This window comes from Rhinopithecus roxellana, chromosome 8, assembly GCF_007565055.1.
Source record: "Rhinopithecus roxellana isolate Shanxi Qingling chromosome 8, ASM756505v1, whole genome shotgun sequence".
Lineage (NCBI taxonomy): Eukaryota > Metazoa > Chordata > Mammalia > Primates > Cercopithecidae > Rhinopithecus > Rhinopithecus roxellana.
This window is the reverse complement of record NC_044556.1, coordinates 10,932,116-11,053,943: the sequence shown is the minus strand read 5'-3', so window position 1 is coordinate 11,053,943 and position 121,828 is coordinate 10,932,116. Positions and strand designations below refer to the sequence as shown.

Below are 121,828 nucleotides of genomic sequence, written 5' to 3'. Positions count from 1 at the left end.
TTTCACCATGTTGGCCAGGATAGTCTCAATCTCTTGAGACTGGTTAATTTTGTATTTTTAGTAGAGACAGGGTTTCTCCATGTTGGTCAGGCTGGTCTCACACTCCCAACTTCAGGTTATCCGCCCACCTCGGCCTCCCAAAGTGCTGGGATTACAGACGTGAGCCACTGTGCCAGGCCTTTTTTTTTTTTTTTTTTTTTTTTGTATTTTTAGTAGGGATGGGGTTTCACCATTTTGGCCAGACTGGCCTCGAACTCCTGACCTCAAATGATCCACCTGCTTCGGCCTCCCAAAGTGCTGGGATTATGGGCATGAGCCACAGCTCCTGGCCTTGTTTGGGGCCTTTATTCTTCTGATCATGGTGCTCGATGCTGTTGGGTGGACGGCTGGTTTTGGCAGACGTTTGTGGCATGGGCCCCCCACTCCTGGCACATGGCGGGAGGCTCCATGACATTTGATGAAGGAACAGTGGCCCAACCCCTGCCAGGATGAGGAGTGGAGGCAGGGACTGGTTCCTTCCCCAGGAGGCAGCCACAGTCCAGCCCCAAAGCTGCTGCCTCGGGCAATCGGCCTCCTCCCCAGGCCTCAGTTTCCTCATCGGTGCAATGGGGCCAGTTGCGGTTCTTTCTGCCCAGGGGGTTGGGAGGAGTGAATGCACAGCCACTTGGTCTACCTGGGACATGGTCTACCTGGGACATGGTCTACCTGGGCTTGGTCGGCCTGGGACGTTGTCTACCTGGGCTTGGTCTACCTGGGACATGGTCTACCTGGGACATGGTCTACCTGGGCTTGGTCTGCCTGGGACGTGGTCTACCTGGGCTTGGTCTACCTGGGACATGGTCTACCTGGGACATGGTCTACCTGGGCTTGGTCTGCCTGGGACGTGGTCTGCCTGGGACGTGGTCTGCCTGGGCTTGGTCTGCCTGGGACGTGGTCTGCCTGGGACGTGGTCTGCCTGGGCTTGGTCTGCCTGGGACGTGGTCTGCCTGGGACGTGGTCTGCCTGGGCTTGGTCTGCCTGGGACGTGGTCTGCCTGGGCTTGGTCTGCCTGGGACGTGGTCTGCCTGGGACGTGGTCTGCCTGGGCTTGGTCCTGGACGTGGTCTGCCTGGGCTTGGTCTGCCTGGGATGTGGTCTGCCTGGGCTTGGTCTGCCTGGGACGTGGTCTGCCTGGGACGTGGTCTGCCTGGGCTTGGTCTGCCTGGGATGTGGTCTACATGGGCTTGGTCTGCCTGGGCTTGGTCTGCCTGGGACGTGGTCTACCTGGGCTTGGTCTGCCTGGGACGTGGTCTGCCTGGGACGTGGTCTGCCTGGGACGTGGTCTACATGGGCTTGGTCTGCCTGGGCTTGGTCTGCCTGGGACGTGGTCTACCTGGGACGTGGTCTACCTGGGCTTGGTCTGCCTGGGACGTGGTCTACATGGGCTTGGTCTGCCTGGGCTTGGTCTGCCTGGGACAGTGGTCTGCCTGGGCTTGGTCTGCCTGGGACGTGGTCTGCCTGGGCTTGGTCTGCCTGGGACGTGGTCTGCCTGGGACGTGGTCTGCCTGGGCTTGGTCTGCCTGGGACGTGGTCTGCCTGGGACGTGGTCTACCTGGGCTTGGTCTGCCTGGGACGTGGTCTGCCTGGGCTTGGTCTGCCTGGGACGTGGTCTGCCTGGGACGTGGTCTGCCTGGGCTTGGTCTGCCTGGGATGTGAGAATGAGCTGTCAACACAGCTCCCTGACCTGGCAGGAGTGGCCATGTCATTCCTTTAGGAGTCCTCTTGGTTCATGTTGGCTGAGGCCCCCAGTGTTCACGGGGACGGGATCCTGAATTGAAAAAGGGGCCAGCAGAGCTCATGGAACCAAGCCTACACCTGTTGAGGTCCTGATGAGAGGAAATTGGAGAAACGGTGCCGTGTGTGGAAACAGGGTGGCCGGCGGGGCCCGGGACAGGGTGTGGGTCTGTGCGTTTGTGTGCGGTGGTGTTGGTGCCCGCTGGTCAATTTGATCAACATGCTACTGCCTTCAGGGAACAGCAGGCTGCTTTTTGGTGTGTTTGGGATAAAGAGGGGTCCAGGTACTGTGGCTCACACCTGTACTCCCCGCACTTTGGGAGGCCAAGGTGGGAGGATCCCATGAGCCCAGGAGTTGGAGATCACTCTTGGCAACATAGCAAGTTTTTATCTCTACAAAATAAAGATTTAAAAACAAATTAGCCTCACGCCTGTGATCCCAGCACTTTGGGAGGCTGAGGTGGGCGGATCACCTGAGGTCAGGAGTTCCAGACCAGCCTGACCAACATGGAGAAACCCCGTCTCAACTAGAAAGACAAAAATTAGCCAGGTGTGGTGGTGCACGCCTGTAATCCCAGCTACTCAGGAGGCTGAGCCAGGTTAATCCCTTGAACCCAGGAGGCAGAGGTTGCAGTGAGCCTAGATTGTACCACTGCACTCCAGCCTGGGCAAAAAAGTGAGACTCCATCTCAAAAATAAATAAATGAGGCAAATTGTGAATAATGGGGTCGGGGGTCAGGGCACACAGGGCCCTTTGTGGTATGCCTGCAGCTTTTCTGCATCTTGGAAATTATTTAAAATAAAGTTAGTGGCCGGGCATGGTGGCTCACGCCTGTAATCCCAGCACTGTGGGAGGCTGAGGGGGGGCAGATCATTTGAGGTCAGGAGTTCAAGACCAGCCTGGCCAACACGGTGAGACCCCGTCTCTACAAAAAATACATAAATAAAAAAAATTAGCTGGGTGTGGTGACACGTGCCTGTAATCCCAGCTACTCAGGAGGCTGGGGCATGAGAATCACTTGAACCCAGGAGGCGGAGGCTGCAGTGAGTCGAGATTGCGCCACTGCACTCCGGCCTGGGTGACAGAGCTAGACTCTGTCTCAAAAAATAATAATAATTAATAAAATAAAACAAAGTTAGCAACACCCAAACAACTGATCAGGAGAGAGGAGAGTCGAGAGATCTCTGCTTACAGGTGTGAGCCACCGCGCCCAGCCAAGAATCTGCTTTCATAGCTGTTCCAAGGAAGTGCTGAGAAACTGGGAAACAGCACCCCCGTCTCACAGCACCCGGTGAGACTTTGGGGGCCTCTCAGAGCCTCAGAGGGGCCTGGGGGTGCCCAGTGTCCCGCTCCCAGGTCTGTCCCATCGCCGGCAGCAGCAAGGTGACCACTTGGTTGCAAATGGACGCTGGAGTGCCCTGGAAGCCCAGGGCCACTGGGTTGCACACAGACACTGGCCCGGCACTTGGGTTCCTCTGGGCCACGCCCCACGGTTAGACTGGGGCCAGGTGGCAGGCAGGTGGAGGGCCGAGGGGCCTGGGTCTGATCGGGGGCCGGGTGGTCAGCAGGAGGGGCCGAGGGGCCTGGGTGTGATCGGGGGCCAGGTGGCCAGCAGGAGGGGCCGAGGGGCCTGGGTCTGATCGGGGGCCGGGTGTCAGGCAGGTGGAGGGCCGAGGGGCCTGGGTGTGATCGGGGGCCGGGTGGCAGGCAGGTGGAGGGCCGAGGGGCCTGGGTGTGATCGGGGGCCGGGTGGCCGGCAGGAGGGGCCGAGGGGCCTGGGTGTGATCGGGGGCCGGGTGGCCGGCAGGAGGGGCCGAGGGGCCTGGGTGTGATCGGGGGCCGAGGGGCCTGGGTGTGATCGGGGGCCGGGTGGCCGGCAGGAGGGGCCGAGGGGCCTGGGTGTGATCGGGGGCCGGGTGGCCGGCGGGAGGGGCCGAGGGGCCTGGGTGTGATCGGGGGCCGGGTGGCCGGCGGGAGGGGCCGAGGGGCCTGGGTGTGATCGGGGGCCGGGTGGCCGGCGGGAGGGGCCGAGGGGCCTGGGTGTGATCGGGGGCCGGGTGGCCGGCGGGAGGGGCCGAGGGGCCTGGGTGTGCTGTGTGTTGTCCGTTAAATTGTGTCCATGACGTGGAGCTTTTGTGAGAATTAAACTTCAGGCCTGCAGGCGCGGTGGCTCAAGCCTGTAATCCCAGCACTTTGGGAGGCCGAGACGGGCAGATCACGAGGTCAGGAGATCGAGACCATCCTGGCTAACACGGTGAAACCCCGTCTCTACTAAAAAAATACAAAAAAATTAGCCGGGCGAGGTGGCGGGCGCCTGTAGTCCCAGCTACTCGGGAGGCTGAGGCAGGAGAATGGCGTGAACCCGGGAGGCGGAGCTTGCAGTGAGCTGAGATCCGGCCGCTTTACTCCAGTTTGGGCGACAGAGCGAGACTCCGTCTCAAAAAAAAAAACAAAAAACAAAAAACAAAAAAAACTTCAGGCCTGGCACGTGCTGAGCCCTCTGTTCTGTTTTGTTTTTAAAGATGGGGTCTCCGCTGGGCACGGTGGCTCACACCTGTAATCCCAGCACTTATGGGAGGCTGAGGCGGGCAGATCACCTGAGGTCGGGAGTTCAAGACCAACCTGACCAACATGGAGAAACCCTGTCTCTACTAAAAATAGAAAAATTTGCCGGGCGTCGTGGCGGGTGCCTGTAGTCCCAGCTACTCAGGAGGCTGAGGCAGGAGAATCACTTGATCCCGGGAGGCAGAGGTTGCAGTGAACTGAGATCACACCACTGCGCTCCAGCCTGGGCGGCAGAGCAAGACTCCATCTCAAACAAAACAAAATAAAACAAAACAAAACAAAAAAGATGGGGTCTCCATCTGTGGCCCAGGGTGGAGTACAGTGGTGCAATCTCGGCTCACTGCAACCTCTGCCTCCCAGTCAAGTGATCCTCCTGCCTCAGCCTCCTGAGTAACTGGGATTACAGGTGCCCGTCACCACACCTGGCTAATTTTTTTATTTTTAGTAGAGACATAGTTTCACCGTGTTGCCCAGGCTGGTCTTCAACTCCTGAGCTCAAGCAATCCTCCCACTTCAGCCTCCCAAGGTGCTGGGATTACAGGCGTGGGCCACTGTGCCCAGCCTAATCCTATTTGTGTAGAGACAGGGTCTCACTCTGTTGCTCAGGCTGGTCTTCAACTCCTGGTCTCAGGCGTGAGCCACTTCACCCTGCTTAGTTTGATACAAAATCCCTACGTTCCTTCTCATTCCCACTGTGTTTCCAGCACCTGCCTGGGCCCAGCACACAGTAGACACTTGCCAACTGTTCATGCATTTGGGAATCTACTGAACACCTACTGTGCGCTGGGCATTGGCCTCACATACGGGGAGACGCCATTAATAACCCACAGATGGGCTGGTTGCGGTGGCTCACGCCTGTAATCCCAGCACTTTGGGAGGCCAAGGTGGGTGGGTCACCTGAGGTTAGGAGTTCGAGATCAGCCTGGCTAACACGGCGAAACCCTGTCTCTACTAAAAATACAAAATTAGCTGGGCGTGGTGGCACATGCCTGTAATCCCAGCTACTCGGGAGGCTGAGGCAGGAGAATCCCTTAAACCCAGGAGGCGGAGGTTGCAGTGAGCTGAGATCATGCCACTGCACTCCAGCCTGGGCTCCATCTCAAAAAAAAAAAAAAAAAAAAAAGCAGGGGCAGGAGAGGGGACTTGGGGAAGGACACTACCAGCAGAGGGAATGGCCTTGCAAGGCCCCGAGGTGGGAAACTGCTCAACCCACCCAAGGAGGCCAGTGAGGCTGGGGAGGGGTCAGCAAGAGGCAGGTGACTCAGGGCAGGCAGCAGAGCACAGGGAGGGCTGAGGAGGTGCAAGGGGTCCTCACGTCTGCCCCAAGCCAACGGAAAACCTTCAGGTTCTGCCGCCTGCTCAGAGAGGTTAAGCCATTTGCCCAGGGACACACAGCCAGTTTGTGGTTTGGTGTTGTTTTGAACCAGGCCTGTTACTCCTTCTACACTTCTGCAGCGCGAAGGCTGGTGCAGGGGCTGGGTCTGGGAGGCCTGGTGTTGAATCTGCAAGCCTTGCCCCTCCCCGGCCTGGGGTTTTCCTGGATTCCCAGGGACAGGGCCCGTGCGCTCTCTGGTGGTCAGAGCAGGAATGACTGGATTCGCGCTGCTGAAAAGACGGACAGGAAGGTGGCTCAAGCCCCTGTCCCCAACCTCGGACATTCAAAACCCTAAATGCAGGACGGGCTTAGTGACTCAAGCCTGTAATGCCAGCACTTTGGGAGGCTGAGACGGGTGGATCACCTGAGGTCAGGAGTTTGAGGTCAGCCTGGCCAACATGGCCAAATCCCGTCTTTACTAAAAACACAAAAATTAGCCGGGCGTGGTGGTGCCCGGCCTGTAATCCCAGCTACTTGGGAAGCTTAAGCAGGAGAATCACTTGAACCTGGGAGGCGGAGGTTGCAGTGAGCCGAGATCGTGCCATTGCTCTCCAGCCTGGGCGACAGAGCAAGACTCCATCTCTAAAAAACAAACAAACAAACAAAAATAAAACAAACAAACAAAAAACCCTTCAATGCACGGGCTCCAACTCTTAATTCCTCAACAGTCTGGCTCCAATGCCTCATTTTGCAGGATGTCCAACTCCAATCAAATCCTGTTCATCCCTCAAAGCCCTGGTTCCAATGTCTTTCCCCTCGGAAGCCCTTTCTCTCTCCCGAGGCAGAGCTGGGGTCACCCCTGAGTCCCATACTCCGGTCCAATCTCATGGGTCTGGGGGTCTCTGCGTGCGTTCAGCATAGGGTCTGGTATGCAGTAGGTGCTCAATGAGTGTTGAGTGAATAAAGAAATACATGCATGAGGCTGGGTGCGGTGGCTCACGCCTGTAATCCCAGCACTTTGGGAGGCCGAGGTGGGCGGATCACGAGGTCAGGAGTTCGAGACCAGCCTGGCTAAATATAATGAAACCCCATTTCTACTAAAAATACAAAAGTTAGCCGGTGTGATGGCGCGCACCTTTAGTCCCAGCTACTTGGGTGGGGGAGGCGGGAGAATCGCTTGAACCCAGGAGGTGGAGGTTGCAGTGAGCCGAGACTGTGCCATTGCACTCCAGCCTGGGTGACAGAGTGAGACTCTGTCTCAAAAAAAAAAAAAAAGAAAAGAAAAGAAAAGAAATACATGCATGATTGGGCCAGAACTAACTTCAGAAATGATCCTGGCCTGCGCTGGGTGTTGATACCGTGTCTACTGATTACATTTGGGAGGGGGGTTAGGTTTCCTGCCCTCTCTGCACCCGGGAGGCTCCTGGGCCGTCAGCCTGCGGAGCATCTTGCAAACAAGGCCACAAGCCACAGACCTCAGCCTCTGTCTGACCCCAGGGTCCCAGCGAGGCCCTGGCAGCGCCCTGAGCCCCTGTCTGTATTCCGCAGCGCTGACGGAATGCCTGCTGTGTGTCAGGCGATGCTGTGGGTCCAAAAATCCCTTCGCTGCGCAGCTGACCTGACAGTGCCACGGGGCAGGAGGGCAGCAGAGGAGACCTTGTAAGCTGACATTTGAGCAAAGACCTGGAAGAAAGCCACGTGGGGGTTGGGGGAGCGCTGCACCGGGAGGGGGCGGGAGAGAGGGCGCCTGGCGAGCCCCAGGAAGAGTGGGGACAGTCGGCTGAAGTACCATGAGGGGAGAAGGCGATGAGGTAGGGAAGCACTGAGGGACACGAGGACCCTGGCAGCTTCGGGAGACGAGGAGGGCCTCGGCCCCACCTCGCGCAGGCCCCGCTCCTCGCCTCTTCCGCCGACTGGGCTTGGCCCCGCCCCCGTCGGAAGCTCCACCCCCGTTGGAACCCCGCCCCCGCTCGGAGCCCCGCCCAACGGCCGGGCCTATTTTGTCTCTCAGCGGCCACCGTCGCCCCGGCCGCGGCCCGCCGAGTTCGCAGCCTACGGCGCTCCAGCGTCCCCGCTCCGCCCCGCGTGCCGTGCGTGCCGTGCGTGAGCGTGCGCGGGCGCGTCGGCCGGCGAGGGAGCAGCAAACGGCCGGCGGCGGGCGCCGCGCGGGGGGCGGGCGGCGCGGAGTAGGCGGCGGCGGCCATGGCCGAGGCGTCGCCGCAGCCCGGACGGTACTTCTGCCACTGCTGCTCCGTGGAGATCGTCCCGCGCCTGCCGGTGAGGCCCGGGCCAGGGCTACGGGCGGCAGGGTCTGTGCCGCAGGCCTGAGGCGAGGCCGAGGCCGGGGCCGGGGTGGGGGTCGCTTGCGCCTGCTCCTTGCGCGAGCTGGCCAAGATAGGGAAACTGAGGCTCGGGGCAGCGCCGGCCCAGGCTGGATCCGCGGGGAGCCCGGGCGGTGCGGGCGCGAACCCCGTCCTGCCCATGCGGGAAACTGAGGCCTGGGCGGGAGGCGGGGCCTGGCCGGAGCGGCGCAGCGGGATCGGGGCTGGGTGAGCCCACATTCGCGGCGTTCCCAACCCGAGAGGCCGTGAGGATCCCAGGTGGGACCTCCGAGTCCGGTGAGCCAGGTTTTGCAAACGGAGAAACTGAGGCTTGGCGAGCAGAGAGTAGGTATTGCTCGGTGGCGCGGCGCGGGGCAGGGGCCGGGCCTGTCGGGGCCTGGAGGAGGGGCTCGGACCCTGAGAATAACGCCAAGGGACCCCCGCCGAGCGCGTGGTCTGGGGCGCCGGCGCCTCGCTGCACGTTCGCCTTGTGGAGCCCTGGCCGCCGCCTTGGAGGCAGGTTCAGGCCCAGAAGGCTCCAGGCACCGTCCCGGGGTTCGAGCGCGGCCCGCCGATAAGGCTTTGTGACCGGAGCCTGCGTTCTTTCCCTCCCGGGGTTGGCCGGGCAGCCCACCCCTCCTCGAGGTGTTTACAGCCACCCCTCGCCCGGGAGGACCCTGGGCCTGGGCGTTCCGAGTGCTACTTCCTGCTAGTTCAGGGCTGTGTTTTCCACGCGGCCCTGATGTCACCTTGGGGGAGGTGGGAGCTGTGCTAGTCGGAGATGCCATTTCCAGGCCTCTTTTCCGGGGTTTCGGAGTCAGTCGGTGTGGTATGGGCTCAGCAGTCTGTATTTTTAATATTATTTTTAGGAACGGGGTTTCCCTGTGTTGCCCAGGCTGGTCTTGAACTCCTGGGCTCAAGCGATCCTCCTGGCTCAGCTTCCCAAAGCGCTGGGATTACAGGTGTGAGCCACCGTGCCCGGCGGTGGTTTGCATTTTTAACCACTGTTCCCCTTCCCCAGGCTGACGTGGGAAGTGGTGATTTAGTCGAGCCACGCCTGCTTGATAGATGAGGAAACTGAGGCCCGTGGTGGCTCAGCAGGAAAGTGGCAGAGCTGGCTCAGTCCGGAGTCACTTGACCAGCTTGAGGGGAGCAGCTGCAGGAAGTGGAGGGGTCTGGACTCCCCACCCTGTGCCCAGGGGAAGAGACTGCAGGCATTGAGGATTTACTGTGCTCTCTGTGTGCCTTACTGCCTGGCTGTTGCTACGCTTTGACCCCTGAGAGGAACCCAAGCCCTCAACAAGCAGTGCAGAGACCCAGGAAGGGGCGGGAGGGAGTCAGGAGAAGCCGCCTGTCTGTGGGTCACAGAGGAGGAACGAGTGCTAGAGTTGGGGCATGGCGGGACAGCGGTGCCAGGCCCAGAAGTGGAGAGAGAGGTGTGGTTTCCTCTACTGAAGCCACCGGGCTTCCCCTCCCCAGCAGGAGGAACAAATAAAGTGAAATCTCGGATGTGGGGTGAAGGCTGGGGAGCTGAGACTGAGCCTTGCCTTGCTCCTCTGTCTCCCAGGGGTCTCGCTCCTGCGTCTTCCCGCTTCCTGTCCCCACTGGCCGTGACAGGAGGGGCTGGTTGCCTGACAGCCTGCCTGCCTGGGTGAGTTGCAGGGCAGCCCCTCGCAGCCGCTGTGAGCCCTGGGACAGGCCCTGGGAGGCCCCTGGGAAGCCCGAAGTGGTGGCTGTGGCGGGGGGGTGGGGGCGGGGCTGACGCTGCTCTGACCTGGCTGCACACTTAGCTGCTCCTGGAGCCTGCACAGGACTGGTGGCCTAGGACAGGGAGGACCCTGACCTCCTCTGACTGTCACTGGGCCTGGCGAGGCTTTCCTGTAGTCACAGGAACTCAGTGGTGACAGGTAGTTGTGGTCTTTGCCCTCACAGACTTTACAGGCTGGCCAGGGAGCCAGCATGGAACAGTGATTGACAAATATTTAATCATGGACGTTGGTAAATTCCTTAACAGCAAATAACTACAGGGAGGGCTGCCGGGGACTGCCCGTCTCCACCCCACAGGTGCTCCAGAGGGCACCTGCTTGTGCCTTTGGAGCAGGACGCAACAAGATGCCCTTAGACAGCGTGGTAGCGTCAGAACTTCTCTGTGCATGGCAAGACCCTGTCTCTACAGAAGACTAAAATAATTAGTGGGGTGTGTTGCTGCGTGCCTGGAGTCCCAGCTCCGGGCGGGGGCTGAGGTGGGAGGAGCGCTTGAACCTGGCAGGTGGAGGCTGCGGTGAGCCGTGATGGTGCCACTGCACTCCAGCCTGGGTGACGAGCAAGATGCTGTCTCAAAAATGAGTTTTCTGTGCTGGGAAATGGGCACACCTGGTTCTGGGGCGGGAAGGAGGGAAGGCTGCTCCGAATCTGGTCATGGGGAAAGTCCCCAGCCACAGCCAGCGCCCTCGAAACAGGGCGTCTCTGCTTATGGGGAGCTTGCGCAGCAGCTGAGGTCTGAGGCGGCAGTGCTGCTGCTGAGACACCTGAGCTGGCTGTCAGGACACTCCTGCCTGCCTCTGACGCAGAGGGGACTGGCTGCCGTGGGCTGTGTGCCTGCCCACGAGGGCTTCCCCCAGGCAGCTGGGCTGTTCCAGGCCTGCGTTGCCTTCCTTGGCTCTGGAATCAGGCTGAGGCCCCACGCGACTGGGCCACTCTCCACTGGACAGCCTGGGCCTCAGTCTCCTCACCTGCAAAGTGGGTTTGGTGGTACGACTCGCTCCCCATGGCATCCGGTGGGCACGTGTGTGCAGAGTGGCCGGCACCTGGCTGCTCTCCTGGTGACTTGTGAGGGTGCCCTGAGCGGGGAGCCACACTTGCAGTCGGAGGCTCAGGCAACAGCACAGGGGCGACAGTTGCTCCCACGGAAGGCGGTGACGAGGCCAGGCACAGCGGCGCACGCCTGTGGTCCTAGTGCTTCGGGAGGCTGAGGTGGATGGATTACCTGAGGTCAGGAGTTGAGATCAGCCTTGGCCAACATGGTGAAACCCCGTCCCTACTAAAAATACAAAAAATTGGCCGGGCACGGTGGCTCACGCCTGTAATCCCAGCACTTTGGGAGGCCGAGACGGGTGGATCACGAGGTCAGGAGATTAAGACCATCCTGGCTAACACGGTGAAACCCTGTCTCTACTAAAAATACAAAAAATTAGCCAGGCAAGGTGGCGGGCGCCTGTAGTCCCAGCCACTCAGGAGGCTGAAGCAGGAGAGTGGTGTGAACCCGGGAGGCGGAGCTTGCAGTGAGCCAAGATGGGCCACTGCACTCCAGCCCGGGTGACAGAGCGAGACTCCGTCTCAAAAAAATAAAAACACAAATATAAAAAATTGGCCAGGTGTGGTGGCGGGCACCTATAATCCTAGCTACTCAGGGGGCTGAGACAGGAGAATTGCTTGAACCTGGAAGGCGGAGGATGTAGTGAGCTGAGATCGTGCCACTGCACTCCAGCTTGGGCAACAGAGTAAGACTCCTTTGGGGAAGAAGAAGAAAAAAAAAAGGCAGTGACGAGAGCGTCTGGGTGTCTAAGGAAAGGAAGCGTCAGCCGGAGTGGGGCGTGTGGCGGCAGGAACCAGACAGGCCAGCTGGGGCTCAGGCTGCTGGCGGCTGCTCAGACCCAGACTCGACCCTGCTGAGGAGGTGCTGAGTGCGGTGCTGTGATAGTAGGGTGTGGGCGAGAACATCCGGTGGGCAGGGACCTGCTGAGGGCACTGAGCCCCCGGGAGCCAGGCGGGCACAGGGAGGTGGCCCTGGATGCCATCCCTGTCCCTGAGCTCCCTGTCTCTGGGTGGTTCCTAGGGTGGTCTCAGCTCTGCCTGCTGACCCCCCCACCCCTGAGGGCCTCTGCAGTGTCCCCGAGTGGTGGTGAGAGGACAGTGGGGGTGCTGGACCCTGCTGCCCACGGTCGTGGGGAAGAGGCGGCGTGGGCGGGGAGCCACCGGGAAAGTGAGGGCTGCTGCGGCCAGTGTCACTGATGGTGCGGGGCAGGAAGTCTCCCCAGCTGCCCCCTCAGCCCACCCTGTCTTCTCCTCATCCCTGCAGCGGCCTGGCCCTCCCCAGCCTCCTGAGCAGCCCTGACCCGAGTCTGCCCAGGCTGTGCGGCGTCTGTCTCTGGCCGCTGCTGGCTCTGTGTGTCTGTGGTTGTGCCAGATGCTGTGGCAGTAACAGCCTGCCCTGCCTCACGGGCGTCCGGCCGGCACCCTGGAGCAACTCCGCACAGCTGGGTTCTCTGGAATGGGCTCCCTGCAGCACCCTGTGAGCATGGAGCCTGGCGTTGTGATCGGGCACCAGCAATACCCAGGGAACCTGTGGATGTCAGCTGACCTCTCTGTTCGGCCGGCTGGTGCAGGGGTCTGCCTCAGGCAACTGCTGGTGCCGAATTTCCTCCCACTCAGAACTCTGCCACCATGAGGACCTTCCTGAGCCTCAGGAGAGCTGCAGCACCCCTGGCACCGGGACAGATGGGCACGTGTGGGGTTCTGGTCCCTAGTGGCGGTGCCTGAATCCACCTGGGAAGGAGAAGGCAGAGTTCGGGGTCTGGGCCGAGGCACCCACTGGGGTGTGAGGCGGGGCCCCAGCAGGTCTAGGCAGCGGCTTTGCTCACTCCTTGTCCGCCCAGCTTGTCCCAGGAGTGCGTGGTGCGTGGGGCCCAGGGACAGACAGTGTGAATGTGGGATGTGGTGGCAGCTGCTGAGGGCGGGAAGAAGGGGGTGCAGGCGCCACACGTGCCCGTGCCTCTGGGGCTGCGGGACCCACACACTGTCGATGAGCCGGGAAGCTTTGGGCACCCTTTAGGAAAACAGTAGCCCGCACGGGGCTCCCACCGAGGCCGAGGGCTGCTTCCTCCCTGGGGTCTCCTGATGCGCACAGCTCCCTGAGGGCCCTGAGGCCGAGTCACTGTCTCCAGGCAGTCAGTCATCTGGGGCCTGCAGGTCCCCAGCCCACTCCCCTCCACGTGCCTGGCCCTGGGCCCTCAGGACATGTGCCCGGTGCAGGCCCTGTGGATGAAGGGCCCCTGCTGCCCTGCCAGATCCCACCCGGAGATGAGGCCATCGCACCCCTAGGGGTGCACGGGTGGGGCCGGGCACTGGCAGGCTCTCTCCCGCCCTTGCTGCCTGGCCAGCTGTTGCTATGGTGATGACGGGGGGGGCGGGGGGAGTGATCTTACCTCCTGCACCTGTCCTCCGAGGGAGAGGTGAGCAGATTCACCATCCTCTGCTAGGACCAGAGGCTCCAGTGGGGCCTCTGTGGGGGCCCCCAGTGCAGGCCGCCCCCGGAGAAGGTGGGGCAGCGCCTCTACCAGGCCCCCTTACCCAGGCATTTCTACCTGTGGCTGCTGCGATTTAATATGAGACCAAGCGACCTCTCAGCTGTGCCCTTGGAGGAGGAGGGTGGCTGGAGACCCCCAGGTCCAGCCCCTCCCATCACCTGAGAGTAGAGGCTCGGCCTCTACCCTGGATATCTGGGATCCACCTGTGACTTGCCTTCGTGACCAGGGCCTCGGTTCTGGCCTTCGGTGGCCCTGGAGGGGCTGGCCAGGGTCCTGAGGGACAGCCCAGAGCCCTGACAACACCCAGGAGCTGGGTCACAGCCCTTGGCAGCCGGATTTCAGATACGAGTGAGTGTTGAGGCTGTCCTCCATGGCAGGGCGGAGGCTTGGAGCAGAGAGGTGACCTTTGAACCACCTGGGGTGGGCATTCCAGCAGCAGGGCTGACATGCACAGGCCCTGACTCCTGAGTGGGTGCTGCAGGGAGAGGGTTCTGGACAGTGCTGTGGCACCAGGTCCCACGGCCGCTACGGGCAGGACAGCGGGGGGCCAAGAGGAGGCCAGGGCTGGGGCAGACGAGTGTGTGTGTGGCCAGGTTGGGCTGTCGTGAGCCCGCAGTGTGGGTGGTGGGAACTTTCTGTGCGTTGTGCCCTGGACTGAGATGGGAACCCAGGAGCCTGATAGAGAGCCAGGTGATGCAGAGGGGCTGAGCTCAGCACATTGGGACCAGAGCGGCTGAGCGCTGTGCCAGCCCCCGAGCAGCTGGGATTACCAGCGCCACCACCGCGCCCGGCTAATTTCTGTATTTTCACCAGACGGGTTTTCACCATGTTGGCTGGTCTCAAACTCCTGACCTCAAGTGATCTGCCCACTTTGGCCTCCCAAAGTGCTAGGATTACAGGTGTGAGCCACCGCACCCAGCCCCCCCTTGTTTTTTGAGACGCCGCCTCACTCTGTTGCTACAATCTTGGCTGACTGCAGCCTCCACCTCCCGGGTTCAAGAGATCCTGCCACCTCAGCCTCCCAAGCAGCTGGGACCACAGGCGCCTGGCCCATTTATTTTAATAGCTTCATCTCCGTGTTTTCACACACCCTACAATCCACCCAGTGAAACGTTGTGGTATGTTCATAAAGCTGTGCAGCCACCACCACAGTCTAATTCCAGAGCATTCTCATGGCCTCAAAAAGAAGCCCACCTAGTCCCCGTCAGCCGCCACTCCCCGTGCCCTCCCCCAGGCGCCGGTACTGTCTGCGGCTCGGCCTGTCCTGGACATTTCATAGACACGGGCTCACACGCTGTGTGGCTTTCTGTGTCTGGCGTCTCTCACTGGACATCGTGTCCTCCAGATGCATCCCCACCCCCGTGGCCTGGTCTGGGCCTCGCTCCTTTCCGTGCTTGAGTGGTGCTCTGAGGTTCCGGTGGGCCCTGGAGCTGCTTCCACCTGCTGGCGACGATGGCGAACACTCACCTGCTCGTTCTGGCCACGTGAACGTTTGTGGGCAGGTGTCTTCGTTTCTCTCGGGTGTGTGCCTGGAGGGAGAGGACTGGCTCGCAGGTCCTGGGGTCGTTCCATCTGGGGGACTTCTGGGCTCCCAGCAGGCCTGGATGGGGTCTCGCATCTCGTCCTCGCTGGCCCTGGGAAGTGGCGTCTCGCTGGGGCTGGCCGGCTGCGTTTCCTGGTGCGCATTTTGGAGGCGTGTCCTGTGCAGGTCGTTTGCGCGTTTTCAGCTGGGTTGTCTGTTTCTCTTTTTCTTTCTTTTTTTTCTAGAGACAGGGTCTGGCTCTGTCACTCAGGCTAGTGCCATGGTGGGACCATAGCTCACTGCAGTCTCGACCTCCTGGACTCAAGCCATCCTGCCTCCCCCTCCTGCCTGCCTCCCCCTCCCTAGTAGCTGCAGTTACAGATCTGCCCCAGCACACCCAGATAATTTGGTTTTTGTAGAGATGGGGTTTGGCCACGTTGTTCAGGCTGGTCTCGAGCTCCTGACCTCGTGATCCGCCCGCCTCGGCCTCCCAAAGTGCTGGGATCACAGGCATGGGCTGCTGCACCTGGCCTGGGCTGTCTTTTTTTTGTTTTTGTTTTTGTTTTTCTTTTTTTTTTTTGAGTTATAAGCACTTTTTTGTTGTTGTTGTTTCTGAGATGAAGTCTTGCTTTGTCGCCCAGGCTGGAGTGCAATGGTGCGATCTTGGCTCACTGCAGCCTCTGCCTCCTGGGTTCAAGCGATTCTCCTGCCTCAGCCTCCTGAGTAGCTGGGATTACAGATGCCTGCCACCACACCTGGCTAATTTTTGTATTTTTAGTAGAGACGGGGTTTCTCCATGTTGGCCACGCTGGTCTTGAACTCCTGGCCTCAGGTGATCCACCCGAATCACTCAGAAGTCCCCCAGATGGGACTCCCCCTCAACCTACGACCCAGCCCTCTCACTCCAGGTGATCCACTCGGCCTCCCAAAGTGCTGGGATTACAGGATTGAGCCACCGCGCCCGGCCTTTTTTTTTTTTTTTTTTTTTTTGAGACGGAGTCTTGCTCTGTCGCCCAGGCTGGAGTGCAGTGGCCGCGATCTCGGCTCATTGCAAGCTCTGCCTCCCAGGTTCACGCCATTCTCCTGCCTCAGCCTCCCGAGTAGCTGGGATTACAGGCACCTGCCACCATGCCTGGCCTATTTTTGTATTTTTAGTAGAGACGGTTTCACCATGTTGGCCAGGCTGGTCTCCAACTCCTGATTTCAGGTGATGTGCCCGCCTCGGCCTCCCATAGTGCCGGGATTACAGGCCTGAGCCACCGCGCCCCGGTGATGGCGGAGTGTGTGGAGCATTCGTGGGGCCTGGGCTGAAAAGCGTGTGTTGCTTGCTGGCCTTACCAGGAGCCGGCAGCACTTTTTTTATATTTGTAGATGGTGTGTCTTCACTCTGCCCTCATGGTGGGTTTGCGTGCATCTGGCATCCTTCGCTCGCTCTGGCCTTAGTCCCTCCCCACCCAGCATGTGCTTCAGTGGCAGGAGCAGCTGAGGCGGGCACCGCATGGTGTGGGCAGGGGCCCAGCTATCCGTCTTCCCCTTGAGCACTGCCCGCCAGACCCCCGTTTCTTCCCAGAGTCAGCGGGTGAGGCCAGGATCTTGCTTGCTGGAGAGGGGACCACAGCTGACCAGGTCCCAGCCCCTGCCCCGCTGGGACTGAACAGCCCCTCTGGAACCTGCATCCCCAGAGCCTGGGGTCTGCCTTGGCTCCCCTCACAGCAGTACCCCATGCACCGTGGGAGCCTCGTCTCCCTGTTTTTGTCGGTGTCACCTGGGGGTGATCTCGGGACCCCCTCGGCCCTTTCCGTGATGACGTGTGCCATGTGAGGCCATTTTCACGTCGCTGCAATGGAGCACTTGAGACCGCAGGATCGTTTAGAGAGAGGGTGATTTGGCTTCCAGTGTCCAGTTCTGCAGGCTGTGCGAGAAGCTGCGTCGGCATCTGCCCAGCTGCTCATGAGGCCAGGAGGCCCCACACACTTTCCAGCCCAGGCCCACGAATGCTCGGCCCACTCCACCATCACCGGGGCCCAGCCAGCCATGAGGGGTCTGCCCCGTGAGCCAGTTCCTCCAGCAGGCCCTTCCAGCCCTGGGGATCCCTTTGCAGTGTGAGCTCCACAGGGGATGGCATCCATCCTCGGCAGGGCTGTGGCTTGAGGCTGGTGCGGGGGAACCATGAACGTGGGTTTGGGGCTCACACGCGGCTGTCCCCAGGCAGGGTCCTCATTTCTCCTCTGGGACATCACCGTGTTGGCCTCGCATGTCCTTGGCTCTAGGGGGACCTGGGAATGGGGTCTTGCAGGGGTGTGGCCAGTGTGGACGTGGCCTCCCCCTAGCCAGGGGAACGGGCTGTGTGCAGGGTTGCCAGAGCGTTCTGGAAAAGGGATATCGGGGCACCCCTCTGAGCGGTGCCACCTGTGTGAGTAGGTGCCCAGGCGCTGGTGATGCCCGTCACGGTGGCGCATCAGATCGCCGGGAACCACCAAAGGGTCAGCGGGTGGCCGGCAGAGGCCAGGTCCCCTCGGCTGCCCTCCAGGACCATGGGTTGGGAGCCGCCCTGGCCAGCCAGAGACCACTGGGTCCAGAGTCCCTCTGACCTCACCCCTGAGAGGTTTTTGCAGGTCATGCCTGGCGTCGCCGTGACCCGGCCTCCTATTCTCTCCTGCAGGATTATATCTGTCCAAGATGCGAGTCTGGTTTCATCGAGGAGCTTCCGGAAGAGACCAGGTAATGCAGCCCGCCATTCAAGAGGCTGGGAGAGCCGGCCGGGCCTCAGCTGCCGTAGGGGTGGGGGCTGTGCTGGTGTCTAGTCCCCCCGAGTGTGTGGCTGGCAGGCCCTGGCGTCCGTGGCTCTGGGAGCCCTGTCCTCTGTGCAGGCAGCAGCGTGCCATTCCCTTCTGTGATGGCCAGGGCTGGAGGGGAGTGCCGGCCACCTGTGCAGCCGCTCACCTCCCTCAGCCTTGGCAACCGATCTGGTGACCCAGGCCCTCCGAGGAAGGGGCCACGGGGGCCCCCCACATCCTCACACTCAGGAGGTTGTTGGTGTCTGCACTGGTTTCCAGAGAAACCTGTGGTTTACTGGCGAGGGAAGAAGCAACGGCTTATGGTGCCAAATGCTGGGGCGGTGGCAGGTGGGAAGCAGTGCTGAGGACAATGCCGCTCTCCCAACACGGACTTTTGAGGGGAGGGAGCCCTGGCGCATGGGGACACGGGGCAGCCAGCGCTGCTGACACTCACTGTCTTCCCAGGAGCACAGAAAATGGTTCTGCTCCCTCCACAGCCCCCACGGACCAGAGCCGGCCACCGTTGGAGGTGAGCTGCCCGCCCCTCGTGCTTCCTGATCCTGTCAGCCTTGCTCGGGGCCCCGAGCACCAGCCTGTCCCCACCTTGCCTCCCTGGGCTCTCCCTGCTCGCATGGCAGAGGAAATTCGTCCCTCCAGGGACCGGGCCGGGGCTTGGGGTGGCCCACGCTGCTCAGTTGGGGCAGATGAAAGTGAGACTTCGTCAAGGCCACTCACACCAGCCAGGCAGACTCTGCCCAGTTCCCACCTCCCTCCCACCCGGCACCCAACAGGGCCTGTCTTGCTTTCTCTTTTGTCTTTATGCCCTAGTGCCCCCAGCAGACTGCACGGGCCTGAGCCCCGAGGTCACGCCCCCTCCTCTCCCCTGCACCGGCCTGAGCCCTGAGGTCATGCCCCCTCCTCTCCCTTGCACTGGCCTGAGCCCTGAGGTCACACCCCCTCCTCTCCCCTGCACCGGCCTGAGCCCCGAGGTCACGCCCCCTCCTCTCCCCTGCACGGGCCTGAGCCCCCAGGTTACGCCCCCTCCTCTCCTCAGCACGTGGATCAGCACCTGTTCACGCTGCCGCAGGGCTACGGACAGTTTGCTTTCGGCATCTTCGATGACAGCTTCGAGATCCCCACGTTCCCTCCTGGGGCGCAGGCTGACGAAGGCAGGGACCCTGAGAGCCGGCGGGAGAGAGACCATCCGTCCCGGCACCGGTACGGCGCCCGGCAGCCCCGCGCCCGCCTCACCACACGGCGGGCCACCGGCCGGCACGAAGGCGTCCCCACGCTGGAAGGGTGAGGGGGCCCCGGGGGTGGCCGCAAGGGCCCCATGCCATGAGGTCGGAAGTTCTGGTGCTTAGAATTCAGCAGCACATGTTCCACGGAAGCGTAGCATCATCCGAAGGCTCTCTGGAGAGGCCGCCCAGCCAGGCGCTCCAGCCCCCTGTGACCCCCACGCTCTCTGAGAGCCTCGGTCTGTGACCCACTGGGAGCGGGAGCCCCACACAGCCCTTCGGAGACAGAAGTGTGCTGGTTCAGGGCGTGTGGATTGACCGCAGAGCAGGGCGCAGCGTGCCTGCCAGGCCCACACATTCTGGGGACTGCTGTTCACATGCGTATCATCACTCTCCTACCCTTGGGCCCCGACCAGAGCCTGGGCGAGCCTTCCCTGGGCCCCGCTCCTGGTGGAACAGAGCCTGGGCGAGCCTTCCCTGGGCCCCGCTCCTGGTGGAACAGAGCCTGGGCCTCCCCCACTCTTGGTGGTTGATCTTTCTATGGTTGTGTGTCTCACCTGCTGGAAATGTCATCTTTAAAAGTGGCTAATTTTGCCAGGCATGGTGGCTAAGTGCTGTAATCCCAGTGCTCTGGGAGGTCGAGGAGGGAGGATCCTTGAGGACAGGAGTTTAAGATCAGCCTGATGCCGGGCGCGGTGGCTCAAGCCTGTAATCCCAGCACTTTGGGAGGCCGAGACGGGCGGATCACGAGGTTGGGAGATCGAGACCATCCTGGCTAACATGGTGAAACCCCGTCTCTACTAAAAAATACAAAAAAAAAACTAGCCGGGCGAGGTGGCGGGCGCCTGTAGTCCCAGCTATTCGGGATGCTGAGGCAGGAGAATGGCGTAAACCCGGGAGGCGGAACTTGCAGTGATCCGAGATCCGGCCACTGCACTCCAGCCTGGGCGACAGAGCGAGACTCCATCTCAAAAAAAAAAAAAAAAAAAAAAAAAAAAAGATCAGTCTGAGCGACATAGAGAGGTCCCGTCTCTAATTTTAAAAAACTAGTGGAGGCCGGGCGTGGTGGCTCACATCTGTAAGCCCAGCATTTTGGGAGGCTGAGCAGGCAGATCACTGAGGTCAGGAGTTTGAGACCAGTCTGATCAATATGATGAAACTCCATCTCTACTAAGAATACAAAAATTAGCTGGGCGCGGTGGCACATGCCTGTAATCCCAGCTACTCAGGAGGCTGAGGCAGGAGAATCACTTGAACCCGGGAGGCAGAGGTGGTAATGAGCCGAAACTGCGCCACTGCACTCCAGACTGGGCAACAAGAGCGAAACTCCATCTGAAAAAAAAAAAAATAGCTGAGAGTGGTGGAGTTCTCCTGTGGTCCCAGCTACTTGGGAGGCTGAGGCGGGAGGATCACCTAACCCCAGCAGGTCGGGGCTGCAGTGAGCCAAGATTGAGCTGCTGTTCTCTTGCCTGGGCATCAGAGTGAGACCCTGATTCATAGTAAACAAATAGAAGCTAATTTAGAAGTTGATGCTGGTCCAGCCCTTGGTGCTCACCATGGACCTGGCAGGCCTGGCGCCTCCCTGTGCGTGGGGCGGCCTCACCCCATGACTGGTCCCCTCTGTTCCAGGATCATCCAGCAGCTTGTCAATGGCATCATCACGCCCGCCACCATCCCCAGCCTAGGTCCCTGGTGAGTAGGTGGGGGTGTCTGTCCCCATCCCCAGCCTGGGTCCCTGGTGAGTGGGGTGGATAGACGCACCTGCCCCAACTGCCCATCAGCCACTCGAACCCCACCTTCCACCTCCAGGGGAGTCCTGCACTCAAACCCTATGGACTACGCCTGGGGGGCCAACGGCCTGGACGCCATCATCACACAGGTACAGCGTGGCCACGGCCCCGAGTGCCTGCTGGGGGTGGGCTGGGCTGCCTGTCCCTGGGAGCTGCCCCACTGCCCAGACCCGGGAAGCCCACAAAGTTCAAGGGGGATGCTGGCGCAGCCTCCGCGCACTGGCAGGCACAGAGGGCAGCTCCGGCCTTCCTCCTGCCATTTCTGAGTCTTGGCACCCTTGGGGGTTCTCCTGTGTTCACGCGGAACGTTGTAGCAGAACCGCGCGGAGGGTTCACCCGCAGCCACAGTCCCGTGCTCAGGAGGCCACGCAGTCCCTCTCCCAAGAGGTCGCGCCCCGGCCTGCTTCCAGGCACCGCCCATCTCAGCCTTGCTGAGGAGCCCTTGGAGTATTTTGTCACTGGCAGGACCCGACCCTCACAGCAGCCCACAAGCCGGAGCGCGGCCCACCCCAATCTGCCGTCAGGGGACCCAGGAGCAGGGGGAACCACGTGGGCTCCGCAGTGACCTCCGACCCGGGGCGGGCTCCAAAGGGCCCAGGGCCCAGGACAAATGCGGCCTCGGTGCTTTTGCAGGTCCTGCAGCCTCGCGTTTCAGAGCCCCGGGCCGGGCCCCCGAGGAGCTCCCGGCACTCTCGCCTCTTGTCTTTCAGCTCCTCAATCAGTTTGAAAACACGGGCCCCCCACCGGCAGATAAAGAGAAAATCCAGGCCCTCCCCACCGTCCCCGTCACCGAGGAGCACGTAGGTATGAGAGCTCAGCCTCCCAAGTAGCTGGGATTACAGGCACTCGCCACCACGCCTGGCTAATATTTGTATTTTCAGTAGAGATGGGGTTTCACCATATTGGCCAGGCAGGTCTCGAACTCCTGACCTCAGGTGATCCTCCCACCTTGACTCCCCATAGTGCTGGGATGACAGGCTTGAGCCACTGCGCCCGGCCTCCGGCGTTTTCCTGAAGGTCGGCTGGGAGGAGAGGGTTCTGTCCAGGTTCCCTCTGGCGGCCTGCAGGGGCACACACATGGCTTTTCTCCCTTCGCTGGGCTCAGGGGTGGCCTCTGACTGAGGCAGTGGAGAAGCTCGCCCTTGAAGGCTCGGCAGGCCCCCTGTGCCCGCTGTGACCGCAGCCGCACACTCCCGCAGGCTCCGGGCTTGAGTGTCCTGTGTGCAAGGACGACTACGCGCTGGGTGAGCGTGTGCGGCAGCTGCCCTGCAACCACCTGTTCCACGACGGCTGCATCGTGCCCTGGCTGGAGCAGGTGAGTGCCCTGCCCACCCGCTCCCCGACTGCGGCCCTCCCGCCTCTAACCTGCCCCTTCTCCCGTCCCCGCCTGTGTCCCCACAAAGCACGACAGCTGCCCCGTCTGCCGAAAGAGCCTCACGGGACAGAACACGGCCACGAACCCCCCGGGCCTCACTGGGGTGAGCTTCTCCTCCTCGTCGTCCTCCTCCTCCTCCAGCTCGCCCAGCAACGAGAATGCCACAGGCAACTCGTGAGCCTGCGTCGGCCGCCGGGAAAGCACGGGTCCTTCCCCCCCCGCAGCCAGCGCCACACAGCACCCGCAGACTGGGTGCCCCGGCAGAGCCACGCTTGGCTGGTCAGCGCTGCAGGTCCTGCCTGTTCCAGGGCAGGGTCCGGGCCCGGCCCACTGGCCCCGTGGCTTGGGAAGGCGTGGGCCACATGTTCCCCTGTGGGGCGTCCCCAGCCTCCCCATCCTCTGTCTAACCTCACCCTCTAAACGTTCAGCGGTGGAAAGATTTTTATAATTTTAAATTATTACTGCTTTGAAATAAATGGACGTTTTAGCTCACATGGCGGCCATGCATGATTTGTGGCAAAAGACGGGGCACAGCTGCCCCACAGTGCTGCAGGTGCCGCCAGGACAGGCCGCGTGGGCCCCCGGCCTCCCCTCGGCCGCCTCCATGACCCGGAGTTCGGGGGCTCGGGACCATGAGGATGACCAGCAAAATTCAAGAACAAAATTGCTCCAACAGACTTTTTTAAAGGAAAAAATATGTGTATCTTGAAAGCTATTTAAAATACACTACTTACAAAGAGAAGCTGGTGCTGTGGCTTTCCTTCTGCGCCCGTGTGTCGGGAAAGGGCCAAGCTGGGAGTCTGGCTGGGCTCTGCATAGCCGGTCCTGTCCCCAGGGGTCTGTGCCTCTTGCAGGGCCTGGCGCCCAGGACCTGCTAGCAAGCCCGCTCTCCCGAGGTTAAGCCCAGGAGGGCTGCTGGCGAGGTAGGGTGGTGGTGTCACCAGGTTGTGAAATTTAAAACCAGAAACACCAGCATTAAAGCACCAGGGCCCAGCACCTCCACCTCACCCCTCGGTCGCACCTCAGTCTTCCACCTCAGCCACGTGGGTTCTTGGCCCCTCTGAGGAGCCAGACCCCACTGCTCAAGGTGGCTGGATGCCTGGCCTCGGGTGCAGCCAGCTGGGGCACAGCTGGCAAGGTCTGGGGACCTGTGGGCTGGGGGCCGGGACGGTGGGTTCATCTCAGTTGCTGAGGATCCAGAATCCTGAGACCGAAGAATCAGACGGTGGAGACGATAACAGAGAGGAGGCTCCAGCAGGACCACCCGTGTCCTTCCACTGCGGACGGCTCCTGCGAGCGGGAGGTGCATGCCCCACGCCCCCACCTGTTCTCCAAAGACTCCCGCCCTCCACTCCGCACCGCCCTCTTCACCGTGTCCCGCGGCGTGTCTGCGTCAGCCCCCTTGGCCAGGTAACTCGGATCCCACCTGTTCTGACCATGCCCAGGGCACTTGCTGGACTTCTGCTACCGCAGCGCCGTGGTGAGCCCTCCTGGTGGCCGTCCTCTGGGGCCGTGGAGCCTAGAGAAGCGTTGGGACTTTCATGACTGTGGCCGCCAGGGCAGAGGGGCAGAGTGCCAACCCTGAGGGTGTGCACATCCCAACTCCGGGACCCGCGGACTCGGCACCTCACGAGGTAACGTACCCGGCACCCGAAGACAAGGTTGCGTGGAGGCCACCGAGGTGGGGAGGTCACCTTGGATCGTCCTTGATCTCCAGACTAAGAGAACAACTGTGTTTTAGGCCCCAAGTCTGTGCGACAGACTGGGCCGCCTGCTCTGGGTCACAGTCCCCTGGCTGAGCCGTTTTCCTGTTGGAAAGACAGAGCTTGGAGCCGTTTTCCTGTTGGGAAGGTGGAGCTTCGAGCCGTTTTCGTGTTGGAAGATGGAGTTTTGAGTCAGGAGGCGTTCGTCGAGACGAGGCTTGGGTTCTGTGTGTCCGTGGTGGTCCTCGGGAGTTGGAGTTGGAGCTGGAGGGGAGGCCTGGGCAGGTGAGGCTTGCGGTTGCGAGGCCTGGGGACTCGGAACTGGACGGCCGTTGTCAGAGATGCTGCCGGGCGTGTGCCTGCCTGTGAGGCTGGGACTCCCTCCCGTGGGGTGGCCGGGGTGGCCGGAGGAGCAGGACCAATCAGGTCGCCCCACTCAGGCATGCGCCTCGGGGCGCTGGGCCCTGAGGACACTGGCACCCTGGTGAGGGCTGTGAGGCCGCAGTGCTCACAGATCAGACAGTGGTAAGAAGTGGCCGCCCTGGTGCCCTCCCCACCCCAGGAGCCTGCTGCACGACAGGAGGTGGGACTGGTAAGGCCCGCTCCCCTGCGTCCGCGGGCTCCTGGCACCTGCAGCTACCCTCTCCCCATCCGCCCTGCCTCTCAGGAGTGCTTCGTAAGCGGAAGCACAGTTTGCAACAGTTTGGAGTTGGCTGATTTTCACTGCTGGCGATTTCCTGGACAGTCGCTGGTTCTGTGCCCCCAGGTCGCCTCTCTCTGTCGTGCAGCCCCCACCTCACTGCCTGAGGACACCGGGGCACCCAGGCTTGGGCTTGTGAATGAGCTGCTGAGGCCTCTGTGTGAACCGGGATTTCACTGCCCCGGGACGTGCCAGGCTGCACGCTCATTCCACGCTCCGTTTTAGAAACAACTGCTGACCTGTTTCTTTTTTCTTTTTGAGACGGAGCCTCGCTCTGTCGCCCAGGCTGGAGCGCAGCAGCACCATCTCAGCTCACTGCAACCTCCGCCTCCCGGGTTCAAGCGATTCCCCTGCCTCAGCCTCTCAAGTAGCTGGAATTATAGGCACGTGCCACTACACCCAGCTAATTTTTTGTATTTTAGTAGAGACGGGGTTTCACCGTGTTGATCCAGACGGTCTTGATCTCCTGACCTCATGACCTGCCTGCCTCGGCCTCCCAAAGTGCTGGGATTACAGGCGTGAGCCACCGCGCCCGGCCTGCTGACCTGTTTTTCTGAGGCACACGTTAGGTTTCTGCATGGGGTGCCAGCAAGTTTTATTTCAGCCGTGGACCCGTGTGGCCCCCGGCAACAGAACTCAAGTGGCAATGCCCTCTGAGCTGGTCAATGTGTGCAGATCTCCCAATGCTGACAACCTGGGGTCATCCTGGGCGCAGCTCTGGCCTCCACCTGCTCCATGCCAGCCAAAAGTGTCCCCAGAGGCCACCTGGTGTCCCCTAGGGCAGGGCCCCCTTCTCTGCAGGGTGCGTAGAGCCTCTCGGGCCGGGCACGACCCTCCCTTCCCAGAAGGGTTTTCCCTGTCAGGCTGCTCAGTGCCTCCCAGCAAGTGCCCCAGCCCAGTTTTCCTGGATTTATGTGGAAGGCGGCGGCTGGGGGTGGAGCCCTGGCCATGCCCGGGGACTGTCCCTTTCACCAGGGCAATGGTGCTGTCACCCCACATACAGAAGGGGAGATGGTCCCAGGGTGTCACTGCCTGGCTCGAGGCTGCGGGGCTGGGGTGGACCTGGGCTCTCGGCTCTGCCCTTTTCTCTGGCTGGAGTTTGACTCCCAGCGCTGCAGGCAGAAGGCCCAGCGGATTCAGGATGTCAGGAGGGTGCTGGGCACAGGTGGGGACGCCCCCGCCCCGGCAAGCAGCCCTCCCCACGTCCCACAGGACAGCGGCATGAAGCCCCAGGCCTGCCCTGCACCCAGCACGGCTCCTGCCCTCAGCCTCTGCCCTTCCCGGGGGATGTGAGGAGCCCTGAGGCTTATTTTGTCATGAACAGTTTCTGACACCGTGTGCGTATTTCCAACGTCTGCTGTAACCAAGGATCACAAACTTGCAGGCTTAAAAGACGACATTTATTTTTTGGCGGTTCTGGAGGCCAGAGTCCAAAATGGGTCCCACTGGGCTACTATCAAGGTGGGGCAGGGCCGGTCCCTCCCGGGGGCTCCAGTGGGGACCCGTTCCCTGCCTTCCCCAGCACCTGGAGGCACCCACATCCCGCATCCCTCGGCTTGGGGCCCTTCCTCCCCTTCCACAGTGCAGCCCGTCCCCGTCTCTCTCTGGCTCTCACCCTCTCGCCTCCTGTCGTGAGGACCCTGTGAGGACACTGGGGCACTGGACCCCCCACCCCGGATGCTCCCCCATCTCCGTCCCACCTGCAGGTGCCTTTGTCCTCACAAGGCGGTGCATTTGCAGATTCCCGGGACGGGACCGACTTCGAGGCTGGTGTTCTGCGACGTCTGTCACCGTCTCCCCAGCCCCTTCCTCGTAGCCCCTCCCCGCCTCTCCTCTCCTGGCCCGCCCCACAACATGCTGCCGACCCTGAGCCCTTGCCTCTGCAGGGCCCTGCCTGGGACATCCCCCTCAACCTTTCGACGTCCGCATCCTTCAGCCCGGGAGGTGCCCTGTTGGGTCCTCGAGGTCGCCAACTCAGGATTGGATCTGCTTGGTGGCCGCCGTCCCCTCAGGCTGGGGGCTCCTGTGCTGTGTCCCCAGCGTCCACACGCCGTGGGCACTCAGCGCTTACGGGGCCAGCAAGGGGAAGAACAAGCATGGCTGGGCCCTCGCCACCAGCCTGGGCACCTTGGGGAGCCGCCGGCCTCTCGGGGCCTCAGGAGACCAGGACGGGCAGGAAGTGGGCGGACAGGTGGTACCGCCGCGTCCGGCCGCCTGGCCGGGGCCCCCCCCTCCTGTCCAGTGCCAGGAACATGGGCTGGCCGTGGCGGTGCCAGCGCTGGGAGGCGTAGGTGTTGTGTGCGTTCTCTTCGATGCGCTCCCGGAACCTGCAGTCCACAGTGTAGAGCCGCTGCGGGTGGGGGTGAGGCCGGCCGACCCCCCCACCCCGCCCGTGCCGCCCGGCCCTGCCCGGCACTCACCGACCCGTAGAGGCGGCCCCGGCGGTCCATGGCCACGTAGAAGCCTGAGGACACTGCTTTGATGACCACGACGCCCACGTGTACAGAGCGGATCTCCAGGATACCTGGGGGAGGCGGGGGTCAGGGGAGGCGGGGGTCGGGGGAGGGCCTTGCTGGCTCACAGCCGCTCACGCTGGCACTGGCTCACCCCCAGCACCGCTGCTGTCCACCGTGCTTCGTCCAGGACCCTCAGGACCACGACAGACACCAGGAAGACCCCCCAGGACCACGAGTCCCCTCCTGACCACAACAGACACCAAGAGCCCCCCCAGGACCATGACAGACACCAGGAGCCCCCCGCCCCAGACCACAAGTCCCCTCCTGACCATGACAGACACTCGGGAGCCCCCCCAGGACCACGATGGACACCCAGGATCCCCCCAAGGCCGTGACTGACACCAGGAGCCCCCCAGCATGTGAAGGAGGAGCAAGGAGCAGGCGGAGGGAACGAGAAGCAGGACGGCCCCCTCGAGCTGGAGGGAGTGCAGGGATCGACTGAGAACCCATGGGAGAGTCCACCAGGCCAGGTCAGCGCTGTCCCTGCAACTCAGCCCGAGGACAGCATCCGTGTGTGTGTGTTGGGGGGGAGGTCCCAGACACCCAGGGGGACGCCAGGGGCAGGAACACCAACGAGGAAGGTTGGGAGAGGGTTCCTGGGATGTGGGAGTCAGAGTGGGCAGGGCCCATCCGGGCCGCTGATGACCATAAATGAGCCAGCGACTAGCACCGCCCCAGGGAGCCCCAGCCCCGGCCCTCACAGCTCGGCGGCTCGGCCCGCGCACAGTCACTGGGACTCAGAGCTCCAGACTGGAGGCCACACTGGCAGTGGCCTGGAGTGGGACACCACAGACATGCTTGAGCGCCGACTGTATGCCAGCTGTCCTACCAAACCCACTCAGCAGCCCACGTGGCAGAGGGACCAGCTGAGGCCAGGGCGTGGCAGAGCCAGATTTGGACCCCGTCGTCTGTGGGTGGCCCAGGGCTCACCCTGCCCCACCCTGAGCCAAAGTGTCTTGTCCAGCAAGGACCTTGGGCCCGGCCGCCACTCCTCACCCACACTTGCCCACCCCGGCCTGGGTGCCTGCCGCTTCCTCGGCCGGGTGCACAGTTCCCCGTGTGCCCGGCCAGCTCCCTGTCAAAGTACAAGCTCCTCGGGGCAGCCTCTACACCCGACCTTCCAGGGCACACGGGAACGTCTTTGAGGCTTTGAGTTCTGGGGTGTCTGTGTCACCATCTCCCCTGGCCCCTTCCTCGCCCTGCGCCTCCCCTCCCCTGGCAAGGCGGCTCCCAACACTGCTGTTCACTGTTCTGCGCACCCACCTGCCCTTATTCCTGTGTGTAACTGCTGCACGCCTCTGCTCTGGGAGCCCTGGGAGGGTGGGCATCTCTGTCACCACTGGGTCCCCCGTGCTGAGCACAGCACCCACAAGGTGACCGACTAGTGACCAGCGAATGCATGAAGGGCAGGAGAGCCCTCGGCTAGCCCTCACCCCCATCACTGTCCAGCTAGGGAAACCAAGGCTCACAGAGAGGTAGCGACTGTCCCAGGTCACGCAGTAGAGCCAGGCCTGTGCCCCGGCCCGAGGCCGCCCCGCCTGGCCATGCCCGCCACAGAGGGACCGGCCCAGCCGGTCCCCCGTCCGCCCTCGTCGCGTGCAGCCTAATGAGGGCCTTGGCGCCCAGATGAAAGCGCTGGGAAGGGCAGGGATGATTATCTGCCCTAATGGTAGTGATTCAGGTGGCAGCCAGCAGCCCAGGCCCCCTCCCCAGCGACCCCTGCCCGGCGGGGACACCGACTCCCTGGCCTCCAGGTTACCCCCACATCCCCTGCTGTGCCCGGCCTCTCCTCTTGCTCCTGAAAGTCCACAAACGCTGAGGGCCTACCGTGTGCTGGGCAGGCCCTGGGGATGGAGACGCCCGCTCCGTGAGGTCCTGGGCCCTGTGGGGACCCAGCTCTGCCACCCCTGTCAGTGGGACCCTGGGCAGGCCCCATTCCCTCCTTGGCCTCACCTGCCAGATGGGGTGTCTAGGAAGAAGCAGAGGGGCCCCGACTCAGGCAGCCCTGACTCGGTTTTGTGATGTCAGGAGTCCGGCGGTCAACCCCCACCTTCTGCCATGCAGCTGGGCCTGCCCCAGCCCCTCTGGAGCCTCAGTTTCCCACCTGCAGATGGGTGACCCCACCCACAGGGCTGTTCCACACGGACCCTTCTTTGCCCCTGAGCCGGGTCCCCCGCTGCAGTCTTCGTTTTAACAGTTCAACCCTCCCAGCAAGAGGGCTGCACCCATCGCACAGTCGGGGGAAACTGAGGCCGAGGCTGCACAGAGGAGCCTCCGGGACTCCTCTGCGGGCGCAGGTCACCGTGATAACGGCGGCCGCGCCGCCATCACTCGCCGCCCTCCGCGCGGGCCCCGCCGCCCCGCACTCACTGTCCTGGCCGTGGCGCCAGCGAGTGCCCTGCACGCGGCCGCCGGGGTCCACGCGCAGGAAGAAGTGAGTGGAGGAGAAAAGGCGCCGCCAGCGCACGTCGCCCTCCAGGTGCGGGTAGATGCGCGTTCTCTGCGGCGCACTCGGGGTTCCCGCGGCGTCCGGCGCCCGCGCCAGCAGCAGCCAGGCCAGGCCCAGCCACAGGCGGCGGCGCATGACCCAGCGTCCGGTTTGCCGCGCGCTCTTCGCTCCCGGCGTCCGCGGCGCTGCCTTCGCGCGGCGGGGCCGATGGGGCGCCTCGGGGGCGGGGCCGGGCTAGGGCGCCGGCCAATGGGGCGCCTCGGGGGCGGGGCCGGGCTAGGGCGCCGGCCAATGGGACGTCTCGGCGGCGGGGGTCAGGTGCACAGGGCGCTGCTGTGCAGGACTCCGTTCTCGGCCTCCGCGCGTGTGTTTGTCTCGCGGGGCGTGTCCGTGAGTCAGCCGAGTCCCCGGGCGGGCTAGGACCTCGGGCTGCGGGGGCGGGAGTGTGAGACGCGGGCCGCAGAGACCCAGAGGGAGACAGACAGACAGACGGTGGCAGTCAAGAGACACAGGGAGAGACAAGTGAGACAGAGAGAGACGAGCAGAGGTGGAGATGCTGGGGGGCAGAGATGGACACGGGAGGTCCTGCCGCATGCGTCAGCCCCGCCAGCCAGGCTCCGGGCATGCCCTGGTGGGACTGCTCTCCCCCCAAATTGTAATTTCCCAAAAGCCAGGCCCACAAGGGTGTGGGGATGCGCGGGTGGGTGTGTAGGTGACGGCTGGTGACGTGTGTTTGGGCAGGTAGGTGGGCAGGAGGGAAGATAGCCACGTAGACCTGTGGGTGGCCGGCCGGCGGGGCACATCGAAGTCGGCAGGAATGGGGCGGTCCCGTTCACACCCACACCTGCTCTCCCTTGAGCCACACCCCAGGTCCCACGGGGAACCACCCAGCAAGGCGGCTGGCCCCCACTCCTCCTTGGCCTGCCTCATGCCCTGGGTCCCAAAAGGTGAGCACAGTGACCCTCACAGACCCACAGCCAAGTGGAGGCATTGACAGGTGGGGAAACCGAGGCCTGAGAGGGACAGCGACCTCCGCTGTGGGGACACAGCTCTCAGCAGCCCTGTCCTGGTTCTGTGGCCACAGCCCCAGGTGGCACGCACTTTTAAATAGCACCAGGGTGAAGACATGGTGACCGGCCTATCCAGCCAGAGAGCCCTCTGGAGGGATAACCGGTCCGGCTGGACGCCGGGATGCCTTCCTGGTGGCTCAGGCATCTCCTGACCCTCTCTTCCTGGCTTAGGCGGGTCACACAGAGGGTGTAGCAGGTGCCACAGTCTCAGGGGCCCGCTACTGAGATGGGGCCAGGGGTCCCCATGGCTGAGGTCCAGCCTGGCCTAGCTTCCCACAGTAGAGCCCTGTGGCCAGCACCCCAGGGGCCCTGCAAGTCTCGCTTCACCTCCCCAAGCTTCGGTTCTACCTCTGTCAAATGGGCCAGTAGAGAGACGTCTGGAGGAAGACAGTGAGACCCTCCACGGAACACGCTGGGCAGAGGGCACAGCACCAGACACTGAAGAAATGTCCTCCGCCTTCTCGCCAGCAGAAACCTAGGTCTTCCCTTCCTAGAGTGTCTGCCCCCACCGCAGAAGGGTGATCAGAGGCCCTGTGAGAAAGGATGGGGGATGGGACACACAGCTGGGAGGCTGGCCCCACCCCAGGCATCTGAGTTTCTTTAATGACATCTTGGAAACTTCAGTCACACACCACACAATTCACCACTTACACTGTACATTTCAGTGATTTTATTTTATTTTTATTTATTTATTTATTTATTTTGAGATGGATTCTCACTCTGTTGCCCAGGCTGGAGTGCAGTGGCAAGATCTTGGCTCACTGCAAGCTCCGCCTCCTGGGTTCAAGCGTTTCTCCTGCCTCAGCCTCCCGAGTAGCTGGGATTACAGGTGCCCGCCACCACGCCCGGCTAATTTTTGTATTTTTAGTAGAGATGGGGTTTTACCATGTTGGCCAGGCTGGGCTCCAACTCCTGACCACGTGATCTACCTGCTTCTGCCTCCCAAAGTGCTGGGATTGCAGGCATGAGCCACCGTGCCTGGCCAGTTCAGTCATTTTAGTACCTGACAGAGTTGGGCAACCACCACCACTGTCTAGTTCCAGAAACTTCCATCACCGCAAGAAGAAGCCCCAGTAGCCGTCACTCCCCATTCCCTCTGCCAGCCCCTGGCAACCACACATCCCCTTCCTGCCTCTGTGGATGGGCCTGTCGTGGACACGTCATATAAAGTGGATCACACGCTATGTGTCCTTCTGTGTCTGGCGTCTCTCACTGAGCATGACGTCCTCCAGGTGCATCCAGGCTGTGGCCAGGTCAGAGCCTCGCTCCTTTTCATGCCAGTAATCCCAGCTACTCGGGAGGCTGAGGCAGGACTTGAACCCAGGAGGTGGAGGCTGCAGTGAGCCGAGATCGCGCCACTGCCCTCCAGCCTGGGTGACAGAGGGAGACGTCTCAACAGCAACAACAAACACCCATCAGGGCTGGGCTGGCGGATGCTTTGTATTCAGCGGTCTTTTCCTCTTTGTGGCCTCTGTGGTTGGCCCAAAGGTAAGTCCACACCCTGATCCCCAGAACCTGTGACATTTGCCTTATTTGGAAAAAGAGTCTCAAAAGACGCCATGAAGATCTGAACGATATGCAGATGATTGTCCTGGAGTGTCCTAAACGCGGTCACAATAGAGAGGCAGGAGGAGATTTCACACAGGCAGACGAGGCGGCTGCAGTGCGACCACAGAGACGCGATGGGAGCGATGCGGCCACGAGCCCAGGACGCCTGGAGCCTTCAGAAGCTGGGAGAGGCAGGAAGGATCCCGGGGACCTCTGGAGGGAGCGAGGCCTCCACACACCTTGACTTCAGCCTGTGGTCCTGATTTTGGATTTTTCATTTCCAGAAATGGAAGAAATGAACGTTGCTTTAAGGCACCAAGTTTGTGATCATTCGTCACAGGGGCCTGCGACCATACCCTTCCGTCTAGTGATTCTCCACTTTCTGGGGTTTGGTTGGGTTTTGTTTTGTTTTTTTTTTTTGAGACGGAGTCTCACTCTGTCGCCCAGGCTGGAGTGCAGTGGCCGGATCTCAGCTCACTGCAAGCTCCGCCTCCTGGGTTTACGCCTTTCTCCTGCCTCAGCCTCCCGAGTAGCTGGGACTACAGGCACCTGCCACCTCGCCTGGCTAGTTTTTTGTATTTTTTAGTAGAGACGGGGTTTCACCATGTTAGCCAGAATGGTCTCGATCTCCTGACCTCGTGATCTGCCCGTCTTGGCCTCCCAAAGTGCTGGGATTACAGGCTTGAGCCACCGCGCCCGGCCGGGTTTTGTTTTGTTTTGTGTTTTTTAGACAGAGTCTCACTCTGTTGCCCAGGCTGGAGTGCAGTGCCATAATCTCGGCTCACTGCAGCCTCTGCTTCCCGGGTTCAAGTGATTCTCCTGCCTCAGCCTCCTGAGTAGCTGGGATTACAGGTGCCCATCATGCCTGGCTAACTTTTGTGTTTTTATTTGAGACGAAGGTTTCACCATGTTGACCAGGCTGGCCTCGAACTCCAGGCCTCAGGTGATCTGCCCACCTCGGCCTCCCATAGTGCTGGGATTACAGGCGTGAGCCGACCGCACCCGGCCAGACATACGGTTTCCCACTTTTGATGGTGATACTGTCTCTTTGTAAAACTTAAGCAAGCAAAACATTAATATTGTATTTATTAATTTATTTTTGAGATTGAGTCTCAGCTCTGTCATTCAGGCTGGAGTGCAGTGGTGAGATCTCAGCTTACTGAAACCTCCAACTCCTGGATTCAAGCATTTCTCCTACCTCAGCCTCCCCAGTCACTGGGATTAACAGGTGCTCGCCACCATGCCCGGCTAATTTTTGAATTTTTGGTAGAGATGAGGTTTCACCATGTTGGCCAGGCTGGTCTCGAACTCCTGACCTCAGGGGATCCGCCGGCCTCAGCCTCCCCAAAGTGCTGGGATTACAGGCGTGAGCTACCACGCCTGGCCAATATTGTATTTATTTAATACATGGGTGGTGGAGACAGATGTAGTTAAAATAAATGGCGGGGCGGGGGCGATGGCTGCAGAGTTGCCAGGCTGGAATTTGGGCAAGGACCTGTTTCAGAAACTGTTGTCTTATCTGAAAACCAGATTAGGTTTTTTTTTTTTTTTTGAGACAGGGTCTCATGTTGTCACCCAGGCTGGAGGGCAGTGGCTCAGTCACAGCTCACTGCAACCTCCGCCTCACGGTTTAAGCAATTCTGCATCTTCCCATCTCAGCCTCCCAAGTAGCTGGGGCCACAGGCAGGCACCACCACACCCAACAAAATTTTTTTGTATTATTTGTAGAGATGGGGTTTGGCTACATTGCCCAAGGCTGGACTGTAGTTGTGCGATCTTGGCTCACTGCAACCTCCACCTCTCAGGTTCAAGTGATTTTCCTGCCTTGGCCTCTTGAGTAGCTGGGATTGCAGGCACAGGTCACCACACCTAGCTACTTTTTGTATTTTTAGTAAAGATGGGGTTTCACCATGTTGGCCAGGCTGGTCTCAAACTCCTGACCTCACGTGATCCGCCTGCCTCGGCCTCCCAAAATGCTGAGATCACAGGTGTGAGCTACCACGTGCAGCTGAGGGTAACTTTCTTGGTGCTAAGATTCGGGAACCTGGCTCCTGGGGAAACACTGGTTTAGGGGGTCTGATGTCTCATCAAATAGAAGAAAAGACTAACGCAAAAGGAATGGTGAAATAGTTCAGAAGTCTTGGTTTCCTGCAGGGGTGCAGGGGGCGTCTGTAGGTCTTGGGACACTAGGCCTGGCTGATTCAGGGCCAGGCAGGTGACCCCAGTAGTGAGTGAGGTCTGAAGTCACAGCCTGCTGGGGCACCCTGGGGCGGACTGAGGCAGGTGAGGGAGGATGCTGCTGTGTGTCGAAAACATTCCCAGCCGGTGGCATCAGTGCGCCCAGGCAGGCGTGGGCAGCAGCGTCTGGAATGTGTGTAAGGAGGCTGCCGGGCCCTTCCAGAGTGAGGCCCAGTCCTCGTTCTGGGCTGATGGGGAAATTGAAGTGCTAGGGGTTTGGGAAATGGGGACAGTTTGAGCTGAGGCCCCTGAGTCCCAGTGTGGTCAGGGACAACCTGAGCCCCAGCTATATCTTTGCTCCCTCTCCCCAGCCCCACTCTGTTCAAATTGCTCCTCTGTCCACACTTGTTCCTGCCTTGGGGCCTTTACACTTGTTTTGTTTTGAGACAGGGTCCTGCTCTGTCACCTAGGCTGGAGTGCAGTGGCACCATCTCGGCTCACTGCACTCTCAACCTCCTGGCTCAAGCAATCCTCCTGCCTCAGCCTCCCGAGTAGCTGGGACCAGGTGTGCACCACCATGCCTGGCTAATTTTTTTTTTTTTTGGTAGAAACCGGGTCTCACTATCTCAGTTGCCCAGGCTTGTCTGGAACTCCTGGGCTCTGGCGATCCTCCTGCCTCAGCCTCCCAAAGCGCTGGGATTACAGGCCTGAGGCAGTGAACTGGCCTCCCTTTGCACTTTGTTTTTGAGACAGAGTCTCGCTCTGTCACCCAGGCTGGAGTGCAGTGGTGAGATCTTAGCTCACTGCAACCTCCGCCTCCCGGGTTCAAGCGATTCTCCTGCCTCAGCCTCCCGAGTAGCTGGGATTACAGGTGCCTGTCACCACACCTGGATAATTTTTGTATTTTTACTACAGATGGGGTTTTGCTCTGTTGCCAGGCATGTTTGCATATTTGCCGGGCTGGTCTCGAACTCCTGACCTTAGGTGATCCACCTGCCTCGGCCTCCCAAAGTGCTGGGATGACAGGCCTGAGCCACCAAACCAGCTCCCCTTTGCAACTGTGACATCAGCCTGGAACACAGTTACCCCCAGATATTCCTATTCTCACCCTTCGCAAGCCTGCTGCCCCAGAGCAGGCACTCCCCACTCTGGCCTGCTGCCCCAGCTGAACGACACAGGTGGGGACGCCTTCCAGGTTCGATGCTAAAGCTCCTGCCCTGCTCCTCTAGGCAGGATCACGCGGAGACCACGGCAGGCTCCAGGCTCCGGGGTTTATTTCATTCCCTTGACCTCGCCCCACTTAGGCGAATCCAAGCCTGCGGCTCCATTCCGCCCCTGCCCCTGAGGGCTTGGAGACTGGAGGGTAAACTGACGCCGGAGGCTGGCAGTCTCCTGGACTGGGGCTTTCTCTCCTTCCAGCCTCCCTGAGGTCGCGCGTGCGGTGTATTCCAGCAACTTGACCCTCTCTGAGCCTCAGCTTCTTCCACGATAGAGGGCATCCTATTAGCTCTTACCCAAAAGTTGTCGTTGGAACAATGAAGGTTGCAGACAGGAATCTCTAAATTGCAGATGCTGTCCTCATTATGAGATGAGAGTATTCCTTGGAAAAAAAAAAAAAAAGCCGGGCACGGTGGCGTGGTCTGCAATCCCAGCCGAGGGGCGAGGATCTCTGTACCCCAGTAGTTCGAATCTGCACTGAGCTATGACCTCGCCACTGCACTCCAACCTGGGTGACAACGCGTCCAAAAAAAAAAACAAAAAAGAAAAAGAGAAAAAATGTCCGGGTTTGAGGTTCCTCCTCAGGAAGACAGCCTGCGAGTCCCCCAGTTGCCACGGCAACAGCTCTGTCCCGCCCCCCTTTGAAAACAGCGGGAGAAGCCAATCAGAGCGTTCCATCGGCGCATGCCTTCGCGACTATGGGTCCCACTGCATCCTGGGAGTTGTAGTTCCGACAGTGCACTTCCGGCTGGAGTGTCCCTTCGCAGCCGCTGTCGACCATGAAACTACAACTCCCGGCAGGCAGCGCGGATGCTTGCGCAGGCGCTAGTCGGGTGAGGGGAGGGGGGTGGCGGCGGCGGCGGCGACCGGAGTGGCGTGCGTGATGTCGGTACTTTGCTGGGGCCGCGGCGCGGCGGGGCTCAGTCGAGTCCTGCCGCCTTGCGGCCGCCCGGTGCTCCTCGCCAAAGAAGGTAACGCGAAGGAAGACGGCCAGGCAGCCCGGGGGCCACGCCGCGGCTCGCGCTCCCCCACGCGCGGCCGGGGCCTTTGGCGCTTTGACCTTTGCCCGTTTGCGGCTGCGTGTGCGGAGCCCGCCGACCCGGCCCCGCTTTCCACTCGCCCTTGCCCGCTGTTCCGACGGAGGCTCCTCAGTGTACTCTGACCTTTGACTCCTGGTTTCTTATGGAGCCTCCTGACCCCAGGTGTGGGGTTTAGGGCTCTTAACCCTTGACTTGCTGCACCTCGAGTGCGGGGAGCCCTCTCCGCGGTTCCGCGCCCGTGTTCACCGCGGCGGGGCCCCTTCCACCTTCGCGCGGTCAGTTTTTTTTCCAACTTAAGCCCGTGCTCAGTTTCCGCTGCGTTTAGGGCTCTTTTGCCCTTCGCCCCTGCGGCATCGGCCCTTGCGGACGGCCCCGCCCACACGCCCGGCCCCCTTCAACCGCCCTCGTCTCTCCCGCAGGGACCCTCGGTGGCGTCTGCGGCCCCAGGAGAAGCTCGTCCGCCAGCCCCCAGGAGCAAGACCAAGACCGCAGGAAGGACTGGGGCCACGTGGAGCTGCTGGAGGGTAAGCGCGACCTCCATGGCGGCCCGGGAGAGGAGAGTCCGCCGCCTGCTGCCGGGAGAAAAGGCGGAGGCTCAGATTCTGAGGCAGGTTGAGGGTGGTCTCCATCTCTCGGGCCCCGACGGCGTTACTGGAACGTCTCTTGCGCCGCTCGTGGGCCCTGTCCTTGCCTAGCAGGCTCCTTCCTGGAGCTTTCGTAATTTCCCCTCCCCAGAACCCCACCAGGTCCTCCCACTTTCCAGGGACACAGTGAGGCTCAATATTATATCTGGAGAGACCCCCAAGGCCACATGTGCAGAGCCAGGACGTGAACCCTGAACTGACTCAGGTTGCCTGGCTTGGCTCTGTGGGGTGGGCGCCTAATGGAGACTGGATGACTGCGAAACTTGGGAGGGACAGCCCAGGCTCCAGCGGTGGCAGGTCCTGGCTGGTGGTGTCGGAGGGTGGTGCGAGCTTCTCTGTGCTTGCTTCCCACCGCTGCTCCTGCCCCACATCCTGTCTGCATCCATCAGCCATCCGGGAACGGAGAGACGGGAGAGCCTTTATAAAGGGAAGGAACCTGGCCAGGTGTGGTGGCTCACACATGTAATCCCAGCCCTTTGAGAGGCCAAGGTGGGCGGATCAAGAGGTCAGGAGTTCAAGACCAGCCTGGCCAATATGGTGAAACCCCGTCTGTACTAAAAATATAAAAATCAGCTGGGCGTGGTGGTGGACGTAATCCAGCTACTGTAATCCCAGCTACTGGGCAGGCTGAAACAGGAGCATTACTTGAACCCAGGAGGCGGTGGTAGTGAGCAGAGATCGCACCACTGCACTCAAGCCTGGGCGACAGGTCAAGGTTCTGTCTCAAAAAAAATAAAAATACAAAATTAGCCAGGCATGGTGATGCACGCCTGTAATCCCAGCTGCTTGGGAGACCGAGGCAGGAGAATCGTTTGAACCTGGGAGGTAGAGGTTGCGGTGAGCCGAGATCGTGCCATTGCACTCCGGCCTGGGCAACAAGAGAGAAACTCCATCTCAAAAAAGATAAAAAAAACCTCTCACCTGTTAATACTAAAAGTATCTTCTGAGTTTTGGTGCACACTGAAGGCGGACGCCACACTTGTCTTTTTATTTCAGTAATCTTTTTTTTTTTCTTGTGGCGGAGTCTCACTCTCTTGCCAGGCGGGAGTGCAGTGGTGCGATCTTGGCTCACTGCAGCCTTTGCCACCTGAGTTCAAGCAGTTCTCCTGCCTCAACCTCCTGAGTAGCTGGAACTATAGGCGTGCACCACCAAGGCCGGCTAATTTTTTGTACTTTTAGTAGAGATGGGGTTTCACCATGTGGGTCAGGATGGTCTTGATCTCCTGACCTTGTGATCCGCCCACCTCAGCCTCCCAAAGTGCTGGGATTATAGGTGTGAGCCGCTGCACCTGGCTGCCTGTTTTTTTTTTTTTTTTTTTTTTTTTTTTTTTTTTGAGACAGCGTCCTGTTCTGTCTCTCAGGCTGCAGCACGGTGGCCTGATCACGGCCCACAGCAGCCAGGAACTCTTAGGCTCCGGTGATTCTTTCACCTCAGCCTCCGGAGTAGCTGGGACCACAGGTGCGTGGCCCTATGCCTGGCCTATTTCAACCATCTTTTTTTTTTTTTTTTTGAGATGGAGTCTCGCTCTGTCGCCCAGGCTGGAGTGCAGTGGCCGGATCTCAGCTCACTGCAAGCTCTGCCTCCCGGGTTTACGCCATTCTCCTGCCTCAGCCTCCCAAGTAGCTGGGACTACAGGCGCCTGCCACCTCGCCCGGCTAGTTTTTTGTATTTTTTTAGTAGAGACGGGGTTTCACGGTATTAGCCAGGATGGTCTCAATCTCCTGACCTTGTGAGATCAACCTGTCTCAGCCTCCCAAAGTGCTGGGATTACAGGCTTGAGCCACCGCGCCCGGCCTTTTAAGATGGAATCTCACTCCGTTTCCTAGGCTGGAGTGCAATGGTGTGATCTTGTCTCACTGCAACGTCTGCCTCCCAGGCTCAAGCAATTCTCCTGCTTCAGCGTCCCAAGTAGCTGGTACTGTAGACACGTCACCATGCCCAGCTAATTTTTTGGATTTCTAGTAGAGACGGGGTTTCACCATGTTGGCCAGGCTGGTCTCGAGCTCCTGACCTTAGGTGATCTTTCTGCCTTGGCCTCACAAAGTTCTGGGATGACCGACGTGAGCCCCACGCCCAGGCAGCGATAGATTTCCAATAAGGCTTCCTTAGACACAAAACATTTAGGCACTGATTGGTTGGCAAAAGTGCAACCTGAGGCAGCACGAACAGGAACCCTGTTCTCCCTGGAAGCAGTGGCTCAGTGTTTACTAACTCAGCATCCACCAGCTTAGACCATGGGAGCCTAGGAGTGTGTGTGTGGCAGCTCCACCAGCTGGGGGGTCTTGCTGAGGCAGGGTGCAAACTTGCAGGCCACGGTTGAGCCAGGGAGTGGGTGGCTCGGGGTCCCAGGAGCCTGTGCGGAGGCCCTGAGGTAGACTGAGTGGGAGGGGCAGGGGAGGCTGGGGAGGCGAGGGGCGACCTGGATAGATTCTGGAGGCAAGCCCGGAGGAGGTACTGAGAGATGGACAGAGGGAGTTGTCAGAGACCCCGGGGTTCTTGGCCTGGGCACCTGGAGGGTCGGAGTGGCCCGTGACCAGGGAGAACCTGGAGGGTCGGAGTGGCCAGTGACCAGGGAGAACCTGGAGGGTTGGAGTGGCCTGGGACCGGGAAGACGCGGTGCAGCGGGTCTAGGTGGGAACTTGTTTGGGCTGCTGAGTTTTGTGGGGCTCGGGGCTCGGGTGGGGAGGTGCGTGTGTCTGGAAAGGAGGGGGCAGACCTTACGGCGTTGTTGGGACATACGAGGAATTCATGCCTTGGGTCCCAGTGAGCTCAGCCACCTGCACCTCCTGGCCCGGCTCGGGGTCCAGAGAGATGGGTGCTTGAATGGGGGCTCCCTCTGACGTCCTCCCCCTCTGCCTCTCACAGTGCTCCAGGCGCGGGTGCGGCAGCTGCAGGCTGAGAGCGTGTCTGAGGTGGTGGTGAACAGGGTGGATGTGGCGCGGCTCCCAGAACGTGGCAGTGGAGATGGTGGCCTCCAGCCACCCAGGAAGGTCCAGACGGGGGCCAAGGTTGCCAGCCCAGTGCCCTGTAGCGGCTGGACACAGAGACTGGAGAAGGAAAAGCAGGTCCAGCGGATGCACATACAGCAGTTGAAGGCGAACCTGCAGATGCAAGTCCAGAGTGGGGAGTTCAAGGTGCTGCCCAAGCACCTGCAGGTGAAGCCCCGGCTCCTGAGCAAACAGCTGGCCACGTTCCTGGCCCCCAAGAGCTCCTGGGAGGAACAGCTGCCCCGGGTGCTGCAGGAGGCCCCTCGGAAGCTGAGCCTCGACGTGGGGCGGGCCCCATCCACGCAGGCCCAGCTTTCAGGTCAGCAGCAGAAGCTCCTGGCCTTCTTCAAGTGCTGCCTGCTCACCGACCACCTGCCCCTCGCCCACCACTTGCTGGTCACCCACCACAGCCAGCGGCAGAAGCAGAAGCTGCTCACTCTGGACATGTACAACACCGTCATGCTTGGCTGGGCGCGGCAGGTGAGTGCAGCTGGGAGCCGGGACACCTGCCCTGGTCGTTGGAGACGGGAACTTGCCCTCATTTAGACTGGACTTTTATCTCTTAGCTCTCAGGTTCAAGTCCTTTGTTTTTTATTTTAATAATTCTTTCAGGCTTTTCAAATACAAATCACATGTGATTCTCAAATTTTGAAAATGACCAAAAAAGTAGGGAGAAATTCTGCTAATGTCTTTGGCAATTTCTCCCGGTCTTTCTCAGGGCCCGTGAACCCGTCTGGGCAGGGGGCGCTTTTGGCCTCATCGGTGGGCAGCCTGCAGAGCCCTGGTCAGGATGAGACTTTGATGTTGGGATTGACTTTGCTGCTTTCTCTGGTTTCCTGAGGTGGAAGGTCGGGTGACTGTGCTGAGATCCTTCTGTGTGAAACGTGGGTGCTCACCACCTGTGAGCACGGCTTTAGCTGGATCCCACCAATGTCTTCCTTGTGGTTCATCTGGGATGTTTTCCAACTCCTCTTGCCATTTATTTATTTATTTACTTACTTACTTAGAGATGGAGTCTCCTGTCACCAGGCTGGAGTGCAGTGGCGTGATGTCGGCTCATGGCTGCCTCTACCTCCTGGGTTCAAGTATTTTCTTGCCTCAGCCTCCTGAGTAGCTGGAATTACACGCCGGCTATTTTTTGTTTTTTTTTTTTTTTTTTTGAGACAGAGTCTCGCTCTGTCGCCTAGGCTGGAGTGCAGTGGCCGGATCTCAGCTCACTGCAAGCTCCGCCTCCCGGGATTACACCATTCTCCTGCCTCAGCCTCCCGAGTAGCTGGGACTACAGGCACCCGCCACCACGCGGCTAGTTTTTTGTATTTTTTAGTAGAGACGGGGTGTCACTGTGTTAGCCAGGATGGTCTCGATCTCCTAACCTCGTGATCCACCCGTCTCGGCCTCCCAAAGTGCTGGGATTACAGGCTTGAGCCACTGCGCCCGACCTATTTTTTGTATTTTTAGTGGAGATGGGGCTTCACCATGTTGACCAGACTGGTCTCGAACTCCTGACCTCGTGATCTGCCTGCCTTGGCCTCCCAAAGTGCTGGGATTACAGGCATGAGCCGCCGTGCCCAGCCAGAGTTTCTCCTTGGACCCCTTGGTTGTTTTGGAGGGTGGTGTTTATACACGCTTCAAGGGAGCACACATTCCCAGCTTTCTTCCACCCCGTGGTCCTTCAACCCTAATTTGAGAAACAGCAGTAAAAGTTTGGCTTAATATTTGGGTAAACATGGGATACTGTTATGTTAAAATACAGTTATCACAGCATTAAGAGCAATTCATGGTAGAGAACTTGATACGCTTCTTTATTAATTCATCAAAACAGCGAAATTCAGGATCCGCTGGAGCCACTCTTGCAGCGAAGTCTGCAGCGTCCTCACCACAAGGTCGAGGTGCCTTGCTGCCTCATTCACGTTGCTGTAGGGGTACTAAACTCCAGGAAGGCTGAGGCAGAGGGTCGTGTATTTTCCCCTCCAAGGTCACAAGCCCCCTGAATTCCCTCAACAGAGAGCCCACACTGTAACAGCGCTTTTGTGGTCAGCCTGGAGCTGTGATGAGGTGTCACAAACATGGCGACTGGCATAGCAGAAACGCACTTGCGGCACTGGCCCAGAAGTCTGAAATTCAAGTGTCTGCAGACCCGAAGTCTAGAGACTCTAGCAGGGCCCCTCCTGCCTCTCCCGGTGTTCAGGGGTAGCCGGCAGTCCTGGGTGTTGCTCAGCTGTGAGCTCAGCCTCCTGAGTAGCTGGGATTACAGGTGCGCCACCACCCCGGATAATGTTTTTCATTTTTATTTTTTAGTAGCAGTGGGGTTTCACCATGTTTGCCAGGCTAAGGCATTACTTTTATCTTTTTTTTTTTTTTTTTTTTTTTGAGTGGATTCTCTCTGTTGCCCAGGCTAGGTAGGGTGCAGTGCCATGATCTCGACTCACTGCAGCCTCTGCCTCCCGGGTTCAAGAATTCTCCCTGCCCCAGCCTCCTGAGTAGCTGGAATTACAGGGACTCATGACCATGCCTGGCCAATGTTTGTATTTTTAGTAGAGATGGGCTTTTGCCATATTGGCCAGGCTGGTCTCAAACTCCTGACCTCAGGTAACCCGCCTGCCTCAGCCTCCCAAAGAGCTAGGATTACAGGCATGAGTGACCGCACCCAGCCACATACTCTAACCAGCACCATCCAGTAGAACTTCCTATGATATTGGGAATTTTCCACGTCTGCCAACAGCTGTGTGTAGCTACTGAGCACTTGAAGCTGGTGAAAGGGAAGAACTAAATATTTTAATTTAAGGACTGTGTGTGGCCAGTGAGGTCTACTGGCCACACACATGGAAGTCATTTAGAAGCTGCCCCAACACTACCTGGGTGTGGTGGCTCACGCCTGTAATCCCAGCAGTTTGGGAGGCCGAGGCGGGCGGATCACAAGGTCAGGAGATCGAGACCATCCTGGCTAACACAGTGAAACCCTGTCTCTACTAAAAATACAAAAAATTAGCCGGGCGTGGTGGCGGGTGCCTGTAGTCCCAGCTGCTCGGGAGGCTGAGGCAGGAGGATGGCGTGAACCCAGGAGGCAGAGCTCACAGTGAGCTGAGATGGCGCCACTGCACTCTAGCCTGGGCCACAGAGTGAGACTCCGTCTCAAAAAAAAAAAAAAATGCCCCGAAATTCATGTGTCTGGTGTGTGGCCACCTCGTGTCACAGCATGTGTTAAAACTGCAGGACTATGGCGTGGGAGGATGCGAGGGAATTTTTTACCCTTTGGAATAGTCTTTTACAGTTGAAGACAGCTCTTAAGCAGCCACTGAGTCAAAGAAGAAATTGCTCAGAGCAGGGATCTCACGAAAAACGAATACAAGAAAAAAAATTAGATTTTTTATTTTTTAAAGAGAGAGCCAGGCTGGGCGCGGTGGCTCAAGCCTGTAATCCCAGCGCTTTGGGAGGCCGAGGCGGGCGGATCACGAGGTCAGGAGATCGAGACCATCCTGGCTAACACAGTGACACCCCGTCTCTCCTAAAATATACAAAAACTAGCCGGGCGAGGTGGCGGGCACCTGTAGTCCCAGCTACTTGGGAGGCTGAGGCAGGAGAATGGCGTGAACCCGGGAGGCGGAGCTTGCAGTGAGCTGAGATCTGGCCACTGCACTCCAGCCCGGGAGATAGAGCGAGACTCCGTCTCAAGAAGAAAAAAAAAAAAGAGCCGGGCGCGGTGGCTCAAGCCTGTAATCCCAGCACTTTGGGAGGCCGAGACGGGCGGATCATGAGGTCAGGAGATCGAGACCATCCTGGCTAACACGGTGAAACCCCGTCTCTACTAAAAACTACAAAAAACTAGCCGGGCGACGTGGCGGCGCCTGTAGTCCCAGCTACCCGGGAGGCTGAGACAGGAGAATGGCGTGAACCCGGGAGGCGGAGCTTGCAGTGAGCTGAGAGATCCGGCCACAGCACTCCAGCCTGGGTGACAGAGCGAGACTCCGTCTCAAAAAAAAAAAAAAAAAAAAAAAAGAAAAAAAAAAAAAGAACCTCCAAGTCTGTGTCGACAGCGAAGTCTCTGTCACCCAGGCTGGAGTGCAGTGGCGAGACCCCAGCTCTCTGCAACTTCCGCCTTCCACGGTCCATTGATTCTCCTGCCTCAGGCTCCCAAGTAGCTGGGATTACAGGCATGTGCCCCCACACCCAGCTAATTTTTTTTTTTTTTTGTATTTTTAGTAGAGATGGGGTTTCACTATGTTGGCCTGGCTGGTCTTAAGCTCCTGAACTCGTGATCCACCCGCCTTGGCCTCCCAAAGTGCTGGGATTACAGGCATGAGCCACTGTGTCTGGCCAAAAATTAGATTTAAAAAAAAAGAAATTGCAAGGGAAATTTTAGGATACATGGCCAGGCGTGGTGGCTCATGCCTGTAATCCCAGCACTTTGGGAGGCCGAGGTAGGAGGATTGCTTGAGCCCAGGAGTTTGAGACCAGCCTGCGCAACAGAGCAAGACACCCCTCTCTCCCAAGAAAAAAAAAAAATTGGGCTGGGCGCGGTGGCTCACGCCTGTAATCCCAGGACTTTGGGAGGCCAAGGCAGGTGGATCCCTGGAGGTCAGGAGTTTGGGACCAGCCTGGCCAACAGGGTGAAACCCCATCTCTACTAAAAATACAAAATAATTAGCTGGATGTGACGGTGCATGCCTGTAATCCCAGCTACTTGGGAGGCTGAGGCAGGAGAATCGCTTGAACCCAGGAGGTGGAGCTTTCATTGAGCCAAGATTGCAACAGAGGGAGACTGCATCTCAAAAAAAAAAAAAAATTCCAAAGAAGTAAAGTATGAAATTTGAAAACACTTGGAAATAATGAAAATGAAAACATCATGTACCAGAAGTTCTGGGATGCAGTGTTCAGAGGTAATTTATAGCCATAAAATGCCTACATTAAGAAAGGTGATGGCCTGGCCGGGCGCGGTGGCTCAAGCCTGTAATCCCAGCACTTTGGGAGGCCGAGACGGGCGGATCACGAGGTCAGGAGATCGAGACCATCCTGGCTAACACGGTGAAACCCCGTCTCTACTAAAAATACAAAAAAATAGCCGGGCGAGGTGGCGGGCGCCTGTAGTCCCAGCTACTCCGGAGGCTGAGGCAGGAGAATGGCATAAACCCGGGAGGCGGAGCTTGCAGTGAGCTGAGATCCGGCCACTGCACTCCAGCCCGGGCGACAGAGCAAGACTCCGTCTCAAAAAAAAAAAAAAAAAAAAAAAAAAAAAAAAGGTGATGGCCCAGCGTGGTGGTTCATGCCTGTAATCCCAGCACTTTGGGAGGTTGAGGCTGGTGGATCATGGTGTTAGGAGTTCAAGACCAGCCTGGCTAGCATGGCGAAACCCTGCATCTACTGAAAATACAAAAAATTAACTGGCGTGGTGGTGCGTGCCTGTAATCCCAGCTACTCAGGAGACTGAGGCAGGAGAATGATGTGAACCCAGGAGGCAGAGGTTGCAGTGAGCCGAGATCATGCCACTGCACTCCAGCCTGGGCAACAGAGCAAGACTCCGTCTTGGGGAAAAAAAAAAAAGGTGAAACATCTCAGACGAAATACTTTACCTTTTACCTTAGGAAACTAGAAAAAGAATTTCTCACTAAACCTAAAGCAAGCAAATGAGGTTACAAAAATGAAAAATAAATGAAACGGAAGGCAGAAGCGGTAGAGAACAGTGAAGCCAAGTCCTTCGAAAAGATTATGCAGTTGGCATACCTTGAGGTTGGCTGACCTGGAAAGGATCAATTTCAGAACCCCAAAACTGGGCACATTTGTGTTCTCAAAATACGAAAATTTAAAAATACTGACAAGCCTCCTCCCACAGGAACGTGCGCCTCCCACAGTCCCACCTGGCAGGCCATGCGGCCGCCTCTGCAGGTAGAGCCTGTGTGAGAACCCAGAGGGACGCGTCTGTCTGCCCAGCTGGCCACTCCTGCTTGGTCACCCTGTCGCCTGCTGAGCTGGTGGCTACAGAGAAGGGGTCTCCAGGGAGCAGGGGGGAATGCAGAGGGGCCATCCCCCCAGACCCTCACCCTGGCTTGGTCTCCCAGGGGGCCTTCAAGGAGCTGGTGTATGTGTTGTTGATGGTGAAGGATGCTGGCCTCACCCCAGACCTGCTGTCCTACGCGGCCGCCCTCCAGTGCTTGGGGAGGCAGGACCAGGATGCCGGGACCATTGAAAGGTAGGTGGTGTCGAGAGGGCCCCACCCCCACCCCCCACCCCCCACCCCCCACCCCCCACCCCCCACCACGTTCCTGCCAGGGTCTTAAGATCTGGGACAGTGCCTGGGCTGGGGGCTGGGGACCCATGGACGGCCTGACAGCTGCCCTGAGGACTGCAGGCTAGCAGGAGGTGGCCACGAGGTGCCCCAGGCTCTGTGGAAGCCCAGCATGGGGCTGGCCCATCCCTCAGGCAGGCCTGCTGCCCCGCAGGTGTCTGGAACAGATGAGCCAGGAGGGGCTGAAGCTGCAGGCACTGTTCACCGCCGTGCCCCTGTCTGAGGAGGAGCAGGCCACTGTGCTGAAGGCTGTGCACAAGGTGAAACCCACCTTCAGCCTCCCGCGGCAGCCGCCGCCCGCGGTCAACACCTCGAAGCTGCTCAGGGATGTGTATGCCAAGGTGAGCCCACGTGGGGTCCAGCAGACGGACTTCAGTCCTCATAGCTGCCCTGAGGGGGTCTCTGGAGCCTCAGCTCAGACCAGTGGGCCTCCCTGGTGCGCAGGGCTCACCTGGGCCGGGCCCTGGATTCTTCCTTTCCTCCTCCAAGAAGACTGAAGGAGCCAGAGCTGGGAGGGTCTTGGCCCTAAGGGTGTGGGCTCTGGGCGGATGAGGTGGTCGGGCACTCCAGAGGCAGGGTGGGGTGACAGGCGAGAGCAGCACGTTCGAATGGGGCTGCCAGGTGCATGCAGTGTGCTTGTCTTTTACTGAGGTGTAATTCACCTGCCATAAAACCCTCTTAAAGGTGTAATTCAGCGATTTTAGTATATTCACAGTTGTCTAATTCCAGAATGTTACATCACCCCAGAAGGAAGCCTCATCTCCATCCCGTGTCGCTCCCCATCCCCGCCTCATCTCTGTGGATGAGTCTGCCCTGGACATTCCATGGAAATGGGACTGCACACTGCGTGGTCTTTATGTTTGGCATCTCCCACTGAGCGTGACGTCCTCACGGTGCATCCGCGAGGCGGCCCGGGTCAGGGCTGAGTCATGCTCGGGTGCGTGGATGGCCGCGCCGTGCTGGTCTGTTCGTCCGTTGATGGACGCTTGGGCTGTTTCTACTTCTTGACTACTATGAGTCATGCGGCTGTGAACGTTTGTGTACAAGCTTTTGTGTGGACCTAAGCCTTTGATTCTCAAAGTGCTGGGCTTTAGTTATATTTAATTCATCTATTTCTGGATGGGTCACATTCACACAGTTCCAAGTTTGAGGAGAAAACAGCAAACATCTGGGGGCGCAGTGAATGGTCTCCCCAGGCTCTGCCGGCTCCCAGCACCACCGTCCCCCACCCCACGACGATGCCCACTGTCCCATCTAGAGGGCCCGAGGTCAGGAGGGGCCAAGGCCTCTGGTTTGAACACTGGCACTGACTTTACCGCCCGCTTTTCCCCGCCAGCGATGGCGGTCAGCAATGTGCAGGAGGCCAGAAACGCGCGCTCCCGTGCCTTCTCGGGGTCCTGGGAGGGCAGATCTCCCTCCGGCTGAGCCCCCGACCTCACTACCCCCATCCCTGCAGGATGGGCCGGTGTCCTACCCGAAGCTGCACTTGCCCCTGAAGACCCTGCAGTCCCTCTTTGAGAAGCAGCTTTGCGTGGAGCTGGCCAGCAAGGTGTGCGTGGTGTCTGTGGAGAAGCCCGCATTGCCAAGCAAGGAGGTCATGCACGCGGTAGGAGCTGAGGCGGGGTGGTGACGCCGCGGGGGCTGAGCTCAGTGCATGCGGTTGAATTGCTCATGCCCTGGTCTGGGCATGCAGGGCCTAGGGTCTCAGCCTGGCTGCCGCTCAGGGGAACTTGTGGGCTCCTGAGGCTGGGTCCCGGCCTGTGGTGCTGCGCACTCTGCGGCTGGGCTTGTGCTCTTGGCTGCCTCAGGTGCACCGAAGCGCAGGCCGGGGTGGGGAGCTACCCGGAACACACAGCAGGGGCCTTGAGGGCCACGAGGTCTCCGCAGGGAGCTGTGGTGACCCCCGTCCTGTGAGCCTGGGTCCCGCCAGCTGCCATGGGGCTCACCAGGCCCTTCGTCCCTCGCAGCGGAATACCCTGCAGACCCTGCGGGACCACTGGGAGAAAGCGCTGTGCCGGGTGCTGCAGGAGACCAAGAACCGCCTGGAGGACGAGGTGCACAAGGGCCGGTTCTCACTGTACCCCTTCCTGTGCCTGCTGGACGAGCGCGAGGTGGCGCGGATGCTTCTGGAGGTGCGTCTTCCTGTTCGCGGCCGGGTCCCCGGGCGGGACGGGCGGGCACTCACGGCCTCCTTCTCCAGGTCCTGCAGGGGCTGCCCGCCCCGGGCGAGTCCTTCACCACCCTGGCCCGGGAGCTGAGTGCACGCACTTTCAGCCGGCACGTGGTGCAGAGGCAGCAGCTCAGTGGTCAGGTGCAGGCGCTTGAGACGTACTACAGGAAGTACCTGCATCTGCTGGCCTCTGACACCAAGGTGAGGCCGGGGCCAGTGGTGGGTGGGGGCTCTCCCTCTCTGGGGCAGCCGGGTTTGCCCCCAAGCGTCAGCCTCTGACAGGGCTCCACCGGGGGAGCAGGCAAGGGCGGTGGGGCGTCGGGTCGGAGGTCCCGATGTCCAGCTCCCTGACCGCCCTGTCCCACAGGTGCCCAACCCCTGCCTGCCGCGGCAGTACTGGGAGGTGCTGGGGGCGCCCGAGGCCCTGCGGGAGCAGCCCTGGCCCCTGCCAGTGCAGATGGAGCTGGGCAAGCAGCTGGCGGAGATGCTGGTGCAGGCTACGCAGATGCCGTCCAGCCTGAACAACCCGCATGGCTCCTCCCGGCTTGTTCCCGTGCTCTACCATGTGTATTCCTTCCGCAACGTCCAGCAGGTGCCAGACAGCAGTGTCCTCCTGAGCTGGGGGGCATCCTGCTGGGGGGACAAGGGACCCCATGGGGTTGGCGCCTCTGGGTGGTGCCTTGATCTCAGCGCAGCCATCAGTACCTCCCAGGACTCGGGACACACCATGGGTGTCCGCGCAGCTGTCCGGCGTTTCTAGAGGTGGCTTCTGTTCGTGGGAGGCCACACTGGTTTCTTGGTGGTCAGGGAGCCGGTCTCTCTCACCGAGTTTAAAGGGCGGCGGTAGGAAGTCACCGGCAGCGGGGGCCCTGACCCATCTGCCTGTCGCACAGCAGATCGGCGTCCTGAAGCCGCACCCGGCCTACGTGCAGCTGCGGGAGACGGCCGCGGAGCCCACGCTGACCTTCGAGGCGGTGGACGTGCCCATGCTGTGTCCCCCGCTGCCCTGGACCTCCCCGCACACGGGCGGCTTTTTGCTCAGCCCCACCAAGCTGATGCGCACGGTGGAAGGCGCCACGCAGCACCAGGAGCTGCTGGAAACCTGCCCGCCCACCGCGCTGCACGGCGCGCTGGACGCTCTCACCCAACTGGGCAACTGCGCCTGGCGAGTCAACGGGCGCGTGCTGGACCTGGTGCTGCAGCTCTTCCAGGCCAAGGGCTGCCCCGAGCTAGGCGTGCCGGCCCCGCCCTCCGAGGCTCCCCAGCCGGCGGAGGCCCACCTGCCGCACAGTGCCGCGCCCGCCCGCAAGGCTGAGCTGCACCGTGAGCTGGCGCGCTGCCAGAAGGTGGCCCGTGAGATGCACAGCCTGCGGGCAGAAGCGCTGTACCGCTTCTCGCTGGCGCAGCACCTGCGGGACCGCGTCTTCTGGCTGCCGCACAACATGGACTTTCGCGGCCGCACCTACCCATGCCCCCCGCACTTCAACCACCTGGGCAGCGACCTGGCGCGGGCCCTGCTGGAGTTCGCCCAGGGCCGCCCACTCGGCCCGCACGGCCTGGACTGGCTCAAGATCCACCTGGTCAACCTTACCGGGTTCAAGAAGCGCGAACCGCTGCGGAAGCGCCTGGCCTTCGCGGAGGAGGTGATGGATGATATTCTGGATTCGGCGGACCAGCCCATGACGGTAGGGGCAGGGCCTCTGCGACCCTGGGTCCCCTGCCCACCCTCCTCCCCAGATGCCCTTGTCCTCCCTCTCCCCCCTCCCCCTGCGCCCCCGCGCCTCCCGGCCTTTCTCCTCCTCTGTTGCCCCCGCATCACCTGCCCGCCCTCCTCCCCAGGTCCTCTCGTTTTCTCCTTCCCTCCTTCCCCTGCGCTCCCGTGTCCCCAGCCCGCCCTCCTCCCCGGGCGCCCCCGCCCTCCCTTTTTCTCCTCCCCCCTTCCCCTGCGCCCCCACGTTCCTCCTCCGTCCGTTTTCCTTTCCAGGCGCCCCCGCCCGCCCTCCTCTTGGCGCCCCCCCGCGCCCCTGCCTCCCATATGCTCCCTTCTCCTCCGCCCCGCTCTCCCTCCTCCCCAGGCGCCCCCGCATCCCTCGCGCTCCTTCCTCCCCCATGCTCCCTCCTCCTCCTCTGGCGACCCCTAGTCCCCCGTCCTTCGCCCCCGCTGCTCCTCCCTAGGCGCCCCCACATCCCCTGCGCTCTCTTCTCCCTTGGGCGTTCCCGCGCTCTCTCCCCAGGCGCCCCCGCGTCCCCCCCCTCCCCTGGTGCCTCCAGGCACGCTTGTCTCAGCCCCGTCCACCCGCAGCCCTCACCTTCCATCTGTGGCTGTAAAGGACTCATCCAGTCAGTGCCCCGTTCTCACCCACATGGGTCCCGTGTTCACTGTCAGGCATGTTCGTCTCCTCTCTCTGTTCCCACCTCCCTGCACCACACCCCCCCCCAGCGGGCTCAGGAAGTCCGCCCGTGCCTCATTGCCCGCCACACCCGCTGTCCCCGCAGGGCCGGAAGTGGTGGATGGGCGCTGAGGAACCCTGGCAGACGCTGGCCTGCTGTATGGAGGTGGCGAATGCCGTGCGTTCCTCCGACCCTGCTGCCTACGTCTCCCACCTCCCGGTCCATCAGGTGAGCCAGCAGGGTGGGCCCCTGAGGCCATGCCGTGTGCACTTGGTCTGGGGCTCGACTTGAGGGTGTGAGATTTCACCTTCTCTTGTGGTGTCTTTTGGAGGTGGCCCTAGAGGGTCCAGGAGCCGTGGCTCCTGGCCTTTCCTGGGAGCGTGCAGGGCTCAGGTGCACTTGGCTGGGCGTGCACAGCCTTAGAAATGGCTCGACCTGGGGGGTAGTTTGGGGCCCCACACATCACTGCCTCTGAGTCTCCATCTCCCGTTTGCGGCCCCTCCCTCAGGACGGCTCTTGTAACGGCCTACAGCATTATGCTGCCCTGGGCCGCGACAGCGTGGGCGCCGCCTCTGTCAATCTGGAGCCCTCGGATGTGCCGCAGGATGTGTACAGCGGCGTGGCTGCGCAGGTGGGGCGTGCCCTGTTACCTGCTGCCCGGGGCATCTGGGTGTGGGGGCAGTGTGGGCCCTGAGTCTCGGCCCCAGGCGCCCTCACCTTGACCTATCCTGAGGATGTGGTGGGGCTGGGGCGGGGGCTTCCCGGGCAGATGTCGTTCGAGGGCTTCATGGGTGCTTGGTGGCCCCTGGGCTGCTGGCAGGGCTGACTCGTGCACCTGCCTTCCTGTGGTGCAGGTGGAAGTGTTCCGTAGGCAGGACGCCCAGCGGGGCACGCAGGTGGCACAGATGCTGGAAGGCTTCATCACCCGCAAGGTGGTAAAGCAGACGGTGATGACTGTGGTGTACGGGGTCACCCGCTATGGCGGGCGTCTGCAGATTGAGAAGCGCCTCCGGGAGCTGACCGACTTTCCCCAGGTGCGCCAGGCCTGTAGCACTTTGAACACGTTGGTTTCACTGCCATTTAAAAGTCGGACGGTTTTGCCACAGACCCAGCCTCCCAGAAGAAGACCCAGCTGTTCCCCTAGACCACTGCCTGCCTGCTAGGGCTTGGGCATCTCTCGCCGACTGGGAGTGTCAGGCCCCATCACCCCCAGGCCCTGGGCCTCAGTTGCTCTGAAATGGGGGGATAGTGCGCGAACGGGCCAGCCCCTGAGGACTCGCACCTGCCGCCCGTCTTCTGCAGGAGTTCGTGTGGGAGGCCTCCCACTACCTTGTCCGCCAGGTCTTCAAGAGTCTACAGGAGATGTTCTCGGGGACCCGGGCCATCCAGGTACGTCCTGTCCTGTCCCCGCTCGGCCAGGGCTCTCTGAGCAAGTGGATGGGAGCCCTGGCTTGAGCCCCCAGCTCTGAGACGGCCTGTGTCCTGCAGCACTGGCTGACCGAGAGCGCCCGCCTCATCTCCCACATGGGCTCCGTGGTGGAGTGGGTCACACCCCTGGGTATCCCCATCATCCAGCCCTACCGCCTGGAGCTCAAGGTCAAGGTCAGTGTAACTCCCCATCCAGTCCCAGTGTACCCCCATTCCAGTGTATCACCCCATCCTGTCCCAGTATACCACCATCCCAGTGTACCCTCGTCCCAGCATATCCCCGTCCCAATGTAACCCATCACAGTTTACCACCCTGTCCCGTCCCAGTGTGTCCGTCCCGGTGTACCATCCCATTCCGTCCCAGTATACCACCGTCCCAGTGTATCCTGTCTCAATGTACCCATGCCAGTGTACCCCCATCCCATTGTACCACCCCATCCCATCCAGTGTACCCCTGTACCACCCCGTCCCATCCCAGTGTATCCCCGTCCCAGGGTGTCCATCCCAGTGTACCCGTCCCAGTGTACCACCCCGTCCCATCCCAGTATACCACCATCCCAGTATACCCCGTCCCAGTGTGCCCCTGTCCCAGTGTACCACCCTGTCGCATTCCAGTGTACCCCCGTCCCAGTGTACCCCCGTCCCAGTGTATCACCCCAACCCAAGTTTACCCCCATCCCAGTGTATTACCCCATCCCATCGCAGTGTGCCCCGTCCCAGTGTACCACGCCCCAGTGTATCACCCCATCCCATCTCAGTGTACTACCGTCCCAGTGTACCCCCATCCCAGTGTATCACCCCATACTGTCCCAGTGTACTCCCATCCCAGTGTACACCTATCCCAGTGTACCACCACTGTGGTGGGCCTCAGGTGGGACTCACCAGCTCCTTCCCTTTTTAGCAAGTAGGAGGTGGGATTCAGAGCATCACCTACACTCACAACGGAGACATCAGCCAGTGAGTGGGGGGCCTGGGCTGGGGGGCTGGCCGGGGGAGCAGCCACAGTGGAGACAGTGGCCAGTTAGGGGCGTCCCTGGGTTGGGAGTGCATTCTGGCCCCCACCCGGCACCTGCCTGTTCCTAGGAAGCCCAACACGCGTAAGCAGAAGAATGGCTTCCCACCGAACTTCATCCACTCGCTGGACTCCTCGCATATGATGCTCACTGCCCTGCACTGCTACAGGTGGGCATCTCTGGGCGGCAGGGGTGCTGCTCGCCTCCCAGGGTCCTCTGTTATGGCTACCAGGGCACAGCTGGCAAAGCAGGGTCCAGGAAGGGACAGTGCTGGGTGCAGGGTCTGGGCAGAGTGGATCTGCTGTGTTTGTGGGGCCTCTGTTCCCCGAATGTGAAGGTGGTCCTGTCAGCTCCCGCCCCCGCTGTGGCCTGACGGGGAGAGCCAAGCATGGGCTCTGCCCCTTCCTGGTGGGCATTTCTTGGTGAGCACCGTAGTGTGTGGTTAGATCTGGGGCTTGTGGAGGTCGTTCCAGCAGCATCTATTGGCCACAGGAGCTAGGAACGCCCAGGACGTGGGGTGGTGGCCCTGGCAGGAGGGGACAACGCAGCTGCCCTCGGGGCTGAGGCTCCCACAGCAGCCTGGGGGGCAGCAGGTGTGGGGCAAGGAGGCTTCTGAGAACATTTCCTCGGCCTGTGCTGAGGCCAAACCCAGGATGTTTGGGCAAGGGGTGGGGCGAGCCTGGAGGAGGGTGGCCTTCCCTGGACCTTGAGTGGAGAGGGCTGAGCACAGGGCCGAGCACAGGGCCAGATGCTCGTCGCGGGGCGGCCCTGTGGGCTCCCTTCCCTTCAGGAGACTTCTGCTCTGCCCGCAGGAAGGGCCTGACCTTCGTCTCTGTGCATGACTGTTACTGGACCCACGCAGCTGATGTCACCGTCATGAACCAGGTGCCCCCGTCTGAGCCTTAGTCCATCCATGGGTGGGGCCCGGCACACCGGGGCATTGGGTAGGGTGGTGCCCAGACCCTGCCTGATCACCCACGGGGGTTCTCCTGCCCAGGTGTGCCGGGAGCAGTTTGTCCGCTTGCACAGTGAGCCCATCCTGGAGGACCTGTCCAGGTTCCTGGTCCGGCGGTTCTGCCCTGAGTAAGGCACTCCCTGACCCTAACTACCCTACCTGGACACCCCCCCACCCCCAAAACCTGGCCTCAGCCTCACCCCACCCTGCTTCCAGCCCCAGACCCCAGAAGCTCTCCCGGTGCTGGGAGGCCAGCCAGCTGAAGGCGACACTGCAGGCAGTACCCAAGCCAGGTAGGCGGGCGGACAGCCGCGCAAGGGCGCCTCTAACTGCGGGCCAGGGCGGGGCCTTCGTGCCACCCACGCTGTCCGCTCTGCTCACTCCGCAGGGGCCTTCGACCTGGAGCGGGTGAAGCATTCCACCTACTTTTTCAGCTGACACCCGGCGGGCCTTGTGCCAGTGTGTAAATAAAGCTCTTTTGCCACCTCCAGAAACTTTTTTCAGTGAGGGTGCGCGCCCTGGGCGTCCCGAGCAATCATACGTGGCGAGGGTGGGCGCCAATGCTGTCGTTTATTGCGCGGAATGGGAGTGTGGGGGGTTAATGGGGCGTGGGGGCCACGGTGGGGGCACTGCTGCCTCGGCTCTTCAGTACATTCATCACGGCGGCGGGACCCCAGCCTCGCCCCCGCGCCCTGCGCAGCCAGGCCCGCCCCTCGGTGCCGGTGCTGGAGGGAGCCGGGGTGCTGCTCCCGGAGGTCACCGCCGGACGCGCGTGGAGGGGGGCCGGGCCGGTTATTGCGTGAGCGCGATGGGGGCAGCGGGAAGCTGGCGGGCCAAGTATTGCACTTAAAAAACAATCCTCATCGGACGGCGGGCCACCTGGAGGGCAGGGGGCGGGCGGGGCTCCAGAGCCGGCTCCTCTCGGCCACTGGGCCGCCCCGTCCCTATTTTACAGCTGGGGGAACTGAGGCACCGAGGTGAAGGGAGCCCCCTCGCACGCGAGGCCGCCGCCGGGGGCAGGGGCGATGGGGGTGGGCGCAGGGCGATGAGGGGGGACGGCCAGGGGCACGGAGGGGCTGCCCCACCGGCCCGGCCCGTCCGTCCGACTACGGCTACCTACGTCTTGTCTATGGCTTCTGGGCGGGCGGGCGGCCGGGGCAGCGCAATGGCATGGCTTTGGTCTGGATGACGGCCCCGCCCCCGGCCCACCTGGGCCCGCGGGGCGGTTGGCGAGGGTCACAAGTTGGACGAGAGGCGCGAGCGCGCGGAGTCCTGGGGGTCCAGGCCGCCGGCGGCGCCAGGCGAGGCCGAGTCCCTGCGGTCCGGGCTGGGCGCGGCGGCCCGGGCAGCAGGCGTCGGCCCCAGGCGCGGCGTGGAGCTGCTGGCCGGGCGCGGGGAGGCCGCGGGGCCGGGCGCGCCATGGGGCAGCGAGGGCTGCGAGGCGGACAGTGGGCGCGACGCGCGGCTCAGGCGGCGCGCGGGCAGGGCGGGCCCAGCAAGGGGGGCGGCGGGCGAGCCGCCGTAGGGCGAGGTCCGCGGTGCCCGGGGGCTGGCGGGCACGCCCGGGGGGCTGGCAGGGGGCGGGGGCCCTGGTGAGGCGGCGGCAGGTGTGGGCCCCGGGGGCGGGCGGCGGACGAGGCGCGGCGAGCCGAGCGCCAGCGGCCCCACAAGCGGCCGCGCCACCTGCGGGCAGAAGCTCATGGCCACGGCCTGCTGCAGCGTGGCGATGGCCGAGGTGACCTGCGGCGGTGGCGGCGGCGGGAAGAGGCCCACGCGCTGACCCAGCTCGGCCTGCTGCACCATCTCACGGTCATACTTGACGATCTCCTGGATGATGGCGTTCTCCTGGTTGTTGAATACGCCCGAGTTGAGGTCATGCTGCACCTTGTGCAGAAGGATGGAATTCTTCTTGCCTGCAGGAGAGGGGGCGTCAGCGCGTGCCCAGGGAGCACTTGCTGCGTACAGCAGGCACCGAGCACCCACTTACTCTACACGGCACGCATACATGGAGCACCTGCTGGATATAGCAAGCAGGCACCGAGCACCTACTCTACACAGCAGGTGCGCATGGAGTGCTTGCAGTGTAGAGCAAACATGTATTTAATACCTACTGTATACAATAAGCACACATGTAGCCTCTCTTGCCTACAGTATGGATATTGAGTACCTGTTGTATACAGGCACCTGCTATGCACAACGAGCATGCATGAAGCACCTGCATACAGAAAGCAGGTGTTTTGTTTTTTTTTTTTGGAGAGACAGTCTCGCTCTGTCGTCCAGGCTGGAGTGCAGTGGCGCCGTATCAGTTCACTGCAAGCTCCGCCTCCACGGTTCACGCCATTCTCCTGCCTCAGCCTCCCGAGTAGCTGGGACTACAGGCGCCCGCCACCTCGCCCGGCTAATTTTTTGTATTTTTAGTAGAGACGGGGTTTCACCGTGTTAGGATGACCTCAGGATCATGATCCTGACCTCATGATCCGCCTGCCTTGGCCTCCCAAAGTGCTGGGATTACAGGTGTGAGCCACCACACCCGGCAGCAAGCAGGTATTTAATGCCTGCTGTGTACATGGAGCGGGTATCACTGTACAGCAAGTATGCATGTGTACCATCTGTATGTGCTGATTATGTAATGAGTGCCTCCAGTGTGCCACAGGCATACCGAGAACACCTGCCTGTAAACAGCCTGTGCTCAGCGCCTGCTGCATACAGAAGGTATAACCTAAACACCTGATATTCAGGAATGTGTTGCGTACTCACTGTATAAAGCAAGTTGTGGAGTGCTTCCTACTGTACACTGGGGAGCTCCCTGACACCACTCCATCGCACCTGTCCTGCGTTTCAGCCACCGTCTTCATTCCCATTCCCACAAACAGCAGCACGAGCCGCGATCTCCCTCGCGCCTACATCCAGTCATCAGGGCTCTGCCCCTCCCTGCCCCGGAGACTGCCCCCTCAGAGGCCAAGTCACCGTCTCCCTCCTGGACACGGGCTGCCTTGGCGGATACAATCTGACCAGGTCCTCTGCTCACCTAGAACCCTCTATGGCTCCCTGATGCTCCTGATTTAGTCAAAACTCTCCCTGCCACCCACTGGGCCCTGTGTGTCTGGCTCCCCCTTCCTCCCCGACCTCCTCCAGGCCTCCCTGGCTCTCTGGACTCTAGGCCTCCTTTCCACGTGGCCTTGGGGCCTTGGGACGTGCTGTGTCCACTCCAGGAACACACCTTCCTCCCCCTTTCCACGTGGCATCCCTTACCCTGGTCTCCACTCTGCATTCCCAACTCAGGGAAACCCACCGGCCCCACCTCCCCTGCTGGCACACAGCCCAGTCGTGTGTGATTTGATCACCAGTCCATAAGCCTCCCTGGGAGTCTGAGTGGGCCGACGGGTCTGCCCCTTGCCCCTCTAGCACACAGCAGGGGCTCACCGAGCATTCAGCACAACCAAAAACACCCTGTGTATTCCCTTCCTTGGGAAACAGGCTGCCCCTGGCCAAAATAGGGCAATAGGTCAGAAAATCAGCCTGTAGACCCAAAAGGGTCCCAGGAGTGGCCAGCCACTGCCCCCGCCCGAGCCACACCCCTGCTGCCTTGGCCACGCCGCTGCCCCAGTCATTCCCCTGATGCCACAGCCACGCCCGTTCCCCCTTGCCACCGTCGAAGCCACGTCCCTGGCTCTTGGCCACACCCCTCCTGCCCCGGCCACGCCCCCGACCCTCAGCCACACCCCTCCTGCCCCAGCCACGCCCCCAGGCCTCAGCCACACCCCTCCTGCCCCGGCCACGCCCCCAGGCCTCAGCCACACCCCTCCTGCCCCAGCCAGGCCCCAGGCCTCAGCCACACCCCTCCTGCCCCGGCCACGCCCCCAGGCCTCAGCCACACCCCTCCTGCCCCAGCCACGCCCCCAGGCCTCAGCCACACCCCTCCTGCCCCAGCCACGCCCCCAGGCCTCAGCCACACCCCTCCGGCCCCAGCCACGCCCCCAGGCCTCAGCCACACCCCTCCTGCCCCGGCCACGCCCCCGGCCTGCTCACCGATGCGGTCCAGGCGGTCGATGGCCACCGTCTCGAAGGCGCGCCGCATCATGGGGTACTCCTCCAGCACCTCGTTGAAGTTGTCCACGCTCAGCGAATAGAGGCGGCAGTAGGTGTCGGCCCGCACGCTCGCCGTGCGCCGGCCCCGGGTGAGCAGGCAGATCTCTGCACGTGGCAGGCAGGGCCGTTGGACGGGGCGGGCACCGCGGCCCTCCCCACCCAGGCGCACGGCCCGGCCTCTGCACCTTGGCCAGCTTGGGCGCTTCCCACCCAGGCTCTCCCCGGTGCCTGCCCCAGCCCAGCCCGCAGCCCGCAGCCCCCCGGCTCTGCACACCGCGGGGGGCGCGCGCCCCCTCCCCACCAGGCGCGCCCCGCTCCAGCGCACCCCCGAAGTAGGAGCCGTCGGACAGCTTCATCTCCTTGTTGCCCTTGGTGAGCACGCTGACCACGCCGTGCTGGATGAAGTACATCTTCTTCCCGATGGTGCCTTCGCGGATGATGTAGTCACCCGGCTGGAAGACCTCGAACTTGAGCTTGGTCAGCATGGCCGTGACGAAGTTGGGGTCAGCGTTGGCGAACAGCGGCATGGAGGCCACCAGCTTCCGGCAGTTGAAGTTGACGATCTCCTGCAGGGGGGAGGCAGGGCTGGGTCCGCTGCAAACCCCACTCCCGCTTCCCCCTCGCCCTGCCTCTGGGACCGGCTCACCTCTCAGGCCCCAATTTCCTTGTCTGAGAGACGGGCTCAGCCCTGCAGGCGGACCGAGCTGCCGCCGTCAAGGACCGGAGAAAGCAAAAACCCTCCCTGCTCCTCGCTATTTGACATCGTATTGGCGACATCTGCCAATCCAATCGGACCAGGAGGGGCAACTGTAGACATAAGCACTGGAAAGGAGGCCAGGGAGGGGAGGCTCACGCCTGTGACCCCAGCATTGTCGGAGGCTGAGGCAGGAGGATCGCTTGAGCCCAGGAGTGCTAGACCAGCCTGGGCAACATAGTAAGACCCCCCGTCTCTACCAAAAAAAAAAAAAAAAAAAAAAAAAAGCCAGGTGTGGTGGTGGGGCACCTACTCTCAGCTACTCAGGAGGCTGAGCATGCAGATGACTTGACCCCAGGAAGTGCAGGTTGCAGTGAGCCGTGATCCCCACACCACTGCACTGCAGCCTGGGTGACAGAACAAGACCCTGACTCTAAAAAAAAAAAACAAAAGGAAAAAAAAAAGGCCGGGCACAGTGGCTCACACCTGTAATCCCAGCACTCTGGGAGGCCAAGGTGGGTGGATCGCCTGAGGTCAGGAGTTTGAGACCAGCCTGGCCAACATGGCGAAACCCCATTTCTACTAAAAATACAAAAAATTAGCTGGGTGTGGTGGCGCATGCCTGTAATTCCAGCTACGTAGGAGGCTGAGGCAGGAGAGTCTCTTGAACCCGGGAGGCGGAGGTTACAGCGAGCCAAGAGCCTGGGCGACAGAGCAAGACTCCATCTCTGTCTCACACACACGCACACACACAATCGGGAGAGCTACAGTATTTGGTCAAACTATTAGGTGATTTTTGAAAAATCAACATAAAAAGCAAGGGCCTTGAGATGAATAGATGGTGTTAAGGGCGAGTTCCCCTTAGCAAGGCAGCTTCTAAGGACCGCAGTGTTCCACCTTTGCTCCATGTTCACTTTAGGAACCAGCTATCGAGCTGTGCCCTTATGACGTGGGCACTGATACTTTTTTTTTGAGACGGAGTCTTGCTCTGTCACCCAGGCTGGAGTGCAGTGGTGCCATCTCGGCTCATTGCAACCTCCACCTCCCGGGTTTGCGCCATTCTCCTGCCTCAGCCTCCCAAGCAGCTGGCACTACAGGTGCCTACCACCACGCCCAGCTTTTTTTTCTTTTTTGAGATGAAGTCTCGCTCTGTCGCCCAGGCTGGAGTGCAATGGCACAATCTTGGGTCACTGCAAGCTCCACCTCTTGGGTTCAAGCGATTCTCCTGCCTCAGCCTCCCGAGTAGCTGGGATTACAGGCACTCGCCACCACGCCCGGCTACTTTTTGCATTTTTAGTCGAGATGGGGTTTCACCATGTTGGCCAGGCTGGTCTTGAACTCCTGACCTCAGGTGATCCGCCCGCCTCAGCGCCCCAAAGTGCTGGAATTACAGGTGTGACCCACTGCGCCCGGCAACAGCTGCCATTTCTAACCCAGGGAGATTGCGCCTTCCTCAGCCAGGCCCAGGTGACCCTCGCGGCTGCTGAGCCTGCAGAATGGTGCAAGCCCTCAGAAGGAATCTGGACACCCGGGCCCTGGTTTAGCATCCATGTGGAGATCACCTCACAAAAGACCAGAAGCAGAGAGGAGGCGCCAGGTGCCCCAGCCAGGAGGACACAGGGCAGTGGGTATCTACGTGTGTTTGTTTTGTCTTAAAAAGAAAAATAGTGGCCGGGTGTGGTAGCTCACGCCTGTAATCCCAGCACTTTGGGAGGCCGAGATGGGCGGATCACGAGGTCAGGAGATTGAGACCATCCTGGCTAACACGGTGAAACCCCGTCTCTACTAAAAATACAAAAAATTAGCTGGGCGTGGTGGTGGGCGCCTGCAGTCCCAGCTACTCGGAAGGCTGAGGCAGGAGAATGGTGTGAACCCAGGAGGCGGAGCTTGCAGTGAGCCAAGATCACGCCACTGCCCTCCAGCCTGGGCGACAGAGCAAGACTCTGTCTCAAAAAAAAAAAAAAAAAGGCCGGGTGCAGTGGCTCACGCCTGTAATCCCAGCACTTTGGGAGGCTGAGACGGGCGGATCACTAGGTCAGGAGATCGAGACCATCCTGGCTAACACGGTGAAACCCCGTCTGTACTAAAAAAAATACAAAAAACTAGCCGGGCGAGGTGGCAGCACCTGTAGTCCCAGCTACTCAGGAGGCTGAGGCAGGAAAAAGGCATCAACCCGGGAGGCGGAGCTTGCAGTGAGCTGAGATCCGGCCACTGCACTCAAATAGGCCAGGAATGGTGGCTCATGCCTGTAATCCTGGCACTGTGGGAGGCTGAGGCAGGCAGATCACTTGAGATCAAGAGTTTAAGACCAACCTGACCAATATGGTAAAACCCCATCTCTACTAAAAACAAAAATTAGCTGGGTGTGGTGGCGCACGCATATAATCTCAGCTACTCAGGAGGCTGAGACAGGAGAATCGCTTGAACCCAGGAGACAGAGGTTGCAATGAACAAAGATCATGCCACTGCACTCCATCCTGGGTGACAGAGCAAGACTATCTCAAAAATAAATATAAAGGCCAGGCGCGGTGGCTCATGCCTGGAATTCCAGCACTTTGGCAGGCTGAGGCGGGTGGATCACAAGGTCAGGAGTTCAAGACCAGCCTGGCCAAGATGGTGAAACTCTGTCTCTACTAAAAATACAAAAAAAAAAAAAAAAAAAATTAGCTGGGCACGGTGGCGGGCGCCTGTAGTCCCAGCCACTCGGGAGGCTGAGGCAGAGAATTGCTTGAACCCATGAGGCGGAGGTTGCAGTGAGCCGAGATCACGCCATTGCACTCCAGCCTGGTGACAGAGTGAGACTCATCTCAAGAAAAGAAAAAAAAAAAGGCCCAGGCCCGGCGCAGTGGCTCACATCTGTAATCCCAGCACTTTGGGAGGCTGAGGCAGGTGAATCACGAGATCAGGAGATCGAGACCATCCTGGCTAACACCGTGAAACCCCGCCTCTACTAAAAATACAAAAATTAGCCAGATGGGGTGGTACATGCCTGTAATCTCAGCTACTCAGGAGGCTGAGGCAGGAGAATCACCTGAGGTTGGGAGTTCGAGTTTGAACCCAGGAGGTGGAGGTCGCCATCAGCCAAGATTGCGCCACTGCACTCCAGCTTGGGTGACAGAGCGAGACTCTAATAAAAAAAAAAAATTGGTCGAGTGCAGTGGCTCACACCTGTAATCCCAGCACTTTGGGAGGCTGAGGCAGGCGAATCACCTGAGGTTGGGAGTTCGAGACCAGCCTGGCCAACATGGTGAAACCCCATCTCTACTAAAAATACAAAAATTAACCAGGCGTGGTGACACTCCCCTGTAATACCAGCTACTCAGGAGGCTGAGGTGGGAGAATCACTTGAACCTGGGAGGTGGAGGTTGCAGTGAGCCGAGACTGCACCACTGCACTCCAGCCTGGGCAACAGAATGAGACTCGACTCCGTTTCTAAAAAAAAAACAAAACAAAACACTAAAGTGGAAGTGTCCAACGCAGGAAACTGGGTAGAGGGACAGGGACAGGATGGAGCCAGGCTTCTCTGAATATATACAGTTGTTTTTGTTTTTTTTGAGACCGAGTCTCTCTCTGTTGCCCAGGCTGCAGTGCAGTGGCGTGACCTTGGCTCTCTGCAACCTCTGCCTCCTGGGTTCAAACGATTCTCCTGCCTCAGCCTCCTGAGTAGCTGGGACTACAGGCATGCACTACCACGCCCAGCTAATTTTGTATTTTTAGTAGAGAGACGGGGTTTTACCATGTTGGCCAGGCTGGTCTCGAACTCCCGACCTCAGGTGATCCGCCCGCCTCGGCCTCCCAAAGTGCTGGGATTACAGGCATGAGCCACCGCGCCTGGACATATGTAGGTTTAAAGATTTGACTTTGCAACTCCTAGGCACCTAAAAAATGACCAAGTACTGCAGGTTGCCAAGGGCTGGGGACAGGGAGCCGGGCTGGCAGCTGACAGCCTAGGTCTCCTTTTTGAGAACGTTCTGGAGTTGGTTGTGGCGTTGGGTGCATCACTCTGTTAATACTAAAAGCCACTGCATTTGATGCGTTTTGTGGTCTGTGAGTTATGTCTCTATAAATGAATGAATGAAAAATCAGTCATCAAATGCAATTAAGCATTTTCAGCGAAGCGAACCGCAGTGTATGCCTCCTGGGAGGCAATGCGTGTAAATGCCCCCCAGAAGCATTCCCGGGGCCCACGGTCCCAAGGGTCAGGCCTGTCCTGTCCGCCTCCTCGCCCAGCTCCCCCAGCCCCTCCTCAGGGCCTCTGCCCAAGCCAGGTGCTCCCCCCGGGACACCTTGCCTGGCTCACATGCGGCCGTGCTCTGATGTTGCCTCCCCGTCCTCATCCCTCCCTGCTTCCCAGAGCTGCTCTCTGCTGCCTGGGTGATCGCAGCTGCTTTCCCTAGGCCCTGCTTCCTGAGGGTAGGGCCTTCAAGCACAGAGCAGGGCATGCAGTCGGCGCTCAACAACTGCTTGATGGGTGTTGTGGGTTGACCTACATCTCCCAGAAAGACAGGCTGATATCCCGACCCCGGTTTCATGTGGAAATAGGGTCTTTGCAGACGTGACCCAGTTAAGGAGAGGCCACGAGGAACCGGGTGGGCCCCGATCCAACGTTGTAGGATGGATTTACAAGAAGAGACAGAGACGCACAGGGGAGAGGGCTATGAGCAGATGGAGGCGGAGATCAGGGAGATGCATCTGCAAGCCGAGGGCGCCCGGAGCCCCAGATGCCGGAAGAGGCAGGAAGGATCCTCCCCGGGGGCTCCGGGGGTAGCGCGGCCGGCCCACGCCTTGATTTTGGGCTTCTGGCCTCCAGGACCGTGGGAGGCTGAATCTCTGCTGTTCCAGCCACTCAGACTGTGGGTATTTGTTCCCGCAGACCCAGGAAACTCGCCCAGGGTCACCCAGGCTACAGAAACAGCTGGGAGTTAAACCCCCTCCTCATCAGCCTGAGTGGTCCCAGGCCCTGGTGCTCAGCGGCCTCTGAGGCTCCTCCCTCCCCACCCTGCCCTGCTTCTGCCCCGCCCTGTCGGGCACAGAGCCCCCCATCTCTGTTAAGGGGGCGTCAGGAAGCAAGGCGGGGGTGGCGGGGGTCCCGGGGGTGCAGAGGCTCACGGCGGGGGGGATGCGAGTACAGGTCTAGCTCGAGTCCCTCCTGCTGCAGCTGAGGTTCTGCTCCTCCTTCAGGGACCGGCTCCTGGGCGCCAGGAGAGGGAGGCCGGCCCTGTGCCCGAGGCTGCCTCCCGCCTGCCCGGCGCCCGCCTCACCTCCCGCAGGGGTCCGTTGAGCTCGCCCAGGATGCTGTCCTCGTCAAACATCTTGCCCTGGTAACGGTGCTCGTAGTAGTCGTGGATCTTCTGGCGGAAGTCGGCCGGCAGCTTGTGGAAGGACATGTACTGCTCCACCTGCTTGTACTGTGGGGAGGAGGCGAGGCTGGGTCAGACACCACCCCCGGCCTGCAGCGGGCACATAGGCACCTGCTTGTACCGTGGGGAGGTGAGGCTGGGTCAGACACCGCCCCCGGCCTGCAGCGGGGACATGGGCACCTGCTTGTACCGTGGGGAGGTGAGGCTGGGTCAGACACCGCCCCCGGCCTGCAGCGGGCACACGGGCACCTACTTGTACCGTGGGGAGGAGGTGAGGCTGGGTCAGACACCACCCCCGGCCTGCAGTGGGGACACGGGCACCTGCTTGTACTGTGGGGAGGTGAGGCTGGGTCAGACACCGCCCCCGGCCTGCAGCGGGGAGACAGGCCTTCACACCCGCTTGTACTGTTGGGGGTCAGGGCTGGGTCAGAAACAGACCCGGCCCGCAGCGGGGAGACAGGCCTCCTGCCACACAGGGGCCGCCAGATTCAATAACAGCAAATAAACATGCTTCTATTTAAATCAGAGTTGAATTCGTTTCAATGATAAACTCAAATTTTTTTTTTTTCTGAGAGAGTCTCGCTCTGTCGTCCAGCCTGGAGGGCAGTGGCACGATCACAGCTCACCGCAGCCTCCACCCCTGGGCTCAAGCGAGCCTCCCACCTCTAGCAGGGACTACAGGTGTGCACCACCACGCCTGGCTGATTCTTTGATTTTTTGTGGGGATGAGGTCTCGCCATGTTGCCCAGGCTGGTCTTTAACTCCTGGGCTCCTCGGCCTCCCAAAGTGCTGGGATTACAGGTGTGAACCACCTCGCCTGGCCAAGTCAATTCATTCTTAACACTCTGAATAATTGATATTGATATCCTAAGTAATAATTCTAAAATAATATTAAATTAATTATCAGGGGCAGGGTGGGCGGATAAAGTTCAGGATCTCCATTTATTTATTTATTTATTTATTTATTTATTTTTTGAGACGGAGTCTCGCTCTGTCGCCCGGGCTGGAGTGCAGTGGCACGATCACAGCTCACCGCAGCCTCCACCCCTGGGCTCAAGCGAGCCTCCCACCTCTAGCAGGGACTACAGGTGTGCACCACCACGCCTGGCTGATTCTTTGATTTTTTGTGGGGATGAGGTCTCGCCATGTTGCCCAGGCTGGTCTTTAACTCCTGGGCTCCTCGGCCTCCCAAAGTGCTGGGATTACAGGTGTGAACCACCTCGCCTGGCCAAGTCAATTCATTCTTTTTTTTTTTTTTTTTTTTTTTTTTTGAGGCGGAGTCTCGCTCTGTCGCCCGGACTGGAGTGCAGTGGCCGGATCTCAGCTCACTGCAAGCTCCGCCTCCCGGGTTTGCGCCATTCTCCCGCCTCAGCCTCCCGAGTAGCTGGGACTACAGGCGCCCGCCACCTCGCCCGGCTAGTTTTTTGTATTTTTAGTAGAGACGGGGTTTCACTGTGTTAGCCAGGATGGTCTCGATCTCCTGACCTCGTGATCCGCCCGTCTCGGCCTCCCAAAGTGCTGGGATTACAGGCTTGAGCCACCGCGCCCGGCCCAAGTCAATTCATTCTTAACACTCTGAATAATTGATATTGATATCCTAAGTAATAATTCTAAAATAATATTAAATTAATTATCAGGGGCAGGGTGGGCGGATAAAGTTCAGGATCTCCATTTTTTATTATTTATTTATTTATTTATTTTTTTTTGACGGAGTCTCGCTCTGTCGCCCGGGCTGGAGTGCAGTGGCCGGATCTCAGCTCACTGCAAGCTCCGCCTCCCCAGGTTCACGCCATTCTCCTGCCTCCCTCCCGAGTAGCTGGGACTACAGGCCCGCCACGCCACCTCGCCGGCTAGTTTTTTTGTATTTTTAGTAGAGACGGGGTTTCACCGTGTTAGCCAGGATGGTCTCCATCTCCTGACCTCGTGATCCGCCCGTCTTGGCCTCCCAAAGTGCTGGGATTACAGGCTTGAGCCACCGCACCCGGCCGGGATCTCCATTTAAAGTTGAATTGCAGGCTGGGTGCGGGGGCTCACGCTTGTAATCCCAGCACTTTGGGAGGAGGAGGCGGGTGGATCACTTGAGGTCAGGAGTTCAAGACCAGCCTGACCAACATGGTAAAACCCCATCTTTACTAAAAATACAAAAATCAGCCAGGTGTGGTGGCGGGTGCCTGTAGTCCCAGCTATTCGGAAGGCTGAAGCAGGAGAATCTCTTGAACCCAGGAGGCGGAGGCTGCAGTGAGACAAGATCGTGCCACTGCACTCCAGCCTGGATGACAGAGGGAGACTCCATCTCAAAAACAAACAAACAAAATAAATAAAAAAGTTGAATTTCAGAAAAAAATAACAATGTTTAGGGCAAGTATATCCTTGTAATATTTGAAATATACTAAAAAACTCATTTGGTGCTTCTCTGAAATTCAGATGTAACTATGTATCCTGAATTTTTTTTTTTTTTTTTGAGCCTCTGGCCTCAAGCAATCCTCCCACCTCAGCCTCCTGAATAGCAGGGATTACAGGTGTGCACCACCACGCCCAGCTGATTTTTTTTATTTTTTGTAGGGATGAGGTCTCGTCATGTTGCTCAGGCTAGTCTTAAATTCCTGACTTCTGGTGATCCACCTGTCTCAGCCTCCCAAAGCGCTGGGATTACAGGCAGGAGCCACTGAGCCAGGCCTAGTGCCCTGAATTTTATCTGGCAGCCCTACCCCTGAGGAATGGGTGGGCACCTGACTCTATGAGGAGAGGGCCCAGGTACCCTGACACACAGGACCCCCTTCCCAGGGCCTCCAACCCTGCGGGGGCTCCGGCCCCTCCCTGGTGATCTTTCTAGAAACCACCGGGTCAGCCCCTCCCGAGCAGGGAAGGGAGCGTGGGTGCCGGGCAGGGGTGCCAGGCCCTGCTGTCCCCAGAACGGTGCCCCCCGGTGGCTCCAGCTTCACTTCCGCCCCAGCCCCGCCTGGCCGCAGCTGCCCTGAGCTCAGCGGAACCCGTGACGACGGGCGGGTGGTGGCACCAGCTTATGTTTGGGTGCGAGGCCCGTGGCTTCCGGACAGCCGGGCGCCTGGCACGGGGCCCAGCTGACCCAGCCGATCCTGCCAGCCACTGCTCGGGGGGTGGGGAGAGGGGGGCACTTGACTCCCAGCCAGCCGCCTCACAGAGGGAAACTGAGGCACCGAGCGGAGCATGAGGCCCAACTCCAGGGGCCGCCCATAGGGCCAATGCTAATCTCCCTCTACCCTTCCCAGCTCCCCTGTGTCCCCTCCACGGCCAAGCCTAGGATTAGCCCGGTGGACGCTGCAGGCCAGAGACCACGTCTGAGCAGTGGGGCAGCCTTGCTGTCCCTGAAGCCTGGCCCTGACTGCCGGCCACCGGCGTGCCCTCAAGCGACCCCAGCCCTCTCAGGACCCGCCAGGCCCCTTCCCCAGCCCAGCCCCATCCTGAGCCGGCCTAGAGACCCCCAGGTGGGCCCAGCCTTCTGGCAATGCCTGTCTCTCCTGCTCTCACTCCAGGCTCCCCCATATCCCCCTTCAGCCCCAGGGGCTTCCTGTGTCCAAGGACTGACCCTGTCCTGCCCTGACCCCAACTCAGCCCCTTCCAGCCCAGCCTGTGTCCCCTCCCCAGCCCCTGCCCCAAGTCCATCTCCAGGCTCCAGACCTCCCTCCCCATCACAGGGCCAGCGCTTCTCACCACTGGCTGCAAGGGTTTCTGTTCCTCCCCCTAATCACAGCCACAGACCCGCAGGGTCCCCTACCTCCCCATCACGCTGTCTCTGCCCTGAGCATGACACTTGGAGCTGGGTGGAGGGCCAAGTCTGCCTCTCCCCTCAGACCCCAGAGTTGGGTCTGCCTCCCCCGTCAGACCCCAGATCTGGGCCCACCTCCCCCATCAGACCCCAGGGCCGGGCCCACCTCCCCCATCAGACCCCAGGGCCGGGCCCGCCTCCCCCATCAGACCCCAGGGCCGGGCCCGCCTCCCCCATCAGACCCCAAGGCTGGGCCCGCCTCCCCCATCAGACCCCAAGGCTGGGCCCGCCTCACCCATCAGAACCCAGATCGGCGGGCCGCCTCCCCCATCAGACCCAAGGCCGGCCCGCCTCCCCCATCAGGACCCCAGGGCCGGGCCCGCCTCCCCCATCAGACCCCAGGGCCGGGCCCGCCTCCCCATCAGACCCCAGGGCGGCCCGCCTCTTCTCCTCAGACCCCAGGGCCGGGCCCGCCTCCCCCATCAGACCCCAGATCTGGGCCCGCCTCCCCCATCAGACCCCAAGGCTGGGCCCGCCTCCCCCATCAAACCCCAGATCTGGGTCCGCCTCCCCCATCAGACCCCAGGCCGGGCCCGCCTCCCCCATCAGACCCCAGGGCCGGGCCCGCCTCCCCCATCAGACCCCAGATCTGGGCCCGCCTCCCCCATCAGACCCCAGGGCCGGGCCCGCCTCCCCCATCAGACCCCAGGGCCGGGCCTGCCTCTCTCCTCAGACCCCAGGGCCGGGCCCGCCTCCCCCATCAGACCCCAGGGCCGGGCCTTCCTCCCCCATCAGACCCCAGACCCGCCTCCCTCAGACCTTCTCCTGGTACTGGCGCCGCGAGGAGTCCAGCGACTGGATGAGGGCAGTGGCGTGGCCGATGAACATGGCGTAGCAGGTGGCACCCACGATCATGCTAAGCATGGTCAGCCAGATGTCCGTCATGCTCTCGGGCGCCTGCCGGCCGTACCCAATGCACAGCATGTGGCTCATGGCCTTGAAGAGCGCGAAGGAGTACAGTTCGCTCCACGAGTGGTTCTGCAAGGCCAGCAGGAGGGATGGTGGTGGGCAGGTGCTCACGCCCCGGGAGGCCCTGGTCCTCAAGGGCCCACTGCCCGCCCTCCCCCAGGCACTGGAGGTGATGAGCTCCCCATGCTCAGAGGTAACCAAGAGAAACAGAGACCCAGGTAGATGACATGGTTTGCACCCTTGTCACAGTGAGTCGGCAGTAGGGCCAGGGCTGACGCTGCCTGCCCACTTCACTCCTGGGGAAACTGAGACCTCAAGGGCAAGCGTCTGGACCCCGAATTTTGCAGCCTGAGACCAGAACATCTGTGAGGTCAAGAGGGGGCGAAAGTTCCAGGGAGCACCTGGGCCAGAGCAGAGGGGCAGGGTGGGCAGACACACCAGGCCAGCCCAGGAGGTCCTGTCCCACCAAGTCCTCAGGTGACCCGGCCGGGAAAGGGGGGCCGCGGGGGCTCTGTTCAGGAAATGGGACCACATGCGCGGGCGGCAGCCAGACAATGGGCTGCCTCAGCCCGGGCAGCTGTGCCAGGCTCTGGGGAGGGGCACTGGCGGGTTTTCCCTCTGTAGCTCCTGACCCCATCGATGCCCACCTGCTCTGTATCCAAACCAAACACATCCCAAGTCCTATATGCAGCCAGAAGCTAGGCCCAGCACTCCCCAGGCGGGGACAGAGGCTCGCTGGGGCACTAACCTGACTGTAACGCCCAAGGGCTCCTGTAACTGACCCTTCTTAACAGTCAGCACATCTCAGCCAGGAAGCAAGGGGTATCTGGAACTGCCTTCATTTATTATTCCTTTTTTTTTTTTTCCTAGATGGAGTTTCGCTCTTGTAGCCCAGGCAGGAGTGCAGTGGCGCGATCTCGGCTCACTGCAGCCTCCACTTCCCAGGTTCAAGCGATTCTCCTGCCTCAGCCTCTCAAGTAGCTGGGGTTACAGGCGTCTGCCACCACGCCCAGCTAATTTTTGTATTTTTAGTAGAGACAGGGTTTCCACATGTTGGCCAGGCTGGTCTCAGACTCCCGACCTCAGGTGATCCACCTGCCTCGGCCTCCCAAAGTGCTGGGATTACAGCCGTGAACCACCGTGCCCGGCCCATTTACTGTTTCTTTGGCCTGTGATACCACTTTCCCATTTCAGGGCTATGATGTAAATTGTTCTTTAGTTGTCAGAGATCAGGTCTTGCTCTGTGGCCCAGGCTGGAGTGCAGTGGTGCAATCGTGGCCCACTGCAGCCTAAACTTCTGGGCTCAAGGGATCCCACCCCCTCAGCCTCCTGAGGAGCTGAGACCACAAGTGAACACCACCATACCCAGTTCTTCAATTGTTCTTTGAAATAAATGTATGTAAATTAGGCCAGGCGCCGTGGCTCACCCCTGTAATCCCAGCACTTTGGGAGGCCGAGGCAGGTGGATCACCTGAGGTCAGGGAGACCAGCATGGCCAATATAGTGAAACCCTGTCTCTACTAAAAGTACAAAAATTACCCAGGTGTGGTGGCGGGCACCTGTAGTCCCAGCTACTCAGGAGGCTGAGGCGAGAGAATCGCTTGAACCCGGGAGGCGCAGGTTTTGCGGTGAGCAGAGATTGTGCCACTGCACTCCAGCCTGGGCGACAGAGTGAAACTCAGTCTCAAAAAGAATAAGCAAATAATAATAATAAATGTAGGTAAATTAAAAAGGGAAATCCACTGGAAAAAGCACTAAGCAGATGTCTGGGTGACAGAACTCATCATAGTCACACTCGGCTTCTCTCCATGGACGATCCCAGGCCTGAAAGGCTCCAAGTGGCTGTTTCAGCCCCCAGGGGCACTAACGGGTCAACCCCAGGGCTGCAGTTCTGGGTCCCCCTTTGTAAAGAGGCCTGAGTCCTCCCCTGTGTAAGGGGGGTCTTGTCTCCACCTCTGAAGGGCCTGTGTCTCTCCCTCTGTAAGGGAGCCTGGGTCCCCACCTCGGTAAGGGCCTGGGTCCTCTCCTCCATAAGGGTGGGGTCTTGTCTCCACCTCTGAAGGGGTTGGGTCCACCCCTCTGTAAGGGGGATAAGGGGGCCTGGGTCCCCCCTCTGTGTGGGAGCCTGGGTCCCCCCTCTGTAAGGGGGATAAGGGAGCCTGGGTCCCTCACTCTGTATGGGAGTCTGGGTCCCCCAATCTGTGTGGGAGCCTGGGTTCCCCCTCCGTCAGGGACCGCGGTGCTCACCACCATGCCATTGATGGACACCCAGCAGTTGCGCGGGAAGTCCTGTAGCATGGGCACCAGGAACTGCAGGCAGCCGTCCCAGTGGCAGAGCAGCAGCATCATGCTGATGAGGTTGCAGATACGCATCACCGCGCTGGCCAGGTCATAGGTCATGTGGAAGATCTGCAGGAAGGCGCCGTGAGCCCCCCACCCGCTGCCCTGCCGGCCCCCACCTCAGAGCCCCAGTCCGGTGCGCCCCCACTGCGGGAGCTCCTGGCCCCGCCCTCAAATCCACGGCTCTGCCTCAGGCCCCCTGCCCCACCCTGCAGACCCCACCCCAGGACCCCTGCCCTCCATACCCACAGAACTCACCCCAGGATCTCCACCCAAATCCATGGCCACATCCCAGGACCCCCACCCCACCCTGAAGCCCCACCCCCAAATCCACGGCCCCCACCACAGGATCCCTGCCCCCAAGTCCACAGTCCCCGCCCCAGGACCCCTGCCCCCAAGTCCATAATCCCCGCCTCAGGACCCCTGCCCCCAAGTCCACAGTCCCCGCCCCAGGACCCCTGCCCCCAAATCCATAGTCCCCGCCCCAGGACCCCTGCCCCCAAGTCCACAGTCCCCGCCCCAGGACCCCTGCCCCACAAGTCCACGGCTGCCACCCCAGGACCCCGACCCCAAATCCACAGCCCCCACCCCAGGATCCCCACCCCACTCCACAGTCCCCGCCCCAGGACCCCTGCCCCCAAATCCATAGTCCCCGCCCCAGGACCCCTGCCCCCAAGTCCATAGTCCCTGCCCTAGGACCCTTGCCCCCAAGTCCACAGTCCCCGCCCCAGGACCCCTGCCCCACAAGTCCACGGCCGCCACCCCAGGACCCCGACCCCAAATCCACAGCCCCCACCCCGGAACCCCATCCCACCCTGCAGCCCCACCCCAGGACTCCCACCCCCAAATCCACAGCCCCCACCCCAGGATCCCCACCCCACTCCACAGTCCCCACCGCAGGACCCCCGCCCCCAAATCCACAGCCCCCACCCCAGGACCCCCCACTTCACTCCATGGCCCCCACCTCAGGCCCCCGTCCCCAAGTCCACAGCTCCCATCCGAGGACCCTGGCCCCCAGCCCCCCACCTCCAGCCTGAGGTGCCTGGAGGACGTGGGACAGTCACCAGGCCCCCACTGGTGGCCGTGGGTGACAAACTTGGTCCAGGATGGGATTGTGGCGGGGTCTGGAATTGGGGGCGGGGGAGTGACTAGGCTTGGCTTCTCTGACCTCAGTGTCCCCAGGGCTCGAACACAGTAATAGGGACCTGGACGTGTCCAACAGTGCGCGCTGCGCCCTCTGGGACCCCACCCTTGGCTCCATCCCGCACTGCCCGGGGGACACCATTCCCTGGCCCCCATGGCCTCCCCCGGACACCCAGTTCTGCCCCAGCAGCTCCCACGCCCCCACTTGGGGCTCCACCCCCAGCAGAGCAACGCCCTAAGCCCCGCCCCCCAGCCTTACCCCGGCAGCCCGAGCCCCGCCCTGTGTCCCGCCCCTGCTGGGACTCGTAACTCCGCCCTGTCCTTCCCTGTGGCCCCGCCCACTTCTGTCACGGCTAAGCCTTATTGACCTCCGTGGCCCTGGCCACAGTCCCTGGGGCCCTCATAGCCCTGCACCCCACAGCCCTGCCCCGCCCTTCCCCTGGAGACCTCATAGGCTCACCTCCACACCTGCAGGCCCACCCACCTGTCCCAGTGCCCTGTGCGACCCCGCCCTTGTAGCCAAAGCCACACCCCTATGGCTATGGCCCCACCCTCCTCATCGCCACACCTCTGCAGCTACGGCCTTGCCTCTCACCCATGGTGCGCCCCGGTGGCCAAAGTCCTGACCCTATGGCTGTGGCCCCACCCCTGCAGTACCCTCATAGCCTCACCCCTGAAGCCACAGCACAGCCCCACACCCCTCATTGCCCTACCTCTGCAGCCGTGGACCAGAGCCTCATCCACGACCTGGAGCCCCTCGTGGCCTTGGTCCCACAGCCACAGCCCGACCACTACAGACTTGGCCCCACCCAGTACCCCTCAGCCCTGCATCTGCTGCTTAAAAGCACCCCAACACCCTCACATGCTCACACCTGATGTCTGACCCCGCCCAGCACAACCCTCAAAGCCACGCCCCTGATGTCTGATCCCGCCCAGCACTACCCTCAGAGCCCAGCCCCTGCTCCTTTGACCCCGCCCTGCACCACCTTTAGCCCCGCCCCTGTTGCTTGACCCCACCCCACAACCATCATAGCCCCGCCCCTGCCGCCTGACCCCGCCCAGCACAACCCTCAGAGCACCGCCCCAGCTGCCTGACCCCGCCCAGTACAGCCCTTACAGCCCCAACCCTGCTCCTTGACCCTGCCCAGAAAAATCCTCATAACCCCTCCCTTGCTGCCTGACCCTGCCCAGCACAATCCTCATAGCCCCGTCCTTGCTGCTTGACCTGGCCCAGCACAACCCTCATAGCCCTGCCCCTGCTGCTTGACTCCGCCCAGCACAACCCTCATAGCCCCGCCCCTGCTACTTGACTCCACCCCAGCAGCATCATAGCCCTGTCCCTGCTGCCTCGACCCGGCTCAGCACCCTGATAGCTCCACCCCTGCTGCCTTGGCCCTACACCTGCACCATTGTATCTCCACCCCAGCACCCTCAAAGCCCCGCCCCTGCACCCTCATAGCCCCACCCCTGGGGCATTAACGCTACCCAGATCTCTCATAGCCCCACCCCTGGGGCATTAACGCCACCCATACACCATTGTAGTCCCACCCCTGATGTCTGACCCCACCTCAGCACCCTCACAGCTCCACCCCTGGGGCCTGGACACCACCCAGATTTCTCATAGCCCCGCCCCTGCTGCCTTGGCCCCACCCCTGCACCACTGTAGCTCCACCCCAGCACCCTCGCAGCCCCGCCCTGGCGGCCTTGACCCCGCCCCTGCACCATTGTAGCTCCACCCCAGAACCCTCATAGCCCCGCCCCGGCAGCCTTGACCCCGCCCCCCCGCCCCACCTCACCTCCTCCCACTGGTGAATATAGCGGATCAGACGCGAGAGGCGCAGCAGCCGCAGGAGGCTGAGGATCTTGGTGAAGCGCACGATGCGCAGGGCGCGCGCTGTCTTGTAGACCTCGGAGTCGATGCCCTTCTCCACGATGAGGAAGATGTAGTCCACGGGGATGGAGGACACGAAGTCCACTACGAACCACGTGCGCAGGTACTTCTTCTTGATCTTCTCGGGGTCCAGGATGATCTCCGTGTTGTCCTCGATCACGATGCCGGTGCGGAAGTTCAGCACCAGGTCCATGAGGAAGAAGGTGTCCGAGACCACATTGAACACGATCCACGGGGCGGTGGTCTCGTCCTTGAAGAAGGTGATGCCCACCGGAATGATGATGAGGTTTCCCACCATGAACAGCAGCATGGTGAAGTCCCAGTAGAACCTGGGGGCAAGGGTGCCCACACCTCAGGCTGGTGCCTCCCCGGGGCGCCTGTGGGACCAGCCCCGGGCCCTCCTCACTGGGGACACGGGGCCACCTCAGGCCAGTGCCACCTCCAAGGAGCCTGGGGGACCAGCCCCGGGCCTGCCTCCCTGGGGGGCGAGGGGCGCCCACACCTCAGACTGGTGTCTTCTCCCCAGGTGCCTGCAGGACCAGCCCCGGGCCCTCCTCACTGGGGACACGGGGCACCCACACCTCAGGCCAGTGCCACCCCCCAGGCGCCTGCGGGACCAGCCCCTGGGCCCTCCTCCCTGGGGTCAAGGGGCACCCAAACCTCCGGCTGGTGCCTTCCCCCCAGGCACCTGTGGGACCAGCCCTGGGCACTCCTCCCTGGGGGGCAAGGGTGCCCACACCTCAGGCTGGTGCCTTCACCATGACTGGCCCTGGGCCCTCCTCCCTGGGGACCAGGCTCCCACTCCAGGAAGGCTGCCCAGACCCGAGGGAGCCCAATGCCCCCTGCGCTGCCCTAGCCCAGGTCCCTTCCTCAGGCCCAGCTCTGACCCCGTGTCCAGCTTTGACCCCATGTCCTTGAAGATGCAGGAGACCTCACAAGGCCCAAGAGGTGGCTCAAAATAGATTAAATGCTTCACATGACCAGAGAGGGACAATGTGCCTGGCACAAGGTTGGCGTTGAAAAAATAGACAGGACAGGACAGTGGACGAGCAGAGAGGAGCCGGGGTGCAGAGGGGCAGCAGGAAGCAGCAGGGCCAGGCAGGGCAGCGGGCACAGGGAGAGCGAAGGCAGGAAGCCAGTGTGGGAAATGAACCGTGCTCAGCTCATGCCGGGAGGTGAGGGCCCCAAATGCCTTACTGAGAAGTGGGAGCCTCCACAGGGGCCACAGGAAGGCTGAGCCAGGGCAGCACTGGCTGCAATTCCAGAGGAAATGAGGCATCCATGCAGGAGGAGAGAGGAGGAAGTGGGGCATCCACACAGGAGGAGAGAAGGAAGTGGGGCGTCCACACAGGAGGAAAGAAGGAAGTGGGGCATCCGCGCAGGAGAGGAGGAAGTGGGGCATCCACGCAGGAGGAGAGAGGAGGAAGTGGGGCGTCCACGTTGGAGAAAAGAGGAATTGGGTGCCCATCCTGGAGGAGAGGAGGAAGTGAGGCATCCATCCAGGAGGAGAGATGAGGAAGTGAGGCGTCTACACAGGAGGAGAGGAGGAGGTGGGGTGCCGTGTTGGAGAAAAGAGGAATGGGGTACCCATCCTGGAGGAGAGAGGAGGAAGTGAGGCGTCCACACAGGAGGAGAGAGGAGGAAGTGGGGCGTCCATCCAGGAGGAGAGAGGAAGAAGTGGGGTGTCCATGCAGGAGAGAGGAGAAAGTAGGGCATCCATCCAGGAGGAGAGAGGAGGAAGTGGGGTGTTCATGGAGGAATAGAGAGGAGGAAGTGAGGCCCCCATCCTGGATGAAAGAGGAGGAAGTGAGGCGTCCATGCAGGAGGAGGTGGAAGTGAGGCATCCATGCAGGAGGAGAGAGGAGGAAGTGAGGCGTCCACGCAGGAGGATAGAGAAGGAAGTGGGGTGTCCATGCAGGAGGAGAGAGGAGGAAGTGGGGCATCCATGCAGGAGAGAGGAGGAAGTGGGATCTCATCCAGGAGGAGAGGAGGAAGTGGGGCGTCCATGTAGGAGGACAGAGGAGGAAGTGGGGCGTCCATGCAGGAGGAAAGAGGAGGAAGTGGGGCATCCACGCAGGAGGAAAGAGGAGGAAGTGGGGCGTCCATGCAGGAGGAAAGAGGAAGAAGTGGGACCTCATCCAGGAGGAGAGAGGAGAAAGTGGGGTGTCCATGCAGCAGGAGAAAGGAGGAAGTGCAGCAGTCCATGCAGCAGGAGAGAGGAGGAAGTAGGACCTCATCCAGAAGGAGAGAGGAGGAAGTAGCGTTCATGCAGGAGGAGAGAGGAGGAAGTGGGGCGTCCATGCAGGAGGACAGAGGAGGAAGTGGGACATCCACGCAGGAGGAGAGAAGAGGAAATGGGGCGTCCATGCAGGAGGAGGAAGTGGGGCGTTCACGCAGGAGGAGAGGAGGAAGTAGGGCGTCCACGCAGGAGGAGAGAGGAGGAAGTGGGGCATCCACGCAGGAGGAGAGAGGAGGAAGTGGGGCGTCCACACAGGAGGACGGAGGAGGAAGTGGGGTGTCCATGCAGGAGGAGAGAGGAGGAAGTGGGGCATCCACGCAGGAGGGAGGGAAGTCAAGCAGAGTCGGGGCTGGTGCCACAGGGGAGGCCGAGAGGGTGGGAGGAACGGGCCAAGCTGGACTTGGCACCATTCGGACGTTCCATATGATAAATACTCGTGGACGAGAGACCAGAGGGCATTTCCACTCCCGGATACACCCGGCCAGAGTCCAAGTCCCCAAGGTGGATTCCAAAACTCTCCCTAGGAAGCTCTGGCAGAAAAGGGCCTGTCTGTTCAGGGCCTGTGTATGGCGGGCCAGGCACGGTGCTGTGAGAGCTGCGTCCACACAGGAGGTCATTGAGAGTCAGCAAATGGCTACATGGACAGGTGCCTGGCCCTTTCGCTATCGAGAAAATGCAAATCAGAACCACTCTGAGCAAACACGGGCGGCTCCTTAAAAAGACATAAAATTACCAGCACTTCCCCACACCGAGATTACACCCGAAGAAATGAAAACAGGACGCAGATGGACGCCCACTCAGCCGTGTTCACACCAGTTCGATTGCGGACGGACGCTCACTCGGCCGTGTCCACACCAGCTCGATTGCGGACGGACGCTCACTCCACCGTGTCCACACCAGCTCGATTGCAGACAGACACCCACTCGGCCATGTCCACACCAGCTTGATCAGCGAACAGAAGCCAACTCCGCTGTGTTCACACCAGCTCGATTCACACTCGAATCACAGCAGCCAAAAGGCGGAGGCAGCCCAGGCGCCCATCACCAACAGAGAGACAAACACAGCATGACTCATCCATCACGGAACACGACTCAGCCATGAAAAGGAGCGAGGCTCTGACCCAGGCCACGGCGCAGATGCCCCTTGAGGACGTCACACTCAGTGAGAGACGCTATTTCTTTTTTTTTCTCCGAGACGGAGTCTTGCTCTGTCGCCCAGGCTGGAGTGCAATGGCGTGATCTCAGCTCGCTGTAACCTCCACCTCCCAGGTTCAAGCGTTTCTCCTGCCTCAGCCTCCTGAGTAGCTGGGATTACAGGTACCCACCACCACACCCGGCTAACTTTCATATTTTTAGTAGAGACGGGGTTTCACCATGTTGGTCAGGCTCGTCTCGAACCCCTGACCTCATGATCCTTCCGCCTCGGCCTCGCAAAGTGCTGGAATTACAGGTGTGATCCCATTTCTATGCAATGTCCAGGACAGGCCAATCCAGAGAGACAAGAAGGAGATGCGTGGGTGCTGGGGGCCGGGGGCTGGAGGGACGAGGAGTGGCACATGCGGGGTGCAGTTTCTGTCCGGGGGAATGAGGCACAAACATGGGTAGTGGTGACGGCTGTACAACATTATGAATGGGCTTAAGGACACTGATTCATAGGTTTTAAAACAGTTAAGTGGGCCGGGCGCGGTGGCTCAAGCCTGTAATCCCAGCACTTTGGGAGGCCGAGACAGGCGGATCACGAGGTCAGGAGATCAAGACCATCCTGGCTAACATGGTGAAACCCCGTCTCTACTAAAAATACAAAAAACTAGCCGGGCGACCTGGCGGGCGCCTGTAGTCCCAGCTACTCGGGAGGCTGAGGCAGGAGAATGGCGGGAACCCGGGAGGCGGAGCTTGCAGTGAGCTGAGATCCGGCCACTGCACTCCAGCCTGGGCGACAGAGCGAGACTCTATCTCAAAAAAAAAAAAAAAAAAAATTAAATAAATAAATAAATAAATAATAAAATTGGCCGGGCGCGGTGGCTCACACCTGGAATCCCAGCACTTTGGGAGGCTGAGGTGGACGCATCACAAGGTCAGGAGATCAAGACCAGCCTGGCCAACATAGTGAAACTCCATCTTTACCAAAAATACAAAAAATAAATAAATAAATAAATAAATAAATAAATAAATTAGCCGGGTGTGGTGGTGGGCGCCTGTAGTCCCAGCTACTCGGGAGGCTGAGGCAGGAGAATTGCTTGAACCCGGGAGTCGGAGCTTATAGTGATTGCATCATGGCACTCTAGCCTGGGCAACAGAGTGAGGCTCCATCTCAAAAAATAATAATAATACAAAAATTAGCTGGGCATGGTGGCGGGCGCCTGTAGTCCCAGCTACTCGGGAGGCTGAGGCAGGAGAATTGTTTGAACCCAGGAGGCGGAGCTTGCAGTGAGCCGAGACGGTGCCACTGCACTCCAGCCTGGGTGACAGAGTGAGATTCCGTCTCAACAAAACAAAATAACAAAACCTTTGGGCTCTGGGGCCAAGGGCTCTTGATGAAGGGGAGGTCCCAGAGTGGGGACTGAGCCCACATGCCCTGCTCGTGCCTGACTCAGGCAAGGGAAGGTCTTGAATTTCCAGCACAGTGATTCATTTTGTCATTAACACTGGGGGCCGGGGGATAGGCCAGACACACTGGCTCATGCCTGTAATTCCAACAGTTTGGAAGGCCGAGGTGAGAGGATTGCTTGAGCCCAGGAGTTCGAGACCAGCTGGGCAACATGAGACCCTGTTACACACACACAAAACCACTGGGGGGGCCCCCCCACCCCCAGATCAACTCAGCCTTCTTAGTTCTTGAGGTTTTTTTTTTTTTTCAGACGGAGTCTCGCTCTGTCGCCCAGGCTGGAGTGCGGTGGCGCGATCTCCGCTCACTGCAAGCTCCGGGTTCACGCCATTCTCCTGCCTCAGCCTCCCGAGCAGCTGGGACTACAGGTGCCCACCACGTCGCCCGGCTAGTTTTTTGTATTTTTAGTAGAGACGGGGTTTCACCGTGTTAGCCAGGATGGTCTCGATCTCCTGACCTCATGATCCGCCCGCCTCGGCCTCTCTCAGTGCTGGGATTCCAGGCGTGAGCCACCGCGCCCGGCCAGTTCCTGGGGTCTTATCTCCACCCCAGGCCCAGCTCCTCCCTCTCATGGCCGGGGTCCCCACATCCTTTCAGAGGAGAGGCCGAGAGGCTGGAGGGACTCCTCAAAGATAGCACCAGTAAAGGAAAACCCAGGAGCCTATCGCTGGCATGGCTGCCCGGAGCTTTGTTTCAGGAGCCGCCGAAAGTTGGCTCCTTGTTTCTGGAAGGCTCCTCGAGGGAAAAGCCGTTAACACCGCGCCTGCCGGGTGAGCTGGACACTCCACTTTGGGGAAACGATCCCGAGGAAACCTTCCAAAAGGAAGAGAAAAAAATTAAAAAGCCATTTGTATCAAGATGTTCACAGCAGCTCGGTCTGCGAGAGCCAAAGGCTGGAAGGGACCCAGCGTCTCGCATGGTGGCTGGCACAGTGACCTTGGGCGAGTTCCTGCAGCCCCTGAGAACCTCAGTCTCTTCTTCCCTGCACCCACCGCCTTGGGATGGGGAGGGGCTGAGCCTTTGGGACAGGCCCCCGGGAACCACCTGGGCTGGGGATAAAACCTGGAGAGACCTGAGAAAGGCTGACTCAGGGCCAGGCGCGGTGGCTCACGCCTGTAATCCCAGCACTGAGAGAGGCCGAGGCAGGCAGATCACAAAGTCAAGAGATCGAGACTATCCTGGCTAACACGGTGAAACCCCGTCTCTACTAAAAACACAAAAATTGGCCGGGCGTGGTGGCTCAAGCCTGTAATCCCAGCACTTTGGGAGGCCGAGACGGGCGGATCACGAGGTCAGGAGATCGAGACCATCCTGGCCAACACGGTGAAACCCCGTCTCTACTAAATATACAAAAAATCAGCCGGGCGGGCGATGGGGCGGGTGTCTGTAGTCCCAGCTACTCGGGAGGCTGAGGCAGGAGAATGGCGTGAACCCGGGAGGCGGAGCTTGCAGTGAGCCGAGATCGCGCCACTGCACTCCAGCCTGGGCGACAGAGTGAGACTCCATCTCAAAAAAAAAAAAAAAAAAAAAAGCCTGGCGCAGTGGCTCAGGTCTATAATTCCAGCACTTTGGGAGGCCAAGGTGGGTGGATCACCTGAGGTCGGGAGTTCGAGACCAGCCTGACCAACATGGTGAAACCCCATCTCTACTAAAAATACAAAAAATTAGCCGGGCCTGGTGGTGGATGCCTGTAATCCCAGCTACTTGGGAGGCTGAGGCAGGAGAATCGCTTGAACCCAGGAGGTGGACAGTGCAGTGAGCTATTACTCCAGCCTGGGCAACAAGAGCGAAACTCCGTCTCAAAAAAAAAAAAAAAAGAAAAAGGAAAGGATGGTGAGGGGCTCGTGCCTCTAACGTCAGCACCTTGGGAGGCCAAGACTAAAGGATCACAGAAATTCAGGAGTTCAGGTCCAGCCTGAGCAAGACAGTGAGATCCCATCTCTACAAAAAAATACAAAAATTAGCCAGCGTGGTGGCGGGCACCTATGGCCCCAGCTACTTGGGAGGCTGAGGTAGGAGGATCCCTTGAGCCCATGAAGCCGAGGCTGCAGTGAGCCAAAATTGCACCACTGCACTCCAACCTGGGTGACAGAGTGAGACTCTGTCTAAAAAAAAAAAAAAGCTGACTTGATCTTGAGGTGGGGAGGGCCCCTCACAAGCTTGAAGGGTGAAATCAAATGACTAAATGACTTGAAATTTAAGGCCTTCCTTTCCCTGAATCTAGACAGGGCGTGAGGGCTCAGGCCCCCAATCTGACGCATCTGCTCAACGAGACCCCCAGCACCCCAGCAACGAGTGGGCTGAGGGGATGCCACCTGCCTGCCGCTGGCTCCCTGCCGCTCCGTCCCAGCCTCACCCTCTGGATTGAGACCTGCCTCCCACCTTCAAGCACCAGCCTTGGGACAAAACAAGCAGAAAAATCAGTTGAGACGGCCACAGGACCTAGAAATCTCCCCCACCAGGAGCAGGGAGAAACTCCAGAGAGCTCCAAGGGGGACCTAGAAATCACCAGGAGGACCTAGAAACCGCCAAGGGGGACCTGGAAACCACCACGGGGGACCTGGTTTTAAACGGCCATGTAACATAAGGGCCTCCTTTCCAGGTGACAATTAACAGACGTTCTCCCCTTTATTCTCTGGGTGGGCTGGGGGCAGGGACCACACCTCCCCTCTGATGTAAGTGGGGCTGCAGGATGAGACCCCAGGACTGTCCTCTTGTCTTGAGCCTTCTGCTGCTGTGTCCCAGGGAAAGGACTCCTCAGCCCATCTCGCCCAGCAGGGCAGTAAATTCCCGGGGATTACAGGGGTTGGAGCAGAGGGGCCTAGGAGAAGGCACAGGTTGGGTGGCCACCCTGAGGGTCTCTCGTGGGGCTGGGCCTGCCCGTTCCAACTGCAATGCCTCCAAGCAGGGCTTGGGGCCACAACCCTCATTGTCAGCAGCCAGAGGTCAGAAGGAGGAAGGGCGTCCACACATGTCCCCTACCAAGGGGAAACCAAGGCCTGGGGCAGAGGGGACCCCAGAGCCCTGCAGGGCGCCCCCATCCCTGCTGGTGCACCCCAGCCCTCTCCTTGCCCAGCACTAGAACGAGTGACGTTGGGAGACTCTCTTGCCTCTCGCCCTGGGGAGGGGGAGCCAGCTGCAGGAGACAGGACCCCAGAGAGAGGACCTGGGGCGGGAGGAAAGCCCAAAGCCCCCCCTAACTCCCCCTCACACTCTGTGCAGGAGCGTCTGGCAGCCCCTTCCCCATCCAGCCACCATAGGGATGCAGGCGGGCACCAGCAGCCCCCGGGCACCCTGTGCCCTCCTTTCCCAACCCCAGTGCTGAACACGGACAGGCCCCCCTCAGCTGTCACAGGAATGTCAGGGACCACCATTAAATCCTGTACTTAAAACCCATCCCCAACAGGTAACAGAGAGGCCTCTACAAGGGCCCCTTCCTCGGAAATGTGGGGGTTCCTGCCACTTGGTCCAGCTCGGCCCTCGCAGGCAGGGAGGGAGACCAGCTCCAGAGGCCGGGGATGAGGCTGGGTCGCCGGGGAGACCTTCTGGCCTCAGCTCTCACGCCTGGGGGGCTGGAGGAAGCCTCAGATCCCTCCCACTCACAGGGGCTTCAGTGGGGCCTTCGGCACCTGACACCAATGTGAGCTCAGCCCAACTCCAGCAGCCGCCCGGCCTCTCTCTCGGTTCAGACAGGGAAACTGAGGCTCTTCCGGCCATAAGCGAAACAGTGGGACGGGAACCCAGACAGACCACGCGTCTCTCGCCTGTCCTGAGCTCAGGGTTCTTCCCCCTGGAAGTTCCCAAAGCCGCTGCAGGGTCCTGTCTCTCTAGGACTGGATGAAGCTCGGGAGACGAGGCCTCTGACCCGGCTCCCAAACCCCACAAGGCCCCCAGGTCTCCTGGCAATGGAAGGCCCAGGACCCTCAGCCCCTTGGACCCCAGGGGAGGGCCGGCCCAGGGGACCTTCAGCCCCTGCTGCAGCCTGAGTCCCAGGTTGGGGAACGGGCGAGGGCAGCCGGGCCCTCCCTGCAGGAGCCCAGCCTCGGCCCGAGGCCATCAAGGATTTACAGATGGGGCAAATCCGGGAGAGGATTAGGGGCCGGAGGTCGGTGATTAAGGGAGAGCCTCGGGTGGGCGGATTAGGAGAGAGCTCTCAGCTGTGGACTCACGGGCAGATCTGTGGCAGGTGTCAGGGATTAAGAAAGGGAGATGCTACGGGGGGTAGATCTCAGGTTCCCGGGTGACCCCAAGACGGGGCAGACGTTTACAGAGCTGTGCTGCCGGGCGCTGGGGCACACGATGACCACAGGCCCAACCCCAAGACAGACACATGGGATGCCTTGGGGGGTGCCACAGGGAGACCGACCTGGGGGACCCATCAGCTCCGGGCGGGCGGGAGGGCTTCTCGGAGGTGGCGTGTGGATGAGATGGTGAGGGGAGGGCAGCGCCTGAAGAAGGGAAGCAGGTGTGGAGGCTGATGCCCCGGGTTCCCTTCAAGGCGGGTGGGCGGCCTCGGGCTGGGGACTCGGACGGGGGGACGTGGGCGGACATGACGGGGAGGGCTGGAGCCAGGGAGGTAGAGGTGACAAGGAAAGAAGGACCGACGTCTGGAGAAGCCCATGCTGGCAGCCAGGAGGCCAGAAAGGGAGCAGGGGGGCATCTGGCAGGAGTGAGGCGGCCAGTGCTGTTTGGGTGTGAGGCTGAACCGTGGGGCGTGGGGGTGAGGCAGGGCCTGACCCAAGTGAGTTGGGGGCTGATAAAGGGGCCTTGAAGATGTGGGTTTTTAGGGATTTTTTAATGTTTTTGAGACAGGGCCCTACTCTGTTGCCCAGGCCTGAGTGCAGTGGTACCGATCATGGCTCACTGCAGCCTCCACCTCCTGGGCTCAGGTGATCCTCCTGCCTCAGCCTCCAGAGTATCTGGAACTACAGGTGCACACCACCACGCCTGGCTAATTTTTTCACTTTTTGTAGAGAATTGGGGGGGGGGGGGGTCTTGCTATGTTACCCATGCTGGTCTGGAACTCCTGGGCTCAAGCAATCCTCCCGCCTCTGCCTCTCAAAGTGCTAGGATTATAGACATGAGCCACAGTGCCTGGACAAAGATGTCTTTTTTCGAGCAGGGAACATAGGGAAGGCCCTGAAGAGAGTGGGGAGGTCTTGGCCACCCCAGTCCCTGACCCCTCCACGCAGACCAGAGGGCAGGCCCTGGGTGTCAACTCTGCCACCTGGGATATGGGTTCATGCACACCCCACCATCCTGCACAGGCTGGGCCTTCCTCCCATGACCGGAGCCAGAGAAACCCTCGCCTCGCCTCGCCCCACCCCGCCCCCGGAGCCATCCCCCCTCACCGGGATAATGGGGGGTTTATTCCCAGGCCCTAATGCACGGTTTCATCACTGTGGATTTGCAGAGCTGCACCCCCAGGCTGATCTCCCACTGACCCGCTCAGCCATCTGGGGCGGGGCCCAGGGGCCGCCTGTCCTGGTGGGTCTTGGAGCAGCCCCTCCCCGGACGGTCCTCTTGGGGACATAACAGAACCTGGCTTTGGGGAGCATCTCGTCGGTCTCCCCTCACACGGGGCCTCCCCAGCTGAAGCTAACTCAGGAACACGGACCTGAAAATCAGCAGCAGGAGACTGCAGGCCGGCCACTGGGCACTTAGCCCTGCAGCTGGACCGAGGGCAGTCAGGAAGCTGCCAGCCTCTCTCCACCCGACACCTGCCCTGTGCCCCCCAGAGCTCCCAGGGCACAAACCTCGGATCTGCCCCCGTCTCCACCCTGCCAGGCCTGCCCAGCCCCTGGGTACACCGGGGGCAGGGAGTGGATGACAGCAAGCCTGGGAGAACGCAACCCCTTCAGACTGTCCCTCCCTGGGCCTCCGTGTCCCCACCAGCCCCAGCCCCTCTCCTGCCAAGACACCCACCAGCCCCAGCCCCTCTCCTGCCGAGACGCCCTCCAGCCCCAGGCCCCTCCTGCCGAGACGCCCTCCAGCCCCAGACCCCTCCTGCAGAGACGCCCTCCAGCCCCAGCCCTGCTCCTGCAGAGACACCCTCCTTTGCACAACTCAGGCTTTCCCAAGTGGACCTGTGTGGCCTTTAGAATCAGCAAGTTGGGGTGAAGGGAGTAGGGATGAACTATACTTTTTTTTTTTTTTTGAGACGGAGTCTTGCTCTGTCACCCAGGCTGGAGTGCAGTGGCCAGATCTCAGCTCACTGCAAGCTCCGCCTCCCGGGTTTACGCCATTCTCCTGCCTCAACCTCCCGAGTAGCTGGGAATACAGGGGCCTGCCACCTCGCCCGGCTAGTTTTTTTGTATTTTTTAGTAGAGACGGGGTTTCACCGTGTTAGCCAGGATGGTCTCGATCTCCTGACCTCGTGATCCGCCCGTCTCGGTCTCCCAAAGTGCTGGGATTACAGGCTTGAGCCACCGCGCCCGGCCTGAACTATACTTATTTTTAAACTAATTTTGCTCCGGGAGGCGCAGAAGACCCTGCCGCAGCTCTGGGGCTCCACGAGGCCAAACCCCTTCCTTCCTTGGTTTTCACGCCTGTTCCAATTCAGGCACGAACCGGAATCACCTACAAAGACGGCAGCTTGAACCTCGGAACTCAAAACCTTGAACTTGGGTCCTTGAACCTGCTTTTCCAGGAGCACAGCAGGGAAGCGTCCGGCACGCCTCTGGGGACTTCCAGACATCGGGCCTGGTCTAGATACCTCCACAGCCCCAGAGGCTTCATGAATGACCCAACTGCACTTTTTTTTTTTTTTTTTCTTTTTGAGACCAAGTCCCACTCTGTCATCCGGGCTGGAGTGTCATGGCACGGTCTCGGCTCACTGTAACCTCCGCCTCCTGGGTTCAAGCGATTCTCCTGCCTCAGCCTCCCGATTAGCTGGGATTACAGGCACCCGTCACCACGCCCGGCTAATTTGTGTATTTTTAGTAGAGACGAGGTTTCACCATGTTGGCCAGGCTGGTCTCAAACTCTTTACCTCAGGTGATCCGCCTGCCTCGGCCTCCCAAAGCGCTGGGATCACAGGCGTGAGACACCCAGCCCTGGCACCAACTGCACTTCCGAAGGGGCCAACTGCCCAGCCTGAGAGCTGAAATCCGGACCCACGTCTGCCCAGGACCCCGCTCTGTCCCTCAGCAAACTCAGCAAATATGTGGCGCCTGCTGTATATGGGAGCTGGGACGAGGGGCGTGTAAGAGGCCACTTCCGAGCACAGGAGCAAGGCAGACTTGGGCGTGATGGAGACAGCCCTCTCCCTCATACCACCCCCACCTTGCATTTGGGTGAACTGAGGCAGAGGGGCCCAGTGAGGAGCCAAGACACCCAGCCAGGCACAGGAGGCCTTGGGCCTGAAGCCAGCTGGGGCCTGATTCCTGAGTCAGTTGCAAACGTAGAGGCCCCTTCGCTTGCTGTGAGCTGCCCCAAAACACCCTCCACAGCAGGGTCCGGCCCCCAGATGCTCCACGATGCTACCTCCTGGCCCGGCTCCGTGCCCAGCTCCGCTCCTGGCTCTTCCCTTGGCTAGGCCACCATTCTGCACACATTCCCATCACCGCCCGGCCACCTCAAACGCCTCCGCCTCCTCCCGTCCAGGGCTCCCCTGCATCCTCCACACCTCCTCAGCCCAGCCGAGTCGGGGCGGTTCCGGATCACCAAACACTAATGATCCCCTTCCTGGTGCCAGGCGGCTCGGGCCAATTTCCCGGGATGGGATCCACTGGCAAGAGACAAGGGGAGTTCAAGGAAGGGGGACGCTGCTGGCCTCTGTGCGGGGACCTGGGGGCTGGGGCAGGAGCTGCCCCCTCCTTCTTCCTCTTAAATTTCACTGCAGATACAGCTCCAGCAGGAACAGTTACTACACCACCAGGTTGTGAGGAGAAAGGGCAAACGTGAAAAGGCAGACACAGAAAGGCCCCTCCCACCACTGCATACATGGCTTCAAAAAATTAATATTCACAGGCTGGGTGCGGTGGCTCACGCCTGTAATTCCAGCACTTTGAAAGGCCGAGGCAGGAGGATCACCTGAGGTCAGGAGTTTGAGACCATCCTGGCCAAGATGGTGAAACCCCTTCTCTACTAAAAATACAAAAATTACCTGGGCATGGTGGCGGGCGCCTGTAATCCCAGCTACTGGGGAGGCAAAGGTGGGAGAATCCCTTGAACCCGGGAGGCGGAGGTTGTGGTGAGCCAAGATCACACCACTGCACTCCAGCCTGGGCGATAGAGCGAGACTCCGTCTCAAAAAAAATAAAAAATTAAAAATTAATATTCACACAGATATCACCCACCACCCACCCCTAGGCACCCCCAGAATGCCTTCTTCCTCCCCTCGGTCTGCCTGGGACCTAGGCAGAGGCTGGCTCCCTGCCCATCAGGAGTGTGGACACCTGGGCTGTGCTGTGCAGACAGAATCCCAGATCCAGCCCTCAGTAGCTGTGTGTCTCCAACCAAATGACTTCTCTGGGCCTCTCTTTCCTCCTGGCTAAAACGGGTTAGCAACAGCACCCTCTTCGCCCTTACAATAATTAATATTATTAAATTAATTCTCAGAGATGTTTCCAACAGCCCCTAGCCCAGCGGGGGCTTAGGGAGCTTTTGAGATATTCCTGGGGGTCTTTTTCCACACTGATTCAGGGCAGTCAAAAAGGGGCACAGGTCCCAAGCCTGGGGAGGGTCGTAGGGGCCGCGTGCACCCAGCCTGGCAACATCAAAATCCTTTTTTAAAATCTGACTGCCATAGCTCCCCTAGTCCTGAAGACAGGCCCCGCTAACCCCATTCCCTGCCTGCTCAGTTCCACTTCAACACTCGTCTGCCTGGGTGACACCGCACTTCGCCCACACACGGGGCCTCTGAGCCCTCAATACCTCAGAGCGCAGAGCGGGGCCACAGCCTGCCCAGGCCTCCAGGCGACTGTGGTCAAGGCGGGTGGAAGGATGAGGGGGCTTCACTCCTCCTACCAGCCTTCCCACCAAGCGCCGGGATCAGCCATCAGCCCACCTGCCCCCAGGACACCGACTGCCCCTCTGCAGCCAGAGGTCACTGGAGCTGCCCAGGGGAGGGAGTGGATGACGTGGGCCTCCACCTGCCAGCCCTTGCACTGTGGTGCACCCATCTGTGTCGGCAGTCATGCTGGAGGGGACGAAGGGGAGTGGGCGCTTTCTGCAGCTCCCTCCCCACCACGTCCCTCTCCGGCCAGGGGGTGCCACTGCCCGCCTGGACGTGGGGCCAGGCCGACCAGCAGCCCTGGAAATCCAGTCCTTCCTGCTCACTGTCCGCATTTCACAGGCCAGAACCCAGATGCTGACCAAGCTCTCCCGGTGGGGCACGGAGGCGGGGTGGGAGGCGCTGGACACAGCCCCTCTGGGAGTTTTGGGGCTCCTCCCACCCCTGGCCTGTCTCGAAATCCAGGCTTCTGGTCAAAGCTGTATTCTCCTCTCTGGAAGACCTGGGGTGGGAGGAAGATTCCAGGGCCTTCTTCCAGGCTCTGTCTAGGCTGTGTGTGCACCAGGCCTCAGTTTCTCCAGCCAATCACTAGGGGTGCAGAGAAGTCAAGGGAAGAGAGATCCCCACAGCCTCCCTGCCCAGTTCTGGGGGTCCAGGATCCATGGGGGCCGTTCAGGGGCGCCCAGGCCTGGAGGAGCAGAGACAGGCGGGAAAACCGCAGCCTTCCCAGGCCCGGCGCGCTGTCCGTGGTGCTGAAACCGCGCCCGGCCTCGGTGGCCCGGCGGGCCCCATCTACACCCTCCACCTACACCCTCCACAACCCACCTCACATCCCACTCGTGGACAAACACACACGCAGTCGTCCACGGTCGCGCGTGTGAGACCTGCCTACGGCTCACGCTACTGCCCACCGGTGCACACCGGCCCCGGGCGCACAACGCACGCCCGCCACCTGATCCCAACACACACGAACCACACGTCCCACCAAGATAAACCCACCCGGGGCGCACACGCCCGAGACCACCACGCAGACACACGCCCGCGACCACCACGCAGACACACCCCTGGAGACACGCCTCCCCAGCCACAGGCTTGCGCCCCGGGAACCCCGCCGCCGTCACGCGCCCCTTCACACACAGCCCACGGGGACACGCGCCGGTCTCACTCTCCGGCCACAGCCCGCACAGCCCAGGAACCAGGACCGCAAACCTCGGCGGCGGTGGCCCCGCGCCGGCCCTGCTCCGAGCCTTCCACGCATTAGCCGGCTGGATCCACAGCGGCATCTACACACCCACCGCCACATGCGCGCACCGCCCGCGGCTCGGGTGGAGCGGCTCCTGAGACACAGCTTGGGGACACGCACGCTTTCCAGGCCCGCGGCTCCGGACGCGCCTCCTCGCAGGCGGGGCGCGGGTGGACGCCGTGGGAGCCGCTTAACCCCCTCTCCCCCGGCCTCCCTCGGGCGCGTCCTTCCCGGGCGCCCTTCGTTCCTCCTCCCTCCCGCTCCGCCGCCTCTCTGGGGCCCACGTTCCCCTCTATTCGTCCTCTGCGCCCCTCGGCGCTCAGACCCTGGCCCTGCGGCCCACCCCACCCGCCGCGCTGCAGGGCGGAGGATGTCGGGGTGCGTGGGAGGGGGGCGCTCCGGGGTCACCCCGGGAGCCCCCCAGAGGCGGAGCCTCGCGCGCCGGGGTCACTCCGGGGCGGGTCCTGGACACGCCCGAGGTCACCGAGGAGCCCCGAGGTCACCGGCCGGGCGCGCCGCCCCGCCCTCCCCAGGCGCTCCAAGGACGGCCCCCGCGCGCCCGGCTCCCCGGGCCCCCTCGCGCCGACCGGCCCTCCCGGAGGCGGTACCTGAAGTCGCTGTACGGGTGGATGATCCAGGCCCCCGCCGACTTGACGCGCTCCTGCTCGCGCTCCACGGCCTTCTGGCTGCCGAACATCCGCAGCGAGAACTTGTTGACGCCCGGCTGCAGGAGCGCGCCGAACTGGCGCTGCATGAAGCTGGCCTGGCTGCCGCGCGGCTCCCCCGCCGGGCCCGCCTCCTCGCTGCCCGCCTCCTCCGCCGGCCCCGGCCCCGGCGTGGGCCCCGAGGCCGCCCCGCGGCACGAGAACGACACCTTGGGCCCCCGCGCCGGGCCCTCGGGCCCCGCGGGGCTGCACTGCGGCTCGCCGCGCCCGCACTCGCCGTTCGGGCTGCCCTTGGCCGTGCTCGCCGCGCCCGGGGTGCCGGGGCGGCCGCACGAGCTGTCGCGGCTGCGGAGCCGGCCCCGCGGGCCGCCCTCGTCCGCCGCCTCCAGGGGCAACGCCTCGGCCCGGGGCGGCTGCTGGGGGGGCGCGGGCCCGGGGCCCGGTGGGGGCGCGGGCGGCGGCGGCGGCGGCGGCTGCTGTTGGGGGGGCGCGGGCGGCGGCGGCGGCGGCGGCCCCGGCGCGGGGGTCGCGCCCGGGCTCTCCCCGGGCCGCCCGCCGCCCCCGCGCGCGTCCATGGCGAGGCGGCGCCGGGCAGTGCGGAGCGGAGCCGCCGCCGCCGCCGCCGGCCGGAGCCCGAGGGAGGGGGGAGGCGGGGGCGGGGTGGGGCGGAGCCGCGGGGGGCGGAGCCTCGCGGCGGGGGAGGGGCGGGGGCGGGAGTCCCGCCTCGGCTGCGCCCCCTCCCCGCGCGCCGCCTCCGCCCGGTGCCGGGAAACTCGGGCCGCGGGGTCGGGGGCGCCCCAAGGTCACGCGGCCCGAGGCCTCGGAGCCCCGCGCGGGCCTCTCCCCAGGAGGGGAAACTGAGGCCCGCGACGTGTAAGGACGCGCCCAAGGTCACGGAGCCCCGCTGCCCGGCCCGGGCCGCCTCTCCCGCGCCGCGGCTTCCACCTCTGTCCCGAGGGCACCGGCGCGGGGAGGGTGCACGCGGGCCTGGGAGACGGGAGGCCGCCACGGCCAGCGCCTCCTTGCTTTCCGTAGGTTTGAAGCCTCCCACAATGAAAGGGTGTTTCCAAAGGTCACAGGAGCCCTCGCTGGGTCGCCCGTGGGCCCTGGACGGGGACCCCTGAGTGCGTGGGGAGGGGCAGGCTGGCTTGGTGGCCGTTCTGGGAAACTCGGGCACTCCTCTCCCTGGTCTGCATTTGAGGAAACTGACAAGGAAAACTAGAAGAGGCACCCGAGGGTGTGGGGCTCCCGCCCACCCCTCAAACCGTGCCCTGGGGAGCAGTGCGGACTGGGGGCTCCTCTAGGTCCACCCACCCCTCAAACCGTGCCCTGGGGAGCAGTGCGGGCGGGGGTCTCCTCTAGGTCTGCTGGGCTTTAGATTGGGGTCACAGGGAGACCCAGAGCCCGCTAGTGCCTTCGCACAGGCACCAGAGCCCTCTGCCCCGGGGCTGCCTCCTTCCCCTACCCCTCAAGCTTCGGGTGCAGCTGTGCCCCCAGTGCCCCCAGTCTCTGGCTCTGAGACAGGGGCTTCCCAAGGCTCTGCTTTCTGGGCGGCAGCCAGGCCGAGTGTGGGGGCTGCTTGGTGCCAGGTGACATGAGGCCTGTGTCCCTAGCCACCCAGCCCACCCAGCCCACCAGACAGCTGGGATGGGGCGGGTGAGAGTTGGCAAGTGAGAGACAGGAGAGAGAGAGTCACACACGAAGAAGTGGAGGCTGAACATCCCCACCTGAACAGGAGGCTTCCTGGGATCCTCCTGGCACCCTCCTGGCACCCTGCTGGGACCCTCCTGGCACCCTCCTTGTGCCCTCCTGGGACCCTCATGGCGCTCTCCTGGCACCCTCCTGAGATCCTCCTGGGACCCTTCTGGCACATGGCCTGACGTCCTCTCAGCCATGATGCCCTGTGTGCTGGGTGCCACCTGCCTACCTGCACCTCGGGGCCACCGGGGCAGAGATGACCCCCTTCCTGCACACAGGAGGCACTCAGTGGTACTTGAGGGAGGGCCAGCATGCCCCTGGTTGACAGTGGATGGGCTGAGCCCGACCGTGTCTCATGCCCTGGCCAGGCTGCCCCATACCCTGGGGATCCCTGCGCCCCCACGCCGGCCACCTCCACACAGGCGGGCAGGACAGCTGTTTGTCCCAAGGTGTCGCGGGAGAGGCTGGGCTGGTGGCACAGTTGGCAGTGCCAGGCTGTGGCCCGCCCCGAGGCAGATGCATGCTCCAGCTGAAGGGGGATCTTTTATGTTCACCCTGGGAAGATGTCAGGCCGGGCAGGTCGCCAGAGCCCTGGGGCTCGCGCTTGGGAGCAGGGACGAGGCGGGACCTGCACGGCGTGAGAACCGCCCATGCCTGGCAGTGGGAGAAGCAGAAAGACGCCGCCTCTAGGCGCCGGCAGAACCTGCAAGTCACGAGGGAGGCTGGCTCGGGGTCCTTGTCACCAGATCCTGGTGACTCTTCTCCAGCCCACAGGCTTACCCAGGCCAGTGCCTGTCAGTGTGGGCAGGGAGCCTCCCTAGCCTCAGCACACTCACTCTGACCCCTTGCCCAGGCTGGAGTACTCTGCATTTGTTAATTAATTAATTTTCAGACGGAGTCTCGCTCTGTCGCTACCCACCCAGGCTGGAGTGCAGTGATGTGACCTCGGCTCACTGCAGCCTCCGCCTCCCAGGTCTAAGCGATTCTCCTGCCTCAGCCTCCAGAGTAGCTGGGATTACGGGTGCCCGCCACCACGCCCGGCTAATTTTAGAGACGGGGTTTCGCCATGTTGGTCCGGACTGGTCTCAAACTCCTGACCTCAAGTGACCCACCTGCCTCGGCCTCCCAAAGTGCTGGGATTACAAGTGTGAGTCACCCCCCTGGCCATGCTTATTTTAATTTTAAAAATATTTAAAGATCGAGACCAGCATGGCCAACATGGTGAAACCCCGTCTCTACTAAAAATACAAAAATTAGCCGGGTGCGGTGCGCGCCTGCAGTCCCAGCTACTCGGGAGGCTGAGGCAGGAGAGCTGCTTGAATCCGGGAGGTGGACGTTGCAGTGAGCCGAGATCGCACCACTGCACTCCAGCTCTTGGTGACAGAGCAAGACTCCGTCTCAGAAAAAAAAAAACACAATAATAATAAAGTTGGCCGGGCACGGTGGCTAAAGCCTGTAATCCCAGCACTTTGGGAGGCCGAGGCGGGTGGATCAGGAGTTCGAGACCATCCTGGCCAACATAGCAAAATGCTGTTTCTAATAAAAATACAAAAATTAGCCAGGCATGGTGGCGCACGCCTGTAATCTCAGCTATGCAGGAGGAGGCTGAGGCAGGAGAATCGCTTGAACCTGGGAGGTAGAGCGAGTCAAGATGGCACCACTGCACTCCAGCCTCGGTGACACAGCCAGACTCCGTCTAAAAACAAACAAAAACTTACTAAGCACCTGCTCCAGGAGCCGAGCATTCAGTGTGGCTGACTCAGAGCCAGCCAGGGGAGAAAGCTGGTTATCAGTCAACTGTAAGAGTAGCAAATAAGATACCGTCCAGCAGAAGGTGGTGAGCGCTGTCCAAACACTCAGGGTGGGGAGGGGGCGAGGTGCTGGGAGAAGGCCTGAAGGAGGGGGTGCGGCCCAGGAAGCTGCAGGAAGCGTGCTCTGGACAGGCAGCACTAGCCTGTGCAAAGGCCCTGAGATGGGACCGCACCTGACACCTGACTTGTGTAGGGAGCATGGAGACCCAGGGCCTGCCTCCTCAGTCATACTGGTCTGTGGCCTACAACCACCCACGGCTCCCAGTGCCTTTGGCAGAAAGCCCTGATCCCTCCTGCAGCTTGTACTCCTCTGCCCACGTCTGGCCTTTGTGTGCCTGGGTCACTGGGCCCCGGACCCCCAGACCCTGCTGTTCCCTCCCCAGGGTCTTCCCCACCTCCCCGCCCCCTGTGGCCTCTCTCAGCATTGTTTACCAGATTTACCAACCTTGGACCTACATTTCCCACTTGGTCAGGACAGGTCCAGGTCGGAGGCCCTGAAAGCGTATACAATTTGGGGGGTTTGGAGTGAAAAGCAGTTTAAGACCAGGAAGACAAAATCAGGCCAGGGCAGGCACTGAGCCCGCCTGGAAAATCTGCAGTTTGACTCAATAAATACTCAGTGAGCCAGGCGGAGTGGTGCGTGTCGCCTGTGGTCCCAGCTTACAGCTGAGGAAACAGAGGCTTAGGAAAGGGGGTGGCATCCCAGTCTCAGCCACACACGCAAGCCCCATCCTCTGCACACCCCAGTGCTCACTGGATGCCTGTCGAACATGGACACCAAATACTGAGGGCAGCTGCACAAAGCTACATGCTGAGCGGTTATACTTTTGCGAATCAGGTTTGTATTTCTGTGTGCAAAGAAAAAAGACGAAGGATGCGCCTATGGGTGAGTGGCTGCTTTCTCGGGTGGATGACCCTGCAGGGACCCAGGCCCCCTACCTGCCGGTCGCCACCCCGGGAAACCCGTCCATCTCCCAAGGCTGGCCTGACCTGCAACTCTCACACTTCCCACTCGGTACAGAGCATGAGGTGTCCACAGGCACTGTGGGCCCACGCCTGGGGCTGGGGGTGCGGCAGAAAGATGGACAGAGCCCAGGCAGGGAGGTTGGGGGGGGGGGAGACCCGAGTCAGGGGTCCACCTGGGCCGCGTGCCTGGCGATGCCCCCCAACGCGCCCCTTCCCATCATCCTGTTGGCAGTCTCCATTCCACTGGACCCTTCCGCCTGTTGTCCACGCGCAACCTCCAGCTCCAGGTATCCCACAGGCGCCTAATCGATGAAAGCAGAACGGGCATCCCTATTTGCGGGTCACTGAGCATACACTCAGCAGGTGATGCCTGGGACTCCGTGGTCTCAACCCAGGAGGGGCGCCAGGTTGCCCGGGCAGAGGGGCTCCAGGACCTGCCGCCCTCCCGACGGGCATGTGGCGCCGCCTGGTGGTAGCGGCGGGGAAGGCCCAGCTGTGGAACTGGCAGGGCAGTCACTGCCAGGGACCCTGAGCCGGCCTCAGCTGTGCGGTGCCAGGCCGAGGGCAGCTCCGGATGTGGGCTCCGCAGTCCCCCGCTGGCCCACAGGATCAGCGCCGGGAGGGGCTCCCGCCTGGGCCCGTGTGTAGGCAACGCCCGCTTTGCGTAGCTGTGAGGTGAGGCCGTGGGTCACGTTTCTTGGCTTCTGTGGCATTAAACGCTGGATTTCCCCAACATGGAAACACACTGCCTTCCCATCCAATTCCTGGCTTCTCTGGGAACCCACCCAGGCTCCCTAGGCCCCTACCTGGCCTCTTCGGCTAACCTCCACCCTGAGACCCCCGCTCAGACCAGCAGAAGGCGCAGTGCCACGCTCGGCCTACAGGGCTGACAACAGCTGCAAACCTCCCTCCACACCCAGTCACTAGCCCTGTGCCTTGCAACCTCCACGCTCTAAGCTCCTGGTCCCCCAAGTTCTCCAGCCCTGCAACCACGTCTGTTCCATGTGCTGGGCGGACAGGGGCTGGGCATCCCTCAGCCTCCAGGAACCAGCTTCACACACCTGCTCTCCAGGAGCTGCCAGGACCACGCCTGAACCTTGCCCAAGCAGCCCGCCCAGAAGGGTCAGTGCGGGCAGCTGTGGGGCAGGCAGCAGAAAGCCTCAGCCTTTGTCAGGCCCAAACCACGCCGAGAGGAATAACAGGCTCAGAGAAGACTCAGGTCAGTGCCAACCCTCTTCTGTGTGGCTCTGAGGCACGGGGTCGGTCCCAGCTGCCTTCCAAGTTCCCAGTCCAGCTGACAGCTTCAGACCCTGTCCAGCCCATGCCCCCAGGCCCCCAACACCCACTGGGGTCTCAGCAGACCCGTCCTCACACGTGAAGTCCCGGCACCGGACCCACCCCTGCTGCGGTCACCAGAGCCCAGGGTGAACGTCCTCTCGGGCGACCCCACCCCGTCAGGCACAGACAGGAGCCAGGAGAGGGTGAGGGTGGGGGTGGGGGCGATCTTTATTGTGGCGGTGGGTGGGACAGGGGTTCCCACTGAGTCCTGGTGCTGTCCTCGAGGGGTGAGCTGGGGAGCGGCTTCCACAGTTCTGGAGTCCCAGCCACGGCACCAGTTCCCCAGCAAACCCTCTCAAGAGCTGCCCCGGATGCACAGGCAAGGAAGGGGCTTGGGGGTGACTTGAGGCCGTGACGGGGTTGCCCTCAGTGTGGGCAGGTAAGTCCTCTGTGGCCAAGAGGTCGGAGTCGTCCCTGAGGCTGAGTCAAACACAGACCTGTGGCCTTCACAAAATTAAACATAAAAGCGCAAAAATGGCGCAACCAGACAGCATTGGCTTTAGACAGGCAGGACGCAGGGCCCCTCATGTGACCTGTGACCTTCCGCAGCCAGTGGAGAAGGCTGCGCCGCCCACCCGCCATGACTCAGACCCAGAGGCGGAAAGCCACAGGCGGGCCGCAGCACAGCAGCTCCTGGGCTCTCGAGAAATACTCACAAAGGAAAAACCCTAAGGAACAGAATCCTGAATGTAGAAAGAAAACCCTACTTTTTTAAAAAAGAAGAAAGCGTATGATGGGAATCTATGGGGTGGGTTTTCTTTAAGAGGCGAGAACTTGGAATCTTGCAAGCACTGGGAGTGGACTCCAGCGGCGACGCAGACGCGGGGGCAGGGAGCGTCCTCAGGCCACCTGGGGACAGGGAGGGGCGCTCAGACTGGATGCACCTCCCAGCGGCCCACAGGCGGGACCCAAGAGCCCACAGCCCCGGCTGAGGAGGAGCTCCCGCCCGCCTGCCGCACCTGGCTAGGAGGAGTTCCTCTGTCGGACTTTCTTGCCTTTGTCATTCAGGTGCTGCCCGGTGCTCTTCCTGGGGCATGAGGGGCGGGGTGAGAGGGTGACCCCGACAAGTCACTCTCTCCAACTCACCCCTGCCCACCCCAGCCCCCAGGACCCCAGAATACTGAAGCTGGGGGGCTCTGCCTTTGTGTTTTAAAGGCCTGGGGCAGCAGGCAGCTCCTTGGGACCCCGAACCCCACAGCTGGGACTTACAGGGGAGCAGAGCCCGCGTCGTCATCTGAAGGAGGACCGCCACCATGAAAGAGAGGACAAGAGAACAGCCTGTCAGCGCTGGTCCCACTCAGGCCACCGAGCAGGGACATCTGTGCTGCTGGCCCTGCCCTCAGTGACCTCCAGGTGGCACAGGGCAGCGCACTGCCCCGGCTGTGTGCATCTTCTGCGGCCGAATGGTGCGGGGAAAACCAGCCCTCCCCACCTGCAGGTGTGCTCCCCACGGCGAGCTGTCCCCCCGACGGCAAGCTGTCCCCCCCAACAGTGAGCTGTCCCCACGGCCTCATGAGCCTCACTCCTGCCCCACAGTGCTTTCCAAGAGCCGCCACCACAGGCCCACACAGGCCTCGCCCCAGAACACGCAGCCCGAGGGGCAGAAGAGCCGCAGGCGCTGCCAGAGCCGAGCATGGCTGACCTCAGGTTCCTGAGCCCGATCATGCAGAGGCCAGGACTCCCTGATGCCATGGCCTTGGGCTCTTCGCAGCTGCCACGAGGTTGGGCGGAGCAGCAAGGGCCAGCTTACCACGGAGGACACTGGCTTGCAGCCAAGTGAGGGGGAGGTAAGGGTCGGGTGAGGCTGTGGGGTGAAGCTGCCGCCTCTTCCTCCTCCTGGGGTCCCGCTGCCCACTGAGTGGCGGCTGCCCAGGGACGGACTGGACGCTCCAGCCCACACTGCCTTTCAGGGTCCTATCATCTCCCTGCCCGGGGCTCCTCGGTTCCGAGCTCTGGGTCAGCGGTGGGGCTGGCAGGGACTGACCAGGAGTGGCCCCGGAGCACCCCGGAGCCTGGCGTGTGGGCAGGAGGCAGGCGGCTCACCATCCAGGACGTCCTCGGGCTTCCGGCGCTTCTCATAGATGAAGATGATGGTGACCAGCACCAGCACCTCAGCCACGATGCCCAGGAAGGGCCAGAGGGCGGCCAGGTGGCTGCGCACGCGGAGGGTGACCACGGCCTGGTCGGTGCCCTCGGAGCTGGTGCCGTTGCACCCGTACTTGCCGGGGTCGGCCTCCATGTTCAAGTTCTCGATGTGTAGCTCCGACCGGCCCTGCGAGGAACTCACAAAGAACCTGCTCTGGGAGCCGTTGACGATGACCTAGGGGGACCAAGGACAAGGGCTCAGCCCAGGACCCCCGGGCCTAGGCCCCTCACCCGGTCCTGAGGGCTGGGCCCGGGACCCCCGGCCTCCCTGGCTTCTCACCTGGTCCCCAGAGTCAGTTATCTTGTACCAGACCCAGTCGGTGACGGGCGGCAGGGACTCTGACTTGCAGGCCAGCACGGCCGTCTCCCCCTCGCTGATGTGTTCTGACGACTTCACAGCCTTCACTCTGGGGGGGCCTGACAGGAGGGTGAAGAGAGAGAGAGGAGCCTGGAACCGCAGGGCTCCCCCGCAGCATGAGGGCCTGTTCCCCTCCAGGGAGCAGGGGGCCAGGGCTCTGGGATGTGCCGGGCGCTTCAGGCCAACAGCTTCTCCCGACAGTCGGTGGCGCCCGGTACCCCTGGCTGCAGGACTCACCGTGGAGCTGGATGTCGGCCCTGCCCGTGGGCTCGGGGAGGAAGACGCAGGAGTACTCTCCCCAGCGGTCGTCTGAGTCCACCCTGCAACCACAGCAGGCGGGTGAGCCAGGCCCGGCTCTGCAGGACGCCTCCCAGGACTCAGGGCTCTCCAGGGGCCCAACCACGGCACAGTGGAAAAGTCAAACTGTCCCAGTCAAGTCTGAACCTCAACAAAACTCCTGGTGTCCCCGTATGGCCCCAGGGACAGAGCCAGGCTGGCAAGCCCCCCCGGTGAGAGAACCAGCAAACAGGACCCCTCTCCCTGACGACAAACCCAACACCTCTGGTCCCTGCTCTGCACCCCACACCCTGTGACTGTCTTCCCAGTGAGCCTGAAAACAAAAGGCTCTGTGTTCCCAGGGCCGTCCCAACTCCAATGATGACAAGGCTCTGGCCATGACAGCGTCTGGGGGCTGAGCAGGGCAGGCCTCAGTGTGGTGCCCTCTTGTGTCAGGAGCACAGAGCCCGGGAGGCCTGCAAGTGTGCCCGGGACCTGGCAGTGTGGTGCCCTCTTGTGCCCGGGACCTGGCAGTGTGGCGCCCTTTTGTGCCCAAGACCTGGCAAGGGAGCAACAGGGACACCTGTCAGGGCTACTGGAGCCACCTGGCTCCCAAGGGCGCCCTCAGACCCCTCCCGGGGGTTTCCCTCTGGGGGTCCGAGCAGAGCTGGTCCCTAACTTCCGCCTGGATCGAGCCTGGCAACCAGTCTTTTGTTCTCACGGACCACAGGCCGCTCGTGGCAAGAGAGCTGTGAGAAGGGGCACGTGGTGGCGTTCCGCAGTCCGGCACTCACTCGAAGTCCGTTTTCTGGCTGGGCAGCATGTCCTCCTTCAGCACTGTGCCCCCTTTCAGCCAGCGGTGCCCGGAGACCTCTGTGGAGCTGTCGTTCAAGGAGCAGGTGAGAAGTGTCTTTGAGCCAATGTTTTCTATGGAAGTGAAGACTGTGCCGGCTGGAAGGCCCGGCGAGACACAGTCAGCAGAGTGGAGGGCGTGGCTGCCTGCCTGCCTGACCCCCAGGAACCTGTGGCTCCTCCCGGGAAGGGCTTGTTTTCACTCCCGAGAACACCGTGGCCCTGACACCCCGAAGACGGGAGGCCCAAGGGGCACTTCTGGTTGCGCCTCCGGGAAGAGAAGAGCCACAAGCGCCTGCTGAGGAGGCCCCTTCGGGAAGGCGCCCTTCGCCGGCAGCTGGCGGGCCCTGGGCTAAGGCACTGGCAACCGAGTGGCCCCGCCTGGTGATGTTCCTGCCCGGAGACACATGAGGCTGGGACCGAGCTGTGGGGATAGACAAGGCACCACTCACGTCCCTGAGCCACGACCAGGGCATTGGGCCCTTGGAGCAGGCCTGCCAACGCGGTGGCTCACGCCTGTAATCCCAGCCCAGCACTTGGGAGGCTGAGGTGGGTGGATCACAAGGTCGGGAGTTTAAGACTAGCCTGGCCAACATGCTGAAACCCCGTCTCTACTAAAAGTACAAAAAAATTAGCCGGGTGTGTTGGCTCGTGCCTGTAATCACAGCTACTTGGGAGGCTGAAGCAGGAGAATCACTTGAACCCAGGAGGTGGAGGTTGCACTGAGCCGATATCGTGCCACTGCACTCCACCTGGGCAACAGAGCAAGAATCTGTCCCCAGGAAAAAAAAAAAAAATAGCCACAGCACCCCCTGGCCAAGGCTCCCATGCCTTTCTCTAGGAGGCACCCAGGTGGCTCCACACCCCCCAACCCCAGGCTGACAGCACTCCAGCAGTGCTGGGAGCACCCCAGTTCTTCTGCCAATCCCCAACCAAGCAAATCTCTTTGTTCTTGGTCAGTTTACAATATTCCCACTAGGAATTGAAATGTGAAAAATCCCTTAGAACGAGACGCTGTGAAGGACACAGAAGGTTCTGAGACCTGCAAGCCTGGGCTGAGCTTGGAGGCCCCTCAGGCTTGCAGTACGGACGCTCAGGGAGGGAGCTGGGCAGGCGCCCAGGGGAACAGAAAGGAACGGCGGAACGGACGGCACGAGGAGGGTCGAGGGGAGGACGAGGACCCACCTGCTGGAGGGCAGAGCCCTGCCCTCCCCAAGTCAGGCTGCCCAGCACTGGTGGTCAAGCGGTGAGCCCACCCTCTTCAGGTCCAGGCCCCTCTGTCCAGGTGGTGGGCCCGATGGGGCACAGCGGGACGGAGAGGGGAGGAGGCGTCTGGGTTCTACGGAGCAGGAGCCAGGAGGTGAGCGGCACAGGAGGGAAAATGAAGGAGGCGGGAAGGGAGGTGCCCGCCACTCACGTTCCAGGACTAGCACGACTGCCTGGGCGCGGACCCACTTGACCCTGGGCGCCCGGGTCAGGTGGTTGCGGTCCGGGTCGTTGCTGGCCCGGCACTCATAGGTGCCCGTGTCCTCCTCTGCAAGCGTGTCGATGGAGATGGTGCTGGCCGCGTGCTGGTGGTAGGTGGCGTGGATGTGGATGCGGTCCAGCCGGGCGCCGTCCCAGAGCTGGGAGCAGGTGTCGTTGGGACCGTGCCCTTCAAACCACCACTGGATCTCGGGCACCGGGTTGCCCACGGCCTCGCAGTGCAGTTCCACACTACCCCCCACCCACCTCTGCTGGGACAGCGGCGCCTGGACGAAGCCGGCTGCAGGGAGAGCGCGGGGGCCTTGTTAGTGCCCGGGGGACTTGGGAGGGCAGCCCCTGGGAAAGGCCTTGCCACAGGACTCCCGGCCAGGACGGGTGGGGAAGCCACTTCCTTTCAGCGTGTGCGGGAGTGATGGGGCCCGGCTGGAAAGAGCATGGCACGGGAAAGACTGGGGGGGCCACTGTGGCCGTCCAGTCCACTCCTACCTCATGGCAGCCATGGCGGCTTCTGAGGGCACAACTGTGGGACCACACACGGTCTCAAAACACAAAACACATGAAACTGTGCAGAACAGCCAGGACTCCTGAGCCCCGAGGGCTGTCCAGAGCTCAGCTCCCAAGGGCTGCGTCCTCTGCCTTCTGCCCGAAAGCCCCACCCCAGAGACCTGGTGAGCTGCTGAGAAAAACAAACCCCAAAGCCAAAGGGGCAGGCGGCCTCTGTCCAGGAGCCCCAGCCCGGCTCCTTTAGGATGGCCCGTGGGTGGAACGCTGGTGTCCTCCGCAATCTCTGAGGGCGGTGACCCAGAGAGACGGGGCTTTGGGAAGCTGGGAGACAGGCAGGGCCTCAGGGCCCCTCACCTCTGGCCACCCGCCACCCCTTCCTGCGAAATGCAAGGGAAGGCCCCCAGAGCCGCAAAGGAGCACAAGGGAATCCACACAGACCCTCACACTGTGCCCGGCACCCGCCTGCCAGGAACAGCCCAGCCCAGCCCAGGGGGGAAGCATGGGGAGTGCCTCCTCGCCCCAGGACCTTGCAGCCCCTCCCCACGGCACCCTCTGAGGTCAGGCTCCCCAGGCACCGTCACAACACACACGTATATAAGGACACACATGCCCCAACACGTACACGTGTACACGCAGGCTCACGGGCCCGAGGCCGCGTGGCAGTGCACAGGTCACAGCCCCAATGCCACAGGGACAGATGTTCACACCTCACCACCTGAGGTGAACTCCAGGCAGGCGCAGTTAACAAGTTCTGGCGGTGCCATTTTCTTTTCCTTCTTTTTTTCTTTTTCTTTTTTTGACACTCTCACTGGAGAGTGAGAGTGCCAGGCTGGAGTGCAGTGGCACAATCTCAGCTCACCACAACCTCTGACTCTTGGGTTCAAGCAATTCTCCTGCCTCAGCCTCCCGACTCCTGAGTAGCTGGGATTACAGGCGCCTGCCACCGCACTCAACTAACGTTTTGTATTTTTAGTAGAGACAGGGTTTCACCATCTTGGCCAGGCTGGTATTGAATTCCTGACCTCGTGATCCACCCTCCTGGGCCTCCCAAAGTGCTGGGATTACAGGCGTGAGCCACCGCGCCTGGCTGGCAGTGCCATTTTCACAGGGATCTCCTCCTGGTAACCTACATTTCTTGGGAGTTAAGATTTCCCAGACTGCAAAACCAGCAGCTACATGCAGAGCTGGGCGAGGTGAGTCAGGGCAGGAAGCACAGCCAGAGGCGGCCCAGCTGGCAAGCTCCTTCCTGCCCTGCAGCAGCCCCCCTCATCCTCAGCCCTACAGGGCTGTGCTCCACATCCTCCTCACCCAGGGCTGCTAGGAGAGGGCTGGCCCCTGAGTCACCACAGCCCACCGCCAGGCAGGGCAGGGCACACAGGGCAGAGGAGGACCAGGCGGGGGCCCCACCCACCTTCCCGGGAGTCCCGGGCTCCCAGGGACCATCTGCACCGGTCACAGTGCTACCGCTGGGTCCGCCACCTTCCCAGCGGGCGGCGTCCCTCCCAAAGGGACCAAAAGGCTTTGGACAGAACGACCGTGTGGCCCCTCCAGATGCTGATGGCGTTTGTGTCTGTACTGAAATGTCACTGGGCTGGGCTGTCTGGAAGAGGCTCCTCGGGGGCAATGAGAGCCCCCCACCCCACCAGCGACCCCATCTCGCTGGCCGCACCAGGAGCCTCCACCCATGAGCACCAGGAGGACGGGCAGCGCCTGACACTCAGCCACAGCCCCAGAAAGGTTAGAATTCGATTCTGGCCATATGAGCTGCAACCCATGTTCTCAAGTAAAGTCACCTTCATCTAAAAACAGCCAGTGCCTCCTTGCCCACTCGGCAGCCAGGCCAGGGCTCAGGGCCAGGCAGGCCGCGTGGTACTTGTACACAAGCAGCCCTGCAGGATAAGGCTGCCCGCCCCCACCCACCCCCACCCGCCCTCCTCCCCACCCACTGCAGTGCTCACACAGGAGCCAGTGAAAACAGCTCTGGGAAGCGGCCTCAGGCACCTCCCCTACCCGCCCCCACCAGCCGCAGCCAGGCACTCCCGCTCCTCATCTGAAGCTCAGGGATGAAGCCCTCCGCCCTCGGGACCCAGCTAGCACACCCAGGCCCTCCCGTCCCTGACAAGCCCACTCGCCACACCCAGCCATGCCCCACCAACCCACAGACGCCCCCGAAGCAAGTTTCAGGAGAGGCAAACAGAGTCCCGAATTCACAGAGCAAACAGCAGTGTCCACCCCACACAGGACAAGGCTGCGTGCCCAAACCTTCTGGTCTTCACAAGTCAGTCCCCAGCAAAATTGGGGTTAAAAGCACAAACATGCTCCACAGACATGGACCCACTTCTCACCACACACACACACAGACCCACTTCTCACCACACACACACAGACCCACCCCACACACACACACACAGACCCACTTCTCACCACACACACACACAGACCCACTTCTCACCACACACACACAGACCCACTCACCACACACACACACAGACCCACTTCTCACCACACACACAACACCCACACAACACACACACCACCCACCACACACACACACAGACCCACTTCCACCACACACACACACAGACCCACTTCTCACCACACACACACAGACCCATCACCACCACACCACACACAGACCCACTTCTCACCACACACACACAGACCCACTTCTCACCACACACACACACAGACCCACTTCCCACCACACACACACACAGACCCACTTCTCACCACACACACACACAGACCCACTTCTCACCACACACACACACACACAGACCCACTTCTCACCACACACACACACAGACCCACTTCTCACCACACACACACACAGACCCACTTCTCACCACACACACACACAGACCCACTTCTCACCACACACACACACAGACCCACTTCTCACCACAACACACACAGACCCACTTCTCACCACACACACACACAGACCCACTTCTCACCACACACACACAGACCCACTTCTCACCACACACACACAGACCCACTTCTCACCACACACACACACAGACCCACTTCTCACCACACACACACACAGACCCACTCCCCACACACACACAGACCCACTTCTCACCACACACACACACAGACCCACTTCTCACCAACACACACACAGACCCACTTCTCACCACACACACACACAGACCCACTCACACCACACACACAGACCACATTCTCACCACACACACACAGACCCACTTCTCACCACACACACAGACCCACTCACCACACACACACACAGACCCACTCTCACCACACACACACACACAGACCCACCTCACCACACACACACAGACCCACTTCTCACCACACACACACAGACCCACTTCCACCACACACACACAGACCCACTTCTCACCACACACACACACACAGACCACTTCTCACCACACACACACACAGACCCACTTCTCACCACACACACACACAGACCCACTCACCACACACACACAGACCCACCACCACACACCCACCAGACCCACTTCTCACCACACACACACACAGACCCACTTCTCACCACACACACACACAGACCCACTTCTCACCACACACACACAGACCCACTTCTCACCACACACCACACACAGACCCACTTCTCACACACACACACAGACCCACTTCTCACCACACACACACACAGACCCACTTCTCACCACACACACACACAGACCCACCTTCTCACCACACACACACAGACCCACTTCTCACCACACACACACACACAGACCCACTTCTCACCACACACACACACAGACCCACTTCTCACCACACACACACAGACCCACCACCACACACACACACACAGACCCACTTCTCACCACACACACACACAGACCCACTTCTCACCACACACACACACAGACCCACTCACCACACACACACAGACCCACCTCACCACACACACACACACACAGACCCACTTCTCACCACACACACACACAGACCCACTTCTCACCACACACACACACAGACCCACTTCTCACCACACACACACAGACCCACTTCTCACCACACACACACACAGACCCACTTCTCACCACACACACACACAGACCCACTTCTCACCACACACACACAGACCCACTTCTCACCACACACACACACAGACCCACTTCTCACCACACACACACACAGACCCACTTCTCACCACACACACACAGACCCACTTCTCACCACACACACACACAGACCCACTTCTCACCACACACACACAGACCCACTTCCCCACACACACACACAGACCCACTTCTCACCACACACACACAGACCCACTTCTCACCACACACACACACAGACCCACTTCTCACCACACACCACACAGACCCACTTCTCACCACACACACACACAGACCCACTTCTCACCACACACACACACACACCCACTCACCACACACACACACAGACCCCCTCACCACACACACACACACAGACCCACTCTCACCACACACACACAGACCCACTTCTCACCACACACACACACAGACCCACTTCTCACCACACACAACCCACCCACCCACACCACACACACACAGACCCACTTCTCACCACACACACACACAGACCCACTTCCACCACACACACACAGACCCACTTCTCACCACACACACACACAGACCCACTTCTCACCACACACACAACAGACCCACTTCTCACCACACACACACAGACCCACTTCTCACCACACACACACACAGACCCACTTCTCACCACACACACACAGACCCACTTCTCACCACACACACAGACCCACTTCTCACCACACCACACACAGACCCACTTCTCACCACACACACACACAGACCCACTTCTACACACACACACACAGACCCCACTTCTCACACACTACCACAACAGACCCACATTCTCCACACACACACACACAGACCCACTTCTCACCACACACACCACACAGACCCACTTCCACCACACACACACACAGACCACTTCTCACCACACACACACACAGACCCACTTCTCACCACACACACACACAGACCCACTTCTCACCACACACACACACAGACCCACTTCTCACCACACACACACACAGGACCCACTTCTCACCACCACACCACACAGACCACTTCTCACCCACACACACACACAGACCCACTTCTCACCACACACCACACAGACCCACTTCTCACCACCACACACACAGACCCACTTCTCACCACACACACACAGACCCACTTCTCACCACACACACACACAGACCCACTTCTCACCACACACACAACAGACCCACTTCTGCACCACACACACACACAGACCCACTTCTCACCACACACACACACAGACCCCACTTCTCACCACACACACACACAGACCCACTTCTCACCACACACACACACAGACCCACTTCTCACACACACACACACAGACCCACTTCTCACCACACACACACAGACCCACTTCTCACCACACACACACACACAGACCCACTTCTCACCACACACACACACACAGACCCACTTCTCACCACACACACACACAGACCCACTTCTCACCACACACACACACACAGACCCACTTCTCACCACACACACACAGACCCACTTCTCACCACACACACACAGACCCACTTCTCACCACACACACACAGACCCACTTCTCACCACACACACACAGACCCACTTCTCACCACACACACACAGACCCACTTCTCACCACACACACACAGACCCACTTCTCACCACACACACACACAAAGACCCACTTCTCACCACACACACACACACAGACCCACACACAGACCTACTTCTCACCACACACACACACACAGACCCACACACAGACCTACTTCTCACCACACACACATGCACGCACACACGGCTGCACAGCAGCGCTGCCAGCACTGCAGACTCCACCTGCTTCCCAGGCTGCATGCAGCTCTGGTCAGTAAGCCCTGGGCTAAGCTTTCCGCTGAGGAGAAACCCTTCTCAGTCTCCTGCACAAGAGGAACAAAACCGTGACCCACACTACCCGGCAGGGATGGACCAAAGGTCTTTACCCACTTGGCTGTCCAAATTAGCTCAGTGTGGGAACCTTGTGCTGTGCTTGAAACCCCGTCAAGCCTGGCTGGCTCCCAGCACGGAGGCTGTTTCCACAGAGCTGAGGCGGTGGCTTATCTTACGTATTCACCTCGCCCGTGGGCTCCTATCTGTGTCTCCCCAGAGAGCTGGTCGCAGTGCTGGGGCCAGGTCCTTGCCCAGGAGACATTCGATAAAGGGCCACTTTGGTTACCAGGAAGACGAAATCTCAGACGTGGGTCAGGAGTTAGCTGGCAAAGCCTCTGGAAGAAGGAGCTCCCTCCCCAGCCTCTGCCCAAGGCCCCCTATGGCTCAGTGCCCAGGAGAGAGGCTCCAAGCCCTTGCTCTTGACCCTTCAGGAGCCCAGACCCTCCGGCTCTACACCTTGTTCCCAACACATCGGTCACTATAATTTTTTTTTGTCTGAGACGGAGTCTCGCTCTGTCGCCCAGGCTGGAGTGCAGTGGCGCCATCTCGGCTCACTGCAAGCTCCGCCTCCCGGGTTCACGCCATTTTCCTGCCTCAGCCTCCCTAGAAGGTGGGACTACAGGCGCCCGCCACCGCGCCCAGTTAATTTTTTGTATTTTTAGTAGAGGCGGGGTTTCACCGTGTTAGCCAGGAGGGTCGCGATCTCCTGACCTCGTGATCCGCCTGCCTCGGCCTCCCAAAGTGCCAGGATTACAGGCGTGAGACACCGCGCCCGGCCTCTTTTTTTTTTTTTTAAGACACAGTAGTCTCCCTCTGTTACCCAGGCTGGAGTGCAGTGGCCCAATATCAGCTCACTGCAACCTTCACCTCCTGGGTTCAAGTGATTATCTTGCCTCAGCTTCCCGAGTGGCTGGGATTACAGGCGTGCGCCACCCCGCCCAGCTAATTTTTGTGTTTTTAGTAGAGATGGGATGTCACGATGTTGGCCAGGCTGGTCTTGAACTCCTGACCTCAGGTGATCCACCCACCTCAGCCTCCCAAAGTGCTGGGATTACTTTACAGGTGTGGGCCACCACACCCAGCCTCACTATAAACCTTTAACCCAGAACCAAATGGGGGTCTCCATAAAGGAAGAAATTTTCTATCAAGCAAGAAAGGCTGTCATGCTTTTTTCCCAGAAAAACACCCCTCAATCCATTTCCCAAACGCACTCTCCAAACCATGTCTGCCCACCCCCACACGGCCCCTCCTAAGACAGCACTGGAAACCTAATGCCTGGTCAGAGTCTGCTAAAAACGACTTTCTCACTATTTCCTGCGCTGAATGGGGTGGCCAAGGCCCCTCACTGTGACCTTGGAACCTCGACTCCCCAGAGGGCTCAGTTTCCTCGCCTGTAAAGGAGGAGGGGCGTTCAGAGACCACCACATTCTGTGTCCTGAAGCAAGGCAGAATCAGAGAGAAGGCTGGCGCCACTCGAGGGAGATTCTGCCTTCCCTTCCAGGCAGGGCGCCTCGAGGGAGCCTGCGAGGGCTTAAGAGTCTGGGAGAACACCCGGGGGCAGGTGCACACCCGAGGCAAGACGCCAGGGCTAAATCCCGTGAAGAACGGTAATCCCTTCCCGATCCGGAGGGTTAACCCACTCACAGCCTCCGTGTGCGCCTGGAGGACAAAAGCCCCTTTTCCAGAAGAGAGCGCCAAGATGATCGCTCCAGGCAGCACGGGCCCTGGCAGGGGCCCCAGAGACCCTCAGGGTAGAGTCTCTGACCCTAACACGCGCAGGCAGGTGGGCCCGTCTCCAGGCTCCACCCTCAGGCCGTTTTCCCCGGACCTGCGGAGTCCAGTCCCAGCAGGACAGGTTGGGCAGGCACCAGCCCAGCCCCTGACCCCTGACTCCAGGCCAAAGGCTTTGGGTCTCCCTGCTCGCGGCCGGTGGGACGGGCGGGCGGGCCACCTCCAGCCGCCTTCGCAGACGCCCTCACCCAGGGATCAGGCGAGAGCCTCCACCTCTGCCGGGGAACCCCCAACCCCAGGCCACCGAAAAGCAGGACGCCCACCTCCCCCGACCAAGACCGGCCTGGCCAGGGCCCCCTGGCTCCCGCCCCCAAGCAGGGGGCTTCACGCCCACACACACAGGGCGGGAAGAGCCTGGCAGGCAGCGCCGAGAGGGACCCCCAGCCCCCCTCAAACCCTGGGACTTCACCCCCAAGCTCCACGTTGGCGCGGGAAGCCCCCGGGGCCGGCCTTTCGCACCCCAGGCGGCCCCCCGCCGAGGCCCCACGCTCCCGGTCGCTTCCGGTCCGGACCGCAGCCTCGGCCCGCGGCCTCCGTTCCCGGCCCCTGCAGGACCGCACCCCCGCCACCGGTCCGCTCCTCACCAGCCCCGGAGGCTCCGTGGGCGCCCAGCAGCGCCAAACCCAGCAGCACGAACAGCGTAGCCGCCATGATGTCTCCTCCTCGCAGGCCCCACAGCCGCCAACCGCCGCCGGCGCCGCCCGCGGCCGCTATAAAAACCGGCGGGGGCGCGGACCGGGCGCGCGCACGCACGGCGTCATCGCGGGGGCGGGGCACGCCGGTCGCCCCGCCTGCGCATGCGCGCACACGCACGCACGCCCGCGCCGGCTCCGGCCGGCTCCCGCTACGGAAGCCGGGCGGCGGCGCACGTGACGCGGCGTTGCCAGGAAACGGGAGCGCGGCCTGCGGGGACGCGGCTGGAACCTGCGCGTTTCTTCCTCCTGCTTTCAAAGTTGGAATGAGCGCGGAGCGGTGCGGCCAACGGGGTCGAAGCTTCGTTCGAAGTGTATCACCCAGATTTGAACAGAGTGAAACACGGGCCGGCCGCTGAGGCTCACGTCTGCAATCCCAGAGCCTGGGAGGCCCAGGCGGGAGGATCGCTTGAGCCTGGGAGCTCGAGACCACACGCGGCAACATGGCGAGACCCACCTCTCTGCCTTTAAAAATGTATATATCTATGTGAACAGATTAATAAGGCAGGAGAAGCGACCTCCTCCGCCCCAAATAAAAATACTTAAAAGGCACTCGACTCTGGATCTCAGAAAATGAATAATTTCTCAGTATAAACGTCCTGTTCGCCATTTGGTTGGGAAAACTGAGTTCCTCTTAAGAAACTCAACTTCCAGGTCAAAAGTTGTAAATCAACTCTACCTGCTTCTTCTCCGCCCCACTTCTTCTTCTCTCGCAGGGGGCGCGGTTACCCTATTTTTAAAAAGTTTTGAGTCTTAGCCAACCGGGGTCCGCTTAGATGGTGGCGCCCGACCCCGGCCGACAGGGGAGGGACAGAGGACAGAAGCCGGGTCCTGCCTTTGTTGCGTGTGCTCTGGCGGCTGCACCCCGCGCAGGCGGCTCCCCCTGCACAAGTAAAGGGGTCTCTCCGAGACGTTTCCGAAGTGCTGGTTTCTCTCTGCGGGACCGGCTCGCCGCCCCCAAACTTCCCATTTGGATCCCATTCTCTTTCGGGAGAGACTGGCGGTCACCTTTTTGGGGAGACGCGTCCCACCGCTTCCTTGGGGGGGCCTCAGGAGCGGAGGATCGGGTCCCGACCGAGGTGACGAGTGAACCAGGACTCAGCAACGCGGGTGGGAAGGACCCAGGAAGTTCCGCGGCGGCCAAGGTGAGACAAGTCAATATTGGGGCGACCGAGGTGGGGGGTGAGAAAAGTCAATATTGGGGCCACCGAGGTGGGGGGTGAGAAAAGTCAATATTGGGGCGACCGAGGTGGGGGGTGAGAAAAGTCAATATTGGGGTGACCGAGGTGGGGGGTGAGAAAAGTCAACATTGGGGCGACCGAGGTGGGGGGTGAGAAAAGTCAACATTGGGGCCACCGAGGTGGGGGGTGAGAAAAGTCAATATTGGGGCGACCGAGGTGGGGGGTGAGAAAAGTCAATATTGGGGCGACCGAGGTGGGGGTGAGAAAAGTCAATATTGGGGCGACCGAGGTGGGGGGTGAGAAAAGTCAACATTGGGGCGACCGAGGTGGGGGGTGAGACAAGTCAACATTGGGGCGACCGAGGTGGGGGGTGAGAAAAGTCAACATTGAGGCGACCGAGGTGGGGGGTGAGACAAGTCAACATTGAGGCCACCGAGGTGGGGGGTGAGAAAAGTCAACATTGGGGCGACCGAGGTGGGGGGTGAGACAAGTCAACATTGGGGCGACCGAGGTGGGGGGTGAGACAAGTCAACATTGGGGCGACCGAGGTGGGGGGTGAGAAAAGTCAACATTGGGGCGACCGAGGTGGGGGGTGAGACAAGTCGCTATTGGGGTGACAGAGGTGGGGGGTGAGACAAGTCAACATTGAGGCGACCGAGGTGGGGGGTGAGACAAGTCAACATTGAGGCCACCGAGGTGGGGGGTGAGAAAAGTCAACATTGAGGCGACCGAGGTGGGGGTGAGAAAAGTCAACATTGGGGCGACCGAGGTGGGGGGTGAGACAAGTCGCTATTGGGGTGACAGAGGTGGGGGGTGAGACAAGTCAATATTGGGGCGACCGAGGTGGGGGGTGAGAAAAGTCAACATTGGGGCGACCGAGGTGGGGGGTGAGACAAGTCGCTATTGGGGTGACAGAGGTGGGGGGTGAGACAAGTCAATATTGGGGCGACCGAGGTGGGGGGTGAGAAAAGTCAACATTGAGGCGACCGAGGTGGGGGGTGAGAAAAGTCAACATTGGGGCGACCGAGGTGGGGGTGAGACAAGTCGCTATTGGGGTGACAGAGGTGGGGGGTGAGAAAAGTCAATATTGGGGTGACAGAGGTGGGGGATGAGAAAAGTCAACATTGAGGCGACCGAGGTGGGGGTGAGACAAGTCGCTATTGGGGTGACAGAGGTGGGGGGTGAGACAAGTCAACATTGGGGTGACAGAGGTGGGGGGTGAGAAAAGTCAACATTGAGGCGACCGAGGTGGGGGGTGAGACAAGTCGCTATTGGGGTGACAGAGGTGGGGTGAGAAAAGTCAATATTGGGGTGACAGAGGTGGGGGGTGAGAAAAGTCAATATTGGGGCGACCGAGGTGGGGGGTGAGAAAAGTCAATATTGGGGCGACCGAGGTGGGGGGTGAGAAAAGTCAATATTGGGGCGACCGAGGTGGGGGGTGAGAAAAGTCAACATTGAGGCGACCGAGGTGGGGGGTGAGACAAGTCAACATTGGGGCAACCGAGGTGGGGGTGAGACAAGTCAACATTGGGGCGACCGAGGTGGGGGTGAGACAAGTCGCTATTGGGGCGACCGAGGTGGGGGGTGAGACAAATCGCTATTGGGGTGACCGAGGTGGGGGGTGAGAAAAGTCAATATTGGGGTGACAGGTGGGTGGTGAGACAAGTGGCTATTGGGGCGACAGAGATGGGGGTGAGACAAGTGGCTATTGGGGCGACAGAGATGGGGGTGAGAAAAGGCAATATTGGGGCAACAGAGGTGGGGGTAAGACAAGTGGCTATTGGGGTGACAGAGGTGGGGGATGAGAAAAGGCAATACTGGGGCGACAGAGGTGGGGGGGTGAGACAAGTCCCTTCCCACCCACCCTTCCATCCCTTCCACACCCACCCCTTCTCCCCAAACCAAACACTCAGTCCCTCCCTCACTCACCCCTCTATCCCTCCCACACCCACCCTCCTCCCCAAACCCTACACTCAGTCCCTCCCCCACCCATCCCTCCGTCCCTTCCCTGCTAGAACCCTGCCACCTGGCCTTTGCCCCCCACATCCCCGCTGGACAGCTCCTGGAACATGCCCCTTAGGAAAGCTCCAACGGGTAGTAGAACAATGCCAAAGGGATATTCGAAACTTTCGACCAGGCGCCCTGACTCACGCCTGTAATCCCAGCACTTTGGGAGGCAGAGGCGGGTGGATCACGAGGCCAGGAGTTCAGGACTAGCCTGGCCAAGATGGTGAAACCCCGTCTCTAGTAAAAATACGAAAATTAGCCGGGCGTGGTGGCAGGCGCCTGTACTTCCAGCTACTCGGGAGGCTGAGGCAGAGAATTGCTTGAACCCAGGAGGCTGAGGTTGCAGTGAGCTGAGGTTGCACCACTGCACTGCAGCCTGGGGGACACAGCGAGACTCCATCTCAAAAAAAAAAACCAGAAAACTTTCCTTTTCCCTCCCCCTCAAAAAGCCTGCCCCAGCCCTTTTCCCTTAAGGGAAGAACCACCGGGAGGAAGGGATATTGGCTTGGTAGATGCCCCTTTAACCAGTTCAGAGGTTAGAAATCTAAAAAAAGAACTCACACCAGTGTCAGATAACCCTTTTGGAGTCGCGGATCAAATTGACCAATTTCTGGGGCCACAGCTGTACGCTTGGGCTGGATTAATGTCTATCCTTGGCACTCTCATCTAAGGAGAAGAGAGAGCCACGATTTGCAGGCCGCTGTGTTAGTCCGGGAGTGTTAACACCCCCCTGGTCAGAATGTCCTTGCAGCGGAGCGTAAATTCCCGCCCCGGGACCCTCGGTGGGATGACAACGTGACTCACCGAGAAAACACGAGCGATCTTGGAGATGATCATTAAAGGGATTCGGGAATCAGATCCGCGAACCCAAAATACTTCCCGAGCATTTGACATACAGCAAGGGAAACATGGAGGGCCTGTGCAGGCTTTTTTTTTTGTTTTTTTTTTTTTTTTGAGACAGAGTCTTGCTCCGTTGCCCAGGCTGGAGTGCAGTGTCGCGATCTCGGCTCACTGCAACCTCCGCCTCCCAGGTTCAAGCGATTCTCCTGCCTCAGCCTCCCGAGTAGCTGGGATTACAGGAGCCTGCCACCACGCCCAGCTGATTTTTTGTATTTTAGTGGAGACAGGGTTTCATCATGTTGGACAAGATGGTCTGGATCTCCTGACCTCGTAATCTGCCCACCTGAGCATCCCAAAGCGCTGGGATTACAGGTGTGAGCCACCACGCCCGGCCAGGCCCATGGAATTCTTAAACAGACTTAATAAACAGATAAGAGGCCGGGAGCGGTGGCTCAAGCCTGTAATCCCAGCACTTTGGGAGGCCGAGGCGGGCGGATCACAAGGTCAGGAGATCGAGACCATCCTGGCCTACACGGTGAAACCCCGTCTCTACTAAAAAAAAATACAAAAAACTAGCTGGGAGAGGTGGCGGGCGCCTGTAGTCCCAGCTACTCGGGAGGCTGAGGCAGGAGAATGGCGGGAACCCGGGAGGCGGAGCTTGCAGTGAGCTGAGATCCGGCCACTACACTCCAGCCTGGGCGACAGAGCAAGACTCCGCCTCAAAAGTAAATAAATAAATAAATAAATAAATAAAATAAAATAAATAAACAGATAAGAAAATATGCAGGTGCCCGCTTACGCCTGGAATCCCAGCACTTTGGGAGGCCGAGGCGGGCAGGTCACAAGGTCAGGAGATCGAGACCATCCTGGCTAACACGGTGAAACCCCGTCTCTACTAAAAATACAAAATTAGCTGGGCATAGTGGCAGGCGCCTGTCATCCTAGCTATTCAGGAGGCTGAGGCAGGAGAATCTCTTGAACTCGGGAGGCAGAGGTTGCAGTGAGCTGAAATTGCGCCATTGCACTCCAGCCTGAGGGATGAGAGTGAGACTTTGTTTCAAAAAAAAAAAAAAAAAAAGGAATCCAACCACTTTAGGACCCATATGGGATGGGCCATGGACTGTGATCCTGTCTGTTCCCACTGCTGTTAATGTTGCAGGAACTGTGCCTTTGATCCTCCACAGTCTGCTGAAACCAGCAGCCCTGGACACGTAGACCAGCCAGCAAGACCCAGACCATCCAAACCGGCTGATCCTACAACAGTACCCAGGTCCCAGTGACAGTGACCACAGCCCTGCTCTGGTCACCCCAGAAGCTGACCGGTCTGAGCATGGCTGAAGCTTGAGGAGACAGCAGCCCTGCTCTAGTCACCCCAGAAGCTGACTAGTCTACACACGGCCAAAGCTTCATCAAGGAGGTAAACGTAGTTAGAAATCTGGGGGCCGGGCGCGGTGGCTCAAGCCTGTAATCCCAGCACTTTGGGAGGCCGAGACGGGCGGATCACGAGGTCAGGAGATCAAGACCATCCTGGCGAACACGGTGAAACCCCGTCTCTACTAAAAAATACAAAAAACTAGCCGGGCAATGTGGCGGGCGCCTGTAGTCCCAGCTACTCGGGAGGCTGAGGCAGGAGAATGGCTTAAACCCAGGAGGCGGAGCTTGCAGTGAGCTGAGATCCGGCCACTGCAGTCCAGCTTGAGCATCAGAGCGAGACTCCGTCTCAAAAAAAAAAAAAAAAGAAATCTGAAGCCCAACCAGGCGCAGTGGCTCACGCCTGTAACCCCAGCACTTTGGGAGGCCGAGACGGGCGGATCACGAGGTCAGGAGATCAAGACCATCCTGGCTAACACGGTGAAACCCCATCTCTACTAAAAATACAAAAATTAGCCGGACGAGATGGCAGGCACCTGTAGTCCCAGCTACTTGGGAGGCTGAGGCAGGAGAATGGTGGGAACCTGGGAGGCGGAGCTTGCAGTGAGCTGAGATATGGCCACTGCACTCCAGCCTGGGCGACAGAGCGAGACTCCGTCTCAAAAAAAAAAAAAAAAGAAAGTGGAAATTGAAGAAAGGGAAAATAATTTTTTTGTATAAAGCTGACTCTCGGCCGGGCGCAGTGGCTCAAGCCTGTAATCCCAGCACTTTGGGAGGCCGAGACGGGTGGATCACGAGGTCAGGAGATCGAGACCATCCTGGCTAATACCGTGAAACCCCGTCTCTACTAAAAAATACAAAAAACTAGCCGGGCGAGGTGGCGGGCGCCTATAGTCCCAGCTACTCGGGAGGCTGAGGCAGGAGAATGGCGTAAACCCGGGAGGCGGAGCTTGCAGTGAGCTGAGATCCGGCCACTGCACTCCAGCCTGGGTGATAGAGCGAGACTCCGTCTCAAAAAAAAAAAAAAAAAGCTGACTCTCCTCAAAGCCAGCAACAGGCAAGGCCCTGGCAAAGCCTTGACGACACTAACTAAAAAGCCAGAGCCCAAAGGAATCCAATCCAGAGACTCTCTCAGCTGTCCCCCAGTGCGAAGATAAGAAGAACCAGATTCCTCCTTCAGTCTTCCGCTCCCCATAAAATACTTGGCAAGTGTTGTAAGCTCTTGTTCTTTCTCAACGCAGCTGCAAGGTCACAAGCTCTGCTGAGGTTACGAAACCTGTCTGTACGATTAACTGCCTTTGTCCTGCAGAGTTTACAGAGTAAACTTGCTTTCCTGCCCTGCAAGTTTTGCACCGCTGCACGCTTGAAAGTCAAGCCCTCTCTTTGTTCCGTGCTCAGTCTTCGGATGCAAATCCACTGAGCTGGTGGCCACCTTCATAAAATCCTCCTGTTTCACCCATCACTCTCTCCGAGGTGCTGATTCCTGCAGCAAAACCACCCACCCTGTTCCCAGTCCTTCGACCCTTGTCAGTAGAATCCCACACAGCCCTCAATGGTTCACAGTGATAGATTTAAAGGATGCATTTTGGGCTTGCCCTTCAGTGGAGGACAGCTGGGACATGTTTGCCTTTGCGTGGGAAAACCCTCACTCGGGTCTAAAACAGCAGTACCGATGGACAGTCTTGCCTCAAGGGTTTCCAGAGTCCCTAAATCTATACGGTCAGATTTTAGAACAGGTCCTAGGAAACTTCTCCCTGCTGGCCAGGCCCAGTGGCTCACACCTGTAGTCCCAGCACTTTGGGAGGCCGAGGCGGGTGGATCATGAGGTCAGGAGTTCAAGACCATCCTGGCCAACAATGGTGAAACCCCGTCTCTACTAAAAATACAAAAATTAGCCGGGCGTGGTGGCATGCACCTGTAATCCCAGCTACTTGGGAGACTGAGGCAGGAGAATTGCTCGAACCCAGGAGGCAGAGGTTGCAGCGAGCCTTGATTGCGCCACTGCACTCCAGCCTGGGCAACAGAGCAAAACTCCGTCAGGGAGGGAGGGAGGGAGGGATATAGGAGCTCAGGAGAGCCCAGAGGGAAAGTGGGTACTACTGGATGGAAGGGAAATGCTGTCTAAACCCCTCATGAGGGAAATACTGTCACAGCTTCATCAAAGAGCTCACTGGGGTCCTCAGGCTAAGTGCAGTGTCCCCTCAGAGTCTGTGGGTGTTTGGGGATATACACCCCTCCAAGTCTGTGGGCGTGTGGGGATACAGACCCTCAGAGCCACTGGGTACGGTGGCTCACACCTGTAATCCCAGCACATTGGGAGGCCACGGCGGGCAGATCACGAGGTCAGGAGACGGAGACCATCCTGGCTAACACAGTGAAACCCTGTCTCCACTAAAAATACAAAAAATTAGCCGGGTGTGGTGGCGCGTGAAGTCCCAGCTACTCAGGAAGCTGAGGCAGGAGAATGGCGTGAACCCGGGAGGCGGAGCTTGCAGTGAGCTGAGATCCGGCCACTGCACTCCAGCCTGGGCGACAGAGTGAGACTCCGTCTCAAGAAGGAAAAAAAAAAAAAGAATGGCCGGGCGCGATGGCTCAAGCCTGTAATCCCAGCACTTTGGGAGGCCGAGACGGGCGGATCTCGAGGTCAAGAGATCGAGACCATCCTGGCGAACATGGTGAAACCCCGTCTCTACTAAAAAAATACAAAAAACTAGCCGAGCGAGCCTGAGGCAGGAGAATCGCTTGAACCCGGGAGGCGGAGGTTGTAGGAGATCACACCACTGCACTCTAGCCTGGGCGATAGAGCGAAACTCCATCTCAAAAAAAAAAAAAAGTGCATCGTTACTTTGATCCCAGGTAATACAGGCCCAAATGCGACCATCATGAAAGCCTGACAGGGCTTTACCGACCTAGCAAATGAATTAGCCGTAAACTCTGGAATAGATGGCCCCTTGACGGGCCTGATGGAAAGGTGGTTTGGAAAATGGAAGGGACTCATAACCTCGATCTCTTTCTTTTCTTTTCTTTATTTTTATTGTTTTTGAGACCAAGTCTCGTTTTATCGCCCAGGCTGGAGTGCAGTGGCATGATCTTGGCTCACTGCAAGCTCCACCTCCCGGGTTTACGCCATTCTCCTGCCTCAGCCTCCCGAGTAGCTGGGACTACAGGCGCCCGCCACCTCACCCGGCTAGTTTTTTGTATTTTTTAGTAGAGACGGGGTTTCACCATGTTAGCCAGGATGGTCTCGGTCTTCTGACCTTGTGATCCGCCTGCCTCGGCTTCCCAAAGTGCTGGGATTACAGGCTTGAGCCACCGCGCCCGGTCTTTTTTTTGTATTTTTAGTAGAGGGTTTCACCAGGTTGGCCAGACTGGTCTGAAACTCCTGACCTTATGATCCACCCCCCTGGGCCTTCCAAAGTGCTGGGATGGCAGGCGTGAGCCACCGCCCCTGGGCTGACCTCAATCTTTATCTCCCTCACAGTTGTTCAGGCGGACTCGTCTCGTGAGCTGCTGTGTCAAACCTCGTCTTCGCAGGTTAACCCAAAGAGTCTACAGAAGCAGCTCTCACGAAAATCTCCCCCACCTCTCCTGCTCTGTACTCAGATAATCTCTTGTTCCTAGATAATCAGGAAGAATGACAAAGCCAAATCCTGTTAAAGTAACTTGAAGGCCGGGCGCGGTGGCTCACGCCTGTCATTCCAGCACTTTGTGAGGCCAAGGCGGGCGGATCACGCGGTCAGGAGTTCGAGACCATCCTGGCCAACCTGGTGAAACCCCGTCTCTACTAAAATACAAAAATAAGCTGGGTTTGGTGGCGGGCGCCTGTGATCCCAGTTACTTGAGAGGCTGAGACACGAGAATCGCTTGAACCTGGGAGGCGGAGCTTGCAGTGAACCAAGATTACACCACTGCACTCCAGCCTGGGCTACAGAGCGAGACTCCGTCTCAAAAAAAAAAAAAAAAAAAAGAAAATAAATAAATTGGAAGAGGAAGAAGTATAAAAGAGAAAAGGAGTCAATTGTTGGGACGATTAAGTTCCTCTTACAAAACTCAACTTCCAGGTCATAAGCTGTAAATCCCCTTCCTCCCCCCACCCTCCTTTTCTCACAAATCTCGCCTTTATCCTATTTGGAGAAAGTTTAAGTCTTAGCCAACCGGGATCAGCTTAGCATGTGGCATCCAACCCCAGCCAGTGGGGGAAGGACAGAGGAACAGAAGCCCCTGTCCTTTATCCCGTGTGCTCTGGCGGCCCCCTTTTGTAGAGTAAAGTTGTCTCGCTGAGAAATTTTATAAGCACTGGTTTCTCTTTGCGGGACCGAGCACTTATTTCTAACAATTTAGACACAGTTATACAAATAAAATGGTTGCTTTTGGGAGGCCGAGGCGGGTGGATCACGAGGTCAGGAGTTTTGACACCAGCCTGGCCAACATGGTGAAACCCCGTCTCTACTAAAAACACACAAATTAGCTGGGGGTGATGACACGTGCCTGTAATCCCAGGAGGCAGAGGTTACAGTGAGCCGAGATCGTGCCACTGCACTCCAGCTTGGGCAACAGAGGGAGACTCCGTCTCAAACACAAACAAATAATGAATGAATGGAGGGAGACAGCACGGTCCCTCCACGCAATGCTGTGAACAGGAGCGGGGCTCGGACCCAGCCCACAGCACAGATGCACTTTTTTTTTTTTTTTTTTTGAGACGGAGTCTTGCTCTGTCGCCCGGGCTGGCGTGCAGTGGCCGGATCTCAGCTCACTGCAAGCTCCGCCTCCCGGGTTCACGCCATTCTCCTGCCTCAGCCTCCTGAGTAGCTGGGACTACAGGCGCCCGTCTCGTCGCCCGGCTAGTTTTTTGTATTTTTAAGTAGAGACAGGGTTTCACCGTATTAGCCAGGATGGTCTCGATCTCCTGACCTCGTGATCCGCCCGTCTCGGCCTCCCAAAGTGCTGGGATTACAGGCTTGAGCCACCGCGCCCGGCCAGCACAGATGCACTTTGAGAAGGTCACACTCAGCGAGAGACGCCAGACACAAAAAGACACACAGTGTGTGATCCCATGTCTGTGAAATGTCCAGGACAGGCCCACCCACAGAGACAGGGAGGGGATGCGTGGGCGCTGGGGGGCTGGGGAGGGGATGAGGCGCGGTGGTATGCCTGGAATCCCAGCACTTTCTGAGGCCGAGGCTGGCGGATCACCTGAGGTCGGGAGTTCGAGACCAGCCTGACCAACATGGAGAAACCCCATCTCTACTGAAAATACAAAAATTAGCCGGGCGCCGTGGCGCATGACTGTAATCCCAGCACTTTCGGAGGCCAAGGCGGGCAGATCATCTGAAGTCGGGAGTTTGAGACCAGCCTGACCAACATGGAGAAACCCTGTCTCTACTAAAAATACAAAAAATTAGCCAGGCGTGGTGGCGGGCACCTGTAGTCCCAGCTACTTAAGAGGCTGAGGCAGCCTCTTTGAAAGGTTTAAATCCTTTGAACCTGGGAGGTGGAGGCTGCAGTGTGCCAAGATCGCATCACTGCAGGGACAAGCCTGAGGGACAAGAGCAAAACTCCGTCTCTAATTAAATAAACAAATAAATAGGGTGATGTGGGTAACCGAGGGGCCGGCACACGGTGGGCAGGGGTAGACGAGCCCCATCCAGGGAGAAGGCTGGGCCCAGCCAGGGTGGGGAGATGCTGGACAGAGGCCAGGGGCAGAGGGCCAGGATGGGGCTGAGGGCTTCACTCTGGGAGATCCCCTCTCGGGGATGCCTTTGGATCAGCGGACTTGGAGCCTCAGAACCACCCAGCGCCAAACAGCTCCCAGCTGGGGAGCCACAGGCTTGGAAAGTCCTCATGGGGGCTGGGGGTGGGGGGGAGGGGAGGGTCTGAAGCTACGTGCAGAACGAGGACGCAGAGGGCGGATGAGGCCCAGCGGGGCCCGTTGGCTTCAAAGCCCCTCCAGGGTTGTAAACAACCCCAGGGCCTGGCCCCAGTCCTCCCCTGGCAAGCCCCCAATCTGGCCCCAGGTCAGTTCTCCTGGGAACTTGGTCTTTGTTTACAAAATAAAGCCTGTGGCCGCCTTCAAGACCCTGTTTTCTGGTCCCTTCCCTGGAAAGCCTTCCCTGACCCTTAGGCAGAACCAGGGACCGGCCCTGCCCCCGCTGCCCCCCACCCAAAACTCCCCAAGCCTGCTGTGCTCAGTCCTGGCCCCAGAAGCAGGAAGGTCCCAGTCCCCTTCTACCTCCCGAGGAGAGGGTCTTCGGGACGACCCCCATAGGGCCTGATTTAGCAAATAAAAATACCCAGTTAATTTAAATTTTGGGGTTTATTTGATTTTAT

At 60.3% G+C, this 121,828-nt stretch overlaps 5 protein-coding genes across 18 annotated transcripts; 2 read left to right on the top strand and 3 right to left on the bottom strand.

The window, feature by feature from the left end:
- Window positions 1-7,663: 7,663 nt before the first annotated feature.
- On the top strand, window positions 7,664-22,724 carry RNF126 (ring finger protein 126). 10 transcript variants are annotated; one of them, XR_004058994.1, is made up of 10 exons: window positions 7,760-7,930; window positions 9,542-9,625; window positions 17,465-17,523; window positions 18,045-18,108; window positions 18,634-18,878; window positions 20,447-20,509; window positions 20,627-20,696; window positions 21,241-21,411; window positions 21,807-21,922; window positions 22,011-22,474. XR_004058994.1 is itself a non-coding variant. In XM_030937055.1 (10 exons), the coding sequence occupies exons 1-10, from the start codon at window positions 7,856-7,858 to the stop codon at window positions 22,158-22,160; spliced, it is 1,020 nt and encodes a 339-aa protein (XP_030792915.1). In that variant the 5' UTR covers window positions 7,765-7,855; the 3' UTR covers window positions 22,161-22,474. The 10 variants fall into 10 exon arrangements, 9 of the variants coding, with proteins under 9 accessions (XP_010373242.1, XP_010373240.1, XP_030792914.1 ...); XM_030937055.1 differs by having other exon boundaries at window positions 7,765-7,930; window positions 21,318-21,411; XM_010374940.2 differs by lacking the exon at window positions 9,542-9,625 and having other exon boundaries at window positions 7,664-7,930; window positions 18,634-18,797; window positions 21,318-21,411.
- Window positions 22,725-26,236: 3,512 nt separating this feature from the next.
- FGF22 (fibroblast growth factor 22) lies at window positions 26,237-29,510 on the bottom strand. 2 transcript variants are annotated; one of them, XM_010374941.2, is made up of 3 exons: window positions 29,272-29,510; window positions 26,806-26,909; window positions 26,237-26,735 (listed from the first exon to the last, which is right to left on the bottom strand). In XM_010374941.2, exons 1-3 carry the CDS (start codon window positions 29,483-29,485, stop codon window positions 26,541-26,543), a joined length of 513 nt encoding a protein of 170 aa, XP_010373243.1. In that variant the 5' UTR covers window positions 29,486-29,510; the 3' UTR covers window positions 26,237-26,540. The 2 variants fall into 2 exon arrangements, with proteins under 2 accessions (XP_010373243.1, XP_030792919.1); XM_030937059.1 differs by having other exon boundaries at window positions 26,237-26,909.
- Window positions 29,511-36,138: 6,628 nt separating this feature from the next.
- Window positions 36,139-54,759, top strand: POLRMT (RNA polymerase mitochondrial). 3 transcript variants are annotated; one of them, XM_030937046.1, is made up of 21 exons: window positions 36,139-36,335; window positions 36,824-36,928; window positions 39,915-40,516; window positions 46,090-46,220; window positions 46,471-46,657; window positions 47,773-47,865; window positions 48,284-48,448; window positions 48,517-48,687; window positions 48,854-49,078; window positions 49,380-50,171; window positions 50,983-51,105; window positions 51,386-51,508; window positions 51,732-51,911; window positions 52,180-52,266; window positions 52,366-52,479; window positions 53,207-53,262; window positions 53,389-53,487; window positions 54,131-54,203; window positions 54,316-54,401; window positions 54,490-54,566; window positions 54,662-54,759. In XM_030937046.1, the coding sequence occupies exons 1-21, from the start codon at window positions 36,248-36,250 to the stop codon at window positions 54,709-54,711; spliced, it is 3,627 nt and encodes a 1,208-aa protein (XP_030792906.1). In that variant the 5' UTR covers window positions 36,139-36,247; the 3' UTR covers window positions 54,712-54,759. The 3 variants fall into 3 exon arrangements, with proteins under 3 accessions (XP_030792906.1, XP_010373244.2, XP_030792905.1); XM_010374942.2 differs by having other exon boundaries at window positions 47,773-47,922; window positions 49,383-50,171; XM_030937045.1 differs by having other exon boundaries at window positions 47,773-47,922.
- Window positions 54,760-54,826: 67 nt separating this feature from the next.
- HCN2 (hyperpolarization activated cyclic nucleotide gated potassium and sodium channel 2) lies at window positions 54,827-90,845 on the bottom strand. The gene is made up of 8 exons (XM_030937047.1): window positions 90,155-90,845; window positions 74,410-74,833; window positions 71,378-71,539; window positions 68,981-69,199; window positions 64,318-64,464; window positions 58,688-58,928; window positions 58,303-58,467; window positions 54,827-56,186 (listed from the first exon to the last, which is right to left on the bottom strand). Exons 1-8 carry the CDS (start codon window positions 90,784-90,786, stop codon window positions 55,510-55,512), a joined length of 2,667 nt encoding a protein of 888 aa, XP_030792907.1. The 5' UTR covers window positions 90,787-90,845; the 3' UTR covers window positions 54,827-55,509.
- A 5,323-nt stretch (window positions 90,846-96,168) lies between these two features.
- On the bottom strand, window positions 96,169-110,220 carry BSG (basigin (Ok blood group)). 2 transcript variants are annotated; one of them, XM_030937044.1, is made up of 9 exons: window positions 109,995-110,126; window positions 101,073-101,420; window positions 99,598-99,754; window positions 98,765-98,847; window positions 98,450-98,586; window positions 98,068-98,344; window positions 97,234-97,258; window positions 96,984-97,051; window positions 96,169-96,873 (listed from the first exon to the last, which is right to left on the bottom strand). In XM_030937044.1, exons 1-8 carry the CDS (start codon window positions 110,059-110,061, stop codon window positions 96,988-96,990), a joined length of 1,158 nt encoding a protein of 385 aa, XP_030792904.1. In that variant the 5' UTR covers window positions 110,062-110,126; the 3' UTR covers window positions 96,169-96,873; window positions 96,984-96,987. The 2 variants fall into 2 exon arrangements, with proteins under 2 accessions (XP_030792904.1, XP_030792903.1); XM_030937043.1 differs by lacking the exon at window positions 101,073-101,420 and having other exon boundaries at window positions 109,995-110,220.
- Between the last annotated feature and the right edge of the window lie 11,608 nt (window positions 110,221-121,828).

Excerpts from the sequence above, each read along its gene's own strand:
- POLRMT (XM_030937045.1), top strand. The coding sequence starts at position 36,248 with ATGTCGGTACTTTGCTGGGGCCGCGGCGCGGCGGGGCTCAGTCGAGTC. Across the intron at positions 49,079-49,379 it reads CCTTCCGCAACGTCCAGCAG|CAGATCGGCGTCCTGAAGCC; the intron begins GTGCCAGACAGC and ends CCTGTCGCACAG. Across the intron at positions 52,480-53,206 it reads GCCTGGAGCTCAAGGTCAAG|CAAGTAGGAGGTGGGATTCA; the intron begins GTCAGTGTAACT and ends TTCCCTTTTTAG.
- RNF126 (XM_030937049.1), top strand. The coding sequence starts at position 7,856 with ATGGCCGAGGCGTCGCCGCAGCCCGGACGGTACTTCTGCCACTGCTGC. Across the intron at positions 7,931-9,541 it reads AGATCGTCCCGCGCCTGCCG|GGGTCTCGCTCCTGCGTCTT; the intron begins GTGAGGCCCGGG and ends TCTGTCTCCCAG. Across the intron at positions 18,879-20,446 it reads GGCGTCCCCACGCTGGAAGG|GATCATCCAGCAGCTTGTCA; the intron begins GTGAGGGGGCCC and ends CCTCTGTTCCAG.
- HCN2 (XM_030937047.1), bottom strand. The coding sequence starts at position 90,786 with ATGGACGCGCGCGGGGGCGGCGGGCGGCCCGGGGAGAGCCCGGGCGCG. Across the intron at positions 64,465-68,980 it reads GGCGCCAGTACCAGGAGAAG|TACAAGCAGGTGGAGCAGTA; the intron begins GTCTGAGGGAGG and ends TCCTCCCCACAG. Across the intron at positions 58,929-64,317 it reads TCAACGGACCCCTGCGGGAG|GAGATCGTCAACTTCAACTG; the intron begins GTGAGGCGGGCG and ends TCCCCCCTGCAG.
- FGF22 (XM_030937059.1), bottom strand. The coding sequence starts at position 29,485 with ATGCGCCGCCGCCTGTGGCTGGGCCTGGCCTGGCTGCTGCTGGCGCGG. Across the intron at positions 26,910-29,271 it reads CTGGCGCCACGGCCAGGACA|GTATCCTGGAGATCCGCTCT; the intron begins GTGAGTGCGGGG and ends CGCCTCCCCCAG.
- BSG (XM_030937044.1), bottom strand. The coding sequence starts at position 110,061 with ATGGCGGCTACGCTGTTCGTGCTGCTGGGTTTGGCGCTGCTGGGCGCC. Across the intron at positions 101,421-109,994 it reads CCACGGAGCCTCCGGGGCTG|CCGGCTTCGTCCAGGCGCCG; the intron begins GTGAGGAGCGGA and ends CTCTCCCTGCAG. Across the intron at positions 98,587-98,764 it reads GGCCGACATCCAGCTCCACG|GCCCCCCCAGAGTGAAGGCT; the intron begins GTGAGTCCTGCA and ends CCCTCCTGTCAG.